This window comes from Asterias amurensis, chromosome 14 (genome assembly GCF_032118995.1).
Source record: "Asterias amurensis chromosome 14, ASM3211899v1".
NCBI lineage: Eukaryota > Metazoa > Echinodermata > Asteroidea > Forcipulatida > Asteriidae > Asterias > Asterias amurensis.
In genome coordinates, this window is record NC_092661.1 from 9,170,331 (window position 1) to 9,293,533 (window position 123,203).

General features: G+C 40.4%; 5 protein-coding genes across 11 annotated transcripts; 3 read left to right on the forward strand and 2 right to left on the reverse strand.

Annotated features, from left to right (window-relative positions):
* The first annotated feature begins 733 nt into the window (after nucleotides 1-733).
* LOC139946965 (uncharacterized) lies at nucleotides 734-7,604 on the forward strand. The gene is made up of 5 exons (XM_071944760.1): nucleotides 734-1,256; nucleotides 1,607-1,996; nucleotides 2,927-3,080; nucleotides 3,742-5,345; nucleotides 5,564-7,604. The coding sequence occupies exons 1-5, from the start codon at nucleotides 970-972 to the stop codon at nucleotides 6,291-6,293; spliced, it is 3,165 nt and encodes a 1,054-aa protein (XP_071800861.1). The 5' UTR covers nucleotides 734-969; the 3' UTR covers nucleotides 6,294-7,604.
* Nucleotides 7,605-14,089: 6,485 nt separating this feature from the next.
* LOC139946968 (uncharacterized) lies at nucleotides 14,090-20,166 on the forward strand. The gene has a single exon (XM_071944763.1). The coding sequence runs from the start codon at nucleotides 14,506-14,508 to the stop codon at nucleotides 16,708-16,710; it is 2,205 nt and encodes a 734-aa protein (XP_071800864.1). The 5' UTR covers nucleotides 14,090-14,505; the 3' UTR covers nucleotides 16,711-20,166.
* A 6,999-nt stretch (nucleotides 20,167-27,165) lies between these two features.
* LOC139946883 (major facilitator superfamily domain-containing protein 9-like) lies at nucleotides 27,166-31,505 on the reverse strand. Its single transcript, XM_071944645.1, has one exon. The coding sequence runs from the start codon at nucleotides 29,030-29,032 to the stop codon at nucleotides 28,451-28,453; it is 582 nt and encodes a 193-aa protein (XP_071800746.1). The 5' UTR covers nucleotides 29,033-31,505; the 3' UTR covers nucleotides 27,166-28,450.
* A 300-nt stretch (nucleotides 31,506-31,805) lies between these two features.
* LOC139946882 (major facilitator superfamily domain-containing protein 9-like) lies at nucleotides 31,806-56,539 on the reverse strand. 3 transcript variants are annotated; one of them, XM_071944643.1, is made up of 6 exons: nucleotides 56,359-56,539; nucleotides 41,972-42,059; nucleotides 38,722-38,765; nucleotides 36,084-36,213; nucleotides 34,824-35,033; nucleotides 31,806-32,738 (listed from the first exon to the last, which is right to left on the reverse strand). In XM_071944643.1, exons 1-6 carry the CDS (start codon nucleotides 56,482-56,484, stop codon nucleotides 32,035-32,037), a joined length of 1,302 nt encoding a protein of 433 aa, XP_071800744.1. In that variant the 5' UTR covers nucleotides 56,485-56,539; the 3' UTR covers nucleotides 31,806-32,034. The 3 variants fall into 3 exon arrangements, with proteins under 3 accessions (XP_071800744.1, XP_071800745.1, XP_071800743.1); XM_071944644.1 differs by lacking the exons at nucleotides 31,806-32,738; nucleotides 34,824-35,033; nucleotides 36,084-36,213; ... (1 more) ...; nucleotides 41,972-42,059; nucleotides 56,359-56,539 and adding exons at nucleotides 42,162-47,467; nucleotides 48,319-48,528; nucleotides 48,950-49,079; ... (1 more) ...; nucleotides 50,609-50,696; nucleotides 51,537-52,921; XM_071944642.1 differs by lacking the exons at nucleotides 31,806-32,738; nucleotides 34,824-35,033; nucleotides 36,084-36,213; nucleotides 38,722-38,765; nucleotides 41,972-42,059 and adding exons at nucleotides 42,163-47,467; nucleotides 48,319-48,528; nucleotides 48,950-49,079; nucleotides 49,740-49,783; nucleotides 50,609-50,696.
* Nucleotides 56,540-56,892: 353 nt separating this feature from the next.
* LOC139947136 (leucine-rich repeat serine/threonine-protein kinase 1-like) lies at nucleotides 56,893-119,716 on the forward strand. Of its 5 annotated transcripts, XM_071944989.1 has the most exons (28): nucleotides 56,893-57,027; nucleotides 61,871-61,993; nucleotides 67,694-68,076; nucleotides 70,224-70,389; nucleotides 87,832-87,970; nucleotides 89,829-89,973; nucleotides 92,149-92,280; nucleotides 93,950-96,406; nucleotides 97,221-97,361; nucleotides 98,113-98,276; nucleotides 98,949-99,075; nucleotides 99,648-99,806; nucleotides 101,231-101,353; nucleotides 101,645-101,906; nucleotides 102,316-102,451; nucleotides 103,356-103,450; nucleotides 104,418-104,540; nucleotides 105,255-105,451; nucleotides 106,012-107,676; nucleotides 108,092-108,550; nucleotides 110,343-110,588; nucleotides 111,366-111,515; nucleotides 112,752-112,959; nucleotides 113,234-113,465; nucleotides 114,851-115,102; nucleotides 115,783-115,982; nucleotides 116,843-116,971; nucleotides 119,045-119,716. In XM_071944989.1, the coding sequence occupies exons 2-28, from the start codon at nucleotides 61,981-61,983 to the stop codon at nucleotides 119,473-119,475; spliced, it is 8,934 nt and encodes a 2,977-aa protein (XP_071801090.1). In that variant the 5' UTR covers nucleotides 56,893-57,027; nucleotides 61,871-61,980; the 3' UTR covers nucleotides 119,476-119,716. The 5 variants fall into 5 exon arrangements, with proteins under 5 accessions (XP_071801090.1, XP_071801091.1, XP_071801089.1 ...); XM_071944990.1 differs by lacking the exons at nucleotides 56,893-57,027; nucleotides 61,871-61,993 and adding an exon at nucleotides 64,947-65,070; XM_071944988.1 differs by lacking the exons at nucleotides 56,893-57,027; nucleotides 61,871-61,993 and having other exon boundaries at nucleotides 67,573-68,076.
* The last annotated feature ends 3,487 nt before the right edge of the window (nucleotides 119,717-123,203 follow it).

Genomic DNA, 123,203 nt, shown 5'->3' on the forward strand with positions numbered 1-123,203 from the left:
TACAGATTGCAAACACTTTTACTTACTGTGTTGCATGTAGTGTCGTGCAATCCGAAATGGTTACAGACTATTAATTTATCATCCTCGTACACGCAACGGACGTCTGGGTACTGCACGCCGTGTGCTAGTCTGTCGGACTAGCACACGGCGCCGTGTGCTAGTCTTCGGACTAGCGCATGGCAAACCGACGCACTATCACACGGCCGTCGTCTAGCAAAACTAAGACATGTCATGTGACGCGCTCTAAACCAACGAGCAGGCAGAATACTTGCAAGGGGTGTTATAATCTTTGACAGTGACCAATAGTGTACACTGCCTTTAACAGCTTATGACATTGGGAACCTTGAGCCTTTGCCACTCGCGTGCGTGGTCTCCTCTAGACTTGATTCAAGTCCCGTTCCCCTGATGCGAGAGGTAGACTGGATTTGGTGAAGTCTAGTAAATTCCCGTTCCAGTCGCTTGGGCTCGCAGCTCTCCAAGCCCCAACAAGGCCCAACCCCGTGTCATCCCACCCAACCTTGATCCGCTGCTGCATAACTACATTTTGGCGATAGGGGATCACTTGTCTTATTGTGACTGCTGGCGCGTTACATGTGTTTGGGACCTGAATCGAGAAAGGGACTTGAATCAAGTCTACCTTGGTTGCCGCGCCCGCCATGCTGTAAACGCACGCGTTGTAAATCATTTCGAGCTTCCATCGATCCGCGTTTTACGGAGACAGAATGAAGCCATTCATGTCTGCTTCTTCTTTCTATATCGAGTGCATCATCTATTCTTCTTAAAATAAATGTTTGGCCAGGATTTGGTGCATCTTACAGCCTTTTCGTTTGCTACCATCAAGTTGTATGACTGCTGAACAAAGATGAACCCAGCGAACTTAACTTGCTAACTTACTTCTGTATTGAGGCTTAAAACATCAGGATATGTGCTCCTCCTACCTGGCTAGCTGTTGAATGCTAAACTTCAATAATGCCAAAAGTTCACAGTCATCAGAATTCACCGTTTGAATATCGGGACAGGCCGCGAAACCACCGCTCATGGTCCCCGCGAAACTGCTGTAGCAGATCGCCACTGACTAGCTTGGTGAGTGACACGAGAGTATGGAAAGCAATGATCGACACCATGGATGTCCAGTGCGAGAAACTGCAATACCATCGCCGTCAGACGGATCACCGGTTCGGCGTCACGACCGAAGACGATATCCTGACGGGTATGACGGAACAGCTGGACTGCGCAAGCTCTAGAGTGACGAATAGGTGACTAGATTTTGTTTTGACTTTGGGGTTGATCAAAGAAACTTTTTACTAGAGTGGGACTCGAACCAACGACCCCCGGATTAAAAACGTGCCGCGTGGCAGGAGATCCTTACCCCCCCCCCAAAGAACATGTCCCCATTATAGCTTCCTATAAGTTAGGAAGAGTTCGGTGAAATTGACGGCAGCTGTCTCTAAAGGCATTCTTTATTTGTGGGTTGGTTCCCACACAGTGACTTCATGATGCCGAAAATAAAGCTTGAGCACTGATTTCGCTTCGGCATCCAACTTACGTTCGACCAGTTCCCTTTTACATATAATAACCATTTTGCTCACAATATCACGATGTGCAGATCTATCTGTGAGCAGAGAGAACCTTCCCCGGGCCCATGCCATAACCTCGTACCGTGGAGAGTGGCCGATAACATACCTGAAGAAATGCTGTTTTCCATCGAGGACTACGGTGGCGGTGGCCAAGCCATGCCAGACAGTCCCAGGGGTTCCAACTCGTCCTCCACGACACTTGTCTCGAGCGGCACGCTAGTTGATCTGGAAAAGGACGAGTTTATCGATGAGGATGAGGACGACATGGTAGATGAAGAAGAGTATATGTATGGCGATATCAGGACGGATAGTCTTGGATCTGGTGAGCCGGGGAGGGAATGCATGACAGAAGAGGATGCGCTGGAAAGAAGTTCTTCTTGCACGTGGAGGGAGGCGATATGCTTCAGACAATACCGAAGGTATGGCCCTTTTCGAAGCACGGATTAGGCTCAGGCTAGCTTGGCTCCGCGGTTTGATTTGAAAATGCACGTGCCTTGCGTACGTAGTCAGGGCTTCAGACCAGAGCCTGAAGCCGAACCTAAAGCCGAAGCCGTGGATTTGAAAAGGGCCTATGTACTAAAAAATACAGGGTGCAGAAGAAAACCAAATCGCGATCATTTTTAAGCAGGGTTCAGCCTAGACTGGTACCCTGTAATTATCCGCAGGTACTTGCTTTTCAGAACCAGTGATTTTATTGGGTACAATGATTTCATTGGATAAACGTGCAGTGACGTAAGCTTTCTGTGTTTTGATGGTCCGAGGTGACGTTTGACAGCTGCATGTGAATGTAGGTGGAAGGTTATTATGGACGGGGATTGACCTATAAGTATAGAGGCCACTCTCTGGCGCTGATAGTCATGAGCCTTTAAGTGTGACGTCAGATGTTTGATAATTATTGTATCCAAAAATGCTGACTAGAAAAGGCTGTAGTCGAAAAGAGGAGACCAGTAATTAATAACTCACCCCGCAGTTTTTTGTAGCGAAGTAAGTTAATAACGAGAAATCATAAAAGGCTTGACAGCTCTTTTCAGAATTGAGAAGTCTCCCAAATTCCGAAAATCTACTGCGCGGTAGTCGATTATAAAGCAAGACAAGTTCGCAAAGGGACATAAGTAGAACATAGACCATTTTGAGGTATGGCCGACCTACTATATAACAGTATTGGTTTTGGGTAAATCTGATACCCACCCAAACCACACAATGCAATCCGAGAGTGACCACTTTTCTTTTTTAAAGGCGAATGGTATTACCACAAACCAAATAATAAATTATACAATAATACATCACCTACAATGGCTCAACTCAAACTCAATTCCGTAATGACTGTTTTGCCACTGTTACACAAACAGGTTGCCCCATCCGAAGATGTCATGGCGGAGAGCACACGAGTCGGTTCGGAGACGGAGGATGTTCGGCGACCGACCACGACGGGGAAGCCACGGCAGCAGAGGATGGTCGCCACGACTCAATGTTTCGTGGACGAGTATCGAGGAGGAACTTAAGGTAGGGTGACAATAGCCTTATGACAAGGCCTTCGTGGCTTGAAGAGCCGCATCCCAAGCGACTGGAACGAGAGACCACGCACGCGAGCGTCTCCAGTTCCGACTCTCCAAGCCACGAAGGCATTGACAAAAAACTAGGGTGCCGATAATTGGAGGCTTCTTGTCTCATACATTAAAGGGTTTGATACCTTTGGTTTTGGCTATGACCTGGATGAATCTCTACTCACTGTAAAAGAAGATATAATGTAAATTACCTGTAAGAGTTTCAGCTTCAATAGTCGTAAAGGTTTTGAGAAACAAGTGAAAATAACAGAGCGATATTTTTAGGAGAGTACGTTGTACATGCTAAAATAGTTTTCGTCTCAGGAGACGAAAACTATTTTCGTGATATTGTTTTACTCATTGTTTTACTCATTTAAGACAGCACCCCAGCGAGTAATGGTTAAATGGAATGTTTCTACCATCATACCCATAGTCTTCAAACCGTGTAAGCTTTAATGTAAATCTGTGGACATTTTTTTTTTGGACCTTTTTAAGGTTTACCTCCCTCCTCACTCCTTTCATGGAGTGAGAAATTAGGAAATGTGATCACATTGTGACGTCATGAAGGTCTACTTTTCAAATCACCCGCCTTCATTTCCACTTTTTTTTGTTATGTACAGAAACAAGGGATCTTGTCGTCCCCTATTGAGCTGACAACACTAGTCTCTCCTGCACGCCCTCACCTGAACACCAATCGATCCAATGCCATGCAACAAGTCACGTCGAGCGACTCTCACGAAATACTTGAGCTGGGGTTATCTGATGAGACCGAAAGTGATACTCGAAGCTACGTGGATGTTCAGCAAGTTACAGATGATCAAGATAAGCATTGTCGTCAGAGAGATGCCCGAGACACCTCAGACTATGTGGACGTTCATCCCAAAGTTACCGGTTATCGAGATAAGCATAGCCGTCAGATAGATGTACATGACACGGGGAGCAACCCTGGAAAGGAGCACCCGGAACCGGACGCTGTGAACGGACGCACGGGCCCACAAGCAGTCGCTGCGAGACACGCCGATGAAGACCGCTTTGCGGAGCTGACAGCGGGTATACCGGACGCGTGGCGAGTTGGTATCGGGAACACAAACCACGGCAATAATACCAACATACAATCCTCCTCTCAGCCGAGACGATTGTCTAACATCGAACACCTAGCCGCTAAGGGTAAAATGGGGTCTCACTCCAAACCTGTAAAAAATGATATGGAGCAGTACCTCACTGCAAAGCCATTTGTTCCCAAAGATACAGCACCAACCCGCCGGTTAGCTGTTAAAGATACCGGCGACAAAAAAGGCAAAGACCCAGACGTCAAACTAAATGGATCATCGGGGGTCAAAGGTCAAACCTCTGGACCCAAGAAAGAAACAACTGGTAGCCATGGACTGAAAGATGGCAGAAACGGCCAGGAAACTTTGCAAGTTTCAGGTGTCACATTGCAACCGAAGACAACGAAAAATAAGCGGGCATTTCAAACTGATCAGCGTCCCATCCCCGTCATTGAGCAAGGGGTCGTCCATCATCGCCGATTGTCGCCCCCGGTAACTACAAATCAACCTCCAACAACAGAGGTAGCTGCTCAGGTGACTGAAGAAGCATGTCGTCGCATTGGAACGGATGCAATGAGGAAACTCAGCGAGGTAGTGCCTTCCTTGAAACCAAAGTGCGGGCACCAAACCCGAACCGTTGTTATCACTGCAACCTCTGACGATGAGGGGGCCAATAGATGCAACGGTCCTCCTCATCCGATACCTGCTCGGCCGCCGGTAGCAGCGGTGGTGCCCACTCGAGGGGAGAAACGGATTAGAGAAGCAGATGACGGCAGGCACAGGTTCACCGTACCGTACGCTGCTAACACGCTACCAGTTAAACCGAATCCAACTCAACAACAGCAGCAACAGTACAACATGCAGCCGGTTCGGGCACTGGCTGAGCAAGTAGGAGTACGCCCTCTGGCGTTAACGTACCGTCAGGTGCAGCACCCACGTCCACCAAGTGTCATTCCCCTGGTCCCTAACCCGATGCAGTACAATGGACCTGCCTGGCTCGCCGGTAACCCTCAGTATCAACACGGGTACCAGCAGCAGCAGCGCATGCCGATGCGTCCACAGCAGCCGTTCGGTCACCAGCGACAACTACAACATTTAATACCACATCACCCAACACAGAGAACCAACACTGGCTTGGAGGATCCTTGCATTGTGTATGCCCAGCCAAGCAACTAGTAAGTTTCGCCCTCAAAATAATGGGGTAAAAAAGAAAAGAAAAAAAAAGACTCATTTTACGCAAAGATTGTATAGTAATTTTATTTTGGTATCAGTACCAAACTGTCTTGGGAGAGCACTGAGTTTTTAATCTTTAAAATATCTCAGCTCTGACAAACACTTGAAGGCTTACACTTTTAAAACTCAGTGTGTCTTTCATCTCTTTTTTTATACGCAGTCTACAGAATAACCAAAGTAACTTAATGGATGGACAACGCCCTCAACGACCAGCTGCCGATTCCACCAACCAACTACTAGCCCGCGGACTACCACATCCACAACTACAACATCAACAGGGTCAAGTACAACATCAGCAGGGTCAACTACAACATCAGCCGGGTCAACTACAACATCAGCCGGGTCAACTACAACATCAGCCGGGTCAACTACAACATCAGCCGGGTCAACTACAACATCAGCCAGGTCAACTACAACATCAGCCGGGTCAACTACAACACCAGCTGGTGAACCCATGGCATCCCACGCGGTCTCATTATCTAACACACAGCAACAATTGCAACATCAACAACAATGTCGGGCAACAACAACAGCAACAACAACAACATCAGCAGCAGCAGCAGCAGAAGCAGCAGCAGCAGCAGCAGCAGCAGCAACAACAACAACAACAACAACAACAACAACAACAACCACAACAGCAACAGCAGCAGCAGCAACAGCAACCGCAACAACAACAGCAACAGCAGCAGCGACGACAACCACAGCAGCAGAAGCAGCAACAACAGCCACAGGAACAACAACAACAACAACAACGACAACAACAACAACAACAACAACAACAACAACAACAACAGCAGCAGCAACAACAACAACAACAACAACAACAACAACAACAACAACAACAACAACAACGTCAAACATTTCAGACTCAACAGCGCTTGTTAAACTAACTCAGCTAAAACTTAACTATAATAGTGTTCCATTTAACGCGAAAAACAATGTTGATAATTCTCTCTAATATTGTGATGTATGTAATGTTTTCTTAAATGTCTTTCGGTTTCCCCTAGAAGTGTTTTATTGTTCAAATCAGTCAGTTGCAGAGGGGGCAACATAGTTATTCAGAAAGCACCATTATTCGGCGCGCTAGTAGTATTTGCCGAATTCTCCCAAAATAACAAAACAATAACACAAGAGTGGCCGCAGTCTGTGACGCATCGACCCCAGCCTCATCACCGAACGCTTTGACGACAATGTGGTGAGACGCAGTTCAGACTTACTTCCTCGGGGAAAAAGGTTGTGCGTCATCAAACCTGGTACGCTTGCTCCCGAAAACCACGATTTCCCCCCAAACGTCCTAAAAAGTAGTTTATCAATTATTTAATTTTCCAATCACCATTAACGCCGAACGCGGCGATTCTTCAGATTATCCACAGCCTTGCCAGAAGTGACCAATTCAAGTCATACGGAGAATAATTTTGTCCGCAATATTGGGTGCGTTCGTTTAGCTTCCCTGGGTCGACCCCGGTCTGCCCCGGTGCGTTCGAATAGCTCTGACGTCATTCCAGGGGCTCACCTGGGTCAGGCCCCAGTGCCCTGCTTGTGGAGTGGGTCACTTGGGGGCTGGCCCCAAGTGCATGACGTCAATACGACAGCGGTGAGTGATCGTTCGTTTAGCTCTTGTCAGGGGCTCACCCGAGTGAGCACCGCGGGGTAGACCCAGGGAAGCTATTAAACGAACGCACCCATTGTTTTAGCACCAAAACGTGCCACCATCGGCTAGATTTAGGGGTAGGCCTATAATTAACACTTATACATAAACACGTCTGTCTTTGAAAAACAATGCAGTTTCTAGTTTGTAAGTTCATATCGTAAAATTCTATCAACAAGTGAAACAATGTTTCAAAACCATTTTTACAAAAATTATAACACTACATTTTTTATTTAGAATTACAAGAATTGGATTACAAAATGTGTTTGTTATTTATGAGAGAACTAATGTAAACAACTAGTCATATAAACATGATATTAATTTTATGTGAAAATACAACCCCCATTATTTTCTACTATAACTCTTTGTATACTAAATTTTAAATTGTATCTATAGTTAATAACAATTTGGGAATGCCAAAAAAAAATTGCCTTTAAAGGCAATGTATGCCTTTGTTTGTTTGAACCGTTCGATTGTTTTTAAGCCTATGTATGGATATACCTGTAGTTGTATATAATAAAGTTAACCTGTGAACATTTTATTTATAAATCATTTGCGTATTACTAACGAAAACACGTGTCATGTTTTTATCCATTAACACAATGACATCTTATTAATTTAATCGACTAAACAACAGCAACAGACGTCTCAATCATTACGAAACCTTGACTGAACTTTTGTTTCCAACTACTCGTAAGGAAATGAAAAGAACAGACGGAACTAAAAAAAAAAATCCCTCATGGCCAGAACTTTACTTACTTAAGCCTCAGCTGTTTCACAGTCATATATATAACCTTGAAGTCAAAGTGTTGCCATGGAATCGCCCGCCCTCTACCGGATTCCTGTAATTAGTGCATGGATTACATTAGTTAGTCTTCCTAGCTATAAAGAAATACACTCCGTAAACCTCTCATAGTCCATTACGAGTAATTAGTGACCATGTAAAAAATGCCTAGTTTATACGGACATCTCAAATAATAGTGGCACCATAGTGCTCATATCCGTCACTCAGTGATGCTTAATGCGCTTCAACGTTCAGTATTTTCCCTGCAAGGTTTATATGTGGTGTTTTTTACAGCAGAGTGTGGGTTAGAATCCCGGTCGTGACAATAAAAGTGCCCTTAAGCAAGGCATACCTAATTGCTTCGTAAAAAGTTTGGAAGGTTGGTGTTTTTTGCTCTGCAACATGCTCCCTGTTTCAGCCCCAGGAGTATGGTGGCAACGTGTCCCTTATGACAGTTGATTTGGGGTCGATAGCCCAAAATCAGTGTAGCTAGTAGTTGCCCCCACCTTGAAATGACCGTCCCGGCCTTGTGGGTTTGGCGATGTCTCCTTGACAAAACATTAGGGAGGTTTGGCTGCACGTTCCGCGAGCAACGTGAACGTGAACGTCAGAAAATCAGTCGTTAAAATCTCACGTTTTTAGCATACGTGAAACTACCATACTTCATGTCAGGTATGTACGTGCGCGCAGACGTCATCTTGAGCATGCAATAAGACGTCAGTGGAGACGTCACCTAGAAACAACACAGTTTTTGGACGTTCACGTTCACGTGTTTGCTCGCGGAACGTGCAGCTAAACCTCCCTATTTGGAGGTATACGCGTGGCAGCATTGCACGTGTAAGGACAGATTGCATGATGATACACTGTCTGTACGGACTTCATAAAGGGATCGGGGAACCGACGCACTGAATCCTTCCGATTCAAAACACTACTTCTGATTAGTCATGTTGGAATATCGAATGAAAAAAGGGCACATGACTCTGTTTTCACAGGACTCTGTTTTCACAGGAATGATCGATTCCGTCATGAGGGAGAGAGGGAGAGTGCCTTTCCGTGAATTTGAGCGTGTCATACGGCCCCCAAACCCCCCGTCTTTCGCTCTCCAGGAACGGCACGTGGATGATACGAGAATACCCTGGATAAGACCTTGAACTCCTCTCTGGGTCCATGGGGATGGGTATACCTCGATTGTACGAGTATTGGCAATGACACAAGAGATCGGCTGTGCGTATTATAATTTGAGGAGATTGCTGGTTTGCATCTCAAGGGCAAATAAAAGTACACCTTCGCCATCTTGATCCAATTGCATGGTTCTTCGCTCAATCGCTCTTGGTGCATGCATTATGCACTTAATGTAAGCAGGGAAAGAGCCTACACTCTGGGTCACGATCTGACCCAGATCAAGGCCCGAGAGGGAGCCGCTTTATAGATGGTCCCGCTTAGAGAGCCGTTTAGACAGTCGACATGACCTATATATTCCCCCAAAAATGGGTCTGCGATGTACATGGCTTGAAGTTACTACATTTCGTACATGCCCAATAATCTGACGTCACACTTCGAGGCTCGTGAATATTAACGCCCGGGATCTGCCTTTAGCCTACGTCAATCCCTGTCCAGAATCACCTTTCACGTGCATTCTCTTTACATACACACTGGATGTTGCAGGCAGACGACCAAAAGTGCAGCTGCCAAACATCACATTGGACCAATCAAAACACAGATATAGAAAAAAGCTTACGTTATTGCCCGTTTATCCAATGAAATCATTGTACCCAATGAAATCAATGGTTTTGTTAAACCAATACAGTGTTATATCTTTGTATTAAAAGACAGGGGACCAATTTTACCTGTCGGTTAAGCTCTGGTAGGTCCGTAGTTATAGACGCTTACAAGTTAAAATGTGCAAATGGAGTGGGCGTTGTAGCAACTTTTTACGGTCTGTTTACGAACATGGACGGGCTAGGACGGGTTATCGAGATGGTGTTCCAAATTTTTTGAGCGACCACCCCATTCTGCATGAAATAGACGAAGTGGCAACCTAAAAGAGAAAGACGTACTACGAACGGATTTGCCGTTCTTTTATCGCACGCACATTTGGATGTATGCCTAGCCTATGACTTGTGTAACACAGACCGGCTCCGTTTGTAGCACGTTCATCCCGTATACAGACAGACCCAACTCATTACCAGAATTTAATAAGTTGTAGGGTCACACATAGACATTATATCCGGCCAAAACTATATGTTCTACAGCCAGATCAAACCCGTTTTACGAGTTCGGACGTTTTAAGAACTAGTTTGGTGTACACTGTCATCCGTCATCCGTCATCCGTACATTAATTCAAGACTTTGTTTCCTTCAATCATAGTAGCTTATGACTTTGGGACGTCGCGACGCGTCGTGAGTCACATCGTCTATTCATTTCATACAGACAAAGTTACTCGTCTAAATAAGGACCATCTTTGTGAAATCGACCCTGCTTTTGAAAAACCTTTAAATATATATATATTTATCGGTTTATTTAATATAAAAAAACACATTAAAAATGTATTTTTAACAATAAAAAGGAATCCCAAACTGGTGTACAATTTTCGGAAGCGCAGCCCTGCCTTGTATTTTGGGCTTGAAGCCAAAGTGGCTTAATGTGTAACTACCATTACTACGCATATAAAATGAAAGCCAACACGTTGTGTCCGGTTCACTAATACTTTGTTCCAAATCTAATTTATTTGTCAACGATCAGAAGGTCCCTCACTTCGAAGATTCTGACAGTTCAATTTGTTTAACTAGCAATAAGGTCGTCATTATACTCGTACAAGTATGGGTGTAGTCTCTCACTCATGCCACGTCCGTTTTGTGTGTTGTACTCTCGTTATGTATAGAAGTGAAAAATTCACTCTCTTGTCCGAGTGGTGTAAGTTTTGCTCTTTTGAGAGTGAAAGTCAGTTTCTGTGTCACTCTTTTTGAGTGAAACTAGAACGAACTTCACTCTAAATTGAGTTGAAAGTGCCCGTCTTTCGCTTCAAAAAGAGTTGTCCGCTACATGGCTCTTTGCAAGAGTCATGGCAGACAAAACGAATGATTTTTCAATATTGTCCAGACATTGGCGTCGTAGCTGCAACCGCCTTGAAATAAGGCTACTCCGGGCTGGGGGCTTACTGTTTGTAGAGACGGATTCATTACAAATGGAAAGGAAAGGGAAAAACGTAACATTGAAACTACATCTATTTTTATATCTCAGCCAACAGTTACGTCCTTGTGCCCCCTTTTCTAATTGAGTGTCACGCCCATGTTAGTGTAATGTGATTACACGAGGCACATCCCCTCATGGGGTGTGTACAGTCTCGATCATTAGCGATGATTACCATCTAAATGAATACCATTGAAGATGGTACACTATGGTACAATCACGTTTTCACATGTCATTATAGAAACCAAGAAGTTAAATGTCATTTTGTTTTACCCTTACATCACCGATGTGTGTATTAAAGGGACACACCGGCCGACTTGGGCTATTTGGGATACAAAATAGACTAAGATATGACTTCAACGGTCTTCCAGGAACGAAGAAGAACAGTCCTTAAAAAAAATCATCAAATTTAGCCGTTTTTGAGCATTTTAAGACAAAAACGCAGGTCGCGTGATTGTTCTAACCAAAAAGTGGTACAAACAATCACGTGACCTTCCGGGCTAGTTTTACTTTCAGCCGTCTAAAAGTAACTTACTTAACCAAATTTAAATCTTTTTTTTACAAAATTATTTACGAATAATTGACGAAAAAGATCATGTATTCAAATTATCGCTACAAAATGTAAATAATGGTGAAAAATCTAACGTAAGATTTACATTCAAAGAGTCCGTGTAACGGAAGCTTGTTATATGGCCGCTTTGGTTTTTAAAAATCATTTTTCGCTATATACGTGACATTTTGATGATTTTTTTTACAGCAACCATCTATAAAAACATTATTTATGATTCTACACCCCTAAATTGCGTAAACGGTGAGCCGGTGTGTCCCTTTAAGTACTTTCCCGAGTTCTGTGGAATAAAACATATATGGACCGATCCGGCCTGTCAATCAAACTGTGCGCGTTCACACATTTAACCAATCACAGCAATGATTGTGGTCGGACAAACTCGGTCATGCGTGCGCGTATATTAGGCACGCGCGGCAGAATTGTGCAGAATGTCATTGGGAGTGCTCGTACACGTGTCTTGCTCACGTGCGCGGTGGGCGGAGCTTAGTGGAAAGCCGGAACGGTCCATTACTGGGGCGGAGTTCGAACCCACCACTTTTGCCAATCTAGAGCAGAATGTATATATGCATGTGGATTTGTTTTCTTTACTGAACTCGGGGAAGTATTTGGTATACGGTGCTTTACACACATCGGTGTAAGGATAACACCAAATTATATTCTCTATCCCTGATACAAATTTAACATCTGTTAAGAAAGTTCAATATCATATTGTTTCAGAGGCCTGTGATAGGGCCATAATGTCTTTGTTTTTGCTAGACCTAACTAGCGCTCCCCACAAATGCACTCTCAAAAACGCCAAGGTCAAAATTGACCCTTATTCCGGGTCCCAGTGGGCTTTACCTAAGCGTCATTTTTTACCATTGTGGGGTAATTTTTAGGTCGCATTGACCCAGAAATTGGTCATGGCACCATAGGACCGTCGGAATTGGGTCAATTCTGACCTATAGAGGTAAGACCTTATACAGTGATCAGTACAAGTAGGCCTACACGTTCATTCCCGGTTAAGACTTTACCATTATGAATAATGTTACCAGCCAAAAGAGTACTCCACATGTATCATAAGTAATATGTGACTGGTATCCTGCTCATTTTGTATAATACTAGAAAATTTCTTAATCAAAATTTGCTGCTTAAAGGCACAGGACACTATGTTAGCATAAAAACTTTCTGATAATATAAAACATTGGGAGAAACAGCTCCCTCTGAAGTAACGTAGTTTTTGAGAAAGAAGTAATTTCTCACCAAAGTTTATGAATTGAATTCGAGACCTCAGCCGAGGTCTCGAATTCAAGGCATTTGAAAGCACTTGTGCGACAATTGGGTGTTTTTTCTTTCCATTACTCTCTCGCAACTTTGACAACCAACTGAGCTCAAATGTTCACAGTTTTGTTATTTTTATGTTTATATTGGGATACACCAAGTGAGAAGACAGGGGCCAATTTCATAGAGCTGCTTAAGCAAAAAAATTGCTTGAGCACGAAAATAGCTCGCTTATTTTACACATGTTACTGGCCAAAATTTCCTGCCATATACATTGCTTATGACTAGTATTAAGCTACTGTTTACTTAGCATAACAATTAAGTGGAGTCTTGGCCGGTAATCTGATTTTACTAAGCAATGAATTTTTTGCTTAAGCAAATTTTTTTGCTTAAGCAGCTCTATGAAATTGGGCCCTGGTTTTTGACAAGTACCAAATGTGTCCAGTGCCTTTAAGCTGCTGTATCAAATTGGCTCCGATGAGCAGATCCATCTCGCTCAGCAGTAAACACTACTTAGCGTAAAATTGCAGTGTATCAATTCAACAACAGTATATAGGGCCTATGCAGCAGGCAACATGTTTGTGCTAACTTGCTAAGCATGTTTGGTGCTTAACAAAAATAAGTGCATTCAGTTGTTTGGATAACCTTAAAGAGAGACAAACCTGTGGTATTTTAAGTGATGTTTGAAGCTCATGGACGGGCACTGAAAAGAGCCGGTGTGGTATCGACATTTAGAACAGTTTACTCTGCTCGTCGTCAGGTTAATTATGTTTGACAGCATTCATTGGCTTCAGCCAGCGCTTTGCATGTTAATTTAACTTATACAAAAAACAAACTTCTTCAATTACATTTGTTTTTATAAACGCGCAAATGTTTTGTTTAGGCCTAAACGACGTTAAAGTAGAATTTTCAAACTAGTATGGATGAAATATCGATTTAGCGATTAAAATATTCGTTGAGCAGCATCATCACCCAGCCACATCGATGACGAACCCGTCCGTCGAGGTGCGTCTCAGGAAGGGGGCTTAATCCACAGCCCTTGTTGAGCCTTGATCAGCTACTGTATGCCCCCCATATCCTGGTCGGCCACATACCGATCCACAACCACCCCACAACACGGACTTTACTGACACATGTTGTAGACCTTGTTGAAGTGACACATCCCCCCCCCCCCGATCTGATGCGGTTTCAGAGAATTCATTCGAGGAGGAGTGTCTACGCCAGATGAGGAATTAAGACCGTTTGTTTCTCAGAGTTCTTTGGTTTGTTATTGTGCAATTGTTGCTCCACGCATTTCGGTGACTCTCACCCTCGTCATTTTCATAAAAACAAGACAACAAAACCACCAGTTGACGTCACGAGAATTGGCCAATTGTCTCAGCAAATTGCGGTGGGAAGTGATGAACTGTTGACGACAGTTTATCATTCTGGCTGAACACTTCGTTGTCGCAGTTTTACATTTGAACAATCAACATGAAGGAGAAATACTCTTAGAGATTTCGACCAGGCATTAATGTTGCCGTTTAATTCTAGCTTGATTTGAAGTCTACATTTTCGTCTCAAAGATCACAGCTAGCTCTGCTGGAGTTAACTTTTATGAGGTGAGGAGAGTTTAATTAACTTTGGATACGCGGATAATATTATTTTATCACGATGTTCCTTCAACAAAGACTATTGCTTGTCGTACTCCTTGTGGCGGGCGCAGCGGGCATTTCGTTCCGGGTCGATCCGAGCGCACAGACGGTAGTCCAGGGCCAGTCCACCACGCTGCGGTGCCAAGTCGACAACCAAGACGGTATCGCTGTGTTCTGGCAGAACGTGGTGACGGGCGAGTACATCAGTCGGGACCGTAGGATTGATCCATATCGCCGGATCAGTGACTCTGTTAAAAGACGCTACCGGATTATCGGGGACCACGGTTCCGGCGAGTACAATCTCCTGATCCGGCGCATTTCGATGAAAGATGACAGCAGCTATGCGTGTGTTTATTTCCAAGAGATCGCGTACTACTCCAAAGTGGTTCGTCTCCGGGTATTGAAACCGCCGGACAAGGGGTACCCCGTGTGCCTCCTCGGGCCGAGCCTCCAAATGTCCGTAGGGGATAACATCACGCTCGTCTGTGAATCTATGGGTGGCGATCCACCGGCCACACTCACCTGGATCAGGGGCGAGAGCATCATGGATGCCACCTCAATCCGACATGAATACCGTACCGTCTCAGGCTATCAGCACACCCTTACTCCGGCTGACCGGAACATGAGGTTCACCTGTGTAGCCCGGAACCAAGCCCTTGCCCAGCCTCGCTCGTGTTACGTTATCCCTTTACGGAGCAGTATTGAAGTCTTGCTCCGACCCGTCGTGTCGACCATTTATATTGGAGACAGTGTGAGCTTTAACTGTATCAGTGAAAACATACCCAACTTGATTTACCGGTGGTCAGTGAATGGTCAAGCGATAACTGGATCCAGTTCAAAGTATGAGCTCCTCAGATCGGGATCGAGATTGAGGGTTGTCAACGCCACCCTTGGGGACGATGCGTCTCTTGTCACGTGCAGTGTCGAGCAAGAGTCCCTTCAACTCTCAGCTCACGCTGTCGGTCAACTCTGGGTTCGACAGCTCAAGGACAACCTCATCGAACACACAGCTACTCTCACAACAGTTCCAGTTACCACCACACCCTTGGTTACGACCACGCCACCCTCCCTTACCACCCAACCAGTTTCCACTACTAAGATGATCACCACTACCGAACCGATTACCACAACTGAATCAGTAACTACTACGCCGGCTCCAACTACTAAACCCGTTACCACAACGGAGCCTGTTACTACAACTGAACCGATAACCACAACAGAACCGATTACCACAACAGAACCGATTACCACAACAGAACCGATTACCACAACAGAACCGATTACCACAACTGAACCGATTACCACGACAGAACCGATCACCACAACCGAACCGATTACTACAACACAATCGGCAACAACCACCGAACCGGTTACCACAACCAGACTTCTGACAACCAAGACCACAACGCCTGTGGCCATTACAACCGAATTTATCACCACAACAAAACCAGTCACCACGACCAAACCGCTTACCACAGCCAAAGCAGAACCTACCACGGTGAGACAAACACCCCAAGCAACCACCGCTCCCCAACCACCACCAGTTACCGAAGCGAACTCTCTTGGGAATGACCCAACTCAAGTTGACAATAGTCTTACGGACACCGAGCAGATCAACGTTGTCCCTGGGATGCCCGGAGCTAAGAAGCCGAGTGGCGTGGACCAGGACAACAATCTGTCTGGGCTGTTAGAGAGAGCTGTTTCACGCCTCAACCCATCTAAGCCGGAACATCCAAGAAAGATCCCCACTCCAGAACCTGAAACTACACCGGCAAAAGCAACCGCGGGAGTCACTACCCCACCCCAGCCCGTCAAGACAGGTCCCATGTCCCAGAGGGGTGATATTCCATATAACGAGTTACCCACAGTGTACGCACGACCTACTACTCCTGCCACGACAACCATGCGTCCACCGAGACGTCGAAAGGGCAGACGTAAGACAGGTCGACCGAAGCTTCAGACCACTATTGCCGCCACGACCACAGTGACAACGACAAAGAGAACGACAATGACAGCGACAATCACCCCACCATCACCACCAACAACAACACTCCCGGAACAGCCCAGGACCGGCATGGATAACCCAACCCCCGCAAGCTTGAATAACACGGGCAGTAATGGCGGTGTGGCGGCCGGGCTGAGCGTCACGTTCATCCTCTTGATCATCCTAGGTGTTGGACTTGCCGTGTATTACTTCAAGTTTAGAAAACAACCCGCAAACTGAGAAAATAAAGACTAAAATTAGTTTATAATGTACATTTCTAATAACAAAAATACGCCGTATACACACTGAAAAAAATACCTGGGCCCAAACCTTGCTAAGCACAAAAAAAGTATTGCTGAAACAAGGTTACCAATCAAAATTCCATAAAGTTTACGTTGTGGCAACTGAGATGGGATGTTTGCTTTAATTAATTTGGCAAGGAGTATTTTCTGCTCTCATGAAATTTGGCCCTGATCAGATTGACCCAAGATTCTGGGTCCGAGAAATGGGTCAAGAACCACCCATAAAGGATCAAACTGACGCAAAATCCGATTTAAGATCCCAGCTCGTCATCAACCACTTTCCGGGTTATAGCCTGTCGACCAATAACTTAGGCCCCCATGGGACCTGGAAGCCGGGTCAGTTCTGGGTCAGTTCTGACCCAAGTTTTTTTTTTTAGGTTTTAGATCAAACTATTTAGATAATCATTTTTCGGCTCTTAAAAATTCCCATGGAATGTTGTTAAAATTGAGTATCTTTAAGGGCACCGGACACTATTGGTAATTAGCCTACTCAAAATAATTGTTGGCATAAAAATTTCTTGGTAACAAGCCATTGAGAGCTGTTGATAGTATGAAAAATGGTGAGAAACGGTAGTTTTTGAGAAAGAAGTAATTTCTCGCTAAAACAATTATTTTAATTTTATTCAAGATCTCAGCTGAGGTCTCGCATTTTAAGCATCTGAAAGCACACACCTTGTGCGACAAGGGTGTTTTTTCTTCCTTCATTATTCTCTCTTAACTTCGAGGTGTCCAGTGTCTTTAAAGGAATATCTGAATTGATGCGTTGTTGTATTGACACTCAGTGTAAAACTCACATGTAAATACTCGAGTTTTGTGGTTAATGTATACATGTACTTTATAGACAGGCGATTTGCTTTATCTATAAATGGAACATCGATCGATAGTTCAATGATCAGCAGGTGTTTTGTAATAGTTGTCCCGTCATTGCATTGCTCGGAATCACAACAAAATGAATCAGTGTATGTAAACTCCATTACAGGAATTCACTGTAAACTATATGAGTCACATTTCCTCGAGCATTACTCGAACAATTTTTCTTAATTCCGACATCTTGTAATTGGCGAGGTCAAATTGAGACACCTGTTGCCGTGAATATCTAAAACGCCCTCTTCGAAACCATGACTTCCCAGCTAAAGGATCAGTCGGTGATTTTGAAAATATAAACGCACACTTTCGGTATGGGAGCCGGAGCCCAGGCGTAAAGGTCGTGGTTTCGAAAACGACTCAAGAACATCGTGAGCATTAAATAACCCCAAAGTGGCGACGTCACCTAGAAACAACACCATTTTCTGACGTTCGCGTTCACTTATTATTTTGCTCGCATAACGCGCTGCTAAACCTTTTCAAGCGTGCACGTTTCATCAACGTTGGTGGTCAATGCACGGGTTCAAAACATAAAGTATGCTGCAAAACATAAAGTATGCTGCAATGGCCGGATTTAAATTGAGAAAAACGAAAATAACCGAAACTTGTTGCAGTTTCGTTGTAGTCATCGGTAGAACTCTGACGGGGGAAACTGTTTTAGGGCGTCCAGTGGAAATCTCTGTCTGTATAACGGAAATGTGATTTCTTATATACGATGAAAAGATAAAATTAGTAACAGACGTTCGGGTCGGAAAGAATTTCAGACAAGCCCAGTCGATGCAAAAACACAAAAGGGGCCAAAATGCCAAACCGCCAAATTGGGTTAAAGCGAATATGCGTTAGGTCCCGATGGGCTTCGATTTTAAGGAAGGGGTTACAGACATCTTTGTTCTAAAGACCCCGTTTAAATTTCCGGAGTTTTAAAGAGGTTTGTGAAGAGAAAAGTTAGGGCTTCGGTCATCGATCACAGGACCTCCAATCTGCCGAGAGATAAGGTTTAAAAATTCTCAGACGCTGGCATCATGACACACCCTTTCCTTCGCCGTTGGTGAACTTACACTTATTTCTGCGCTGCCGAAATGTTTCAAATAAGTTTAAAGGCATAGATACTATTGGTAATTACTCAAAATAATTATTAGCATAATACCTTATTTTGGTAACGAGTAATGGAGAGCTGTTGACAGTATAAAACATTGTAAGAAACGGCTCCCTCTGAAGTAACGTACTTTTCAAGAAAGAAGTAATTTTCCATGAATTTGATTTAGAGACCTCAGAATTAAATTTTGAGGTCTCGAATCAAGCATCAGCTGCAAGCACACAACTTCGTGTGACAAGGGTGTTTTTTCTTTCATTTTTATCTTGCAACTTCGACGACCAATTGAGCTCAAAGTTTCGTAGGTTTCTTATTTTACGCATAGGCCCTATATGTGGAGTTACACCAAGTGAGAAGACTGGTCTTTTCAAATTACCAAATAGTGTCCAGTGTCTTTAAAGGGTTTTGGAATGCTTTTATAGATCGAGCTTTCGGCCATGACATGTATCCCTACTCACTGTGAATGAAGATGTATGTAATTTAGTTAACCTGTAGAGGTTACAGCTTCATAATCGCAAGTTTTTTAGAGGAAAAAAAAGTGAAAACCACAGACTGAGTAATGTTTTCAGGAGAGTTGCAAACTTGTAAATAAGTGTAGATATTGATTCAAAAACATGGAGGGCGAACTTTATTGGTTTGTAATATTTATAGCTTTCGTTTTTCACTTATGAATTTACTTGTTTTAAAAACGTTCTCACCGCTTGCACTGTGCCGATAAATGTTAGTAGTTCTATACATCTAATAAATATTGCACATTTAATCGAAGATGCCCTCGGTTAAACGGAAATTCTTGCCAAATCAGTCACCATGTGTTTGGCTTTATACACAATATTTAACGATATTACTGCATATCTTACTTAGTTTTTAGTAACTAAAACTGCTTTACACGCCAATAAAACAGTGCTTGCCGATTCAACGCCAATTTCAGCACTATCTAAGATAAGAAAAGCAAGCGCACAAACAAAAGTTCCCTGCAACCCGGGCCCAATTTCACAGAGCTGCTTAAGCACAAACAGCAACATAGCAAAACAAATTCATGCTTATATTACTAGCATAAGGTTACCAGCTAAACTGCCCTGTTACATGTATAATTTTAAACTGGTATCCTGCTCCTTTCTGCTTAGCTGACAATTATTGAGCAATATTTTTTATGACACGGTGCGGACTCCTCTTCAACCGATAAGAATCCAACTTGTCGCTTACGGCACACATCGGTTAAAATGTAGCCCTGTTGGAAAGTCTGCTTTTGGTTTTCTTTTTTTGACAGTTGTCATAACTTTTTTAAATTTTCATTAAGAGTGTTATCAACATATACGTTTAAGACTGACTAATACCGAACGAACCTTAATAATAAGAATGTTCTTTTTTGTAAAGGCCTTATAAGGACTAAAATGTACCTCTTTTGCAAACGTCTTGCATACTGTTTTACTACAGCTAATTATAGAGGAATATTTAAATTTCTAATAAAAGATTTATAACGCAAACGAAACGAGATATTTGTTTGAAACATGTCAGTGATTGTGTCTGGTCAGTTAAAAGCATCCCCGTTGTGGTGCTATCATGGGGTCACGGTGCGGCCATTTTGAATAATCGCCTATTCTCAATGTCACCAAACCGAGGCTGGAATGATAAACAGTCTGGTTCCTTTTTGTACAATGAAATTAGCATTCATTGCTGTTGTTTGATACCAGGATCACGACCAAGATGGCGGCACGATGGTTTATGATCAATAAGGGTTGACCTCCCAAAGTTGACCCCCTCTCATGCCCAATTAGACAACGGACACGATGTCTAATAACCACACCACCCCTTCACCCCATCAGCCTCTTTAGATAACACACACAGACGTCCTCAAAATTAGCAACGTTAATCCCTTCAAGGGGTTACGTTTACACTGGTGTAAACAACTAACAAATTCCTTGAACTGTGACTTAGGTATTATCACGAGAGAACAAAGTAGTAATTAGGTTTTAAGCTTTCTGTGCCATCTTCCCCAAGATGACGAAGGCTGACCAATTAAAAGCATTTCCAAGACACTTCCTTTCAGCACTGGTCCTAAGATATCAACGTCATGTCTCTTTTATTTTAAGTAGTGCTGATGTGTAACTGGTTCTTATAATTACGCAACTGGTTAGTTGTGATGTTGAGTCAAAGGAGTATATTTTGTTGTACATTCCGTGCCATTATTGTTCAATCTAAAATGTTTAGAAAGTGACTCCCATCACCACCCTTTGTTGTACATTCGCATGCCTTCTGTGCCATTAATTACACTCTAGTTTGGGGGTAAATTACAAAGTGGATTTTGCTGATGCAAAGTATTGCTGCATTGTTTGGAGCATGTATTAACTATGGGGGTATTCAAAGTTGTCATTTAAAAGACAGGGGAGTAAAGGGCACATGGTACAAGATCAAGGCGAATTCGAGATTTTGAGCCGGTAGTGTGTATAATAAAAACACAAATTTATGGAGTACAGTGCGAAGTAGTTTACTACGGAAGCTTATTGCCGCCACATGAAAATAAACCTCTGTGTACGTACACAAAGAGTCTAAACGTATCATGTACGTACAAAATAACCCCAAACATATCGTAAACATACACGATAACTGTTTGTGTACCTACATGACACATACAAACATTATAATGCACGTACACAATAAATCACACTTTTATCGTGTACGTACACGATAAGTTTCGATGTATCGTGTATGTACACGATAAGTACCGATGGTACACGATACATACCGATGGATCGTGTACGTACATGACTAGTTTCAATGTATCGTGTACGCACACGATGACAAGGTTTGGCCAAGTGAAACAAGGTTGTGCCAAGTTGTGTAAAGTTGACTTCCAGACATGTAGCAATGTAACGCTACTACCGTGATGCAAGATTACATCCACCTTGTGGGTGGGTCTTGTGATTTTTTAAGTGATAAACTCACGGAAAAGGGAGGGAAGTTAATTAATTCCAATGTTTTTTTTTACACGACAGATACATTTTTGAATAATATCATAAAGAAAGTCTTTGTATGTTGTTGTAAAATATCCGGTCACACATTACGGCTAGCCAATCAGAACAGCCGAGAAATTACTATAGTCTGTATTTACCAATGGAAATCGCTCTACTATCGATATCAGGAGAGCTCAAAATGGCCGACTCGTCTGCAGGCAAAAAAGTGCTGTCGAGCTACGAATAATTTTTGCCAAATCTTGAATTGGCTTCGTGAATAAGAACATCGGTATTAAAAAACAGGCTCAGTACTATTTTACCACGAACTTTTACCACGGGCATAATGAGTGTAAGTACGTTTTATTAAGCACAAACAGTAAAGACTCTTCCAAACAGTCTAGACTTTGGTAAGACACTGCTCTAGAATTACAAGGGTCGTAGATTTGAATCACACCGGAGTAACATTCCTGTGATATTTTTTTTGCACAGGACTCGGGAAAGTACTGAGTATGCATTGCTAAAAAAAAAATCGGTGTATGGGTAAAAGCAAAAAAAAAAAAAAATCGTTGTCACACTCTTGCCAAACTTGTTTCGCTCTATGTGCTCACATTAAATACACAGTTTTCCCTTGACATTTCACCCAGAGGGAAAGAGTGGGCGGGATACTTATACAAACCTACAAACCACATCCAAGTAGCAAGGCCTTAAGCAAGGCTGGATGTCACAGCACCACCCCTCTCTCCTGGTTTAAAGGCAATGTATAAGCCTTAGTTTTTTTTTTGTACCATTCGATTGTTTTATTTCTACATAAATGTTGCAGTATACAATAAACAATTATTGTGATATCGCCGAAACTCCGGCACGAGTCCACGGGGAGAGGAAGAAGACCTTATGCACATGACGTCATTTCAGTAGGGCGCCCTCACCTAGAGGTTAAAAGGAGGTTGTTCATTGGCCAATACTGTGCGCCGCGCGTACAAATCTGTGCGTCTCGATTGTTACGTCACCGTTTTTCCTCTAAGATGGCGGCTGGATGACGTCAATGCAGAAGGTCTATAGGCTTAACAGGAATAAACAATATGAGAAGCGTTACCGCGGCAACGCCTTTTAAGTTGAAATTTTGGGGGACAAGTGATAATATACTTTTTTTTAACGGTAGGCTACTTCGGAGTGAATGTTTCTTAAAATGAAATATACTATCCAAAGATGATGTACTCATAACCAGCACTGCTCATTATTACCAAGTAAGTTTGTATTGCCATTAATTTTCAGAGTCATTACCAAACGTAGGTCTCTATACATACCCTTTATTAAAGGGTCTTTGTAACTTTTGTAGGACAAAAAACACAATGTCCACAGATTTACACTAAACTTACACAGTTTGAAGATAATGATAGTAGAAAGCTTCCCTGAAAATAGTACGAGCTGAGGTGCTGTAGTTTTGGGGAAATGAGTAAAACAATGTCATGAAAATAATTTTCCTCTCATACGAAAATTATTTTAATCATTTACAAACGTATATTCATGACATTGTTTTACTCATTTCTCAGAAACTACAGCACCTCAGTAAGTAATATTTGAAGGGAAGCTTTCCACTATCATTATCTTCAAACTGTGTAAGTTTAATGTAAATCTATGGACATTTTGAAAAGGTGGGGGAAGAGAAGGGATGAATGTGAAGCTATATACAAGAATAATATCCATGTATATAGCTGCAAATTCATCCCTTCTCTACGTGTATTGCATCTTACTATGATTCAATGCACCCAAGGGGGACGGATCAACCTTATCAACCAGAAGCAATCGGGGTTAACCTCCGTTTTCCACTGCTAGGTCTTTCCATCCGATACCCCAAAAGCTCGTGGGGCTACACCGTGGCTGTACTCCCCGTGCAAAACCACTCAAGCCCCGGTCGAATTACGTGCTGTGGTCGGTCATCTTTTGGCCGCGGTGGCAGGGCATGAAGGGGGCTGACTGTGTGGGAAATTGACTCGCTGCGGTGCCGGAAAGCCGTCGGAAACTTCTGTAATTATTGTCAGCGTGGATGAAAATGAAATGATGAAATTGGGAAAGGGGGTTTCTGGGTGTGGCTGATTGAGGGTGTGTGGGTGGGTCGGGGGGGGGGGGAGTGGTACATGATTAGGGGTTTCATGTTCGGTGATGTCTGTTGGGTCGAAGACAGTCCGATATAGTGTAACCAGAGGGGAAAGGGGTCCGTAGATACAGCACCCCCTCCCTCCTTCTGAGAACCCTTTATTTTTCCCCCAAGAGGTCGAGATGCACAATGGCTCAAATTCCCAAACTATGTACTTTATAAAACTTATCACCATACCATAGACTTTGTACATAACATTTCTTGAGGGAACACAACCAGTTTTTGAGAATTTCTTATGAAGACCTTTTGTTCTCCCAGTTTCGTTTAGCCCATGCCTGTCTGATGTATAAGGAAGCGAATATGAGCACACACAACACGTCCCAAAAATGAAAATTTTAGGCTTCACCACTGATATAGTCGAGTCCGACGTCTTTAAGTTGGTGACCTGTGGGGAAAGTGACCTTCATTCAGGGGGATGCTCTCTTTCCGCAAAGACCCCAAACAGTCCGGCACCTCCAGAGGGATTGATCAGTAGGCAGGATGTAATGCATTTAAACCACCCAGCTCTGGGGATGAGAGCGGGAGGAAAGAGGAAAAGACCGAGGGTCAATGAGCTCATTTCCACGGCGCTGACAGAGTGCCTTACACCCCCCTTGCTGCAGGACAGCTGAAGAGTCGATGCTTTTTTTGAGGGTTGATACGCTTCCTTGTGAAACAGACTGTGATGGCACGGATGGGGCTGGAGGGGGTAGGGAGCCATTGTCTCCCGGGGGTTGGATTGGGTGTCGTCTGCTCTCATAACCGTTTCCTTAATTCCCCACACGTCCCTTCAGAAGACGCTAACATCAACATTCTGATTGTCTATTTTGGCCATGATGCACTTTGCTTGTTCCAGCTTCAGACAGAAACAGTCAAGCTCACTGACTGTCCGGCGCAACTAGACTCTGAGTGCAAATTAAATCAAGATCAAACCGTGGCTAGATTTCCTGTCATGGAGAACTGATGCACCCTAACTCCATCCTGCGTGCATGTATCACATGATTCTACCAACAGATAAGGCACATTGTTTGTTATTTATAGACTTTTCTACAGTTAACTTATAAGTGATAAATTTACTAGAATCCTGCAATCATCAATCACAGAGCGTAGATCCTACATAGGCAAAGATACTGAACATTGAATAAGACTTTTATTATAGGCATCTGAAAGCACACAAATTTGTGCAACATGGGTGTTTTTTCTTTCATTATTCTCTTGCAACTTCGATGACCAATTAAGTGCATACGTTGGGATATACACCAAGTGAGAGTGGTCTTTGACAGTTACCATAGATGTCCAGTGTATTTAAGCGAAAGCGTATTTCACAGGATAGCAAGAAAAGTAGGCAACCATCTTGCGGATTCATGTTAAATTCTTCAGGCCTGAAGCCTTTTACTATAGGCATCCGTAGAAGCAACAAATTTGTGCAACAATGGTCATCTAAATTTAACATCTATTACAACAATGGTCAGTATTCTCTTGCAACTTTGATGACAAACAATGGTCATCTAAATTTAACACCTATTACAACAATGGTCATTATTCTCTTGCAACTTTGATGACCAATGAAGCCAAAATGTTCACAGATTTGTCATTTTATGCACACACGTTGGGATACACCAGATGAGAATACTATAGCCTTTAGCAATTACCTGGGATGTCCAACAGTGCCTTTAATGTAGGCCTATACTCCAACACTCCAGCTAAGATTATGTAGACCAAAATGACAGGCCTACATACAACATCCCAAGCGGTACACTCAGATTTCCTTGGATTGCCTGAAATAATTTCCGATGAGGAAAGAAGACAATTAAATAATCCGGGGGTTATATGAGCTGACAATTTTTCTCTCTCCAGGTTCGCGAGAATACCCGTGCAAAACTTCGTTTACACCTCTTGCTAAGCACAAAAAGTAACAAGATACCAGGCAAAATTCCATTAAAGTAATATTGTTGTGACTGGTGTCCCACTCAATTTTTGCTTAGCAAAAGGATTTACCAAGCAGTATTGTCTGCTCAACATCTTTATGAAATTGAACCCCGCCATTTTACATAATTTCACTTTTACTTTTGGCAGCCACGCATGTTTAAGGCGTGGCCGTATCCGAATTGGCAGTGTCCAGGGAACAGCTCAAAGGTTTTGTCCCCCACCTGGAAAATTATCATGGACTGGAGGAGGATGATTCAAAAGAGAGCGCTGTCCATAAGAAGTTTGTACACAATTCGCCATTATGGGGGGACAGAATTTCCTGCCCCACCGGCTATGGCTAGATTTCTTGCCTACAGAATGTTCTGCAATGAATATTCACATATAAACACGTTTGTATATGCTGCCGTCTCTTCCAAGAGTCTTAATTCCTAACCGGATTGCGCGGTGTATAGGCTTATTGTTTCAGTAGAGCGGCTCAATAGAGCGCCGAAAACAGACCATGTTCAAAACGGCGGCAACACTGACACGGCTACATTTGTGCGTCAATCAAACAACCACGTGGTAAGAACTGTCTCTCTTAAAGGGAAGGTACACGTTTGGTAGTTACTCAAAACACATATTATATTAACTTAAAAACTGACTTGGTAACGAGCATTGGAGAGCTGTTGATAGTATAAAACATTGACTCCCTCTGAAGCAACTTAGTTTTTGAGAAAGAGGTAATTTCTCACTAAAATATTAAAAGACTTCTGGCTAGAAGTCTTTTATTCTTATCTGAAAGCACACAAATTCATCCAACAACGGGTGTTTTTTTCTTTCATCATTTCCTCGCAACTTCGATGACCAACTGAGCCCAAATTTTCACAGGTTTGTTATTTTATGCGTATGTTGAGATGCACCGAGTGAGAAGACTGGTCTTTGATAGACAATTACCAAACGTGTACCTTCCCTTTAATGAATATTCATTTATACACATGTATGCGCAATGCACGGGAAAGGGAGGGATTCTTGAGTTCAGTCATTGTCATAAGTTTCGCTGGGGGGGGGGGGGGGGGGGGTGGCGGTCGGTTGCAACAGAGCAGCACGGCGGTAGATTTTGAGTGATAATTTTGGTGGCCATTTCTGTGTAAACGAAACTACATAAGAATTGAGGGGTAATCAGGATACAGTGAAATGGGACTGTGTAAATGAAAAACCTAAAAATACACCAGGCAATTCCAAATTATTTTCTAGGTGTTATCAGTTTTTTAGGAGAAGACCAGAATCAAAGATTTAATTGACAAGTTAGAATAAACTTTTTATACTTTCGTACTTTTATACTTTTCATACTTTCCCATTCTGTCATAAAAAATAATTAAAGGTCTATTTTACGATCAAATATTAATAAATAAAGAGTTGAATTCAAAGTAAGAATAAGGTGATTTTTTAATAAACCTCCCATTATATTATCAAAATATTGACTTTTTTTTTAAATATTAACAAATCCCTCAAAATATAGATTTGAATTAAGATACCTTTAAATACTACAACTTTATCAAAAAAATGTGAAAGTTCAGACGGATGAAAGGTGTATTTCATAAAAGAAATATTCCATTGATATTAATATAATAACAATTTCAATATACAAACGAGATTTCTAGGTTTGTAAAAACTAAATTTAAAACTTCATTAAGAAGTGGAAAGCAGAGGTAAATCCAACACTTTCACTTTCCAATAATTATTGTGTCCTTAAAGGCACTGGACATTATTGGTAATTGCTCAAAATAATTGGTAAAGAGCAGTGGAGAGCTGTTGATAGTAGAAAACATTGTGAGAAACGGCTCCCTCTGAAGTAATTTTTGCGAAAGAAGTAATTTCCCACTAAAATAATTATTTGAATTAATTTTGAGACCTCGGCTCTGGAATCGAAATCACCTGAAAGCACAACTTTGTGTGACAAGGGTGTTTTTTCTTCCCTTATTATCTTGTAACTTCGACGACCAATTGAGTTTAAATTTTCAAAGGTTTGTTAGTTTGTGCATAATTTATGTTGAAAATTACCAAAGGCATCCAGTGTCTTTAGCAGTTAGACTTGAAACCCCTTACCCACAACCTTGTAATTGTAAGTCCTGCAGTCTAACCACGGAACCACTGTGCTTTATGGTTTCACCGAAAAAATGAAATCATAAGATTTTAAGCTTTTCATATCGGGAATAAAAAAATACAATAGTAAATAATATTAAATGGTAATAAAATATTCTAATATTTATAGCCCATATCAAAATAACCATCTCAATGCGCTTCAAATGAGTGCTCTGGGGTTGATTTCAGAAAGAGTTAAAACTTAAGGCTAGTCTTAACTCTTTGTGAAACCCACCCCTATGGGCCAATAACATCCCTTTAATCTTTCTCAGCTCCATTATGGGGACAATACAACCAGGGCAACCAAAGGCTTCTTCATACACAATATCAACCTCTAGCAGCTGCCCGTTATAATTATACCCCTGGGTGAAGAGAAACAATTATAGTTAAGTATCCTCAAGGACACAAGTGTCATGACTAGGATTTACCACACTCTGATGACTTAACCACCAGAACTTGAATTCCGTGCTCTTAACCACTCTTGGCGATGACACCCTACCCGTATATGCAATCACAAGCATTTATACTTTTCATATCTGGGAAAACAATACAATATAATATCTATAAAGGCACATTCTAGGGATTGTTAGAGGTCCTTTTCCTTCTCCACCCCTGTCCCTTTATAAGGGTGTCTCACGGTCATCAATACAATCGCAGCAGCAGCAGCACAAATGACCCCCATTGCTCCAGGGGCTTGGGGTCCGACCTCCAACATCACCCCGCTAAGAAACGGCGAGACTGACCGAGACACAGACGCCACTGACTGACTGATCCCAAGCAGAGCTCCAGTGTTATTCACCCTCCCGCGCCGAATAACAAGATCTGTCATACAAACCCGCAAAACCTGAGTGGTCAAAGACAGAACAGACCCCCAGAATACGATGAGCGAAAGACTAGGCGACGTCGTCAACCCAAACAGGCAAATCACCAAAGAGAAACTCAAATGGCGCACAAGTCTGGTCAGGTCGTCGTAGAATTTGACGATTTTCCCGACGGCCAACCCGCTGAGTGCACCTGTGAGGGCGCTGTAGCTCATCAGCCACCCGTTGATTTTGGGAGTGGTGTGGAACCTCTCCGCCAGGATGAGAGTGAAGTTGTTGTAGTACATCATGACGGAGAACTTGATGAGGAATCGTACAAGGAGAAGATCCCCGCTGGATTTGCACATCTCCCCGAAAGACTGAAAAAAGTTCTTCTCTGCGGGGCCATTGAGAACCTCGCCACTAAATACTGCCTTCGATGTTGTAGAATTCTCATTCTGTTTTGAGTCTTTATGGTGAACTAAGATATAAACAAAAACTGACAGGAAAAAAAAAGGAAAAAGTATAAAGTCTGCAAAATACAAAACAAGGCTTCAATCTGTCACACACAATGAGCTGACAATAGCACCATTGAGAATTATTTCTAATGTACTTGATAGTTTAAAAAAATAAATTACCAATCACTTATGCAAATTCTGAAATGGTTTGGCAAGAATTCATCAACAAGTCGACAAGAGTTAATATTAAGTTGGCCTTGATTTGCTGGACTGACCAGTGATGCTTTGCATCGGGCCACAATTACCAAAACTTTCCCGCAAAAGTCAAATCCGGGCTGATTCGCTTGTCAAATAGACAAGAAAAGAGCTTTAAAGGCAGTGGACACTATTGGTAATTACTCAAAATAATTATTAGCATAAAACCTTACTTGGTAACGAGTAATGGGGAGAGGTTGCTAGTATAAAACATTGTGAGGGTCCTAGGGTCCAAGTATCTCTCTTCAGGCATTGCATTACATTGGTGCGATACCTGGGCCAAATTTCATGGCTCTGTTTACCATAAGCAAAGAATTAGTTACAGAAGCAGGGAATTCTGTGGTTACGGTAAGCGTATTTCACAGGTTAGCGACAAAATTTTGGCTTTTGCGCGTGCATACTCCACGTTACTAGGCGTTCTACGCTTACAAGGCTAGCGCAGAATTTCGCGCTTGCACGTAGGTGGGGAATAGTGATCGTAAGTGCAGAATTCGGCGGTAAGCAGAGTCATGAAATTGGGCCCTGATGTTTAAGTTGTCTCCACTTTTAAAGAATATTTGATATTTCTGAGAAGTACCTGATCTTGCCACATTTGATGAAGCACCGCTGATAATATATTGCATTCGGAAACCACAAACAAATTACCCAAGTGTGGAATATTTCATAAAAATCAGATATGTATTAAAGGTATAGTTATAGCAAGGTTTGGTGGGCAATGAGATGAATAAATTATTTATAAAAATATAAAACTGATTTAACAGTTACTAACAGTACTTTTAGTATTACCTCAAAATATTGCCAAGAAGATGCAAATTCTATGTTTGCTTGAGTTGAAAGACTGCCTTACATCACCCCAAAATGGTTCCCTTAAACCTTTGTGGAACAATCAAATATTGCTGAAGATTGTCCCGTGCTTAGAGTTGGAAAAAAAAAACCACCCACAACTCTACACCTTTCAAACGTTAGTATCCGCTACAACATAGGATTTAAAATTGCATCTAGCTACAAGGCAGACTCGATGATCTAGTGGCAAGAAACTGTATTTTTTTTAAAGTATTTTTTTCTGATGTTTTATGAGATACTACCCAATTCACAAGGCCGGACGGCCACTTTAAGGTGAGGGTTACACTTATTGGCTATGAACCCAAAAAAACTGTCACCAGGGGCACACTACATGTACATGTACTCCTTGGGCTGGAACAGGGTTACCCCTTCAAAGTCCATAAGGATGTAAGCTTGAGTATCATCCACTAGGAGCTTAGCTGGTGGAGCAGAACGCAATACCTTCCCAACTTTTTTCAAAGCAATTATGGTTATAAGAGCCTTGCTCAAGGACACAAGTGTCGTTACTAGGATTTGAACCCACACTACATACATACAACTAAATGTTTATAAAGCGCCTTTACATCAAGATCAAAGCGCTGAAAACCCCAGGCAGAGCTTGCGCCCGGTGAACCAAGACCGCTTGCAAGCCACGATAATACAATTCAAACTGGGCTCAATTTCATAGAGCCGCTCAAGCAGAAAATAATGCTTTACAACTTCCTGCTAAGCAGAAGTGAGCAGGATGCCAGTCACAAACTGTAAGCACAATTTGGTTAGCTTAGAAGTTGGTCAAATAAATAATAACAACAATGAAATAATAACCAAAAATATAATAATCAGTGTTGTAGTCAAGACCTCGTAGACCGAGACATTTGCAGTCCGAGACCGAGACCAAGACTGAGACACCAAAAAAAGGTCTTGAGACGGTCTCAAGACCTACAACACTGATAGTAATTACAGTGTAAAACAAGAGAGTTAATTTACTTGTTTTACATTGCGTAAATTCAGTTAACAGGTGCACATGTGGTCAAAAATACTGAAAATTGCACTGGAACCAACATTTTGCTTCTGAATAAAACTTTTCAAACAATTCAGTAAATTCTGAAACCCATACTCATACTTCCTGCAAATGTGATACAAATTTTGACAAAAATATTCCCTGCGAATTTGTGACACTCAAAAATGTGTGTCAGATTCGCATTCACAGGAAGTATGCACCGGGCTTAACCGCTACAATTAGACATAACAGATTATTAGAATTTAAAGGAACACATTGCCTTGGATCGGCCGAGTTGGTCTTTGAAAAGGGTTTGTAACCGGTTTTTTATAAAATGCATATGGTTGGAAAGATGTTTTATAAGTAGAATACAATGATCCACAGAAATTTGCCTCGAAATTGCGTGGTTTTCCTTTTACTGTGCCACCTAACACGGTCGGCCATTTATGGGAGTCAAGGGAGTCAAAAATTTGACTCCCATAAAAAGGTAAAAGGAAAACCGTGCAATTTCGAGGCATGTTTGTGTGGATCATTGTTTTCGACTTTTACAACATCTTTCTACCCATATGAATTTTATAACAAACGGTTACAAACGCTTTTCAAAGACCAACTCAACAGATCCAAGGCAACGTATTCCTTTAAATCGAGGAAAGAAAGAGAGGTCTAAAGAGAGGCATTGTATTTGGCCATTTGGAAAAAATAGGAAAAGTTTAAGCTTTCATAGTCTTTTCAGGCTATTTGAAACAAATTTTCCTGATTTTCTGAGGGCAAATCAATCGGAAATCCGACTTAAGTAGGAAGAATATCATGCCTGAATAATTGACTTCTTTAGACGTCACAACTTCTTTGCCTCGACTTCTGTCTCTCTCTCATCGGGACGTTTAACGATCATCAAAGCAGTCGCAGTGATGGCTAAGAGTACCCCAGCCCCTGCAGGGGCTTGCGGACTGATCGAAAACATCACCCCGCTAAGAAACGGAGAAATCGATCGCGACACAGACGCCACAGACTGACTGATCCCGAGCAGCGCACCGGAATTTTCCAACTTCCCTCTCCTAATACTGATATCCGTGACGCAAACCCGCGAGATGGAGTTGGTTACCGACAGCAGCGTCAAAAAGAAAACGATCGCGGAGAGACTGGGCGCAAACGTCAACCCTATCATCGTTACGATTAAGAGGTTGTTAGCGTGCAGGAGTAGCTTTGACATGTCTCCGTACAACTCAACGATTTTGCCGACGAACATTCCAGATATGACGCCAATGAGGGCGCCATAACTGATCAGGAATCCCGTGGTTTTTGGCGTGGTGTTAAACCGCTCCTCCATGATCAGAATGAAATTGTTTCGATACAACATGACCGAGAGTCCAATGAGGAGACGTAGGATGAGTAGATCTCCGGCAAATCTTAAGATGTCCTTGAAGGTTTGAAAGAAGTTTTCCTTGATGTCAATGTCGTACTCCTGTGTGAACGCCGCGACAGATTTGGTCCTCTCCAAGGTGGATCTATCACTTGGACGAACCAAGACATACACAAATACTGGGGGTGAAATGAGTATTGGATAGGTTTGATTGAGCATCACTGTTCACAAACATTGGGCTTGAAATGGGTATCGGATGGGTTCGATTGAGCATCAATGTACAAAAATACTGGGTGTGAAATGGGTATTGGAGAGGTTTGATTGAGCATCACTGTACAAAAATACTGGGCGTGAAATGGGTATTGGAGAGGTTTGATTGAGCATCACTGTACACAAATACTGGGCGTGAAATGGGTATTGAAGAGGTTTGATTGAGCATCACTGTACACAAATACTGGGCATGAAATGGGTATTGGAGAGGTTTGATTGAGCATCACTGTTCACAAATACTGGGCGTGAAATGAGTATTGAAGAGGTTTGATTGAGCATCAATGTACAAAAATACTGGGCGTGAAATGAGTATTGAAGAGGTTTGATTGAGAATAACTGTTCACAAGTACTGGGCGTGAAATGGGTATTGGAGAGGTTTGATTGAGCATCACTGTACACAAATACTGGGCATGAAATGGGTATTGGAGAGGTTTGATTGAGCATCAATGGACACAAATACTGGGTGTGAAATGGGTATCAGATGGGTTTGATTGAGTATCAATGTACATGAATACTGGGCGTGAAATGGGTATTGGAGAGGTTTGATTGAGCATCAATGTACACAAATACTGGGTGTGAAATGGGTATTGAAGAGGTTTGATTGAGCATCACTGTACACAAATACTGGGCGTGAAATGGGTATTGGAGAGGTTTGATTGAGCATCAATGGACACAAATACTGGGTGTGAAATGGGTATTGGAGAGGTTTGATTGAGCATCAATGGACACAAATACTGGGTGTGAAATGGGTATCAGATGGGTTTGATTGAGTATCAATGTACATGAATACTGGGCGTGAAATGGGTATTGGAGAGGTTTGATTGAGCATCAATGTACACAAATACTGGGTGTGAAATGGGTATTGAAGAGGTTTGATTGAGCATCACTGTACACAAATACTGAGTGTGAAATGGGTATCAGATGGGTTTGATTGAGTATCAATGTACATGAATACTGGGCGTGAAATGGGTATTGGAGAGGTTTGATTGAGCATCAATGTACACAAATACTGAGTGTGAAATGGGTATCAGATGGGTTTGATTGAGTATCAATGTACATGAATACTGGGCGTGAAATGGGTATTGGTTTAGGTTCGATTGAGCATCAATGGACACAAATACTGAGCGTGAAATGTGTATTGGTTTAGGTTCGATTGAGCATCAATGGACACAAATACTGGGTGTGAAATGGGTATTGGATGGGTTTGATTGAGCATCAATGTACACGAATACTTGAAGGTCATTGCTATGCGTGCCTTTATTGTGCGGTAATCAGACTAATATTTTCCTGATTGCACGGTTTCAGCTTGGGTTCCGGCATAGGATCTAGCTTAGGCTCCATCAGGTATTTAAGTGTAAGTTTTAGCACAGGGCTCCAAACAGACAGACAAAGCCTAGGCTCAAACCCAAGCCATGGTGTTCATTCCATTTGCGCAAATATTGCCGACAATTGTGCACACTTCAAACAGACAGACAGAGCCTACTTAAGCCCAAACCCGAGATTTTAACATTGGACAGAAGTCCAGTTATCCATCTAATATATATTAGATGAAAAGTGAAGGATTTACATTGTCATTTCAGAGCTAAACGATCACAATGTTTAAATATTATGTTTAGAAACTGTCTTCTTTTACGACTGAGAGTTCACCCGTAAGTTTAGTTTGTTTTTCTGATACTTATAAGCTGCCTCTTATTCTGCATTTATATGTTAGTAAGTGAGTATGTTATATTTTGAGCTGGATAAAAGAGTCCAAAACATAGAAGCTATCAATTCTAGATTAGTGAAAAACAGTAAGCCCAGTTCATAATTCATGAGAATGCGAATTTTGATGTCAAAGGGCTGTTTTTGCAGCAAATGTTTCGCAGGAGTTGAACACAGTTCAACCGATGCGAATCATTTATTGCGAATTTGTGACGTCAAAATTCGTATCACATTTCCATTTGCAGGAAGTATGAACCGGGCTCTATCTCACAGCTCAGTTCTCGGCTACTTACATAGATTGAGAAAAAAGATGGCCGACGTGCACATCGCGACGTGATAAAAACCGTCATTGTACTCAGCTAGATGACCTCCGCAGAGAGGACCAATGATAAAGCCTGCATTGGAGATCGCGTTGAATCTGCCAAACACAAGAGGGCGCTCTCTCCTTGGCGTAATCTCAGCGAGGAAAGCCCGGACGGTGGATATGCCGTGTTTGAAAATACCTTTTGGGGAAAAATAATTATAATAATTATAGTATTGGTTCTTATAAAGCGCTTTATTACACCCCTAGGGGGTATATCAAAGCGCTCATTATTATTTCCTGCAAGGTATGTGGAGCTACGTATTGAAGTATGAGACCTATAGCACCATGTAATGGGTTTACAGGTACAGTGGCACAAAATGCTGCCAATCAAACCAGTAACACCAGGGGAAACCCCAGAGTTTGAATCCAGGTGGATTTCACAAAGTTAGTCCTAACTTAGGACTAGTCCTAGGCAATGCTAAGAGATAGGACTGGTCCTAAGTTAGGACCAGTAACTCATCCTAACTTAGGACTGGGTTAGGACCAGTAACTCATCCTAACTTAGGACTGGTCCTATCTCTTAGCTGCCAAGTTAGGACTACCTTTGTCGTCCTAACTTAGGACCAGTCCTATCTCTTAGCATTGCCTAGGACTAGTCCTAAGTTAGGACTACCTTTGTGAAATCCACCCCAGTGCTCTTAACGAAAGATTTTAGAGCGCTTAAGGCGCAAGATGCAGAACTGAAGCTATATCTATTGTTGGAACGTGAAATACGCATGAGCGCCATTTCAGCAAGTGAATGTTTTGTTTCCCATTGATAGGAATGATCAATGTCTGCGGTGGTCTGCACTGATCTACTGTTATCAAAAGAGGTACTTGCCGAAATGGCGTCCAGTGGGATTTCACATTTCAGCATGCATCTTGTGTCTTCGACACTCTATAATCTTTGCTCTTAACCACCAGCCCATGGCATACAAGGCATGACAAGAAACAGTGTGGGTAAAGAATATTTGGTAGAGTAAGATGCAAATAATAAACATACTTGTGAAAATTAATACCTAATGATCAGTCATCAGACAAGGAAACAAGCATCTATTCTTCTCAGAACATTTGGTTCCTGATTTGTGCCATGAGTAGTTACCAAGTCCCAGTGCCTTTAAAACAAAAATCAGTTGCAAATGGTTTCTTGGTGTGACTCATTTGAACCTCCTCAGCTCTCGTTTATAAAAAAAAGAAGTTAAAACCTTACCCAGCGGTATTCTTGCAAATATGAGTATGAGGACGGAAACAGCGAAGATATTAATGGTGTAGCCAACAGCAGACATGAACAGACAAACCAACAGAATCTTCCTCCTTCCAAATATATCGCTTAATCGACCCTGTGAAGATCAAGAGCACAATAACATGATAATAATAGTGGCTTGTTATATAGCTCTCTTATCCGCCACTCAGTGACGCTCAAAGAGCTTCAACATACAGTATTTTTCTGCAAGGTAGTTAAGTTCAGTAGTTAGTGTGCACTGGGAAGATCATATGCCAAACTCCCAGCTCCACGCTGCACTACCAAGGGTCACTGTTAAGATCAGGGAACAAAGGATGAGGCTTGCTGGCCACTGTGTACGCCATCCAGAGCTAGCTGTGAGCCCCCTAGTTCTCTGGGAACCCATTGACGGGATCAGGAATAAGGGCAGGAGAAGAACTTCATTTGTAGACCAGCTGAAGAAAGACGCTACACAACAGGAAATATACGAGCTTAGGACCGGGATGCTGGACCGGGATGCGTGGAAGACGACCATCAGAGTTTCCCGAGAAGGCGTCGGCTGAAGACATCCTCTCGCTCAACTGACTGACTGAGTTCAGTTCAGTTCAGTACAACATTTATTTCCAATTCCTCAATCAATACAATAAATACAATGTTTACAAAGTGATACACAAAAATGCAGGAAATTGGGGGCAACAACCAAGTAAGCACAGCTTGTGTTAGAAAGTGCCCATACAAAGAAAGGATCCAATACAACTACAATAGAATTAATACAGACAGAGCAGAAAAAGCACAAAGCACAAGAGGAATGTGGGACTATGGTTGAATTATGAGACCTACTCCTTTTACATACATGTAGCACCATGTATTATGGTTTACAATGTGCTGTGGCGCAATATGCTGCCAATCAAACCAGAAACACCGGGCGAACCCCTTCTCTTAACGATAAGTGAACTGGGTTCTCTTACGTGCGTTACACAGCACACGGGACCAATGGCTTTATGTCCCTTTCGAAGGAGAAAGCATCATGGTTAAAGTGTCTTGCTTACATGTATGTGTCACGACTGGGACTCGAATCCACACTCTGCTGATTAGAAACACCAGAGTTTGAATCCGGTGCTCTTAACCTCTCGGGCATGACACACCACAAGAGGGATATTTGTAGATGCTTGACTATAAAAATTAGATTTGAAGGTAAGAATTTAAGACGAAAATGGTCAGAAGAAAGAGAGTTCTAAGACAATTAATGTCACGGCAGAAAACATCATAACAATAACAGCAAATTTTATGGCCGCTAAAATTGCATTGGGGATAAAGAGTATTAAATAATTGGTTTTACCCTTACACCGATGTGTGTAAGGCACTGTATACTTTCCAGAGTCCTGTGACAAAAAGCCGCAGGCATAGGGTGGGATTTGAACCCACCCCATTTGCCATTCTAGAGAAGATGCCTTACCAACTCTGTCTCATTCAATCATTGGTTTACAATGCTTCTAGGTGTCATAAGTTTACATTCGTTGTTTCTTTTACTGCTATATTTCTTTAGTACGGTAATATTGTATCTTATCTTCAAGTACGCGCTAATCCTCCAATCAGATTTGCAGAATGGAGTGGTGATAAAAACCTTTATTGCACGGCTTATATCACTACCATGCGTCTTGTGTGTTCTATTTCACACGCCAAGTTTACTTGAAGATAAATACGTTATCACACGCGCGCTCGTGGAAATACGAAAAATATAGCGCGTCTGCGTCCCATATCCAACTCGGCCTCGTTGGATATGGGACGCAGAAGCGCTATATTTTTCCGTATTCCACTCGCGCTTGTGTGATAACTTATATTGTACTGTTTGTTGAAATCTCGGCCGAATAAATAATAATAATAATAATAATAATAATAATAATAATAATAATAATAATAATAATAATAATAATAATAATAATAATAATAATAATAATAATAATAATAATAATAATACCACTGAGATTGCCCGGTAGCGTGAGGTAGTTCGAATCTTACATTTTAGCAGCGGGTACCACAACAATTTATCAGATGTTAAATTTCTTGGGAATGGTTGGTGGTACATTTCCACGCCTTCCATATCTAGGATATGGTTCGAATCACTCCAGGGGCACTACATAGATTGGGTTTTTAGTCCCTACCCGTTTGCGTGGGTTTTCCCTGGAGTAACCAATTCACTTGGTTTTTCCTCCCAAATCTAAAACTGAAATCATAAAAAGTTCGAGTCTGAAACAGTTAGGAAGATCGTTGAAAGATCATTCAGAACGACTCTGGAGCCCTTGGTTTTAGACGTCAATCTTGTCATGAGCCAAGCCAATGTAAATGTTGTGTTAAGTTCGCCTGTCTGAAACCAAAATTTATTTGGGTCGACCTAGATTCGCTCCAATCTATTTGGTTCGGCGCGACTCTGGAGCCCCTGTCTGAAACAGGTGTGAGTTTGCTCTTCTGAGAGTCCTTGGCTTCACAACCACAGCAAATGAACAAAATCATGTCATACTAGTTATCATCCCAGTATGTTAAAGGGAAATTTACAAACTTCTGATCATCATTCCTTAAACTTTCTCAACTCCATTCAGAACACAACCTGTATAAATTAAAGACTTACCACCAGTGGGCCGGAAAATAGTTGAAGAACTCCATATACTGAGCCTGCAATAAAAAACAAAGCCAGTGTTAGGCTGTGCCTGAATCAATGTTTTAGGCAGTAGTTTTGGCCACTTAGATTATAGGTAAAATAACCAAATTTTGATGATGCATAATACTACTAATTATAACAAAATAATAGAGTTTCTAATTTACTTGTCTCTGAAGCAGTGTACTGTCAGACTGTAAGAAACACTATTCCCTCTTGCTTTTAAGCTAGTGTCATGGCTGAGCGGTGAAGAGCACCGAATTCTGGTGTTTCTGATCAGCAGATAGAGTGTGGGTTTGAATCCCCCAGCTGTGACACTTGTGTCCTTAAGCAAGACACTTAACCATTGCTTCGTCCTTCGGATGGGACGTAAAGCCATTGGGCATGTGTGTTGCATAATGCACGTAACTAAAAGAACTCAGAGCACTTATCAAAAAGAGAAGGGGTTCGCCCTGGTGTTCCTGGCTGTGACTGCTTAATGCGCCGTAGCACCTTGTAAACCCTTATAAGGTTCTACACATTTGGGTGTCAGAATTCACAACTTCAATAAACTCATCTTTCTGTCAAAATGTATAATACATTACCAGAGCCTTGAGGACCTTGTTGGTCTGTGTGCTATATAAGACTTTGATATTAATAGTGTCTTATTAAAGTACCTCAAGGTGCTTTACAACATGTGTACAAAGACCCACAAGAAAGCAAAATACTTTTTTGGGAACAAGCCTGGGGAACCAGGGAAAAGACACTAATAACAATTCTGGGTATATGGACAAAGCTAATATGAGAAGAAAGCACATTTTTAAGAATACTGGTCGTTGACAATTACCAAAGGTGTTCAGTGCCTTTAAAGACGCTAGGTCAAATGTTTGGAAGATTTGACCAAAAACTAATATTTAAAATATAACAGTGCACAACATCAGGTCAAAATATGACATCATACAGTGTATAAAGAGAGGTAGTAGGTACACAATAAAGAAACACACCATCATCAAAAGACCACAAAAACATCTGGTCAAAAATGCAATCAATTATATTACAAACACAAACAGTTCAAGATACACGACAAAAGAGAACATTAAAAGGTTACCAGCAAATAAACCATCTGCAGAACATCCTGGCCATTGAAAGTCATAAATTTTAAATTATGAATAATAATATAATACTACTACTACGTCTACTAATAATAATAATAATAACAACAATAATAATAATAATAATAATATTAATAATAATAATGTAAGCATTTATATAGCGCCCCACAAAGATCGGGGCGCATTACAATTGACATGTACAAACAAACAATGCAATGACAAAGATACAAAAAACAGTACAAGCAAAAACAAACAGGCCGGATTAAACAAATAAATGGGTTTTGAGCATATTTTTTAACCGTTCTAGTGTGTTGGTTTCCCGGATGTTACGGGGAAGGGAATTCCAGAGCCGGGGAGCAGCGGCTTGAAAGGCATGATCTCCCACGCGTGATTTAGTTTTACTGATGTGAAGAAGCGTTTTGTCGTATGATGAGCGGGTGGCATAGGCGGATGAGTTCAAAGAAATGAACAAATAAAATGAGAAGGATACCAGTCATGTTTAGGTAAAATTACATGGAGTGGGTTCAATTTCATAGAGCTGCTTAACTGCTGATTTTGTGTTTACTGTAATGTACTACATGTATACGATTTCCATTCCTAAGCCCTGCTTACTGAAGCAAAACCTGTGAAATACGTTTACACCTCGGCAATTTTTTCTGCTGCAGTAAGCATGAAAATTTGCTTACCGTTAAGCAGCGCTATGAAATTGTGCCCTGGGCCCAATATCATAGAGCTGCTTAAGCAAAAAATTTGCTTAAGCACGAAAATAGCTCGCTTATTTTACACATGTTATTGGCCAAAATTGCATGCCATATACATTGCTTGTGACTTGTATTTAGCTGTTGTTTACTTAGCATAACAATTGAGTGGAGTCTTGGCCGGTTATCTGATTTTACTAAGCAATGAATTTTTTGCTTAAGCAAAAATTTTTGCTTAAGCAGTTCTATGAAATTGGGCCCTGGTAGTTCGGCCGGAAACCTTATTCTGGTAAGCATGTTTTTGTCAAGCTTAAATCTACTTTTAGTGCTTAAAGGAACACGTTGCCTTGGATCGGACGAGTTGGTCAAAACAAAAGCGTTTGTAACCGTTTTTTATAAAATGCATATGGTCGGAAAGATGTTATAAAAGTAGAATACAATGATCCACACAAGTTTGCCTCGAAATTGCGTGGTTTTCCTTCTACTGTGCGAACTAACATGGTCGGCCATTTATGGGAGTCAAAATTTTGACCCCCATAAATGGCCGACGTGTTAGTCGACGAGGTAAAAGGAAAACCGTGCAATTTCGAGGCATGTTTGTGTTGATCATTGTATTCTACTTTTACAACATCTTTCTACCCATATGCATTTTATAAAAAACGGTTACAAACGCTTTTCAAAGACCAACTCGACCGATCCAAGGCAACGTGTTCCTTTAAGCAGCTCTATATAATTGGGTCCAGGAGTTACATGTGATTTCAGACAAATGCACTAGAGTTGTGCCGAACCAAATAGATAAGGAGCAACTCTAGGTCAACCCAAATAAGTTTTAGTTTCAGACCGGCAAATTTAACAAGGGGCTCCAGAGTTGTTCCAAACAACTGCAACAGTCGACCTTTCAGCATGTTCAGCTTCTAGCGCGTCCAGTTTCAGAGGTTGAACTGTTCATGTACTTAAAGGGAAGGTACACGTTTGGTAATTACTCAAAACAAATATTAACTTAAAAACTGACTTGGTAACGAGCATTGTAGAGCTGTTGGTAGTATAAAACTTTGTGAGAAATGACTCCCTGTGAAGTAGCATAAATTTTGAGAAAGAGAATATTTCTCAGTAAAATAATCAAAGACTTGTAGCCAGAAGTCTTTTGTTCCAATCTGAAAGCACACTATCATCCAACAAGGGTGTTTTTTCTCTCATCGTTTTCTCGCAACTCCGACGACCAATTGAGCGCAAATTTTCACAGGCTTGTTATTTTATGCTTATGTTGGGATACAACAAGTGAGAAGACAGGTCTTTGACAATTACCAAAGGTGTACTTTCCCTTTAATGCAGAATTTGGTTCGGGGCGACTCTGGAGCGCCTTTCTGAAACGGGTGTTTCAGGTACATGTTATGTAGGTGTAAATACATCAGATAGAAACAAAAACCAACTTACCTACAGCTCCGATCCACATAGGGGATGCTCCGAGTTGTTTGGCATGATGAGGCAGCAGAGGAAGAAGCATACTCACTCCAAATAAATCCTGCAAATCACAAACCGAAAGAAGAACGAATATATTCATTTACTTTCCTATATTTTACTGTTACAGACCCCCCCCCCATCCCAATTGAATTATATCTAATCTTACTACTGCTGCAAGTTGTTCGACTTACATGAAACACACACTGTTGCCTTACAAAAAAAAACTTTAAGAATCTTATAGGAATCTTATAGGAATCAAAGAAGTGACGAAAATCTATAGGAACCCTATATAAATCCTATAGGACTTTTAGCCCGAATGTGATACAACTTTTGACGTCACAATCTTGCAAGAATAATTCGCATCAGTTGAATTGTGCTCAACTCCTGTGAAAAATTTGCTGTGAAAACAGCCCTGTGATGTCAAAATACGCTTTGCATTCGCAAGAAGTATGAACCGGGCTTTATTGTTACATGTACTTGTTGTATAGGAGTTATTTTGTTAATAGTCTGTTGTATAGCTTGTTGTTTTGTTTTGTTTTATTGACAGTTCCTTGATAAGCCCCGCTTTTGTTTTCTTCTTAAAGTTGATGTTATGTGGAAAGAAACATTGCTTTGAATTGAATAGATGGATTGTACTAAGCAACATTGATCGCCATATTTTATTAAATGTGTACGTGTGCAAGGCTATCATTGGCCGAGAGTTGTGCGCAGCGTGTACACCCGTGCACCTTTTCATTGCTTATCATCAAATATGGCGGTCAATGACGCTTAGTGCAATCCATGTATTGAATACTTAACACCTGTTTAAAATAGGAAATGTACAATAGCTATATACATGTACATGGAAAGAAAGTGTAATGAATATTAACAGTAATTTATAGGTAAAATTCTTTTCTGACCCGCCTCAGTTAAATGGCACTTTTCAAGATGAAACAATGTTACAAAAACTTCATCAACTCAAAATTAAAGACAATGGAGGTTCTCATTCAATGTTCATTATGTGTAAAATCTTTAATCTCAAAATTGACCCAAAATTAGTTTTGTATTTTTTATTTATAAAAACCTACATAATAAATTGTACTTCATTTTAATAGCCCTCTCATCGTGCTGCCACCATCTTGGTCATGTTCCCATTATCCAACAACAGTAATGAATGCCAGAACTATTTTTACTTAAAGGAACCAAACTAATTCACCTTCCAGCCTCGGTTTGGTTAACATTGATTTGAATGGGAGAAAATCAAGATGGCCGCATTATGATATAGGTCTATTGTAAAGTGTCTAGTTCTCGAACCCACACTCGGCTGATTAAAACACCAGGGCCAAATTTCACAAAGCTGCTTTTGAAGCAGGAAATATTGCTAAGCAAGTCTTTGCTAAGCAGAAATGAGAGGCAACACAACTGGTACATGTACATGTGACATGGTGGTTATGGTGGTTACCTTTTTCTGGTAAGCATAACTTTTTGTGCATACGCAGCTTCATGAAATTGGGCCCAGAATTTGAGTCCAGTGTGCTCGACCATTCAGCCCCGCCACATCAATCTAACCAAACTGAGGTTGGAATGGTAACAAAATAGTCTGGCCCCAATGTATACAAATTATAATTAGTATTCATGATTACTACAGTACAGTAGAAAACAAGACACGGGTGGCGGCTTGACGATAACAAATAGTAGGCAAATATTTCTTGTTCCTTTTTTAACATCAGCCATTAAAATAAAATTTTGTGTAAAAATGAGCCAAAACAGACAAAACAAGGGTGACAAAACAGAAGATGGAGAGGTGAGCACGTACGCGAACATAGTCTTGGTTCCAAGACCATTGGTGTTGCGCGGTCACATACAACCAACGTTCCGATTATGCACGGCAAAAACTGTCCACGCTTGTAATGAACGAACGCTAGCGGGCGCTCTGTTTCTCTGCTTTAGATCTCACCATGTCCTGTGCTCACCATGGTCTTGGATATTTGCAAATTGAAGGCGTGGCCAGACTATGTAAATTACTTTTAATGTATGCAATATTCATATCACGTGACGAATCGAAGATGACTATTCAAACTAGTTCGAGTCAAAGGTCAATATGATCGGCGGTCTATTTTTAATAATCTTTGCTCAAAGAGTGATTCCGTGGTCATTATAGGCCTATTAAAAGGAAAACAGTGAAATTTTAAGTACAGGTACCTATTCAGATTATGGATACGTGACGATTTGAAATCGTAAATAATGGTCAAAAATCGAACGTAAAATTAGCATTCAGAGAGTCCGTGTATCGGACGCTGTATGGCCCCACGGCGTGGAGCAATCGGAACGTGAAACTGAAATAAGCCTTGTGGAGTATCACGTACCGCCCATGCCGTGTCTCGTGGGGGTTGGAGGTGTTAAATCCCAGGCGCTATGAACTCCCAGCTTGCGGGTGTCGAATCCGTTGTTTCTTATGATCGCAACGTTCCAATATGCTCCATTTTGATTCATGGCCCCCTAATTTCTTTTTGTTATGAGTTTTCAGGTAATTTTGATGATGTCAAAACGTAGGAATATCGCATTTTGTTATATTGACAGTGTTATTGTGTGAGTAGCTTACAAAAATTATGAGAATTTTGTATAAAAGGTTTAAATAAAAATAATGCTAAAACAAAATTCCCTCAAAGCATAATTTTGTCAAACAAAGTATTATTTTTTAATTCTGTGAATGAAGAGTTATTTTTGAGGTAATGATTAAACTGGGCAACTAGTGGAATTTAATGACCCGACTATTCGCCTCAAATAACTGGGAGTTGAATAGCAGTAGTCGCCGCTGGACAAGCAATCAAAATTCCAAATTTCTCATGAGTTATTCCAAAAGATATTGTTACGACTACATTCCAAAAAAATGTTATATGGTTACGTTCCAAGCTACGCAGCTACTCGGCTACGTTTACGTTCCAAGATACGCTTAGGTCTACGGTTCTTCAAGTAACACTATAATATCAAAAGGTATGTTTTCAAGCCCGAGTCAAGTTACGCTTACATTCCAAGATACGCAGCTACGTTTACGTTCCAAGATACGCTTAGGTCTACGTTCCTTCAAGTTACACTATAATATCAAAAAGTACGCTTTCAAGCCCGAGTCAAGCTATATAGTTCAAAGATACGCAGCTGCGTTTATGTTCCAAGATGCTACGCTTCAGTCCAAGATATGCTTACGTTCCAAAAGATGTCAACGTTCCAAGCTACACAGCTACTCAGCTGCGCTACAGATCTGCTTACGTTCCTTCAAGTTACGCTATAATATCAAAAGGTACGCTTTCAATCCCATGTCAAGTTACGCTTACGTTCCAAGATACGCAGCTACGAATTACGTTCCAAGATATGCTTAGGCTCCACCAAAAGATACCGTTACGTTCAAGCTACGTAGCTACTCAGCTACGCTTATACACTCCAAGATACTATTAGGTTACGCTACAATATCAAAAAGTACGCTTTCAATCCCGAGTCAAGCTACGCTTACGTTCCAAGATATGCAGCTACGGTTACAATTCAAAATACGTTCTCCCAAAGACGCTTTTGAATCCCTCAAGATTTCCTTCCCCCAAGATTAAAAAACTTTCACTGTGAATAACACTACAGTGCCCACCAGTTAATATAATACTGTACAAAATTTCTTTACTATCCAAAAATTTACATGGCACTACATTAACTTGGGCACTACAAAATTTCAAATTTAATTAAAAATTGGCTGGCAACCAGTTTCTGCTAAGCAATACTATTTTGTGCTAACTATAAGCAAATTGTTTAGCCAATACAGGCTTCATCAGTGTGGGCCCTGGCACGTCGGGAGCATAACGCCACGATCGCATTTCAAGCTGCATATCATGGCAATGCAGTAGTCTGGATCTGGACATTATACATAAAAATGTTTGTGTTGGTACCACAAACCTTTCTTTATCGTATTTCCACCCTGTGTCAAAGTTTCAAATCCTACTGATCTGGACATTATTATACTCCGATAAAAACATATATACCAAAGATACTATAGTATCTTTGTATATACCCACACACAGAGTAAAGCAAAAGTCATGCAACGGAATTACTGCATGCATTGTACACTACATGCACAACACTGATGAATTATTCATGAGCCAACCGCAACGCAGCCTCTGATTGGCTCCACCGGAAAGTCGGGGGAGATTTGCCGAAAAACAATAAAAAAGTTAAGACCCGTCGTTGCAAATATTCAAGACCATTGTGAGATCTAAATCAGAGAAACAGAGCGCCCGCTAGCGTTCGTTCATTACAAGCGTGGACAGTTTTTGGTCTTGGAACCAAGACTAACGCGAACATGTTGTGGCAGACAAAGTACCGATAATGGTTTTTGAAAATAACAATGTTGGCGATAAAATGGAATGCATAGAATAAATTATTGACTTTTGGGCACATCATGGAGGAGAATGAAAACATTTACAACAGTAATGGGTTTTCATTATTTTCTTGCAACTCAAACTTTCATAGGTTTATTGTTTTGATTTTTGGGGTTGAACAAATAATTGACTAGAGTGGGATTCGAACCAATGACCTCCGGATTAACGTGCCAGCGCTCTACCAACTGAGCTATCTAGCCCTATGTTGGCGGTGTCCCTATTTTGTCAATATTTTTGTTTATTATTTTGCATACAAGTACATGTTGTTCCAGACAAAGTACGGATACTGGACAATCACTATGTTGGTCATAGCTTTAATTCTGTAAAATGGAATGCTTAGAATGAAATGTTGAATTTCAGACAAATCATCAATCTTTTTTCTTCTCCTGTGTAATTTTTCTCCCAGGAGGTATAGCAATCAGTAAACATGTCCCCATCATGGCGCAGAATACACCCGTCAGCCCTGGGGCATTCGGACCATACTCCAACATAATACCGCTGACCAGCGGCGAGAACGATCGAGCCACCGACATGAAAGATTGACTCATCCCCAGCAATGCTCCGGTCTTATCCTTATTTCCGCGGCTGATACTAAGATCCGTGATGCAAACCCGAGAGATTGGATTGACCACCGAGAGTAACCCCGTGAGCACGACGACGACGAAGAGACTCGGCGCGAACGTCAACCCGAACAGAATAAAACACAGCAGGGCGCTGCAGTGCAGCAGCAGCTTAGCAATGCTGCTGTAGAAGCTGATGATTCGACCCACGAGCATTCCCGCCGCAACGGCAACGAAGGCGCCAAAGCTTATCAGCCAGCCGTTGATTTTCGGCGTAGTGTGAAAGCGTTCCTCCATGATCAGGGTGAAGTTACTCCGGTACATCATGATCGCGAAGCCCATGATCAGCTGAAGGAAGAGGAGGTCGCCGCTTGATTTGACGACGTCCTTGAACGACTTGAGGAAACCTGGCTTGGTCTGGATACTGTACTCCTCTTGGGTGAAGGATGAAACTGACTTTGTTTTCTCCAGGGGAGGATTCTTCTGTGGATGGACGAGGATGTAAACAAAAACTGCAAGAACGAGAAAAAAGAGAAAATTCCAGATACAAAATATTTGATTGGTGAAACTCCGGAGTGTCTACACTTGATGGCTTCTACAATGAATCCGGTTCACACTTCAAACTGAAGAAAATGCAAAAAAGGATTTTTGTGGAATACAATACAATACAATACAATACAATACAATGGGTTTTTATATAGCGCCATTTCATTTAGAGCGCTTTAGACAAACAATAGCAATGCAAATAATACAACAAATGAACAATAAAGCAATTGATCTGATCAATTGATCAATGCAGTACACTTCAAACTAAAAATTTGCACAGCCACACAATGCTCAGGATGGAAATAGCAATTTTTTTTAAGGAAAACAAAAACCAAGTCAACAATTATTGTGTCACTGGGATGAGAGAGGTTGGTTCTGAAAATGTTCCATATGATCAATTTATCAGTAAAATAAAACCCTTTTCACACCACTCTATTCCCCAGGGTTGCCCCCGGAGGAATAACAGTCAGTCTGTTCACACTATGATCGCTTTAACCCCCAGTCTGCCCTCTGTCTGCCCCAGCAAATGGACATACACCAGGGAATAGCGACCACTGCTCTGGAGTAGAGTTAAGTAGTAAAACTCTGGGGTGTTCTTGAAATGTGCAACCGGAACCCCGTGGAATAGGGATGCAATGTGAAACTGCACCGGGGAAACCGTGGGGTAAATGAACAGTCCCGGGCCTCCCCGGGGCTGTATTCCACGGGGATAAGAGACACAGTGCGAACAGGGCTTAAATAGTGCATCATGAATAGGTTACACACACTGGTGTGTGGGTTAATCACATATACCACAAAATGATTGGGTAGCACTCACCAAAGTTGACTACAAAGATGGCTGCCGTGCAAGTAGCAACTTTGTAGAAACCGCCCTCGTACTCCGCTAGGTAACCCCCAAATAGAGGACCAACGATGAATCCTGTGCTCGAGATGGCGCCGTATCGTCCAAACACATGAGGGCGCTCTTCCTTGGGTGTGATTTCCGCCAGGTAGGCTTTGACGGTTGCTATGCCATGTTTAAAAATACCTGAAAAGTGAAAGAAAAGTTCGCTCAATCAAAAAAAACAAGTCACAGAATGAGGCTGAAACTAGCTTTAGAAAATTAAGCCTGGATGCTTCGTTTTTGAAAGGGCAAGGGCACCAAGGCATTTTCTCCTTGGTAAACATGGTAAAGGGCACCCTATGAGGAAATTATAAGTTCTTACTGGAGCATTTCAAGGGCACCAAGGCAATGACCAGGGGGCATGGAGGCAAACGCTTTTGTTGCCTCCGTGAAGTATCAGGCCAAAGAAAGTGAATACTGACGACTTGAAGCAGAGTAAGCAATGCGTGCGCATCCATACAGAGAGGGATATTATTTTGACACATTGGTGTTTTTTGAATTTTTTAGACACATATTTTACCACACAACACCCCAGGATTAAGTAAATAGACAAAACTCGTCTTACCCAGAGGAATTCTTGAGAGAATAAGTACGAAGACGGACGAGGCAAAGATGTTGATGGTGTACCCTACAGCGCACATGAAGAGACAAACTAAGAGAACTGGACGTCTACCAAGAACATCACTCAGTCGCCCCTGAAAATAAAACCCAGCCGTCAAAACAATAAAACCAAAAAACCATCCTGCACACAAATTGTCTAAAGCCTGGTTCATACTTCCTGCGATTGCGAAGCAAATATTGACGTCACAACTCTGTTTTCACTGCAATTAATAATACACAAGAGTTCTGCTGCTGTGAATTATTTGTTGCGAATTTGTGAGGTTATTATTTGCTTTGCATTTTCGCATTCACAGGAAGTATGAACCGGGCTTGCCAGCATTTTTCAGTTAGGCGCTGACAAGGAAGAAACATGAAGGAATCAGTTTTCGAGACAGAAATAATTTCCCACTTAAATATTTGAATTCGATTTCGAGACTTCAGAATTAGATTTTGAGGTCCCGAAATCAAGCATCTGAAAGCACACAACTTCGTGTGACAAGGGTGTTCTTACATTATTATCTCACAACTTTGACGACCAATTGATTTCAAATTTTCACAGGTTTTTTTATTTTTTGCATGTTGAGATACACCAAGTGAGAAGACTGGTCTTTGACAATTACCAATAGTGTCCAGTGTCTTTAAGGAAATGGGTGCCTCATCAGGATCAGAACCCAAATTCTGACAACATCAGACTTCGCATTCACTACATCCCCTATTTCTCTCGGACGGTAGAAAAAAACTCTGAAGTTACTCACCACAAACGGTCCAGAAATAAGCTGAAGAATGCCGTAGACAGAACCTGAGAAAGCAGACAGAAATCAAGAAATTAGTCTTAAAATTTATCCAGATATTAAGAAGTCTTTAATCTTAATATATTGTCGAAAGAAGTTGAAGAACTGAAAAGCTAGAATGTTAGACAATCTGGACTAAGATCATGTCACAATTTCATTGCTCTGCTTACCGCCGTATGCTGTGATCATCAATTCTTCGCTTACAAGGTAAGCGCCAAATTTCTGTGCCAGTTCATGTGGTTGTGAAGAAAAGAATGACTAGTAATGAGCAGTACGCACGAGCAAGCAAAAATTCCATGCTAACCCGCGAAATACATGTCGAAATTTGCTGCTTCTGTAAGCGCCGATTCTTTGCTTACGGTATTAGCAGAGCCTTGAAATTGGGCTCTGAACTCCCGTCTACTTTGAGATAATAAATAATGATAATACTTGGTTCTTAATAACACATATAGAAGCTAGATCGAGGTATTTAACAACAATACCATCCCTGTTTACGAGGCATACATGTACTTGGACCATTCCTCAACCATTCACAAGATCATGGGAGTGCCATACAAACTCATGCTGTTTATTGAAGCTTCAGAAGCTACAAGAAAACAGTACTAACAACAAAACTTACAAATAGACCCAATTTCATAGGGCTGCTTAAAAGCAGAGAAAATTGATGATCAATATTCTGCTAAGCAAAAATGAGCAGGATACCTGTCACAAATTGTGCTTGTGACATGGTAGTTTGGCTGGTAAACTTTTTCTTTTTAGTTTAATTTTGTCGTGCTTAGCTACTTTTTGTGCTTGAGCAGCTTTTATGAAATTTGGCCCTAGTCTGAACTTACCAACAGCACCTATCCACATCGGTGATGCACCTAGATCTCTTGCGTGCCGAGACATTAACGGAATCAACATGCTTACTGCAAACAAATCCTACACATAAAGGAAGATAAGAAATTCCTTTTGTTTTAACACTTTCTATAACTATTCTATGTGATGCTATTTCTTGTCGACGATGACCATAATTAAGAACAACAATTTTTAAACTCATGATCTCATTTTTGTTGAAAATTCAAATTAATTGTTATAAATTTCCTATTAATTTTTGTTACTACTAGGCCTACATGTACATGTTCCTCTGACAGGGTAAGACTTTATGTTAGGTAAAGTAATGCATGATCATTTATTTGCATTAATCCATTTGGAGCTCTACTATACTTTATGAAAGTTGTTCAAATGAAAAATTGAAATATCATTGTGAAAACCTTTTTTACAAACAAAATGGTATCAACAAATGACAGGTCAAATTGACTTTGGGAAAGCTATTAGTCTTGGTGCAAGACGTTTCTCGTTTCCCTTTCATGCACACCGCAGCCAAATCACCGACAGCGCCCACACCTCCGGGGCGGTGAGTCGTTGCAGGCGCTGTCGGTGAATTGGCTGCGGTGTGCGTAAAAGGGAAACGAGAAACGTCTTGCACCAAGACTAGAAAGCTATCTGAGAACAACTTGTGTGGATTTTTAATAAAAAATGATTCAAAAGTATGTCATGACATATTATCAATGAGTGTCAGTTTATGAGAACTCAAACAAAAAAGAATTCAAACAAGTTTGATTTGTTAGTGAAATGAAAACCAAACAACACAGGAAATAACTGCTAAACCAAAAAACCATGTTATAATTGATGTTATCTGTTAGCAATGCAATTAAATAAATAAAAATTACAAACATGAAACATAACTAGGTTGTTTTTAACCCTTGAATTAGTAAGTACCTTTATTTAATGTCGGAGATGAAGAATTGATGAGGATTCTACCGTGACACACTATTACTGAAAGTGTAACGTCGTGAACTTTGACCTGTGACCTCCTGTAATTTTTCAATGCTTATAGAGACAGTGCAGCATGCATGGTAGTTCCATGTAGTTCCATTTGCTCAGAAAAGATAACACATTACTCCAATTCTAAATTCCCTTACATTGGTTCCCAGTTCGTTATCGTATTATTTTCAAGTTGCTCTTTACATGTACTTGTTTTTCATTCATTTACAAGAATTCGCCCGGTACATATAATTCTGCTCTAATAACTTAAAGATGCTATGTCAGATTTTTGGCCGATTTTACTCCAAAATTTTGATTTAAAATTCAACAGGTATTTTAATGGGGGTCGAGAAAGTTTCATTTGAGCCATTGCTCGAAAGTCTGCCAATTATTAGTAGCAGTGAAATAAAGTGCTCAAAATTAGTTTTTGTCAGGATCCCGACAATAAATCACGTGACCAATTCTTGTGTGTTTTATAAGAAACATTTTAAATTTTTGTCATGGTTTCTGACCATTAAAAATAAAAGATAAACTGTTTTTTGTTAGAGCGGGTGATACTCTTTGAAATACCATTCACTCAAAAAAGTCGGTTTTTTAATGTTTGGGGCCAAAAAATTGACATAGCATCTTTAAAGCCTGCTAGGAGCCGTAGATCTTCAGATTTGTCCTTACTTGTTGTCTCTCTCACTCAAGACACCTGGGGGTCGATTATTCTCTAATTTGCAGTACAGCTAAAATAACTACACACTTTGATTTGTTCACAAGGCAGATTTTATATGCACAGACAAACAACTTAACACAGCATACTTTCAGCTCTAAATCAACATGTAGGGTAATATCCCAAAACAACAATGCGTGTCAAAATCAAGCATTATAAGTTATGCATTTCCAGATCAATGACAAAAACATGCTTAATATAAGAAACCAATAAAAAACTTATCATAGGGTTACCAGCAGTTTGCATGTATCATTAAAATTTATTTATCGGTCGCTCTAGCCTCCTGACAAGGTCCTTGCCTCGTCCTTACCTCTCGGCCACCCCCGAACAAAGATATTGACAAAATAGGGACACCGCCAATATAGGGCTACATAGCTCAGTTGGTAGAGCGCCGACATGTTAATCCGGAGGTCGTTGGTTCGAATCCCACTCTGGTCAATTCTTTGTTCAACCCCAAACATCATTTCAAAATTTACCCAGTCAGTAACCCTTGTGATTTAATTAAAATTTATTGTCAACAAGGTACAGATCTACTAAATCGTTTGCAGTACCTGCTGCTAAAACATTAGGATTCGAACTGCCTCTAGCCACTGGGCAATCTCGGTAGTCTAGTTGGTAAGACACTGCCCTAGAATTGCAAGGGTCGTGGGTTCGAATCCCACCCGAGTAATATGCCTGTGATTTTTTTAACAGAACTCGGGTAAGTACTGAGTATAAAGTGCTTAATACACTTTGATGTATAATGGGTAAAACCAAAACGAATATAAGGTACCTTTTCTTATATAAAAATAGTTACTAATATCATTCTGATAATAAAAACCATGGAACCCTAAAAAGCGACTACTGTCATGTAGCTCACTGTGTACCCGAGCCCAGGGCTATACAATGTACCTGTGTAGAGAAGATGATGAAGAAATGTCAGTTTTAGGTGTGGGAGGAAAACCCCAAGTATGTAATCGTACTGTAACCTGTACATGTAGGCCTGAAGAACTCTGTGTGGAGAAAGATGAAGAAGGAATGTCAGTTTTAGAAGTGGGAGGAAATTGCTAATAGAGAGGTTTCACAGAGTCGCGGATACGACTACGCATACAGATATCGAACCGTACGTGTTCGCGTCAAGTGAGCTGTGTAGTTTTGTTTCGCAAAATTCTAACGAATACCCTCAACTTGAGGCTCAAGAGGGCGCTATTAACAAAATGGCTGCACCCATGGAGAATCGCCATTTCTCTTTTTCTGAAGCATGGTGGTTAACAAATGTCCAACTACATCCATGTATGATACCTCTAATAGACATGGTAGAAACCTGGTACATTAAAAAATAACATTCCGCTACAAAAACATGAACAAAATATACTTGTTGTTTACTTACGTGTATTGCGACAGATTCCCATTTTGAGCGACTATTCTAACTTGTGTACAACAGTTATACGTCACATGGACCTCAAAAAGTGATGACGTATTAATTTATGACGTATCCGTTCACGTAAGAGTATCAGTGACTTTGCGAAACCTCTCTATTAATTGGGTATAACCACATAATTACACTTACCCAGGATGGGACTGAAAAACCAGTGTACAAGTGCAAGGAATGGATGCAAAGAGGTCCACAGAGGTGAAAGGCTGTTTTGTTTTTTAGTGTGTGAATGTACTCCATTTAAAGGCAGTGGACACTATTGGTAATTCGTCAAAATAGTTATTAGCATAAAACCTTACTTGGTTGTGAGTAATGGGAAGCTGTTGATAATTTTTTTTAAAAACTTGGTAACTAGCAATGGATAGCTATTGATAGTATAAAACATTGTGAGAAATGACTCCCTCTGAAGTAACGTAATTTTCGAGAAAGTACATGTTGTAATTTTCAACGAATTTGATTTCAAAGTCTCGAAATCAAGCATCTGAAAGAACACAACTTCGTGTGACAAGGTTGTTTTTTTCTTTCATTATTATCTCAAATTTTCACAGGTTTATTATTTTATGCATGTTGAGATACACCAATTGAGAAGTATTTACTGGTCTTTGAAAATTACCAATAATGTCCAGTGTCTTTAACAATCTTAAACCGGTTGTGATCACTTCCCCCAAAGTATACATTTAATGACAATATTTAAAATCTGGGCTTCGTAACACCTTACAGATGTGAGTTGGCTACTTTACCCAAAAAATGTGTTAAGGTCTGGCAACATTTTTTTCAGGTAAATTTTCTTTATGATTGTTGGTTTTTTAATTTTGACAGTTCTCTCTGGTAATACAAGAAACCTAGAAAATCCCCCTACGAGGTTTAAACCTTCAAAGACAAAATTACAAAGGAATTTGAGTTATTTTATTGCTTGCAATTGCATATTATGGATTATAGTATAATTAGTAGCGTAGGAGGGTTAAGTGCCAAGAATAAAGTTTTAGTCACACCACAGCTCAACTATGCACACTCTTTCTAATCACAAACACACAAAGATCTTGCTTTTTATTTTGGAGTAAAGCCACAAATTGTACCAACATTTTTGCATCTTGCAATCAGGGAGATTTTGTGCATCAATCAGGGAGATATACTTTAGAATTACATTCCACAATCAGGGATAGTTTCAAATTTGATCATCAGAAAATGAAGAGATTTGTTTACTTTCCGGGAACTTTCTGCAGAATATCAGGGCCGGAGAGTCTGCAGCACTGTGATGTGATGGACATATCGAATCTCATGCAATTACTGCACAGAGGCTCGGTAGCACTAAAGCCAACCACTGACGATGCCTGACGACAACACATTTTAAGTAAGGGAATAAAAGGGTAGCGGCGAGTTCTTACTGCTGTTTCATACGGCATTTGACTTGTTTGGGAAAAAGTTTCTGATTCTGCCAACACTTTTTTATTCATTAAGAAATAAAATAACTAATTTACTCAATTTATTCCTCTTATTTATCTTACTTATATTATAAATTATTTTTTGTGCAAATGAGTAAAAAAGTGGCGGCAGAATACCGAAACTTTTCCAAAGTAAGAATGGCAATTCATTGATTTATGAATGAATATGGTGTCTGGCATTGCAGAACAGTCCCCGATCCACGCGCACACTCGAATTTTGCTTTAAAAAAAAAAAAAAATTACCAAACATGGCGGTGCCCAAGAACATGTCACATTTGTACACGTTTTTTTGGACCAATTTTCAAATCAATCACATCTGGACAAAGTCATCATTTAAAATGAGGTATGTTGGAGTAGTATAGGACTTTTTAAATGGGAGAAATTTGCAATCAAACTACCTCGCATTTTGCGTCTTTGAAAACTTAGCGTTTAAGACATGTACAGTATCGAAGGTGGGCTGTAATGGTGACAGTGATGAGACCGATGTTAAAAGATGAGCCATTAACAGCTCAACAAGGTGGGCTATAGTAGGCCTAGCCCCATAAATCGGTCCAATCCACTCCGTATCCTTGGCCCCAGCACCACTGATATCAAAACCTTTCGGAAAATCATCTGAAACTCTCCGCATCATGAAAGAGTTTCATTTACGGATCTAATACTTCAGAAGTTGCAGATAGCACTATACTTGGAATCGTTCACTGCGTATCACAGATTTTGAGTAAAAATCAAGTAAATTTTGCGTGTGAATTTTCTCAACTAACGCTCTTTTACCGCTCATGTCGATATGCGCAGATTTTTTTCCCAGGACAAACGTGTGGAATCATCTGCACACGTTCGTTCTGGGAAGAAAAGATACTCAATCTGCGCTTCGTGTACAAACATATGGACACGCGTCTGGGAACTACAAAGAATGGTTCCCCAATCCGTGCTTTGTGTACAAACATACGGACACGCATCTGGGAACTACAAAGAATAGTTCCCAGACGCGTGTCCGTATGTTTATATACACGAAGCACGGATTGGGTATCTTTTCTTCCCAGGACGAACGTGTGCAGTATTAGATCGGTAAGTTTCATGATGCGGAGAGTTTCAGATGATTTTCCGAAAGGTTTTGATATCAGTGGTGCTGGGGCCAAGGATATGGAGTGGATTGGACCGATTTATGGGGCTACTAGTAGGCCCTACTACGATGAAAATATTTACCAGAAACCCGACTAGATAGAGACACGATGTGAGATACATTCTATGTCGTTGATCCATTGTTTTGGTTGGCACTTCTTTATACTGGTGATCAGTTTGGCCTGCATTTTCCTCCTTTTCCTCTGCCATGGTTGTGTTGTTTTTTCGTGCTTGAGCCAAAAAGTTTTGTTGAATGACGTGTAAATATTTATGTATGATACCTTGACTTTATTTGATCAAAGATCACCAACAACATTTTGCCACCTGACTGTTTTAAGGCCTGACTTTTCGTTGACAAACTATTGGTGGCGGTATGCCACTTAGGCGGTGTGGTTTTCTTTCTAGGGCCCTTTTCGAAACCACGGCTTCAGGCTTCATCCTCTCGTCTAGTCTGAAGCCCTGATGACCGCGTACCATAGAAATTATGCTGCGTAATACGCAAAGCACGCGCAATCAAAACAACCGCGGGACCAAGCTAGCCTGAGCGGAATCCAAAGCCGAAGCCTTTTCAAGTCGTAGCCGTAGCAGTAGTCTCGATTCCCAATTTCCGAAATTCCACATGGGTGGTTGTGAAACTGAAAGTGAAAAGTGGAACATTGGTGGAGCGAGAGAAGAACAAACTTCCATAAAGTTTTGTAAAGTTCTGGAGTTTACGTAAACACAATTACGCACATGGAATCGAAGGGAATATTGGTAAGTTATATCCCAACACTTGGTTGTACTTATAAAGCAGGATATAGTTAGTAGAAATGCATTTGCAACAGTCATGATGACAGTTTTGACAGGTGGGGGTCTGGATCCTTCAAGTTCCAATTTGTTGTTCATTTATAAAGTATTAGGTAAGTCTAGGTACCATACGTAAATTGTCAACAAACTTTATGCGTGGTAAAAAACTCACCACACCCTGACCTGAGGGGGCTGAGACTGAGTCTGGAGGAAGTGGGGTGGGGTGACACATTGTGCATTTCTTTCTTATTTATTTATTTTCTTAGTTTGTTATTTGTTAAGGTAATTGACTAATTAATTATTGTTAATTATTTTATTATTAGTAATATAGGCCTACAGTAGTAGTATTATTATTTCATTTTTTAAAAATTATATCACAGCATGCAAAAGAAAGATCATATTTTATTATTATAAAACTATACTACTACTACTAATAACAAAACAATAACAATTAATTAGTCAATTACCTTAACAAATAAACAACTAAGAAAATCAATAAATAAGAAAGAAATGCGAAATAGTTTCTAGAAATAGTACGGAAAGTAACCAATAAATGTTTTCAAAAAGCAAAACGAATTCTGAGCCCTCACAAAAAAAAACTGTGCACTTTGAACCTGTTGTTCAATCAAATGCCATGAATGTTGATCCTAATAATGCGATATTACCCTCCTTGAAATTAAAAAAACACATTTTGTTTAAAGCCATTATACACTTTCAGTACAGAAACAAAACAAAAGTTCATAGATTTACAAATAATTTACAGGGTTTACAGAAGGTAATGGTGAAAAACTTCTCTTGAAATATTGTTCCATGAAATGCTTACTTTTTGAGAAAACATTAAAACAATATAAATTCTCGTTAGCGAGAATTACGGATTTATTTTAAACACATGTCATGACCGGCGAAACGCGCGGAAACAAGAATGGGTTTTCCCGTTATTTTCCCGACTCCGATGACCGATTGAACCTAAATTTTCACATGTTTGTTATTTTATATATAAGTTGTGATACACGAAGTGTGGGACTTGGACAATACTGTTTACCGAAAGTGTACAATGGCTTTAACATTCCAAGCTTGTTCGTGCCTTTTAGACTTTGAACTTCAGACTTTGTATCAGAAGAGTATTTGTCTTTGTAGATAAAAGCAGGTGGCTCTCAAACCAAAACAAATTCTAGGAATTCCTGGGAAAACCCAAGTTTATTCCCTGTTAGTTTTAAACCCCTTTCACATGAAAGCAATTTTGCAAGGGTCCCTTGCTAAACTGTTCCATAATTGTAATATTATCACAAAATGGACCTCGTGAGAAAGGACAACAATTTGTCAACTGTTCAAGTTCTCGTGCAAATCTTGTCAAACATATTGCTACATTTTACAATCATGCTAAAATTAAGCATGGGACCCCAGTTAAATTGCTGTCATGTGAATAGCACTTTACATGTTGTTTGCCAGGCCTTGAACTTCACTCTTGATTGGGCTCTGCAATTTCCCACGTAAGGGGCACTCTACATGTATGAGAAAAGTGTGTGCTGGAACTATTCAACATTTGAACCTATAAGAACATATTAGGGGGGGGGGCTCTATTTTTTGTTATAAAAGACATTAAACAGTGAGGCATTTTTTGTTATAGAATATTCAATGAATGACACACAAGACTTCCAGACATTGTCCATTCAAATGTTTACTGGCCAAAGGGCCTGCGGTCCAGTGTAAAAGTTGAGCCCTGCCGTTGCGAGAAGAGAAATATTTGCAAAGTTGAGTACCCCTAGGTTTATCTCGAATCAGAACCACAATGCGTCATGGGTAGGAAGAGTAGGTCACGAGTGTTAAAGGCGGAGGATTTATCCAGGAGTAACAAGACTGCTTTCTGGTGATTATCTAACGCTAGCAGACTTAGCAGGATGTCATTGTTGCACACAGAGGAGAGCAGTCTCAGTAACTGTGTAAATGTCTACTTATAACCAGACTACATTTTTGCTTGAAGATTGTCGCATCCAGGGGCTTGAAACTAATCAACAGCAATTCTTTCAATTAATTTAGAAGTATTCTCAGGTTGGAAATAGGGCGGTAGCTAGACAGGCTTTCATGAACTTTAGAACAGAGAAGTTCATGAAAGCCTGGCTCCTGAAATTATACGGAGGCAACGAAGGCCATGACCTCTGTTGCCCATGGTCCTGGCCTTGGTGCCCCTACAAACTACAAAAGTTTCCCATAGCCTTTTCCAATGAAGGTGCCCTTATGCAAAATAAAAATGGCCTTGCCCTCTTAAAGAAGAAATTCCAATCCTGTTATAAGGGGTATGTACTCGTGCTTCCTTCAAATTATCAGTCCGAAGGAAAGCGAAAGATTAATTGCTGTTGTAAGAACACTATAACAGGAAGCAATTCAGGAACACAGTCCATTAAATTAGTGTCCAGATGTTTATATGCCATTTATGTGTTCAACACTTTCACAGTTTACTGAAACACTGTACAGAAACAAAGTTACCTGACAGTTTAGAAACAAAGTTACCTGACAGTTTCTGTACTCAAGTTTGTCTTACAAACTGCAAAGCATATATCAACTGTTCATTTCTTTCTACATGCAGTCCAATACAAAACATATTCTTATTGTGGTGGAGTAAGCCTACACACAACTTGCACAATGGTACATGTAAACATGGCTTGTGTTCAGGAGAAAAATCCACAAGGCCGCAGGGCTTGTACAGTAGCTCATGTTTACTGGACCAGAAATATTTGTACAAAACAAGAATCAAAATGATACAACACTTTCTGAGTCCACGCATTAACAAGTTTTATTTGAACAATAAAAAACACTCATCCACTAACATTATAGGCTAGAGACGAAATTTATTTTATAGCCTGTATTTTGAGGTAGGTGTATACTTTGTCCTTATAGGTTACTCAATAGAATTGAAAGGTATTTTCCAGACTCCAATCAGAATTTTTCTTTTTTTACGTAGATATAACGCAGTAAGGTACAGTAGTGTTAATCAGTTGTAAAACACAACATCGCAGGACTTAGGACTAGTTCTTGTACTCTTTAACTTGTGATGTAGTCCAAAGTTACATGTAGGACTTGAAGTATGTAACTTTTCCTTAATATTAATGTGCAAAAAAAATAGTTAATGGCCTGAAGCTTCGACCCGAGCAGAGTCTTTCTCGGAGGCTAAAAAAAAAAGGGGGAAAAAAAACAAAAAACTGCTAGGGTCGAAACGTCAGGCCATTTACTATTTTTTGCTTTAATAACCCCGGTCCTTTTGGTTGGTAAGTCGTTTGCAACAGCTAATTCTATTTTCTCACTAGATTAATGTTAATGTGTAACATTTTAAGACTAGTCTTAGCCTAACTCTTTGTGAAATCATGTGGTCCAACAATAAAAACCACTGTCCTCTGACCTGCAGACCAGTGTAAAATTTAAAGACAGTGGACACTATTGGTAATTGTCAAAGACCAGTCTTCTCACTTGGTGTATATCAACGTATGCATAAAATAACAAACCTGTGAAAATTTGAGCTTGATTGGTTCTCGGAGTTGCAAGATAACTGTGAAAAAAAAAACACACCTTGTCACACGAAGTTGTGTGCTTTTAGATGCTTGATTTCGAGACCTCAAATTCTACACTTGAGGTCACGAAATCAAATTCGTGGAAAATGTCTTCTTTCTCGAAAACTACGCCACTTTAGAAGGAGCCGTTTCTCACAATGTTTTATTCTATCAACCTCTCTCCATTACTCGTTACCAAGTGATGTTTTATGCTAATAATTATTTTGAGTAATTACCAATAGTGTCCACTGCCTTTAAGCCCTGTGGTGAATTCAGTCCTATCACCACAATGGCAACATTTGATGTCGGGGAATGACTTCATCCAGCATTTTTGCATAGCAAAATATTTTGGACTAAACAAAAATGTGCGCACACTGAATGGTAAAATTGAGTACTTAGCAAATGATGATTTTTGAAAAGCAAAAAAATTTGGCATAGCATTTTGCTCTGCTCTACAATGGAAAACAATTACTGGATGTGGTAAAAAGATCTGCATGTGGCTAGAAATATAAATAGAAAATCAAATTGTTGCGGACAGGCTTAATCAACCTTTTAACAGTTGCTCCATGGACAGGGCAGATCCAATCAATTAGAACCACCCTGTGTTTATTCTCATGCAGTAGCAACGAGCAGAAGGGGAAGACACGAGTAGATGGGTGCAGGGTGTGACCACTTATAAATACATCAAGTAATCACAGACGACCCCTAAATAATCCCCCCTGCCCGCTCCTACGCACATGTCATGTGGGTGAGTCAATCTGAACTGGGTAGTCCAAGCTAGTGACTACTGCGAAGGCTTCCTGTGCAACCGGTGATTCTATATATCGACTTAGACGAGTATCATTATGCTGTTCCTGTCCCCCCCCCTTTGAACGTTGAGGAGTTGAGTGTAAAGAGGCTATCAAGAACAGGCTTCTGTGGACTGTTAGAAGGAACGTCATAATGTAGAGCTTTTCTCCTTGATGGGAAGTTGTTACGTCAACTGCGCTTGTATGGAAAATATTGGGAAGCCGTCGTGTAAAGAGCATGTTTGTAAAAAGAAAACGTGTTCTGAACCCACTGGATCTTCCTTTAGAAGGTCATAAACTAAATAAGTACGGACGGCTCGAGAAATTTATTGTTCACAAATTCCGGATGAAACAAGGGATCTGTTACACCCGTCGTGTTTGAGGATTTGTTTCACTGAGTACATTAGTGTGGTTCTAATAGGACAAAGACTGTGTTTCCTAATGGTGTTATTACCTTATGTTCAAACTGCTTACTCTCAGGAATATTGCTAAGCCGACGACGTCCGTCATGATGCCCCAAGACTTTGTCTTCCAGCATGGTTGGTCAACGGGAGCTTAGTGCAAACTAAATCTTCAGCGGATAGAAGGATATGTTTACTTCAGGTATGTGTTTAGAACCATTTAGATTTTACTTGAATGAGGTTTAGTGGAAGATTCAATCAATTTGCAAAAAAATAGTTGATTGCCTGACGTTTGGACACTAGCAGAGTCTTTACTCAAAGGCGAAGTGACAAACATAAACAGGTAACTATCATAAGCAGTTAAGTGCAATAGACCTTATCTTATAACGCCATTTCAGTAAGGTGCCCTCACCTACAGGTCAAAAGGAGGTTGTTCATTGGCCAACACTGTGCACCACGCGAGCGTACAAATCTGTGCGTCTCGATTGTTTCATCACCGTTTTTCCTCTAAGGTGGCGGCTGGATGACGTCAATGCATTAGGTCTATACAGTGAATATAATTAATTTTAAATATTAGTGTAATTTGATATCATTTTTTTGTGTTAATTTGATAAATCATTGTACAGTATGAAAGGAGAGGAAAAAATACCCCTTGACTTGACAGGGACGGAAAGATACCACAAGGCATTTATAACACACACCTTGGTTAGACTGCAGGACTTGCAATCACAAGCTTGTGGGTTCGAATCCTACCAAGTTTTAACCAAGCTGATTTCACGTTGACTAGTAGAATAGTATTGTTGTGTACATATGTAGTTGCTGCATCACAAACTGTTTTGTTTGTGCAATTTTTAATGTTTAAACCAATGTTTGTATGAGAGAGATTGGCTGTTGTCGGCTTGGTGATTATCCCCTTGTGGGAGTTTGTTGAGATCCTTGAAAGGGAGATCATCTGAACAAACATACAAACAAAAACCCTAACTGTTATAGGACAAACAAACAAACAAACAAACAAACAAACAAACAAACAAACAGACAAACAGACAGACAGACAGACAGACAGACAGACAGACAGACAGACAGACAGACAGACTAACAAACAAACAAACAAACAAACAAACAAACAAACAAACAATCAAACAAACACACAAACACACAAACAAACAAACAAACAAACAAACAAACAAACAGATACACCAACACAACAACAAACAAACAAACAGACAGACAGACAGAGAGATTTATCCTAAAATTCAGGCACATTCGACTCGAAGTAACAATTTCTAGTCATACATGTACGCCCAGCAATCTGTTGGAGACTGGTCTTGAACAATTACCAATTAAGAGTCCAGTGTTTTTAAAATGTTCCCACCTTGACTTTTGTGACACTCCCTTACTTTGTGGCATTTAACCAAGATTTTTTTCCTAGCTAGTAATAGTTATTTGTAGCAAGACAATGAAATGAGAAGCCAAAAATGCTTGCTCTATCCCTCAGCCGCGTGCACTTCCTACATGCATGACATGTCACTGTTTATAATTCCAAGTATAACCCATGACTGGTCAGTTGATTAAACTCTTCCTGGGTTTTATTTTTAACTTTTTGTCCCTTTTATAAGTCCTGGGCCAAATGTCAAAGAGCTGCTTTATAAAGCACAAAAAGTAGCTAAGAAAAAGAAAAATATATTTACCAGAATAAAGCTGTACCAGCCAAAATACAACATGTGTGTCACATGCTCAATTTGTGACTGGTATCCTGCATATTTTGGCTAAGCAGAAATAAAAAAAAGCAATACTGGCTGCTTCACGAGCCATGTGAAGGCTTTAAAATGCCTGTAGACAGCCTGTGTTAGGTTCTATGAGTTTGAGAGAGTGACTTGTGAAGAATAGTCTTTGTGGAAGGGGGGCTATAACCAGTGTCCGGGCTGGAATTGAAGTTTTTGGGTTTGTCAATTTTTAGCTGGGCGGTCAATAACTATGCAGGGCACAAATTCTTTGGCAGGGTGCTATGCATTTTCGCAGCGGTGAAATCCAATAAATGATAAATAGAGTAAAGCTGCTCACTGAAAAAAAAAAAAGAAAAAAAAGCCCAGGCCTACCCCTTTTCAAAAATGTTTTTACCTGTTTTGTACCATCAGACTCTCGTGACTAAAACCCATAAATGTTTACGTCTAAAAGTTACGACACCTATCAATGTTTAATGTATAATCACTTGATTATTGCTGGTAGGGTATGAAAACAGTACGTGTCCAAAATTAACGAGTTTACTTTAAGTGTGTGTACTAGCTTTCAATGAGGCTCATGTTTACCCTACTCAAAAACTACCCTTTAATTATCATCATAGTCAGATTACTGGATTACTGAATGGTTTTTTAATGATCATCATGTTCTGTTTGTTAATTCACTCCAAGGTAAATCAAAGTTAAAGGATGTGGACACTATTTTAATTTTGTCTATTCCTTCTTTTTGGTAATTACTCAAAATAATTGTTAGCATAAAAATTTACTTGGTAACAAGCAATGAAGAGCCGTTAATAGTAAGACATTGTGAAAAACGGCTCCCTCTGAAGTACATGTAATGTAGTTTTCGGAAACGAAGTAATTTGCCATTGAACTCCATTTCTCGTTACCAAGTAAGTTTTCTAGCTAACATTTTTTCTGAGTTATTACAATAGTGTCCAGTGCCTTTATTGAAGAACACTGCTCTCTCTATTCACAAATCAGTGCCTGGAATTACACATAGGCCCTGGAGGTCATGACCTTTGTTGCCCCGGTCTTGGCCATGGTACAAGTTTTCAATAGACTTCAAGATTTTCCAATGGAAGTGCCCTTTTCAAAATGAAATTGGCCTTGCCCTTATTCCCAAAGATGAAAGTTCCAGGCCTGCATCATACGAACTTACTTTGACCTTTGAGATCGTTTTTCTGGTCTATTTCTATATGTACAGTACCTAGATACACTGTAGGTATGTCGTTAAGATAGTGGTTTATGAGTTACATGTAGCTTATTCCTCCAGTTCACGTGATGTTGACTCAGCTACAGTATACCTGCAGATCCCGTGAGCAGTCTGTCCAAGTTGAGACTCTATAAAAAGTTGTTTTGGATCACAGGAGCTCGTAGTTGGCCGAGAAGAACACTTCTTCAGCCAAAAAACAACCACAGAAACATTGAATTTATAATATTCACTTGAGGGTCTCTGTCTTTGTGATGTGTTGATGTTTGAGACTCCACTCTGGTCATATTTCTTGTCACCAAAAGCAGTTTCCGTTGTAGAAAATGTATGGTAAGTACCTGTGAAAATTTGAGCTCAATTGGTCGTTGAATTGTTGCCAGATAATAATGAAAGGAAAAACACCCTTGTCACAAGAAGTTGTGTGCTTTTAGATGCTTGATTGCGAGACCTCAAAATCTAATTCTGAGGTCTCGAAATCGTTACTTTAGAGGGAGCAGTTTCTCACACTGTGTTACTATCAACAGATCTCCATTACTCGTTACCAAGTAAGGTTTTATGCTAATATTTATTTTGAGTAATTTTCAACGGTGTCCACTGCCTTTAATAGTTTACCAGTTGATGTTAACGTAAAAACCCACAAGACTGCAGGGCTTGTACAGCTTGAAAACTACTGGACCAGAGTTTGTTTTATAAGACCAAAGACACTGGACACCTTTGGTAATTGTCAAAGACCAGTATTCTCACTTGGTGTATCCCAACATTTATGCGAACCTGTGCAGATTTGGACTCAATGAATAGAGTCAATCTATTGTCGTTTTATTAGGGGAATCAATGTGTGGTGAAGAGGTTTTCAACTATTGGTTTAATCCTTCGATTAAACTTTGTCTCGGTAACATTATCAACAACCAGGCCTCGGCGGGTTTAAACCACTAGTTGAAAACCGATTAAACACACTTTGATTCCCATTTATAAATACCTTTTTGGTTAAAAGGCGTAGGCCTAATAAAGTAAGAAACTCTGTAAAACTTATCCTTTTCCGAGTGCTTGAGCTCTGTATGTTTCCACCTCCATGGTATGTTCAGTACGCGTGTGTTTTCCGGTTCCGTTCTTGCGCATGCGCATATAGTCTTGGTGCATATTCGCTGGTTTTCCTTTCACACACAGCGCGGCCAACTCACTGACAGCGCCTGCATCGCCCGTAACACGAAACGTCTTGCATCAAGACTAGCGCGGAGCCTCTGCTCACAATCGGTTATAAACACTGGTCATTATCAATGGTTTAAACACCCCCACGTGACGCGCTCTCCTCCAATAGGAATAGCGAAACTGTCTGAGGTATTTATGAATAATAAATAAAAACAGTTAAGCCAGTTTTGTTGCACTAATGTTAGATTATGAACCAGCTGCACTGCTGAATTTCAGTTTTAAAAACAAGTTTCAAAATTATTTCATTTTGGGTTTACCGTTACACCATTGTTTGTTTAGCACTGTATACTTTACCGGGCTCTGTGAAAAAACACAGGTAGCCATTCACATCGATGCAATGGGTAAAACCAAAATTGATATTCTTTATCCCTTGATGCAAATTTAACATCTCTTATTAAAAAAGTTTTCCAAGTATTTTCCACTCAGGGTTGGCAAACAGTTCAAGTGGTGATAAGACTTCGCACAATATATACAAATATTTATACAGACCTTTTAACAAGCCAAAGCAAATGATTGGTTAAAAAAGTTTACTTTGATAAGTGTCAATCTGATTGTTCACTGATTATAGTTCCCCCCCCCCCAAAAAAAGAAAAAGAAAAAAATGTCTGCTGACCAAAGTCTGTGAGCATAACATTTCTGCTGAGTGTTTTTCTGTAAACAAGTTTTTGTGTTTCATGCTTGGAACAGGACCCTTCAGGAAACAATTGTGATCAAATTATCTCACTGTACTCATCAAGTTGGAGGCCAGAGGAAAAAGTTAAAATGTCAACACACAAAGGATCAAGTACTGTTGAGCTGGAAGTAAATTTTGCAATTACGGAAACTAACTTTTTTACAGTCATCATAAAACCCAAAGTGCGGTTTCCTTGTTTCAGTCCGCAGCCTACACAGAAGTCTTTTGTTTGTATTTTATTGCCTTTAAGTTCTGATACATGTAGCAGAAACAGCTGTGACAATCTTTTGTCGCCGTATATTTTAGGGTTTTCAACTAGAGATTGGCTGGTCTTCATGTGCTTTAAGTAGCCTTTGCCCACTGGACCACTGCCAAAGAAGAACCTTGCTTTTATTCCATCAATCGCGTGAGCTTTCTGTCGAACACTGAAATGCTTGGATAATAAGTACAATGTTAGTGGGATTTGAGGCATTTCATGGTGAGGTATCAATATTTATTTGGTTTGCGGTAACACCATGTGTGTATCTACTTGCAAAATAGAGTTCGTTCTTTGGAGAACAATCTTGCTTTATATTCTACTACCACGGAGTAGTTTTTTGGAAATTCAGAAGACTTCTCAGTTCTGAAAAGAACTGTCCTGCTTTTACTACCTGGGCGGAAGATTTAAAATCGGCCGGGACTACTACTTTAGCTTTTAGTGGATTGTTTTTAACTTCACTGCAAATTGAGTTCCTAATTGGTCTCGACATTTCGACTAGTTTGCTCTAGTCAAGGAGCCATTCCAACAGCTTTATTCCACGTTCTGCATCTCTTTGGAACTCCCTGCCTGGTGCATGTTTCCCTCCATCCTACAATCTTGACTGTTCACATTACATGTTCTAAGAAGAATATCAATTCCTACCTTCAGCAAGTTTTTTTCACGTTGTTCTTGTTGTAGCCCCATACTCCCCTTTCCCTGTTTAGGGCGAACTTGCATAAAAAAAAGTCATCGTCAGGAGACATCAGGACGTATAATGATACAATCAGAGTTAGCTATTCTGACCGAAAGCATGATGCACTTTGTTCTTCCTACAGTCAAGTGGCAACCATACGCAGACACTTTCAATGGGGGGATGATGGTCAACGGGTCCAAACAGGCCTCCTCCGCCCCGGGACCCAGCGATGACGGGGGTGGTAACGCTGGCCATGTCGATCTCAGCGCCACCGAACACCGCGACTTCCAGGGAAAGCTTCTGCATCAGGCGGCGATCTACTCCAACGTGCCACTGTTGGAAGATCTGCTGAAGTGGGAGCAGAAACGCTATATCAATGAGAGGGACTCGTTCGGTCGGACTGCGCTTCACTCGGTCTGCGCTGCTGAGGCGACGGAGAGAGAGGAGAGTATAGAGTGTATCAGGCTGCTGCTTGAGTCCGGGGCTGACCCCAACATCGCCGCCGCGGACAAGTACAACTTTTATGTGAGTAGGAAATCTGCCATTGTTTTTATAGATAATTTATGTGAGCCTGTGTCCGAAACAGCAACTTCTGCTACAGCTACAGCTAGATCAGTGCGTCTGTCAGTGTGTCAGCGTTGAAGAATAGGCAGATTGTGCACGATGTAGCCATAGCTGTAGCTGAAGTCGCAGTTTTGCCGTTTGCATGGATTTTTTTGGAGGTCGGTCAATCAATCAGTCAATTGTTATTTATAGAATGCCAAAATCAAAAGTTTGCTCTTAGGCTCTGAGGCACAGATGAATGTACATGTAGTTAGGCTGTTCTGCTGGGACATAAAACCAATGGTTGTAAACTTGCGTGTATGCATCCATGTATATCAATTTGTGTGCTGGTTCTGAGTTCTTCTTCTCGGAACCAACGGAACAATTGTTGTTATAATAGTTACATTTCCAGAAAATGAGCCGAGTATGCTGTTCCTGATGAAGACAAGCAGGGTATACAGAGTGAATGATTTTCCCTTTTATTATAGGCCTCAAGCAGAGCAAAATAATAACAATAATGATAATAATAATAACAAATTCTTATATAGTGCATTTTACAATAACCGTATCAATGCGCTTTACATGAGTGCCCTGGTCATTGGGCCAATAACATCCCTTTTAATCTTTCTCAGCTCCCAATAGGGGGTATACAGCCCCGAGCTGCCGGGCGCTCTGAAGGCTTTTTCATTTACACAATATCAACCTCTACCCTCGCAGGTACCTATTTATACCCCTGAGTAAAGAGAAGCAATTATAGTAAAGTATCTTGCTCAAGGACACAAGTGTCATGACCGGGATTCGAACCCACACTCTGGTGACTTAGCACCAGAACTTGAATTCAATGCTCTTAACCACTCGGCCATGACACTCTACGATGCTACACAAACTGTCTCAGTTTTGAATATTAGCATTCAGTGTTTGTTTAACGACACTGGACACTTTTGCTAATTGTCAAAGATCGGCCTTCTCGCTTCATCATATGCACAAAATAAAAAAACAGTGGATTTTTTTTACTCAGTTGATCCTCGAAGTTGCAGGATAATAATGGAAGAAAAAGAAACCCTTCCAGACGCTTGATTTTGGGACCTCAAAATCTAATTCTGAGGTCTCGAAACAAACTCAAATATTTTAGTGAACAATTACTTCTTTCTCGAACACTACGATACTTCAGAGGGAGCTGTTTCTCACATAGCCTTGCTCAAGGCAGTCGAATTATTCACTCCGAAAAAAGACCGCCACTGTATAAAACCCCACCCGTATTCACTGTGCGTAACATCGCACGACACGATGCCCCCGTACACTATCCGCATGCGGAGGCCGTCAGGCCGACAGCCTTGTAGGGTCTGTGTTGAAGCCACTGACCTCATTACTATAATAAGCGAAGAGTTCCCACGGTCAGCTCATTACCATAATGCCCGCGAAAGACAAGACATGTCTACATCACACACCACCACCACGGACGCTCAGCGAGCATGATAGGCGTGCGTGATTGGACGTTAAAATGAATAGTTCATTTGCCTAACATCCTGTGTTGTCTGACGAAAGATATACATATTCATTGTTCATGGTCTGCATACTAGCATATTCGAGAGCCCCCCCAATTTTTTCCACTTGTGGAAATTTTTCAATACAACACATTAAACCCGGAAGTTACAGACCCGACAAGGCTGTCGGCCTGACGGCCTCCTCATGCGGTTATTGGTACGAGTGCGGATGACTTGTGTGCACAGTGGTCGTACATAGGGGTGGGTCATGCGGTGTGATCGCACGCACCACGCACAGGGTATACGGGTGGGTTTACAGCGGCGTCTTTTCGGAGCGAATAATGCGACTGCCTTGAGCAAGGCTATTTCTCACAATGTTTTTTACTATCATATCAACAGCTCCCCATTGTTAGTTATCAAGTAAGTTTTTATGCTTACAATAATTTTCAGTAATTCCCAATAGTGTCCACTACTTTTAATACAGTGTACAATCTGAAAGGTCTGGCACACAGGAAAGACAGATTTTGGTCCGCTTTGTTTCTTCAATCTTGCCTGTGAGTAACTGTTCTCTTAAAGCTGCAGAGGCGATTTCAAAGACTCCAGAAGGATTTATGAACCAGATTGTTTCCGTTGTTTTATTTGCAGACGCCTCTTCACATCGTGGCCAAAGATGGGAAAGTGAAGATAGCTAATCTCTTAGTACAGTACGGAGCTGACCTGGATAATCGGGATATCAAACGACTCACTCCGCTGGAACTAGCCAGGGTCAATTTTCAGACCGATTGTGTCAACTTCCTGCAAACAACTCAAGGTAATTATTGCTATTGTCAAAGAGTAGTCTCATACATGTAGAGCTGCTTATAGTATGCACAAAAATAAGCTAAGCAAAACGAAAATATGCTAATCTGAATAAGGTTACCGGCTAAGGGGTGTTGTGGCCGAGTGGATAAGAGCACCGAACTCAAGCTCTTATGATTCTGTTCAGCAGAGTGTGGGTTCGAATCCCGGTCGTGACACTTGTGTCCCTGAGCAAAACACTTAACTATAATTGCTTCTCTCCACCCAGGGGTAAATGGGTACCTGTGAGGGCAGAGATGGTTCTTGTGATTGGTTTAGCTGAGTAGCGCATGCGCACAGGCTGTATACTCCCTAGGGAGCTGAGATGGTTTAAGGAGTGAATTAAGGCCCAGTGACCAGGGATAATAATGTCAGAAGCGCTTTGAGACACACCTCGGGCGTGAAAGGCGCTGTATAAAAACGGTCTATTATTTTTGTTATTATTAAAATACCTTGTCACACGTACAATTTTATCCTGCTCATTCTTGCTAAGCAGGGATTGTTTTTAAAAGCAGTATTTTCTACATTCTTTTTGAGAAATCCACAGTCATGTTATTTGACAAAGAGCCAAAATAAACTGTCAAAATCATTTACAGTTTTGCGGACTGGTAGGGGGTGCACTGAAAGTACTCAAAACAAAAACTATTGTTAGCCCATGTTGTTAGGCTACGTAAAACAAAAAGTAGTTTCTGATTCCTGAAAGTCTGGCAGTTGTCTGGTAAGGTTTTATTTATTTATTATTATGGTTTTTTTTACTAATAAGTGTATCAAAGTGCTCATTATTTGTTTTTCGACAGGATAAGCAGAGTCACATGTTTTGAGTTATGAGACCCATAATATTATAGTACATTCTAACAACTTTCAAGGTGTCAGATAAACCAGGGCAAACCACTTCTCTTAAAGGGTTTTGATACCTTTTGTTGATAAAGTTATTGGCCATGACATGAATCCCTACTCACTGTGGAAGAAGATGTAGAGTACATGTATGTAATATAATTTACCTGTATAAGTTTCAGCTTCACTATGCGTAAAGTTATTTTATGTTCATTACACAGGACCTATAGTTTTACGTTCCATGGATGCTAAGCAACTATTTCTTTTTTTCCCATGGCCAGACTCTGAGTCAGTGTGATTTGAGCAACCAGCTGATCCTCATGGGTTGTTGTTGAGACTTTTGAATCATGTGACAAACATTTAATGTCTATATTTAATTTATTCAACCATAAAAGTTGTTTGTTTCCGGAAACATGTTGTCTAAGAGAGACAGCCTCTACATGTACCTCACATTGTTTCCTGGAAGTGTAAACTAGTTCCTATCCTCTAGTTGGTCTTAAGACCATGTGAACCTTGTTTACAATAAGTGTGACCTTGTACATTCCTTAAGTATTCTGGCAGGCACTGTACTACACTGGTCCAATGGGAAAGTTGACATTTTGTGCCATATTTTCCACGTAAAACCAAGAGTTATGAAAGTAAAAGCTGAACAAGTTTTCATCATTTCAAAAGTTGTTAAGAATTTAGACAGTGCAATCTCCATTTAAACTTTAAGATTTTATGTCTTCTTCCATTGAGCTGTGTACAAATCATGCCTGCAGGAAGTCCAGGCTCTGTTGCTCTTTTGTAAACATGTGATGTCACAGGTCACATCGTCTATACATGTAGTTCGAATCTGGAAATAAATGACAATAGGTGCTTTGAGATGTTCATAGTGGAAAAGCTTCCCTTGAAATATTGTTAACTGAAATATGGCATTCTTTTAAAAGTAAAAGAAGGAAAATGATTAATTTTGATCTCGCAAGTCAATAAACAGTGAAAACAACAAAGTGGTTTACACTTTTGAGCCTAAACTTCCTGAATTTGCTTTATATTTTGGGAGGGTTAAGGTCAATGGGTTTATGTACTTTGTGGAATTTACGCAAACTTCTCTTGCATTACCTTTTTTTGTTTGGGGGGGGGGGGGGGGTGTACAAGTCTAGGTGATTGAGTAACTTAGTTGCCACCTGGAAGAGCCTCTGAAAAATGAAACCAACATTCCACCTACTAAAAGTCCAGTAGTTTTTTCAGCCACTTGTTTTTCCCTTATCTTAATAGCTTCCTTGTTCCTCGTATTATACAGCATGCCCCCGAAATGCTGCTTTTGTGAACAAATATTTTTGTTGGCACAGTGTACATGTAGGCCTACAGGAATTTCCCTGAAAATTCCAGGAAACAGGTATTTAAGAGTCCCTGCCTGTAAGAATGTACCAAATTAGGGGGGGGGGGGGGTGTGATTCATGGGTTCGCAGATCTTCTTCCAAAAAATTAGAGTGATACACCATCATACCAAACGAATAAATCCAAAATTTTAGTTTGCTGACGCTTTCGGTTTTGGAGTTACCAGTTATCAAAGTTTGGGCCAAAAAGCCCTCAAGAAACGAATAGTACATTCCCTGTAAACACAAAAACGTGCGCCAAGGTCATCCCAGAAAAAGTGAAACATTTTTTGAAACCTCCAGTTGGGCTTATAACAAAAGTATAAAAAAAAATTTGGGATCTCGTTGGCGCATCATGTTACGCGCACCTGAACCTTTGACGAACAGTGCCCTCGTGCCATTTTCAACGCCTCATAACTCAACGCGCCTATAGGATCCCATGAATTGAACAAGTTCAAATGAAAGAGCTTGCATCCCTAAAACAAATTTAAGTGCAAAGTGAGTGGGATCTCGTTGGCGCAGAGAGATAATAGAGGTCAAAGTTCAAATTTTACCAATATATTGCGTTTTCGCACCTCCGTAACTTCGCGCGCCAACAACAAAAAATTGTTTTTATGGCAACTGGGTATTGGAACAGTTTTCATCTAATGACAAATGAAAAAAGAATCTTGGGATCTCTGCAACTTGCATGTCAAAAGATTTTTTGAAAATTTTCTAAAGTATTGTCATTCCACACATTTTGGCCTAAATTGGCACAACATTCACTTTTTTCATCACTGTAAGCATCTATGCCAACAAGATCCCATCAATGTTTTCTTGTATTTGGTTAAGTTGAGTGTTCCTAAACAGATTTCAACTGAAAAATAATTGGGATCATGTTGGCCCCGCCAATATAACAAAGGTCAAAGGTCATATGGAACTACACTACTGCCTATTTCGGGCGATTTTGCGTCGTCTAGAAATCCCCGCGCCAATATGATCCCATTAAGTTGTCTGCGTTTTATGATTATATAGATTCTCAGCAACACATAAAAAGCAAAAACCAAATGGGATTTGAGTGGCGCTAACAAATATTACAGATCAAAAGTTCACAATACATGCCTATACTTATGCATTGCTGTGGCAACCGAAAGTGAGAAATATCCCCCAATTTCAAAATGTTGGCAAACCATGAAGGGGATAGGTCTCCAAAACGAATTTTGGTCAAGAGATAGACTGGACTTGTTTTTACAAATGGTGTTAGTTTAATGTTGGTTGGTAACTGTTGCCAAGGTCAAAGGTTACAAAGAATATGGGTGTTTTTTATATTTTCTGTCAAGAGCCAACTTCAGAGCCTTTTCAAGATTTTATTTAATGAACAAGGGTTCTTTCCTTTATGTTGGGGAAAACCACTTATAATATCTAGGCACATGTGATTGTCCCAAATTAATTATAGAACCCTTGTTCATTTGATAAAATGATGACATGGCTTTGAAGTTGGCTCTCCACAGAAAATATTGGTGTTTTGTAATACATTTTCTGTCAAGAACCAACTTCGAAGCCCTGTCAACATTTTATCAAAAAAGGAAGGGCTCTATAATTAATTTGGGACAACCATATGTGCCTAGATATTATAAGTGGCTGTCCCAAACTGAAATGATAGAGCCCTTGTTCTTTAAATAAAATCTTGAAATACTCCAATAGGAGTAGAAAAACTGTCTGGGGTATTTATGAATATACATTTAAAGACACTGGACACTATTGGTAATTGTCAAAGACCAGTCTCTCACTTTGTGTATCTCAACATTTGCATAAAATAACAAACCTGTGAAAATTTGAGCTCAATTGGTCGTTGAAGTTGCAAGATAATAATGAAAGAAAAAAACACCCTTGTCACACAAAGTTGTGTGCTTTCAGATGCTTGATTTCGAGACCTCAAATTCTAAATCTGAGGTCTCGAAACCAAATTGGTGGAAAATTACTTCTTTCCCCAAAAACTACGTTACTTCAGAGGGAGTCGTTTCTCACTTTGTTTTAAATTTATACTATCAACAGCACCCCATTACTTGTTACCAAGTAAGGTTTTATGCTAATAATTGTTTTGAGTATTTCCCAATAGTGTCCACTGCCTTAAGCAAAGAAAGGTAATTGTTATTCAATTGAAAATCATCAGCCCCCTGTACTTGTCTGATCATGTAAGTGTACTGGCCCGGCTCTAAAACCACTGGCCTCGGGCCTTATAGTCATGGTGCATGATTCTTCTTTTCACTTGAGTCTGATGTCTGATTTTTTTTGCCCTTAAAGGGTGTATGTACTTTTTGTAGGACAAAAAAAACCAATGACCACAGATTTACACTAAACTTACACAGTTTAAAGATAATGATAGTAGAAAGCTTCCCTGAAAATACAACGTGCTGAGGTGCTGTAGTTTTGTAGTTCTGTAGTAATGAGTAAAACAATGTCATGAAAATAGTTTTGGTCTCATGAGACCAAAATTATTTTAAGCATTTACAAACGTATTTTCATGACACTGTTTTACTCATTTCTCAAAAACTACAGCACCTCAGCACGTAGTATTTTTAGGGAAGCTTTCTACTATCATTATCTTCAAACCCTGTAAGTTTAATGTAAATCTAAGGACATTTTGAAAAAGTACCCAAATCCTTGAAAATCTGAAAAATAATACTCAAGTACTCAATAAAATGTTCCTACTTTTTCCATTGACAAAATATCATTCTCGGAGTCTACACACTTAATTTATATCTAAGTCTTCTATAGCGCACGTATCTACCACACAGGGTACTCATGGCGCTGAGTATATGAAAACTTTCAGAAAGATAGATTATAACAGTGATGAATTATGAGACCAATTATTTAGCACCTTATAAGGGTTTACATGTACAAGGTGCTACGACGCATACAGCAGCCACAACCAGGAACACAGGGGCGAACCCCTTCTCTTTTTGATAAGTGCACTGGGTTCTTTTACATGCGTTACACAACACAAGGGACCAACGGCTTTGCGTCCCATCGGAAGGACGAAACAATGGTTAAGTGTCTTGCTTAAGGACACAAGTGTCACGACTGGGGATTCGAACCCACTCTCTGCTGATCAGAAACACCTGAGTTTGAATTCTGCACTCTTAACCGCTCGGCCATGACACTTCCACATGCCTGGCTATGCTACTATACAGTCAGCTGACAGGGGAATTCAATTCACAATCCTCGAAGCACCTTCCTCAGGATAGGGTTCCAAGAGCCTATGTCATTGCCCTCAGGCATCCTGTAGAGCTCCTAAAAATACATTTATAGGAAATTGTTCATGGAGCGAAATCCCTAAAGTGTTGACAGATCTGATTGGATATTACTGTGCGACATCAGGATTCTGTGACTGGGGGTCCTGTCCCTTGAAACAGCTAAGAATAGAAAGCGGACGGATGTTTGAAACAAAAGTCCGCCTTTGTTTGTAAATGATAAGACTTTCTTTTTTAAGCTGAGGAGGCATGAGGTATGTAAAGATGACTGGCCTCACGATGTTAAACGAGTGTTAGTAAGGATTTTTTATTTGTTTATATTTTGTTATCCATCGCGGGGGATAATGGTTTATTTACAACATTTCCAAAAATAGTACATCAGTCCGATAAAACAAACATGATGGTAATAGTTAGGGAGACATATCGTTTTAAAAGAGTGTTAACACTTAGAACATTAATCTTGGAAAAGAACAGAATAGAAATCTCATTTATAATAGAAACTGGTAAGTGTAAATAAATTTTGTAAAGGATTTGTAAGGATTTCTAAGAGAGGTTTAGACCTGTATGCTTCATTTTTGAAAGGGCAAGGGCACCAAGGCATTTTTCGGACCTGGCCTTAAAAACAAAATGATCGGGTTCCTTTTTTGATGAATTGATAATCAAACGTATCCTTATTGTGCATTTAGGGATCCAGACCAACTTTAACTACACCATAATAAACTTCACAAGATATCATTGACTTTTTTGAAGTTACACTGAACTTTTTTCTCTATTTGTACTTCCTTTGTAAATAATAACGATCAATTTACAAATTTCCCCATAATTGCTCAGCCGTTGAGGAAATTCCTGACTGCTTTGTTGTGATTACTTACTTCCTTCCTTTGTTACATTTATTCTTTTCGGTTTGTTTTTGTCACAAACATTTCAATCAATAGTTTCTATCAAATTAAAAAAATTTATCTTTGCATGAAGACGAATTGCTTTATACTTTCTGATAATATATAATAATATTGAAGTCTTAAGATAGATTATGGAAGTTATGAATTCTGAGACCCAATTATGTAGCACCTTATAAGGGTTTACAAGGTGCTGAGCGCATTCAGCAGCCACAGCCAGGAACATCGGGGCGTACCCCTTCTCTTTTTGATAAGCGATTGGTTTCTTTGACATGTGTTACACAACTCATGGGACCAATTCCACATGTACTTCAGTCATAGTGTTAGCCAGAGGGGTGTCCCCTGTCTTTTGGACACCCTGTTTTATCTGTCATTTACATGTAGTAAATGCATAGGGTGAACAATTTGGACACTTTTTTTTACTTTCCAGCAAATTTTGACAAATGTTACCAATTTAGGATTTGAGGCATTGCATGGTGAGGTATCAATATATATTTGGTTTGCGGTAACACCATGTGTGTATCTACTGGCCAGGTAGAGTTTGTTCTTAGAAAACTGTCTTTCTTTATTCTACTACCGCAGAGTAGATTTATTAGATGTTCGGGAGACTTCTCAGTTCTGAAAAGAACTGACTGCTTTTTAGCTACTACCCGGGCGGAAGGTATAGAAAATTGGCTGGGACTACTACTTAGCTTATAGGATCGTAATTAACTGCACTATTGCAGAGTCAGTTCTTGAATTGGTCTCAACGTTTGACTAGCTTGCTCTAGTCATACTGAAATATGTACCCATACTACACACAGCTGGTATTTACATCACTCGCCGGGAATCCCCCGAGTAATTACCTACATGTTTTTATTTCATTTCAACATAGCCCTAAATCTTCCAGGATGGGTTTATTTACCTTGGGGGACTTTCACTTTTGCATCAATACATCCCGGATACAGTACAGACAATAATAGATGTTAAACTTGCATCAGGTGTAAAGAATATTTTGGGGTTTTTACCCGGACGGTTCATACTTCACGAGAAAGTGGATGCAAAGCGAATTTTTGTGACACAATCGGTATGCACCATTTGTCCAATTGTGACACAAGAAAATTTGCTTCACTTTGCGTGAAGTAATGGACCGGGCTTTAGTCTGATGTGTGATAAGCACTGTATACTCAGTGCTGTCCCGAGTCCTGTTAAAAAAACTCACAGGCATATTACTCAGGTGGGATTCGAACCTATAACCTTTGCCATTCGAGAGCAGATATCTTCTCTACCTGCTGCTATAATGTAGGAATTCAAACTGACTCTAGCTACGGGGAAAATCTCAGTGGTCTAGTTGGTAAATGGTAAATTTGCGGGTACAACTCTTAAAGAGGAGAGAGTGTTGGCTCTGAAAAGAGCCGCTGTGGTTTCAATGTTTCTCCTGATGACGAGCAGAGTATAATTTAATAGATGTTAAATTTGCATCGGCTATGAAGATTATATTCTTTATACTGTACTCAAAGCAAATTTAACATAAATTTGTTGCGGTACCCGCTGCCAAAACATAGGATTCGAACTGCCTCTAGCTACCAGGCAATCTCGGTGGTCTAGTTGGTAAGACACTGCTCTAGAATTGCAAAAGTCGTGGGTTCAAATCCCACCCAAGTAATATGCCTCTGATTTCTTTTCACAGCACACAGGAAAATACTCAGTATACATTGCTAACCCATATTGGTGAAAGGGTAAAAAACAAAATATGTACGTCGAAACCACACTGGCTATCCTCAGAACCAACACGCCCCTCAAAAGAGATTTACACACGGTTGTACTACTTGCAAGTCTTACAGGAACACGTTGCCTTGGATCGGACGAGTTGGTCAAAACAAAAGCGTTTGTAACCGTTTTTTATAAAATGCATATGGTTGGAAAGATGTTTTAAAAGTAGAATACAATGATCCACACAAGTTTGCCTCGAAATTGCGTGGTTTTCCTTCTACTGTGCGAACTAACATGGTAGGCCATTTATGGGAGTCAAAATTTTGACCCCCATAAATGTCTGACGTGTTAGTCGACGAGGTAAAAGGAAAACCACGCAATTTCGAGGCATGTTTGTGTGGAACATTGTATTCTACTTATATGCATTTTATAAAAAACGGTTACAAACGCTTTTCAAAGACCAACTCGACCGATCCAAGGCAACGTGTTCCTTTAATTTGTAAGTTAACGCACTATGAAAGCATGTTCTAAACAAAGCGTTGCTTCCTGTATGAAGCTATTGATCCTTATCTATGCTGGGTGATTTAAAGGGATAGGATAAACATGATTCATAACCCCTTTAGAACATGGACACCTGCTGCGTTGCAGTGTCTAGATAACAAGGCTGGGGTTGGGTTGGTCCACTAAGGCTCGTCTCAGTTTCCTTCAAAATGGGTACTTAAATAGGTTACTATGGGTGACATTAGACAAATAACCCCGAACATCTCTGATTTGGTTAAATGCAAAGTATATCGTAGGTTTTTTGGAACTGTTTTCATATTTTTTTTCTTAGCAGTGTCTTAATAATGAGGCTGGTTGGGTTGGACCACCAGGGCTTGTCCAAGTTTCCTCCAAACTGGGACCTTGAATATGTTACCATGGGTTACAGTAGACAAATAACCCCAAACATCTCTTGGTTAAAGGCAAAGTATATTGTTAGGTTTTAGAACCGTTTGGTTATTTTTTTAAAATCCCATATGAATGTAGATGTAAATACAGAAAATTTAATTTCAAAAGGTGGTCTTGTTTTTGAGATATCATCGAAAATCTGGAATGAGTATGTTCATGCAAAAAGAATAATCCCTAATAGAAAAGAAGTGTATCTCAGATTAAAATTTTGGGGCACAAAAAACTAATACCTTTTTACACCACATTACTTCAAAGTGAAAAGTTAAAAAGCCTAAACAGTCTTAAAATGCCTTTCACCATGGAAAGCTGCTGTAACCAAAAGTTGTTTTTGCCCTTAGTTTTAAGAGTGATTACCAATTGTGTGTACCTTTAAATCATGGGTTAAATGATGTAATCCACAGCGGGGTGTCATTTTTGTTTCCTTTTTTGTTGTTGAAAGTCCATGTGATGAGCAAGCTGAACCTCATGTGATGTTGTTGAGACTCATATGGAATCATGTGGTCTTAGAGGGAGAATGTGTATTTGTTTCCTGGAAGAGTAAACTAGTTTCCAATTGCAATGGCTGCTGCCTCAATCCATTCATAAAAAAAAAAAATACAATTATTTATTCATTAAGGCTTTAAAAACATCAAAAACTCACAATTAACAAAATACTTGAAATGTACAAAAAATTACGAAAACAATAGGGACATACCAAAATACGAAGAACAAATCTAGGGATTGACCAAAAGCAAACCAAATCACTATCCAAAAGAGCAATTCGTTATGCCTCAATCCATTCATGTGTGCCATTGTACAAACAGTTTATCGGAGCGTAAGTTTGAAATCCTGATCTTGACTTGATGACAAGTCGCTACCGCTGCCCCAAACACATATTCTGCCGCTCATGCAACAGTCACAGTGCGATTATCGTTCATGCAACAGTCGTAGGTTGCACGTGGCAAGGTCCGGCGACTGACGCACACACATACTGGGATCAGGGGTGTGTGTACCGTCCCTGTAAATACACCGCCCTTAACAATTACCGGCTTGATTTCAAGACTAGTCCCGATCATGACACTTGTGTACTTGAACAAGATGCTTCTCTTCACCCAGGGGTACCTGCTGAGGGGTACAGGTTGATATTGTTTATGAAAAAGTCTTTGGAGTGCCATTACCAGGGATGTATTCCCCAGGGAGCTGAGAAAGGTTAAAGCTACAAGTACCTCCATGGTTTTTAAAGTAATGTTATTTGGCCAATGACCAGGGGTTGATTTCACAAAGAGTTACTAGGACTAGTCCTAAGTTAGGATATTAAAAATGTATGGCAAATCCTAAGTTAGAAAGAGTAGCTGGTCCTAACTCGAGATAACACTAGTCTTAACTCTTTGTGAAATCCACCACAGGGCACTTATGTAAAACGCATGGTTGTTGTTAAAAGCGCCATATTAAGATCCAGCTATTATTATTGTTGAGAAAATAAATTTATCTGTTGCAAACAACTTACCAACCGAAAGGATCGATGGTATAAATGCAAACAAAATTTAATGGCCTGACATTTCGACCCTAGCAGAGTCTTTCTCAAGAGCTAAATTTGAGTAGGTGGTGTACTTCCAACAATGAAGGAGTAGATTGTGAATAAAATGAGATTACAGTACAGGAACTTTGCACAATATTATCAAAATCATTTTGGGCAGGATGAGTAACTTCCCCCTTGCTAACAGAAGGACGTCAGTGTCCAGGGTGTATCTGCAAACATAACTCCATGTACAAAATAGTGTTTTTTTTGTGGTAGATCAATCCATTGTAATTTGTTTTATGAGTCAGAGGTGTACGTCTTTCATTCTGCAATGATGGTCACCCACAGATGAGGACTTGAAGGTTTGCTCACACGTCACTGTGTATGAATGTTTATTAATAAGTGCCTTCATAAATTTGCATCGGAGGGTGAAGAACTTTATTTGGTTTTACCCATACACCAATGCAGGGCTCAAATTAAAGGGGGGAAATCCACAGGGCTCCTGGCCTTATAGAATACAGTATTTACTGGACCAGCATTTATTTCACACGACCAGAGTGTAATGAGAGAGAACTTTCTTTCTACACAGTTTAAAATGTACGTAAACTATTTTTGTTTGAGCGAGCACTTCGAGAATATTTTTTTAATGTTATCGTAAAGAATGAAGTATGGTTTAATACCCAACACATTTGGAAGTTATTAGACTAAAAGTCAACATTGAGCAGAATTATTAATACTTTTTTGTTACAAAGTGAGGTAAATTGTACTTTTAGACATCAACAAAAAAGAAAAATACCACTGGACTTGTCGGGTCTTGAGTTTACTGGCCCCGGGGCTAAAATCACAGGCCTCATCAGGCCTGCAGTATGGTACAGTACTGCAGTCCGGTACTGTACATGTATACTCAGTACTTTTGCTTGAGACATTTGCTTGAGTGAGGCAACTACACCACTAAATAAAATGTCACTCCTTGAAATTTTTTCTAGGGAGTGACACAAGAAATATGTTCTCAAAATATTTCAAGAATACCATTTTTAACACTGTAGGTCATGGGTTCGAATCAAACCTGAGCATGATTAAGGAAAGTATTGAGTATACAGTGCTTATACGCGTGACATCTGAGGATACCTTGTTGGTAAACCAAATAAATTTGTTTAAAGTGCTGTCATTATTAAAACAGTATTTCTTCATTGAAATCTTCAACATTCATTTCTCCTGTGACCCAATTCATCTGATGTCATCATCACAGCAATCTTCATTTCGCCATTTGTGGAGTCAATCGTCCCCGTGTGTCCCACATTGGAGTGCAAATCTTAGACGACATAGTGTTTACACGCTACCAGAACTTGTGCATGACGGTTTTGTGATTTTCGTAAGGGTTCAAAAACAATTATTATTGTTTCACTAATCTGAACAAAACTCCTTCCTGTCACTTTCACTTTCACAGTGATATGTTTCTTGTACTTCAAATCATTTACCCAGTCATTTTTCCTTGTGGTTTAGTATTTGACAATATAAATTGTATTACTGTAAGACATGGTGGTAACAGAAGCTGTAGGTGTGCATATACATGTATCTGAATATTTTATGTGCAATTTCAAGTGGAAATTCCATCTTTCAAAGTCCTGTTACTGATTCCATGTAAAATGGAAGCTTGTAACTACCAGAGGTGATATTTATTGTAACTGTACAGAGCTGAGATTGTGGTTTTGATAAATGTATAAAAGTTTGATGCAATCTTCCTGAGATATCAGTTGTCTTTATGGAGAGAGGAAACAAGCTGCCTATATTACTATCAGTCGCAAAGCAACTTTGTACCTGTTGTAAAGAAGTTCTACGTACTTGAGATGCAAATTTGTGTTCACGCGATAGAATCTTGACCGTCTCGTTAACTAATAGACACGTACCAAACACGGGGTGGTGCAACTGCCATCAGGCGCGAGCTGCATTTCCTGAGAGGTGTTAATTAGAAGATAGAACCTTAGATAGAATCTTTTTTGGAGAGAGGAAAAGAGCTACCTATATCAGTCACAAAGCAACTTTGTACCTGTTGTAAAGAAGTTCTACGTACTTGAGATGCAAATTTGTGTTCACGCGATAGAATCTTGACCGACTCGTTAACTAATAGACACGTACCAAACACAGGGTGGTGCAACTGCCATCAGGCGCGAGCTGCATTTCCTGAGAGGTGTTAATTAGTGTTGACAGTAAAACTGGATCCTTGTGACCATCCCGCGTACTGATCAAGAGTGAATGTGTGCTGCGACTCTTGATGTAGAACTTTGAAGGATCTGCAACTACCATATATACATGTATGACTTTGAATCTTGCGTGAACCATTTGTGCAAAGTTGGATCCCAATCTTTTGTTTGTGATTGTCCAGCGTAACGATAGAGATTGGGTGTGCTGTGACTCTTGATGTAGTTTTGTAAGAATTACATGTTTATCACTCATCTCAGTTGAGCTTTGAAGGATCTGCGACTATCATGACTTTGAATCTTGCCTGAACTGTTCGTTGAATACCAACCTGTATACTTGGACCCTAATTATTTGCTTGTGATCGTCCAGCATAACGATAGAGATTGGGATGGGTTGTGACTCTTGATGTAGTTTTGTAAGAATTACATATTTATCACTCATCTCAGTTGAGCTTTGAAGGATCTGCGACTACCATGACTTTGAGTCTTGCCTGAACCATTTGTTGAACACCAGTCAAATTGGATCAAGTCTTTTGCTTGTGACGTCCAGCGTAATGATAAAGATGAGGTACTGTGACTCCTGGTGTAGATTTATAAGAATTACATATTTATAGCTCATCTCAGTTGTGTGGGCTTTGAAGGATCTGCGACTGCCACACATGACTTTGAACCTTAGGTGAACCATTTGTTGAATACCAAACCAGGGCTACAGCTACTTGTATAGCACTTCCTCTCTGATGATAACAGTCACTGTGGTTCGACTCACTTCCCTAAACCCGTCCTCCCAGCATTCCGAGTCCAGACTCACCAGCACATGAGGAATCAGGTCTACATGTACGTCACTACGTTGTAACTCTGGAACAGCCCACGCACACGTCGTCGTCGTCGTACAAAGTATTGCCGTGTGAAAATTGTGAAAGTGCTGGTTTGATAAATTCCCTGGTTTCCTGTCATCCTAGCAGCTTGATTCCAGTAACTGTGTTTGGGATCGGTTGTTTTTGCTGACGACCACCGGGACTAGACACCTCTTATCAAAACATGCACCTTTAATAGGTGCAGCTTGGTATCCAAAAACACAATGATGTTGTTTTTGTAAACTCATAAAAGGATCCAACCTTAGGATGAATGCCTTCAGTTTCAACTCGACGACGACGGTTGGTGTTATCGGCGGAATGGATAAATGTAATAATAACTATAGTATCATCGCTGGGATCAACAAGGCAAACAGTAAACTACTGGGCGAAGTGGACGGAGATTTTGGAATAGTGAGAGCGTGGAATGATGAATTCGGTATTTAAACTTTTAAATCATTTTTTTGTACGGAAAGTATACCTTTATAGAGTAATTCCAATATTACTAACATACAATTAAAGGCAGTGGACACTATTGGTAATATTACTCAAAATAATTATTGTCATAAAACCTTTCTTGGTAACGAGTAATGGGGAGCTGTTGATGGTATACAACATTGTGAGAAACGGCTCCCTCTAAGTAGTATAGTTTTCGAGAAAGAAGTAATTTTCCACGAATTTGATTTCGAGACCTCAGATTTAGAATTTGAGGTCTCAAAATTATGCATTATGAAAGCACACCACTTTGTGTGACAGGGGTATTTTTTCTTTCATTATTATTTCACAACTTTGACGATCGATTGAGCTCAAATATTCACAGGTTTGTTATTTTATGCATAATGTTGAGATACATCAAGTGAGAAGACTGGTCTTTGACAATTACCAATGAGTGTCCAGTGTCTTTAAAGAGTAATTCAAAACTACTAACATACAATTAATCAGGTTTAATTAACTCTGGACTACAAGCCAGTGGGCAGTGAAAGCCAAGCCAATTAACTTGTTGTGACCATAAAAGTCTGATTCGTTGCCAATTTGTCTGTAAAATCATTGATTTAAATATTAGATATATATAGGTTTTTTTCCTTTGAGATACGAAACAAAAAGAAAACCTGCCTTTGATAAGTAAAATTAGTTATTTTTGTAGTTTCTCAACTTCCAGAACATCCTTGTGTCGCCTGTCCACCCTCTCAACCCTCGTCATATTTAAAGAATGATGCTTCATGTCGAAACCAGGAATTATGCTTCCTGCTATTATAACTCATACAAGCTGAGTGTTGCTCATGAATTGAAAGAAAAATAACTTTCAAATAACATCGGATGTGATTATACAGCACTAAATTTAGGTATTTTTCAACACATAAACTGAAAGACTTCAAATGCCATGGTTATCAACGCTGTCTTCATCTTGTTTTGACAAAGCCTAAACAAGATTAGATTTTTTTCAGAGAGAAATTATAATGATTTATAAGTAGAATTCTGTTCAAAATGGTATATCGCAAACCCTCTGAAACACAGGTACCACAAACTGCCACGAAATACCTCTTCCAGACTACAGTATTGGGTGCATGGGTTTCTTGTGTTTGTACAGGGCCCAATTTCATAGCACTGCTTAATGGGAAGCAAATTTTCGTGCTTACTGTAGCAGAATAAATTGCTGAGGTGCAAGCGTATTTCACAGGTAAGCAGAATAATTAGGAGGCCATATTGCGCGTTCACCGTGGATTTGTATTGTTAAATGTCATTTATTTTCAGGCAGTAAGCACCGGAAGAGTAGCATGCCTTTTCGTGTGAAATGGAAAATGCACAGTAAGCACAAAATCAGCCGCTTAGCAACTCTATGAAATTGGGCCCAGGTGGTATGAAACACCGTACTGTGGCTTGTGTTCATGTGGACTTTAAACATGTACATGTACATCCATAAGCCCTTATCACACGGCCAAAATGTAGCCATGGGTCCCTTGCTACAACATTTATGAGCGTGGGTTGTTTATTTGTTATCACCATGCGTGACTATTTTTGTGAGCTTTCACTCTGCAAAGTTAAAAAACCCTTGTGCGACATGAGAGTGATATGACGAATGGTAATCCTGATCACCTTAGTTGGACAAGATAGCACCCACAAAAGCATGCGCTGTATGGGCATTTTCACCTAGGACGTCGTTCTATAAACAAGGGTTCCTTTCACACGATGATGTAGCCCACGTCCTTGGTCAAAACTTCCGCTAGTGTAACATTTTGTCGTAGGTCTGGACCTCCGACAAAATGTAGCAATGTTGGACAAGATTTGACAAGGGACCCTGGACACTCCAAAAATTGTTGTCCTTTCACATGAGGTGCATTTTGTAAAATCTTACAACCATGCTACAATTTAGCAAGGGACCCTTGCTAAATTGCTCTCGTGTGAAAGGGGCTATAGTCTACTGTGGAATTTTATGGTAAGGGCCATTTGGGCAAAAATGTAACAATAGTGTAGCATTGGAGTAATTCAGGGCTCAAAAATGAACCTTTCGATGTCCAGCAATTATTAATTCTCCAAAAATTGAACATGTTGCAGTGCCTTTTTTGTCATGAAGTTCTACGGTTCAAGGAAATTAATGCTGGGGAAAAAAAAGTTGCAAGGCCACCACTGTGAATAAGATTTTGGTTTCTGTTTAGGTTTCCTGTGCAACTGTATTTCGTTATTGCAGTTGTGGTTTTGGTCATGGTCACATACATGACAGCAAGCAATGAACTTTTGGGGTTTGTTGGAGTCTACCTGTATTTGATGGGAATACAGTTACCAGGTGTGGTTCACAAGAGTTGAGTTGAAACCAACCGTTCTTTTCAGAACCAACCCAACTCATTGAGAGATAGTCATTACATGGTGTTACCGCAAACCTTTCCTTATATATCGTGGTCAACACTGCAGTGCTTTGCTTTCATTACCTGCAGTTTGTATAGGAAAAGTAAGTATTGTTGGATAGTGGATAGAGATTGTTGATTACGAAGAGATATTTGTAGTTTATTCCACAGTTTGGAAGCATCAGTAGTGTTTTTTTTTCAATGTGGGGTGTCATTGCTTGCTTTGTGGGGTGTCGCGGATAAGAGCACTGAATTCAAGCTCTGGTGATTCTGTTCAGCAGAGTGTGGGTTCGAATCCCGGTCGTGACACTTGTGTCCCTGAGCAAGACACTTCACCATAATTGCTTTTCTCCATCCAGGGGTACATGTAAATGGGTACCTGTGAGGGCAGAGATGGTTCTTGTGATTGATTTAGCTGAGTAGCGCATTTGTTGATAATAATGTTGGAGCGCCATGAGCGTCACTGCATGACGGACAATGACGGACCTGAGCGCGATATAAGAAGCCATTATTATTATGTGTATGACATTAATCTGTTAGTGTGAAAAGCCAATCATAGTGGACTGGCTGCAATTCAAGTTGCACTGTTAAAAGGATTGTCCCTCAGATTTTTCAAACTCCTCGGGTAGGCATGGTAGGAGCTGAAAACCCAATCCGCATGCAAGGCTGCGATCCAAGGTGGATTCGAACCGGGGTCCACAGAGGTGAAAGACAGGGAATGAAAACACTGAGCCAAACTGATTTAAATAAACAAATACTAATGGCAATTTATATGTATACATGAAGCACCCATCCAAGAATAATGACCATGGGCACTGGGCGCTGAACAATTAAAAAGAAAACCTATTAAAATCCATACAGTTATAAAACCATCGAGAAAATACAGTTATTATTATTATTATTATTTGTTATTATTTATTTGACCAGAACAACACAAAATGTACAAAAGTATGTATAACAGCACAAAATAATAAATATGTACAAAATAACATAAAAGCAAACATAAGAAATACACCTATAAAAAATAATTTAAAATAATTTGAATGTTTTTTGTTGTTGTCTTTGTAGTGGAACGAGAGAGGTTACGGTCAACCCTTGAGCCAGATCTTCTAGAGGCTTGTAGCAACGTCAAAGAACTGCGGAAAATACTACGGAGAATCGGCTTCAATGCTGTTAATTTGGAGTATAAGGAAACGCCACTATACAGGTGAGCTTCTACAAGACTTAAAGGCAATGTATAACTTTGGTTTTTGGAGCTTTTTGATTGTTTAATCTTATAAACCCCTTGCATGTGAGGTCACACTCTAAAAAAGCGTCCTCACTGGGGTCGAAAAGCACCCTCACTGTGGGGTCAAAAAGAACCCTTAATGTCATGACTTCAAGAAGCACCCTCACTGGGGTCAAAAAGCACCCTCACTGTCATGACTACGGGGTCAAAAAGCACTCTCACTGGGGTCAAAAAGCATCCTCACCGGGGTCAAAAAGCACCCTCACTGTGGGGTCAAAAAGCACCCTCACTGTCATGAGTACAGGGTCAAAAAGCACTCTCACTGGGGTCAAAAAGCACCCTCACTGGGGTCAAAAAGCACCCTCACTGTGGGGTAAAAAAGCACCCTCACTGTCATGACTATGGGGTCAAGAAGCACCCTCACTGGGGTCAAAAAGCACCCTCACTGGGGTCAAAAAGCACCCTCACTGTGGGGTCAAAAAGCACCCTCACTGTCATGAGTACAGGGTCAAAAAGCACTCTCACTGGGGTCAAAAAGCACCCTCACTGGGGTCAAAAAGCACCCTCACTGTGGGGTAAAAAAGCACCCTCACTGTCATGACTATGGGGTCAAGAAGCACCCTCACTGGGGTCAAAAAGCACCCTCACTGTGGGGTCAAAAAGCACCCTCACTGTCATGACTATGGGGTCAAGAAGCACCCTCACTGGTGTCAAAAAGCACCCTCACTGTCATGACTATGGGGTCAAAAAGCACTCTCACTGGGGTCAAAAAGCACCCACACTGGGGTCAAAAAGCACCCTCACTGTGGGGTCAAAAAGCACCCTCACTGTCATGACTATGGGGTCAAAAAGCACCCTCACTGGGGTCAAAAAGCACCCTCACTGTCATGACTATGGGGTCAAAAAGCACCCTCACTGGGGTCAAAAAGCACCCTCACTGTGGGGTAAAAAAGCACCCTCACTGTCATGACTATGGGGTCAAAAAGCACCCTCACTGGGGTCAAAAAGCACCCTCACTGTCATGACTTTGGGGTCAAGAAGCACCCACACTGGGGTCAAAAAGCACCCACACTGGGGTCAAAAAGCACCTTCACTGGGGTCAAAAAGCACCCTCACTGTCATATGGGATCAAAAAACACTCTCACTGGGGTCAAAAAGCACAATCACTGGGGTCAAAAAACACCCTCACTGGGGTAAAAAAGCACCCTCACTGTCATGACTATGGGGTCAAAAAACACCCTCACTGGGGTAAAAAAGCACGCTCACTGGGGTCAAATGATTGGCAAATGATTGGATGATAGCTGTTTTTTGTGCTTGAAAAAACGTGCACGTCAGTGTAGCGTTTTGCAAGGGGTCTATATAATTGGTAGACAATAAAGGTAATCTGTAAACGTTTCATTTAAAAGGGGGTTACCGAAATCCAATACTCTTTTTAAGTACCCCCACCATCTAAAAAAAAGCCTTGGTAAGCCGAGTTATGAAAAGGGCCTGGCTGAGGGGGGGGGGGGGGGGGGGAGAGTTGTGGCTATAGAGGGCTTGATTTCATGTCTAGGAAGACACTTGATTCATAAATGGAAAGCTAGCTGTGTTACATGGTTGAGAGTGGGGTACATCCTGTATAGCTTAGACTTAAATCTAATTCACAAGAATTGTAAAAATCAATGATCTTTTTGATAGGTAAGCCATCTGGCACGATACAAATTGACGAAATCAACATTTTTTTAATTTGATTTTAGAAAGCCTACTCGGGTCCCAGCAACCCCCCTACCCTGAGCAGCTTAGTGCATTGGACTCATATGTATTTAAAATATACTACTGATTGTTTGTTCTCATACAGGGCGTCTCTCGGCGGCCATCTTAGTGTGGTGCAATTCTTACTGGCCCACAATGCAAATGGAAGACCCAACCGTGATTCCAGGCAGTCTCCGTTGTATGCTGCTTGTCTCAATGGACACTTTGAAGTGGCCAAGTTACTTCTGCAGGTAAGAATATGTCACATTACCAGGGCCCAGTTTCATATTCCTTGGAATATTTCTGCTAAGCAACAATAAGCAGGATTGTCACAGATGCTACAAGTAAATTGGTATTTTAGCTGATAACCTTTTTCTATTAAGCATCATTTTGCTTAGCTAGTTTTGTGCTTGAAGGCGCTGTACAAAATTGGTAATTACTCAACATAATTGTTAGCATAAAAACTTGCTTGGTAACAAGCAATGGAGAGCTGTTGATAGTATGAAACATTGTGCTCAGTCCCTGAAGTAACGTAGTTTGAAAACTGTTTTTATTTAAAGGCAGTTGACACTATTGGTAAATACTCAAAATAATTATTAGCACTACTTTGTAGTATAAAACAATGTGAGAATTGGCTCCCTCTAAAGTGATGTATGTAGTTTTCGAGAAAGAAGTAATTTTCAACGAATTTGATTTTGAGACCTCAGATTTAGAATTTGAGGTCTCAAAATCAAGCATCTGAAAGCACATAACTGCGTGTGACAAGGGTGTTTTTTCTTTCAAAGTTTTCTCTTAACTTTGACAACCAATTGAGCTCAAATTTTCACAGGTTTGTTATTTTATGCATATGTTCAGATACACCAAGTGAGAAAACTGGTCTTTGACAATTACCAAAAGTGTCCAGTGTCTTTAATTACTAAACGTATATCTCATTTTATTTTCATATACATGTAAGCACTTCCTTTCCGATAAATTAGCATTGAAAGAAAATGTGCCATGTATATTCAATAAACAACTCGACTTTATAATGCTTTTTCTCTGTTTCACTCCACTCATCTCTTGATGTTTCTCCTTTCACAACTTTTGAACGCAAAGTTGTATCAACAAGGGGTTGGTTTTAAAAGGGTTTGGGAACTTTTGGCATGATACAAAACACAAAGTCCACAGGTATCAAACCCCTTAACCAAAACAGGATTATAAGTTATCACACTTCGGCCGAGTTGGATATGGGTATACTTTTCCGTATTCCACGAGCGTGCGTGTGATAACGTATTTATCTTCGTTCAAATTTGGCGCATGAATTAGAACACACAATATGCAGGTAGTGATATGGGCCGTGGAATATAGGTTTATATCACACTCTGTTGCTATGGATAGACCAATCAGAATCAAGGATTCAAGCCTACTAGGAAGATAGTAAAGCATAGATTAATTGCACTTTTCAAAGTGTATAAAATTTGTTAAATAATGACCTAGGTCGTCAAACGACCTATTTCGCTTGATCACATCACAAGTATAAATATAAATATCTATACCTGTAGTTCCCACAGGAGCATACTCTTTCCTGCCAATAACATGTGATAAATGCATTCAACTATCAAGTTTCCTTTGAACCAACGGAAGTTGATTCACCTTGTTAACAATACCCCATTGTGTTTAATGAGAAAGTACTTCTTTCTTGAAAACTACATTACAGCCTGGTTCATACTTCCTGCGAATGCGAATGCGAAGCAAATTTGACATGAATTTGACATCACAACCCTCCTTTCGCACCGATATTCGCAAGTTACATGTAGTTGAGCAAAGTTGAACTGCTGCGAATTATTCAATGCGAATTCGTGACGTCAACATTCATATCGCATTTGCATTCGCAGGAAGTATGAACAGGGTTCAGAGGGAGCCGTTTCTCACCATGTTTTTCACTATCAACAGCTCTCCATTAAGCAGGTTGTTGTGGCAATCAATAATATTAAAGGAGCATTACAGAATTGATTTTTGCTAACAAAACACTGAGCATTTTATTCATTTTGTTTTCAAATTGATGTCATGCAAAATGTGTAATTGGTTTTCAACTATTTTCAATGTGACCCAGATGGCCGATCAATCTTCTACAGGTGCGTCAGTTTAAGGATATATTGGTGGATAACAATAAGTGCTTACACTGCCAGCAACTGTTTTGTTTGCAAAAACCAATTCTGGAATGTTTCTTTAATATTTACGATTGCCATAACAACCAGCGTAACTCTTTGCTACTCCTCAGCGCTTCCCAGCGATAGTGACCAAACCAATGAGATGGAAATTCCACTTTATGCGGCGGCAAAACAAGGCAACGCAGCAATTATTAAACTCCTAATCATTAAATAATAATAATAATAAACCATAAATATTAACAATAACCTGCGTAACTTTTTGCCTCTCCTCCTCAGCGCTTCCCAGCAATGGCTAGTGATCAAACCAATGAGATGGAAATTCCACTTCATGCTGCGGCCAAACAAGGCAACCCAGCAATTATTAAACTCCTGCTGGAATTCGATTACAAATCAGCGCTGGATGAGAAAGTAAGTTTAGTTTTGGAAACATTTATTAAGAATTATAAAGTAGGATTTGAAAGTTTCTTGGTTGAAGTACATGCACATGTATAATATAGGCCAAAACCAAAATTAACATTGATTTATCCCCAATGCTTGGTAATCTATTAAAAAAAATACAAGAAAAATAAAATAATTTTTTTATTAGAAGATAAATTAAGAACAGCTAAATTAAGACAAAGGCCAAATAATGTATATAGAGTAAAATTTCCCCCGTTCTCTCTACATGGGATTATTAGCAACCCACGTCTGATCCCTGTGACTACTCAAAGTTCTACTTTAGGGCTGTGATTCATTCAGATTGCCCTTTCTAGTTCACTGTCGAACCATGTTCATCTTCCTGGTAGGGGAAGTCTAGCATTAACGGATTGACAAGTATGGCCAAACTTTAATTATACGCTGATAAAAAAGGGGGGGGGCATAGAGTATGTGTCTGTTAATTAACCTTGTATTATGTGTTAGCTTTAACGAAGTTAGCTCATCAGACCTTGCCCTCAAAGACTCCTACATATAGTGTGTTGTACAGAGTCTTTTTTTAATTTTATCTGTGGGTTTTCTTTCAACAAAACTCTGGTATTAAACTCTCAAACTAAACTTTATTTATGCAACCTGTTAAAAGAGGGGGGGGGGGGGACATAGAAATTATTATGTCTGTTAATTAACTTTGTATATACGAGGTTTAACAAAGTGAGCTAAACCTTATAACTTGTTCTCAAAGACTCATAGTGTGTTTACGAGGTCCTTGTGAAAGGCTTTTGTTTTTAATCGGTGGGTTTTCTTTCAATTAAATTCTGGTATTTAACTCTCATTAAACTTTTATTATCCGCTGTCAAAAGGGGGGGGGGGGGACATAGAAACTATTTTGTTTGTTAATTAACCTTGTATAATGTACCAGGTTTCAAAATGGTCTCAGACCTTGTTCTCAAAGAATCATACATGTAGTGTGTTGAGCAGAGTCCCCTTGATATTTTGTGAGAGCTTTTGTTTTTAATCTGTTGGTTCTCTTTCAATAAAATTCTGTAATTTAACTCTCACTTAAATATGCTGGTTAAAGGGGGGATGTAGAGCAAACTTTGTCTGTTAATTAGCCTTGTATAATACAAGTACATCCTTTGACAGCCTGGAATTACTTTTATTTTGTATTTAAATCGCCTAGATTTAAGTTGACAACACTTTTTCTCATGGGGATTCACACTGGTTATACTTAAGATTGAAATTAATTTTTATGGACCGTGCAAGTCTTGTGAGATTTTGAACACTTTGGTGACCCTTTTTTTGTCCCACGTTCATTGCTTTAATAAGTGAAGGAGACAATCTTGCGCACTTGAAGGGGTCCCAATGCTTGAATATGCAAGATTTTATGAAACTACAAAATCTGTAAAAAAAAACATTTTTTAGCATAACATGTAGGTTTTAACTGACTCTGTGTACCTTGTCTTAGGCCTTGATTTTTTATCTTAGAGAACTAGGGCAAGGCCATTTGCAATTTGCTTAAAGGGCACATCCATTGTAACAACTTTAAGTCTATTGGAAATTTGTGAAGAGCCTATGGCCACAGTCTGTTTGAGTCAACCATGAACAATACAATGTTTCGCAGTGGAATGTCTTACATGTAATTTCTTTTTATATTTCATTTAAGGGCTTTTGCCAGCTTGACCAGAGCTCTGGAAAAAGTACTTTCAAGACCTACAAAGGGGATCTCCCGTTCTATTTGAACTTACGCAATATCAACGGTCAGACAGCACTCTACCTAGCAGCCTCAGCAGGCCATGTCGAGGTCTCCCGAACCCTACTGGATTATCGCCCAGCCGGACCTGTCGTCCCAAACTTCGGACAAGGGAAGAAGCAGTCATACATCGAGGTGGACAGCTACACTGTGATCGGTCTGACGCCGTTACACAGCGCAGTTATAGCGGGTAACATTGACATTGTCTCGTTGTTGCTGAAACACGGAGCTGACGTCAATCTGCCTGTCAAGTCTATTAAGTGTCTGTTTGGCTCGAGGAGCAGCAACGCTAGTCTGATCGAAGGCAGAGTTATTGAGAAGGTACACATTCCGAAAGAGGACAGCTCTATCCTATGTGAGGCTTGCAGTTCCTGCGAGTACAACATCGACATCATAGCGCTGCTTCTGAAACACGGTGCCAAGGATCCGAGTGGGAAGGCTTTGCTCTCAGCTACGCTCAGCGTTCGGAATGATATCGTGACAACTATCCTGGCACATACTGGGGTGCATCCCGATCCGGATTACACAATCAGGGAGGAGTATCAGAATAAGTTCAAGGCGTTTGTGAATGACTTGGCGTACGCTAGCGAGGGAGCCGAGGGAAACACTAAGGTGAAGATTAGTAGAGATGTGGCGATGCAGCCGAGATCCAAAGCCATGGCTCGCCAGGACTCCAAGAAAGACCACATGAGGAAAGGTAGCACTTACGATCGTAAGAGAACGTTTGGGGGTATCAAGAGAGCTGCCAGTAATGCTGGAATGATGGACACGGCGGTGGCGATCGATTGGCATGACCAAAATATAAACGAAATCAAACGGGAATGGTTAGTTGAAGCCGGGCTTAGGTTCAACGGCTTGCTGAGGGCTTACCCATTGGATTCCAGCATCCACATCGCTGCAGCTACTCTGACGAGAATAGACGTTTCCGACAACAGTCTTGGCTGCTTGCCATTGTTTATCTTCCAACTGCCTTCCCTCCAGCAGCTGAACGCTTCCAAAAACAAGATCTTTCATCTGCCTGGAATGCCTAAGAGAGGAGATTTCAGCTCGCTGTCTTCCAGTCCTACATCCACATCATTCCCAGCGGTGTCTGAGGACGGTACTTGGGATGCGCCAGTGCTAAGGAGGATCAACCTCTCTCACAATCGCCTGAATACCGTGCCATCAGAACTCTTCCTGCTGCCTGTTTTGGATTATCTGAACCTGGAGGACAACACTATACGGGAAATGCCATTTGAGATGTGGATGTCGCCAAAACTGAAGACACTCAACCTGTCGAAGAATAGACTTGAGGACATGCCTAGTGGTTTGTACCCCTCTGGGAACGACTCCCTAATTGTTCACCCAGAGGTGCAGATGAGAAGTCCATCTCCTATGGAAGATGACCTGCTGATTACTTCTCAGAAACGAGACACCTTCCCGTTGATTGCCAACCGGTCTGAGAAGACGGGCGGCAAGCTGGCGAGGTTTTCCGGTTTTGCCATGAAGTTCGGCAAGGCTGCCCTCGGCCTGAAGGACCCCTCCAGAAATTCAAGCAACCTAGCGGTTTTAATGTCGACTCTGGAATCGGGACTCACGAGCAGAAGTGTGAGCGAAAACTCAGGGAGCGACACCCCGGATTCTTCTGATTCCGAGGTGTTCCTGGACGAAGAGGCGACAACCCAAGCCTATTCTTATGTGAACATACGACGCTTCAGGCTCTGCAGCACCGGTAGTCTGGAAGGGGACACCACAGAGGAAGACAATGACACTATTGGAGAAATGAACTCACTGGAGACCTTAGACCTGTCCCACAACAACCTTCTCAATGTTCCCTCCGGGCTTCCCTGCCTGGCTCCCAAACTCACCAAGCTTGTACTGTCTCGCAACAGGATAACCCACTTTGGACCGATGAACAAGTACCCCGTCGGCCTGGTGGATCTTGAGCTCTCGTGGAACAGAATCAAGGACATGAGCAACCCGGTGAATCAACTATCTGTCCGGAACAAGACGAATGTCTTCAGGCTCCTGCGGTCCAACTCGACGTACGATCCGACATTGAATATGACAGACATGTGTTACAGTCCGACCTCTCAGTACTCGTTATCTCAACGCAGTGCTCAACCTTCTCATTCAAATTCTGCTCGACGCATGACTCACGACTCGACCATGATGGCTGGCTCCCCCGGGACCCTCACGCAGAGCTCCATGGGGCAGTTCTGCAAGCACCGTCGACATCGTGTGTTGGCCACTCTGCGGACGTTGGATCTGTCGTACAATCAGATCTCTCAATTGGATGTGATTGCCAGGACGGTGCTTGGAACCGGAGCGTCCTTTGAGGAGGAGGAGGTGCCTGGCAAACCTGGAGAGAACAGTGAAGAAGACCCAAAGGTACATTTGAACTCTTTTTATTTTTGTCCATTAGGGCCTTGTCCACATGAGGCAACTTGTACAGGCAACTTGGAGGCAACCCACTGCAGTGCTACTACTGTGGTAGTGCATACATGTAGTAACTTTTTGTGGTAACTTTTCAAGCAATGTGTTACAATCCACAAGAAAACATATTGTTGGACAACAAGAGCAACTTGTAAGTATTAATAGTAAACTTGCGGGTACAACCATTGGTAAAAACTCTTTTGAAGGAGTGGTTGCTCTGAAAAGATCTGGTTTGGTCTTGACGTTTCAAACAGTATATTCTGCTCGTCTTCAGGAGTGTTGTTGGACATTGAAATGTGACTGGAGATAGTCTGGAACTGTTTATAGTTGTTCATGTGTCTTGTTGTGGTTAGTTAATCATTTCCTTTTTATTGTTCATTGCTTAATGTTAGTTAATCTTTAAAAATTTGTATGAATCGACGCAATTTAGCCATTGGCTACAAGTTTGATTTTTATAAACCATCAATAATAATAATATAAAAAAGAACTGTTTGACTGTAAAATGCCTTGCGTAAAGCCTGGTTCATCGCGAATGCGAATGTAAAGCTAATTGTGGCGACACAGGTCTGTTTTTGCAGCGAATGTTTCGCAGAAGTTGAGCACAAGTCAACTGTTCCGAATTATTCGTTGCGAATTTATGACATCAAACTTCGCATTCCCAGGAAGTTTGAACCGGGCTTGACATGGCTATTAAAGGCCAAACCCCAACACCAACCTGTAATACTTTAAACGATATATCCATTAAATTTTGTTTTAATCCAAACATCAGCCTCCACCACTAGTTCATCGCGGCAGTGACCTTGAAGTGACTCTTCTCTTCCCGAGTCTCAACGCTCTTTCCGTTGCTCATAACGACATCGCTGAGGTACCTACTGATATGCAGTATCTGACAAAGCTCTCAAGCTTAAAGGCAAGTACACCATACTCCGTTATCATCGCTATTATAGTTTTAGAAAATAGAGTTAGCAGTTGCAAACAAATTACCACCAAGAAGACTAAAGCCCCTTTCACACGAGAGCAATTTAGCGAGGGTCCCTTGCTAAATTGTAGCATGGTTGTAAGATTTTACAAAATGCACCCTGTGTGAAAGGACAATGATATTTTGAGTATCCAGCGTCCCTTGTCAAATCTTGTCCACTATGCTACATGAGGTCCAGACCTACGACAAAATCTTACACAAGCGGAAGTTTTGACCAAGGACGTGGGCTACATAATCAGGTGAAAGGAACCCTTGTTTGTTGAACGACGTCCTAGGTGAAAATGCCCATACAGAGCATGCTATTGTGGGTGCTATCTTGTCCAACTAAGGTGATTAGGATTACCAATTTGTCATATCACTCTCATGTCGCACAAAGGTTGTTAGTTTTTTAACTTTGCAGTGGGAAAGCTCACAAAATCAGTCACACACAGTGATAACAAATAAACAATCCACGCTCGTAAATTTTGTAGCAAGGGACCCATGGCTACATTTTGGCTGTGTGAAAAAGGCTTAAGTGACAACATAACAAATATGAACAGGTACAATGTAACAATGGGTGTGTTCGATAAGCTTCCCTGTGTCACTCAGGTGAGGCCCTGACAAGAGCTAATCGTATGATCACAAACTTTTTAATGTGATTGATGAACCAGTTTCATTTTGTTTTACTTTTACTTTTTTATAGCTGAATGGGAACTCAAAGATCATGACCTTGCCTCCTGAGTTGGGTCGTCTGAGCATGTATGACTTGAAGGTAGACGGTTGCCGCTTGGTAGAACCACTGGCCAGTATGTTCAAGACGGGGCTTATCTATGATGTACTGGGCTACCTACGCTCAATCCTGGATGAGTAAGTAACAATTCCGATGTGGCAGGAGATACTTTCCCCCTCCCCCCAATCGGCGAACTATGTATAAATTACCTCTGAAAGCGCCCTCTTTTGAATCATCCTCGTCCAGCCCATGTTAATTTCCATATGGGGACAGAATCTCCCGTCAGTAACTCCTGGCACGTCAGGCCCAATTTCATAAAGCTGTTATGCAAAAATACTGCTTAATGCAAACTTGGGTTTGGCACCAGTCACAACATTGTAAATTTTACGGGAATTAATTTGGCCGGTAACCAGTTTCTGATAATAATATTTTTCTGTACTGAGCATGTTTATGTGCTTACAATTCCATGGCTCTGTTTACCATAAGCAAAGAGTCCATACCTCATGTACTTGCGGAAGCGGGGAAGTCCGCGATGGGATAGCAGGGAACTTTTGCTTGTGGGCATGCATACTCCACATTACTGGTCAGTCTTTGCCTACACAAGCGCAATGTTTGACGGTAAGCAGAGTCATGAAATTGGGCCAAGATTGTTTCCCTTGATTTTCAAAGTTCTAGCTAGTAGCAAAATTTGAAATAGGAAAACAAACCTCTTAATTTATGGTTATCAACAACCCAGATGAACATAGTATGTTTTTTCCGGTTTATTATTTTATCTTAAAAATGTTTGGTGTTTTTTTTCCAATGAACAGCGCCAAGCCGTACACCAGAATGAAGTTGATGTTTGTGGGTAAGTCTTGTATCGGCAAGACAACCCTTCTGAATGAGCTGAGGGGGAAGGAAGGTGTTGGGGGCTCCACATCGACTAACAACCCAGAGGTGAGAATACTGACCTCAAGGACCAATGTCACACGCAGATACTGTCTGCCTCTCCTTCCACTCTGGGTGTCAGACTACTTGTAAATTTCTACTGTAGCATTTCAAGGGCACCAAGGCAATGACCCGGGGGCATGGAGGCAACTCGCCTTGATTGCCTCCGTGAATCAGGCCAGATCATCCACCCATGCCACCCATATGGAAGCTGGTGTATCGATAGAGGCCAGGTCTGAAATCATTGGCCAGCATTCTGTTTTCCGGACTCGCCCTGACCCTTGTGTGGTGATAGGCCCTTCTTTAACTTTGCCCCCGCCTCTGGAACTCTCTGCCTAATAAACTTAGAGATACACATGACATTTTCCACTTCAAAACATCTTTTAAAACACATATTTTCAGATTGACCTATCAACACATCTGAGAACTCTTTGATTGACCCAGACCAGCGCCTTTGAATGTGCACCCTCCAACTGCTTTGTGTTACTATCATTCTTACAAGCGTTTGATGAATTGAATTTTTAAATATTTTTTAATGAGTTTTCACTCTTATGATGTGTTGTTCTTGTTGTGGTCGTCAGACCTTTGCAGAACGACAGGGGAATACAAACATTGGAGGGAAAACCATGGGAGGCAAGTATCTGTCGACGGTAGGAGTAGATGTCAGCGAATGGACATACTGTAAGAAGAAGAGTAAATATGGAAAGGTCACCTTCAGTACATGGGACTTTGGCGGTCAGGTAATCAACGGTTCTGTTTCTTATTCCTTTCCCTCGTTATATTGTCTAGTTTATTGTCTCCAGTTTTCTTGTTTTACTATGTGTGGGACAACTTGCTTCGGAGCATCAGTAATTTGGTTTACTTCTGTTGTCCCTGACCCGCTTAGTATTGTTTGGTCCTTTTGTTGAGTAGTTTTCTTGTGTCCTCCCCCAGATTAACTTCTTATATTTGCATGCTCCCCTCATAGACCCATTTTTTTCACTGTTCTCTCTATTTGCCCTCACGTCACCATTTTTTTTCCTTTTTTTTCTGTTTACTCTTAATGTTTTGTAGCGTTGTCGTTCCTGTTATGGGTTTTTTCCCTTTCATCGTTGCCTTGTTTGTATTTTCTGTACTTGTACTGTTGAGGTCAAATAAATAGTAATAATAATAATAATAATAACTATCTTTAGTGTTGTGGTTGTTGTGGTGTTGGGAATCTGAGTGTTCTTTAAAAATTTACATCCTTAATTTGATTTTTGATCTTTTTGTAGAAATTTTTAAATTTTGAACAAACCTTGCAAATGCACATTGACTTTAATAAAGGCACTGGACACTTATGGTATCTCAAAATAACTGTAAGCATAAAAACTTATCTGGTAATGAGCAATAAATACTGAATGTTACAGGGCCAGGAGCATCACTGAGTGGGCAGATATGCTCCCTATCGCTATATAAGAAGTGACTATTGTTACTTTTTGGTTTGTATTTGTCACAAACATTTCAATAAATAGTTTCATCAAATGAAACAAATTCTCTTTGCATAAGATGAATTGCTTTATACTTTCTGATAATATATAATAATATTGAAGCCTTGTATAGCGCACGTATCTACCAACAAGGTTCTCAAGGCGCTTAGTATATATACATTTATACAGAAAGATACATGTACATGTAGGTTATGGAAGTTATGAATTCTGAGACCCAATTATGTAGCACCTTATAAGGGTTCAATGTGCTGAGCGTATACAGCAGCCACAGCCAGGAACACCGGGGCAAACTCCTCTTTTTGAAAAGTGCACTGGGTTCTTTTAAACGTGTTACACAACACATCGTCCTTACTCGCAGCTAAGAGCTGAATTGCGAAGGACGCGGCTAGGTGTTCGAGAAGCAGGCATGCAAGGGCGCCTTTGGCTGCCAGCCACATCAACCCATTATGACCACGGAGCACAGCCAAGATCGAAAGTGTTTGATTTTTTCCTGAGGGAGGAAAACCGGATAGTCTGGAAAACCCTCGTGGCACAGCAGAGAACCAACGCACAACTCAACTCACATATGGCCCCAAACGGGAATCGAACCGGGTCACCTTGAATATGATGGTCTTAACCGCTCGGCCATGACACCATCAAACACGTAATGTCATCACTGGATAACAGACTGAACATTGTTTCTTTTCATACCATAGGAGGAGTTCTATGCGACCCATCAATATTTCTTGACGAAACGGTCCTTGTACCTGGTGCTTTTCAAGATTACCGACCGAACGAATAGTATCAATCTGATTCAGCAGTGGCTCGTCAATATCCAGGTAATTTAAGTTGATCTCAACGTTCATCATGATTTTGACCTGTGTGACCCACTGCTGTTGCCCCTGTTGTCGGGTGTGATTGTCTGTCTGATCAGTCTGAAAGCACTTTTCTCTTTTTTTTTTATAGTGAAGGATGGGGTATTTGATGACCTTTTTTTTAATATTTTTACATGGAACAGCTTTATTTGTGATCGTTAACAAACACTTAATGTCTAGTTTTTGTTACAAGGGTCGTGGGTGCAAATCCCACTCGAGTAGTATTAATATAGTTTATTGTTACTCTTGTTGCAGGCTCGTGCCCCTAACTCCCCCGTCCTTCTGGTTGGTACTCACTACGATGTTGTCTTGCGACAAAAGTCCAAGTATTCCAAAGATTACTGGCCGGAGTTCAAGAGAAAGATCATGGAGCGATTCGTTCACATCGCCCACCCTCAGGACATGGGTCTCCCTAACGTCCTGGACTGTATTGAGATATGCTGCTTACCGGTGCCTAAGAGTTATAACGTCGGATATCTGAGAGATAGAATCTATGATGTGGCCTACTCACTAACAGGTGAGTTTACTAAGGGAATAAAAGAGAGGCAATGAGCTCTTAAACGGCTGAAGGGGCTTTTATCCTCTGGCCATGATCCTGCCGGTTTAAAACAGTTGTTTTTGTTAAAAAGCGAATTCAATTTACAATATAGACAATCTGTGACAATTTCTTTTTTTAGTGAATTTTTGAGTTAGTACATTTTAAATTTTTTTATAATTCTGTTTGGTGTGCGCTCTGTAGATAAGGTGCGGTACTAATAATATTGCATTCTGCATTTGTAAATTAGTGTAAATAAGCTTGTGCGCCCATCACACAAAGCTAGCCAGTCTTTAGCAGCTCCAGCTACATGTATGTGACATGCTATCCACCAATAGAATTAGCTGGTAGGCTCAAATGAAATTTGTGGACTTTTGTTTTGTTTTCCCAGAGGGTCGTGATAAGGATCCAATGTTGATGCAGAGAGTTCCGACGTCCTACTTGGCCTTAGAGAAAGCCGTCATGCACATTGCATCTGAGATGCGTAAGGCGAAAACTGAACCAGTCGTACCCGCTCTGGAGTACAGGTAAGATGTGGTTTTGAAGAAGGTTCAAAGAAGTTTGATATGTCTGTTATAGCTATTAGTATCCGCGCCTTGATATGTCTGTCAGGGAGTATCTAAAAAAGGCAGAGCAGGAGGAAGGATGATTTGGTTTTACTCGTACACCGACACACACACTGGACTCTGGAATGTATGAATAACAGTACTAGACACTCGGGTGGGATTCGAACCCACGACCCTTGCAATTCTAGAGCAGTGTGTTACCAACTAGACTACCGAGGTTGCCCGGTAGCTAGAGGCAGTTCGAATCCTATATTTTGGCAGCGGGTACCGCAACGATAATAAGAGATGTTAAATTTGCATCGGGGATAAAGAATATTAATTTTGGTTTTTACCCATACACCGATGTGTGTAGCACTGTATACTATAGTACTAGACACATTTCGGTATTGACTCAATTGACCTGATGTCATTATCAGAAAAATCTTGGACGCACCATATTGGTGGGCAATGGCACTGCGCATTATTCGGTGAAATGCGCATTTTAGGTGATGCAGCGTTTACCATACACGCAAACCTATAGACCACAAAAATTGTGAGCGTGGCACAGTCGTCGCGTGTGATTTGCGAATAATAAGCTGTTGGGTTATTGCTGCCTAAAATATTAGATTTGAAATGGCTCAAGCTATCAGGCAATCTCGGCACAGCCAGCCATAAAAAATGCAATTTTTGTGAAAACTTGCTGCTAAGCAATTCTATTATGTGCTTAGCAAGTGTTTGTGCTTACAGGGTTTATGAAATTGGTCCATGATTGGATGTTTAAGGCCTTTTGTGGTAGCTTTGCTTTTTCATGTCAAAGAACCAGTACCTAAGATGAGTAGGTGCTTTACTGCTTTGTAACTTTATGTCGCTGCTTGTTTTATTCTAGGACTGAAGTGACGCGAGTGATGTTGGAACAATCCCAGGTTTCCTTCCACGACAAAGAAGACTTGATGCAAGCAACAAGATTCCTCCATAACAATGGTGAGACAAACACTTTCATTGTCAAGAAAAACATATCCCCAATATTTATGTATTTTTCTCAAAATGTCACTCTCTTGATATTAATAAGAATAATAATAGTATTGAAGTCTTATATAGCGCACGTATCTTCAAACAAGGTACATGTACTCAAGGCGCTGAGTATATACAAACTTTCAGAAAGATAGGTGACTGCAGTGATGAATTCTAAGACCCATATATGTAGCACCTTATAAGGGTTTACAAGGTGCTACAGCGCATTAAGCAGACACAGCCAGGAACACCAGGGTGAACCCCTTCTCTTTTCGATAAGTGCACTGGGCTCTTTTACATGCGTTACACAACACATGGGACCAATGGCTTAACAGTATGTACCATTCGGAGGATGAAGCAATGGTTAAGTGTCTTGCTTAAGGACACAAGTATCACAACTATTGTAATAGACCTTATGCACATGACGTCATTTCAGTAGGGCGCCCTCACCTAGAGGTCAAAAGGAGGTTGTTCATTAGCCAATCCTGTGCGCCGCACGTACAAATGTGTGCGTTTCGATTGTTTCGTCACCGTTTTTCTACTAAGATGGCCGCTGGATGACGTCAATGCATAAGGTCTATAACAGGTCACCGTGGAGGATTGTGGGTTCTAACCCTACCAAGTTAACCAAGCTGATTTCACAATGACTAGAAAATATTGTTGCTACAATCGTTACTAAATCACAATTTCTTGATTTGTGCAATTCATAATCGTAGACATTAAACCAATATTTGTAATGAGACAGATTGGCTCTTGCAATCTTGGTGTTAATATTACCTTTTTGGAGTTTTTCCTTTGTGATTGTACTTACTGTTATTGTAAATTTACTAGCAGTTCGGCTGATGCAGCGATTTGTTAATTGGATAATAAACCATTTATGAATGAATGGTAAATGCATAAGCAGAATAAAAAATAAAATATGTGTTTTATTTTGTAGGTATTCTATTACACTATGAAGACTCAATGTTGAGTGACTACTACTTTCTGGATCCTCAGTGGCTCTGTGACACCCTGGCCAAGATTGTCACCATCCCGGAGATCAACCCTGACGTTAAGAAAGGTTAGTTCAAAGGTCAAACCGATTTACCATCTCAAAATATGCAACTTTAAAGCCCTTTTCACACTTCTTTGTTTATTCCCCCCTTGCCTCACGGTCTGCCCACAGTCTGCCCGGGCAAATAAGCGTATTTTCCTGTGAAAAAAAATATCACAGGCATATTACTCGGGTGGGATTCAAACCCACGACCCTTGCAATTCTAGAGCAGTGTCTTACCAATCTAGCCCGGTAGCTAGAAGCAGTTCGAATCCTATATTTTGGTAGCGGCTGGTACGGCACAATATAATAGATGTTAGTTATATCGTTGCAGGCTAATAAAGCTCTGGGTTTAACTCGCCCAGGAAGTTTTAGTAGCCCTGATTATAAACATGTATCAAGTGTCATAAATGCATCTTTCTGATTGCAGAAAGCTTCCCTGAAAGTATAACTTGCTGAGGTGCTGTAGTTTTTGAGAAATGAGTAAAACAATGTCATGAAAATAATTTTCGTCTCAGTGATCATGAGATCATGTAAAACGTTTTTTCATGACATTGTTTTACTCATTTCACAAAAACCACAGCACTTCAGCAATTAATATTTTAAGGTACGCTTTCTACTATAATTTTGTTCAAACGGTGTAAGTTTAATGTAAATCTGTGGACATTGTGTTTTGTGATACAAAAAAGTATCCAAATGCATCAAAGCTCTAAGAGTCTTGATTCTTAAATCTTGACCCAGGTGTGATGCTGATTGAGGATCTCCATCGTAAGTTTGAAGACTCCAGCGTGAAGGAGTTCATCCTGACCCTCCTCAATAAGTGTGAGGTAGCTGTGACGTACGACAACAAACATGTCTTAGTCCCATCTCGTCTGCCTGTAGAGGGCCTGGATATGACAATGATTCCCCTCATCAGGGAGCAAGTCACCAGCATAAAGGTTTGTCGCTCATGTTCCAACTCCCTTGATTAATCTTTAAAGGCAGTGGACACTATTGGTAATTAGTCAAAATAATTTTTAGCATAAAAAAATACTTGGTAACAAGCAATGGAGAGCTGTTGACTGTATAAAACATTGTGAGAAATGGCTCCCTCTGAAGAAACGTAGTTTTTGAGAAAGAAGTAATTTTCCACGAACTTGATTTCGAGAGACCTCATGATTAGATTTTGAGGTCTCGAAATCAAGCATCTGAGAGCACACAACATCATGTGATAAGGATGTTTTTTTTTCCATTATTATCTCGCAACTTCGACGACCAATTGAGCTCAAATTTTCACAGGTTTGTTTTTTTGAGCATATTTTGAGATACACCAAGTGAGAAGACTGGTATTTGCATTTACCAAAAGTGTCCTTTGTCTTTAATCTTTATGGAAAAACAAATCTCTGCTAGGATTAAAAAGTCAGGCCTTTAACTATTGTTTGCATTTATACCATAGGTCCTTTTGGTTTGTATGCAGTTTAATGCTAATTCTACTTTCTAACTGTTCATTTGATCATAGGAACATAAACGCACACCATCCCCAGTGTTTGGTTCCCCGTCTCCCAACCGCCAATGGAACCGGAAAGCTGTCCGCGGTGCCTCCCCACCCTCGATCACTTCTCGTAACTACAGGCATTCTCCGACGTCCCAGCGTCGTAACCAACGCGGACTGCATGTACCGATTGCCTCATCACTCAGCCGACAAGAGAGCTCTTCCATGCCGATGCTAACTCAACAGTTTAACAGCCAGGCACGAGTAGATAATTGTAGCTCAGTTCCTTCGTCGACACTGCTCATTCCTGGATTGTCAACGGATTGTGTGTCACTGCCACTCGAGGTCGGGTGTCAGTCCGCCACACAGAGCACGTACAGCCACAGCTCTGGTGATATACTCTTCAGTGGAAGCCAGCCCTGCAATGTCCAGGTAACTGTCAAAGAGTCCACGACGGAGCTGGACAGCATGGAAGTTATTCCCATACCAAACCTGAAGGCGGCGATCCGACGGCTTTACATCTTGCAGTACATCCCTAGCGGATTCTGGTCGCATCTGATCAGCCGGTTCCTCTCCGACAAAACTTTTTGTAAGATCGTTCCGTCATTGTATCCGATGCCGGAACGTCTCAAGGTCATGATGAGCCAGCCGGCCTTGGACGCTCTGGAGAACAAGTATCAGTGGATCGTTTGGCAGACTGGGATTGAGCTTCGGTTCTTCGGGGCAACAATCTTCCACGTGAAGGAGATCGTCGAAGAGATATGCTCTAGAATCTTCGTGAACGAGCGGCGACCAGATTTCATCAAGGTGGTGAGCCCCGATGGTAGTGGATCGGGGGAAGACCGGGCCGTGTCCCTTTCCCGGAGTGGGCAGCTGGAGATCATGATCCCCAACCAGACCCTGAAGATCAACCAGAAGCTGACGACCGCGTCGCAGACACACTGGATGGAATCCGGCCAAGAGGTGGAGACAGAGCACATTGAGATCGCGAGCTCCCTGCAGGTAGCCTCCCGTCTGCTCTCCACGATCATGGACCTGATCGACACTCTGATGGAAAACTTCTACCCGTCGATCTGCGAACCGCTCGGCATCACCTTCCAGGGGGAGCTCTTCATCACCAGACTGGTACCCTGCAACCGCTGCTGGCGAGACTACACCAAGTCCAACATCAGCGAGCTGGACGAGAGAGAGTGGGAAGTTGTCGACAGATGTGACTTTGATTCTACACAACAGAGTCTCCTCCTTCCGGATTCCCCGTACCCTACGAAAAGATCAACGAGCTCCAACTTGTGCTGTGGACTATCCTGTGCTGACAAACACTCGCACGGTGCCTACAGTGTGTTTACCTCGTACGCGGGAAAGTTAGACTCACTCCGGCCACGAGCCTACGCGATGAAAGAAAAAGAACGCGTCACTGTCAGCCAATCAAAATCCTCAGAGCAAAGCGAATGCACCAGCCAGGCCGATCTCTTGCTGACCGAATCGCAGGATATGGTCTTCCCTGATATGGTGTCTAACATCAACCTTGACTTGAGGTTCACAAACGCTATCGATATGAATTCGGACCCTACTGGCGATGTGCAGGTGTACGGGTTCTTGTTTGAGATGTTGGTGCTTCAGGCGATGAAGACAGAGATTGTGACTTGCCCTGTTCATGGGCGGGTCAAGCTGAGCACCATTGCCCCAGATGTGGTAAGTTCCTGTGGCTAACGTGAAATTAAAATAGCAAACAATTATGGCCAGTTATCTGACAAAACAGCACAAGCCCTGTTCATACTAACTGCAAATGCAAATGCAATATTAATGTTGATGTCACAAATTTGTAACAAACGTTTCGCATCAGTTGATGTTAGGTGACTGTAGGGCAGAGCAATTCTTGTGATTGATTTAGCTAAGTAGCGCTTATTTGTTGCAGTGGATGTATACTCCCCAGGGAGCTGAGATAGTTCAAGGAATTAATTAAATGGACCAGTGACCAGGGGTAATAATGTTGCAAACTCTTTGAGAAGCCCTTTGTGTGTGAAAAGCACTATATAGAAACGGTTATAATGATTATTTTTATTATTAATGCCTTCATAAATTCACAATTATTTGTTCACATTTACAGGTCTTCCATGACTTAGGTCCTGCCTTACTCGTTGACCGCAACACCCTAGAGGTTCGTCGCCTTCTCGGCAGCGGGACCTTTGGCCTCGTCTTCAAGGGTCACACCTCCCGCAGTCTCAGCGACAACAAAGTCCAAGTGGCCATCAAGATGCTCCAACCCTACCCCCCAGGTCAGGGGGCCGGGAACACTGACAAGCACCGGTTTGAGGTGGAGAACAATAAGTGGCAACGAGACCCTCTGAGATTCTCGTGTGAGGCGTACCGGACGGCGCGTAAGGAGCTGTCAATCATGTTGAACCTGGACCACCCGCAGATCGTACCACTCATCGGGTTCTGCCGTCAGCCGATGAGTTTAGTCTTAGAGTTGGCTCCGGAGGGTGCCCTTGATACCAAACTGGAAGATTACAAGAGGGTGGGAGCTAGGTTGACGCCCATATCGATGCAGAAGATTATCGTACAGGTAAGGATAATAGTTGATTCCTTGGTGCTGTCCCCTTTTGGTGTACCTTGTTTCATTTCATTTCATTTTATTGGAATCACATTTCGTGGCCTACAAGCCAGATTGCACATGATTTACAATAACTAAATAGTAAAAGCATTATTATTATTGATATTATTATAATTATTATATAAAAAGATATTAAAAAACACACAAGAACAGGACTGTGATTGTGATTATTACAAACACCAATGACTACATTAAAATTGGGAAATTAAAACAGAGAAACAAAATGAGTTGATTGCTCTGGACTACTTTAGTACTTGCAATTCTCCAGTCATCCACAGAATGACATGAAGTACCAGCACTGTCTACTCACATGTTCCCTACAAGTGGTTTCCAGGATGCACAACTGCTGTTTCATGCTGGCTCTGTGTTATATAGGGGGGGCTTAATCTATTTTTTACACACTTAATTTTAGACATTCAAGGTCCAAGGTCCCAACATTCCAAGGTCCCTACACCTTGATGCATGACGATGACTAGAGCAAGCTAGTAAATATGTTGATACCAATTAAGAACTCACTCTGCAGTAAGCCCGGTTCATACTTCCTACGAATGCGAATGCGATACGAATGTTGACGTCACAAATGCGCAATGAATAATTCGCAGCTGTTCAACTCTGCTCAACTCACTTGCGAATATTGGTGCGAAAGGAGGGTTGTGACATTAAATTCACGTCAAATTCGCTTCGCATTCGCATTTGCAGGAAGTATGAAGTGGGCTGTAGTGAAGTTAATAAAGCGAAGTTCCCTCGATCAACTAAAGCGAAAGTAGTCCTTACGATTTCCTTCCCCAAGACCAGTAAGTAGTTAATAAGCAGATCTAAGAGGTCTCCTAAATTCCAAAAATCTACTCTGCGGTAGAGAAGTCTGCTGATTTCCGACAATCTACTCAGCACTAGTAGAATATATAGCAAGATATTTATATTAACGTTGAGACCAATATAAGAACTGACTCTGCGGTAGTGCAGTTAATTACAATCCTATAAGCTAAAGTGGTAGTCTCAGCCTATTTTCTATACCATCCGTCCAGCTAATAGTTTATAAGCAGGACAGTTCGTTTCAGAACTGAGAAGTATCCAGACCACCGAACAATCTACTCTGCGGTAGTAGTAATAATAATAATAATAATAATAATAAAACCAGCTCTTATATAGTGCAATTCCAAAAGAAAATGATCAATGCGCTTAACACACAAACAATAGCAAATATAATACACTAGAATAAATAAGTTTTGAGGTTGCGTTTAGTAGAATAAATAAATAATTTAAGAGGGGCCTATTTCCCAAGGCCGAAGACCGAGGGAAATAGGCCCCTCTTCTGGTCACTCACAGGCCCGAGGGGGAATAGACGTACACTAGTTACCGAATTATGCTAGTCAATATGTGTTTTATAACACAGCTCGGTCTTAAAATGTCAAATAAGAACAGAAAAAGGAATTTTGTAGTTTGTTCACGGTTCAAGTCAAGAGAGGGCGCTGTTACCGCGGGCACTATTTGCAAAGACTAGTGCCCGCTCTGGTACTATTCCCGTACATTAGTTCATCCCACGTGACCGTGTTTCAGCCAATCAGAATACAGAACGAGCAAGAGGTGTGTTATAATGGCACATATTGTGTACTAATTGTGCTGCTGTACTTAATTTGTTTACTATTCTCTTTTTTTTTACCAATATCAAAATAAATGTTGATTGAATTGAATTAAATTGAATGAAACAACTAATAAACAAACACCCTTCAATCCGCCATTGCAGGTTTCTTCAGCCATTGCCTACCTCCACTGGAAGGGTATTATCTACAGGGACCTCAAGGCAGAGAATGTCTTAGTCTGGAGCCTGCCGGCCCCACACAGCCGGGATACCTGCGTCAAGGTGAAACTAGCAGACTATGGTATCAGTGTGTCTGCTATGCCGTCTGGTACCAAGGGGTACGGTGGAACGCCAGGGTTTATGGCTCCAGAGATTGTGCAGTACGATGGCAAGGAGAAGTACACTGAGAAGGTTTGTGTTTAAAAGCAGTGGTTTATTTTTATTTTTAGGGGGTTGGATATTGACCCCTTGCACGCGCGTCACACGCGGCGACTGATGCCACGCTCACCATGTTGGTGGGCAGTTAGGTTTACGTGTATTAACGCCGCGTCGCCTAAAATGCGTACTTCACTGCATAACGCACAGCATACTCTATGCATAGAGTTATATATGAAAACGCACAGTGAAATTGCCCACCAGTATGGCGCATTCAAGATTTTTCTGATGATGACGTCAGGTCAAATGGGTCAATAGGGGTCTGGGAATGGATTTTCGCAATTGACTGTATTCGAACATGTCTACGTCACCATTGTCCAGTGGTCAGACTGCGGGACTCGCAATCACAAAGGTTGTGGGTTCAAATCCTACCAAGCTCATGAAGCTAATCGCAAATTTCACAATGACTAGAATAAGTATTGTTGTCTAGGTACTGACAGTGGACACTATGGTAATTACTCAAAATAATGTTTAGCATAAAAACTTACTTGGTAGCAAGCAATGGAGAGCTGTATAAAACATTGCGAGAAAAACTCCCTTTTGAAAGTACACAACTTCGTGTGACAAGTGTACTTTTTCTTCCATTATTATCTTGCTACTTAGACGACCAATTGAGTTCAAATTTTCTCATTTTTATTTGTGCATAATTTGAGATACACCTAGTGAGAAAACTTGTCTTTGTCAATCACCAAAGGTGTCCAGTGTCTTTAAAGGTTGGTACCAATTATTGCGTATTTGATACAATCGTTACAGGTTGACTGTTTCTCTTTTGCGATGTTCATGTATGAGCTCATGTCAGTCCAGAGACCATTTGAGAATCTGGTCGGTAGAGACTTTGGTCGTCTGTCTGAGATCATTAAGCAACTCATCAAGGATGGACAGAGACCTGTTCTCACCAAAAAGGTAAGATCCCTTCGGAAGTCACGGCCAAGGCAATCTCATTTGCTTTGACCTTTTTTGTTCTCTTATGAAAACTTCCTTAAAAAAAACTTTTAAGAGGATTCCATTCGGAAGGCTCAGCCGAGGCAATATTGTTTGCTTGACCATTTTGAGAACTTCCTTTAGAATCCCTTCAAAGGCTGCGACCGAGGCAATCTCATTTGTTTTGACCATTTTGCAAGTGTGAGAACTTGATATTTCCCCCCTTCCTAAATTTATTCATGTATGGTTTTTTTCCCCCCCAGTTTTCCTGTTTTATTATATGTGGGACAACATGCTTCTGAGCAAACATTGATTTAGTTTGCTTTTGTTGTTCCTGACCCCCAACATGTTGTTTTTTTGTTTTTGTTTGGTATTTTCCTTGTGTCCTTCCTAGATTACCTACTTGTACTTGCTTGCTCCCCATATCTCATTTTTCATTGTTCTAGTTGCCCTTGTGTTATCATACTTTCTGTATTTTATTGTTGTTTCTGTTTTGGTTTAATAGTTCTTTATTTTGCCTGGTTTTGTATTTTTTTCTTGATTTGTTGAGGTCAAATTCATACTACATGTATTAATAATAATTAAACTGCCAGTAGGTGCTGGTAACCGCAGGCCTGGTGCTTTGTTTTGAAAGGGAGAGAGAACCAAGGCGCCTTCTCCTTGGTGAATGGTAACTCTATGAGGAAACTTTACATTTCTGCGGGAAGGTTGCTAATGGGCAACTACCTGTGGCAGCTGAGGCAATTGCCTTTGTTGTCTTTGTGAATTACCAGACTTGTTCAAATCGTTAACAAACATTGGGTGACATTCATCGAGGCCAGATTTAATTAGGCCTATTCTACATAGTTCTTACTGTGATCTTGTGATTATTTCTGCTTTTTTTACTTCATAATCACTTGTACTTGTCGTAACTGAGTATTAATAATTCTTTTCTAATGTTGCTACGTTGTGTTACACACAGGAGAAGCTGTATCCTACATACATCGTTGACCTGATGGCGTTGTGCTGGTCCTAAGCATCCAGAGACAGCCCCACCATAAGACAAAATAAAAACAATTCCTCTAATGTTGCCGCATTGTTGTTCACACAGGAGAAGCTCTATCCTACGTACATCGTTGACCTGATAGCGTGGTGCTGGTCCAAGCATCCAGAAACCGTCCCACCATAAGACAAAATAAAAATAATTCCTCTAATGTTGCCGCATTGTTTTACACATAGGAGAAGCTGTATCCTACATACATCGTGGACCTGATGGCGTGGTGCTGGTCCCAAGCATCCAGAGACCGTCCCACCATGGAGCAGATTAATAACATCGCTAGGATGATGGAGTTTCCCAACCTGAAGGAAGTCATGTCTCCTCAAGATAACGAGAAGATTACCTGTGCTTGCGCTCCTCCGGTCTTAATGAGCAGCGTTTCAGATGCTGGTGAGTTAGGAATATTTGTTTTTGTGATTAAGACATAAGACAAAAATTCCAGGTCAAATCTATAAATGTTTATAAAGGCCTTATTGACTGTTTTTGAATAAAAACAAGAATAAGAAAACGCAGTTCTTATTTCGGGCTTAAACTGAGGGCATCTCAAAGCGTTAATTATTTGTGAAAAAATATTTTCAGAGATTTTCCGATGTTGCGTCTTATAGTTGAACAGTTATGTTAATTCAAATTCAACATGCCTTTCGTCTGACTTTTCCCCAAACAGACAGTGAGGACCTGGGTGCCATCCAGCCGTGTGTCTGGCTAGCACAGTGCAGAGAGGATCCAGTGCAGGGTACCAGCCAGGCGTCGGTAGTCGTCCTCAATGTGGACCGTAGTCCCGGGGACGGAAGCGCCTGCGTCAAGTTCAACATAAGCGGCGGGAATGTGGACTGTATGTGTGCTGTCGGTGATACGATGTGGCTGGGTCTGTCGTCTGGAGCAATCGCTATCTATGGGTGAGTTTAAAGGCAGTGGACACTATTGGTAATTTTTTTTTTTTTAATTGTTAGCACAAAACTTTCTTGGTAACAAGCAATGGAGAGCTGTTGATAGTATGAAACATTGTGAGAAACCAGCTCCCTCTGAAGTAACATAGTTTTCAAGAAAGGAGTAATTTTCCACGAATTGGATTTCAAAACCTCAGAAAGTTTTTGAGGTCCCGCAATCAAGCATCTGAAAGCATACAACTTCGTGTGACAAGGGTGTTTTTTCTTTCATTTTTATCTCGCAACTTCGATGAAATAATTGAGTTAACATTTTCAAGTGAGAAGACTGGTCTTTGACAATTACCAAAGGTGTATAGTCTCTTTAAAGCTGTCTAGTTTTCCATTTTAAAATTGCTTATCTTGTTTTGAAATGCTTGAACAAAACTACACCTTATTATATTTCCACTTGACTGTTACACTACACTCCTTCACGATTTCTTTAATCCACACTTGACATCACTCGCTTGAATGTTCCCCGAGCAAACAAAGTTCTTCATGTAGGTCAGAAAGCTTTCAGTGTAGCTGGGCCAATGATTTGGAACAATAATCTACCTGCTGTCTTTAGGGAATCTGTTACTCTAACTGCATTTCGTGAAGTTGTAAAGACTCACCTTTTTCCATTTCAATTTCTTTCTAGTGCGCTTTATAAGTTTGATTTTTATTTCTGATGTTATGTTGTGTCATATGTCTTCTTATAGTTTATAGACAGAACCACAAAACTGTGTCTCTTTATACACTGACCAAACACACAGCTCTGTGTTGCATTTACGCTGTGGGCATTCACTGGTTCCCCCCCCCCCAACCCCCCCCCCCCCCAAAAAAAAGTCTGGTAATAGCCTGGTTCATATTTAACACAATTTGCAAGCATCTGGTTTCCACATCAACTGGAATGTATGTCATTTGTTGTACATGTAGGTAGACCCCAACTTTTGGCGTGTCATGGTAGAGCGGTTAAGAGCACCGTATTCAAGCTCTGCTGTTTGACCAGCAGAGTGTGGGTTCGAATCCCGGTCGTGACACTTGCTACGTAAAATTGGGGAGGTATTGCTTTCTGCTCTACCGGCCAGGCTTCGGACTGATGATACCCAAGCCTACATGTACATGTACATGTACATCCATATGGACTAGAAAAGGGGTAACCCTGTTTCAGCCCTAGGAGTAGGTAGCAACGGCCTCTGGACAAAAAAATAATTGTAGCCCACACCTTGAAGTGGCCTTCAGGCCTTGTGTGTCTGGCGACTTGCAAAAAAAAAAAACACCTCCCCCAAAAACACCAGCACATTATCTGGAGGTTGCAGATTCAAATCATGCTCTCGTTAACCTGTCCTAATATTATAAATATGTTATTATTCTAGTGCAAACCGCAATGCCTTCCGAGAGCTCTGCCCAGTGTTCGTTCTCCCTCGTTGCTTGGGTAAGATCCAGGTTCCTAAGGCCATCGTTCACATCAGTGCCCGGAAGGAGGTGTTTGTAGCCATTGATCACCGTATCATTGTGATCGCTGAGGAAGGTGGCATTTTGAAGGAGAATGTCATGCTGAAATATGTTGAGTTTAACCTAGAGGTCTTCACGCTGGTGGCTGTGCCGGGACTCGGTGTCTTTGGAAAGTAAGTTTATAATTGTTTTTTATTAATTTATTTTTCTTCATATCTGCTTACTGTATTTCCCCAGTGTGGGATAATAAAGTTCTTATCTTATCTTATCTTATCTTATCTGTATAAGTTTGTCTTATTGACGGTTTATAATTACTTTTTCTCCTTTCCTCTCCTGTTATTCCTTCCTAGCCATTAATTGTAGCGGAGCTTTCTTTTCAAAAAGCGATTTCAAATTTGTTGATAACAATTAATAATAACTTTTTCTCCTCCTCGCTCTTTTAATCGTTTTGTTTTGTGATTTTTGACGTCTCTAATTTAGATGAGTCTTGAAGGCAGTGGACACTATTGGTAATTACTCCAAATTATTAGCATAAACCTTTCTTGGTAACGAGTAATGGGGAGAGGTTGATAGTATAAAACATTGTGAGAAACGGCTCCCTCTGAAGTAACGTAGTTTTTGAGAAAGAAGTTATTTTCTACGAAATTGTTTTTGCAATTACCAATAGTGTCCACTGCCTTTAATGCAATCTTCACAGTGTTATTTATCGTTGTGTAGGGATTATTGAGACGCCTTTTCGGGTGTGAAAGCATTATATAAAAACTGGTTACTATTATTATTATTATTATTATTATTATTATTATTATTATTATTACTATTATTATTAATATTTTTACTATTATTATTATTTTAGTAAATCGTTTGAGATTTGGTGCGGCCTAGCCGAGGGACACATTGATGTCGTCGACGTGATGAGCCTCACTATCAAGAAGGTTGATCTGAATCATCACAACACGCTGGACTGTGTGGCCAAAGTGTCGCGCCTGGTGACCTATGACCTGGACCTGATGGAGCACATGGACCTCCACCATGTATGGTCTTGCATCCAGCCTGGTGAGTAGACGACAACTTTATAAATCACTTGATTGCAACAAAAAATTACTTTGAACACAATTAAAGAATGTATTCATTTTTTGTTTGACCCATACACAATGATGTGTGTTAGCACTGTATACTCAGTACTTTCCCGAGTTCATGAAAAATTACAGGCATATTACCTGGGTGGGATTCAAACCCACGACCTTTGCAATTCTAGAGCAGTGTCATACCAACTAGCTAGTCTCCAAAGCTTGACAAAAATCTTCTCGCTGGTTGTAGAATATAATAATAACAATAATAATAATAACCGTATTTATAACACGCCTTTTGCCAAAGGATACAAAGCACCAGGTATTATTACTGCAAGGAGTGGGGTGAATTTTGAGATATAAGACCTAATCCTTAAGCACCATGTAATGGTTCAAGGTGCTGTGGCGCATTATGCTGCCAATCCAGCCAGGAACACCGGGGCAAACCCTTCTCTTTTCGATAAGTGCACTGGGTTCTTTTACATGACACACAACACATGGGACCAAAGGACGAAGCAATGGTTATGTGTCTTGCTTAAGGACACAAAGTGTCATGGCTGGGGATTCGAACCCACACTCTTCTGATCAGAAACACCAGAGTTTGAATTCGCTGCTCTTAACTGCTCGGCCACGACACTCCCACTAAATATATAGCAAGTTCTAAAAAAAAACATACTCTACCAAGCAAGTAGACATACATTATGGTGTTACCGCAAGCCAAATATACGTTGACATCACCATGCAATGCCTTAAATCCCACCCCCCCCCCCCAGGATTTGTACCCCATGCATTCTGTACCTCATATCAGTAAATGATTCTTCATCTGTTGCGTGTTTTTTTTTGTAGGTCCCATCATATACAAGTGGAATGTGAAAACCAAGTCCATTGAGGGAACTCTGGACATCATCTCAGCACTGAGTAACTGTCAGTCAAACTCTAGACCAAGAGGCAGAACCAGCCTCAGACCGATGAATGGTAAGTACTATACTGTCGGTCAAACTCTAGACCGAGAGGCAGAACCAGCCTCAGACCGATGAGTGGTAAATACTATAGTTATGAGATTTTCTTGACTTTTATTTAATTTCAGACTTTTTATGTTGGCTGGTGAAGAAAATCAGGGGTTATTTTATCACCGACCACGACCCTGCAAGGTCTTAAAGGGTTGTTTAAGAATTAGGCACTACTCTTTTATTCCCATTCATAAAGATTTGTTTGTTAAAAAACGTAAACAAACTACAACTATAGACACTGTGACCATCTGCTTCAGAGCGAAAATTTGAAGTTTGTACATATTTTTTCACAAACTTTGTAAACAAATCTGTTTGGATTGTGTGTGTACGCTCGTTCAGAAGTGGATTACCACTGTTACTATAGCAGCTATGATTTTACGTTCTGCGTAATAAGATTGGCATACATGGGCTTGCGCGCACAACACACGGAAGCCAGTCGGTTTTAAACAGGATCCTGCTGGTCTTTATCAACCGTTTAAACACCCCCACATGGCGCGTTCTCCACCAATAGGATTAGCAAAACTGTCAGGGTATTTATGAATAGACAATATATGTAGGGCCATGTAGTGTTGCGAATGAACCCTGTTGTCACATTTCAAATGCGGAAAAATAATTACGATTTGATTTATTGTTTGGTGTATTGATGTGTTACTTTATCTATTGTTTTACAGACAACATTATAATGATGAGTGATCTTTTACAATTTGTGTTTCGGCTCCACTGAAATTTGTGTTTATCTTGCATATTGATGTTTTGTATTGGTCCAGAACATTGTGCAAAATGGTGATTTTGTTTTGTATAGTGCCGGTATTATACATTTTTGATCTTTTTAAAACCTGTTGCTTAGTAATACATGTAACTTAATGTACTACATGTACATGTACATGTGACAATTTTTCTTTGCTTACATACGGTGTGTATATTTTGTTGTACTGATGTACTTGACAATTTGTCTTGTTTTATTATCCATATTTGTGTGTATATTTTAGTTTTATTTGGTTGTGCTTTTGCTGGTATTTTTGATTAATTTTTATTATAACGTTGCCTATATTATTTATGAGAAGTCTTACCGTTTCAGGGTTGGATCAGCTTCCGGAGCTTACAATATTTTTATTCAATTTTCTTTTATTATTCAATAGAAATACTTCTTCTCCTTGCCATTCTACAATTATTGTAATTTGTGTCAAATTTGTTTTGCCTGTTCCTCTTACATTTATCACTTCAATTGTTGTATCAAAGCATTTCCCTGTTATCTTTGCTTCAACTGTAGCAGTCGTCAAAATTTCTGTTAGAAAATCTTCAGAGTCTGAAAGTTTTGACTTGAGTTACTTGAGTTAAATACATGTATATAGTTATTTACATTTCATCATAGTTTGAAACTTGTTCGATTTATCACTTTTTTTAATTTAGTAAATAAATAAATCTACATTTCGTTGTAAGAAATGATGTTTAAAAGCGTTAACAGTTTTAAATGGTAATCAGTTATTACTGATCGTAAAGAAAAGGGGCTTTCCCTGGTGTTCCTGGTCTGATCGGCAGCATACTGCGCCACAGCATCTTGTAAACAACTTGATGCTTTAAAGGAATAGGCCTAATACTCTGAAGACGTAGCTCCACTTACCTTGCAGGACAATATACAAAACGACTTGATACGCCCATAGGGGTGTGAATTAAAGGGCTATATAAGAACTCAGTATTATTACGTAATTCAGGATGAGATAAAGAGCGCTAAGATACAACCCTAGGGGTGTGATAAAGCACTATATAAGAACCTAGTATTCTTATTACATGTATAGTAGTCCAGGACTTAATTATCACAGGGCATTTACTTATTTAGCTTAACTTGAACCATGCACATTTGATTTTTGTTACATTTCTATGTACCCTTTAATTCTAATATTGTTGTGTTTTTCAAAAAAGAGTATGAAATAAACGTATTATTGAATTGAACAAATGTTTAAATGGATACCGACTGTGGTATTACATGTAGATGCTGATTTGACTGACTAAAGTCTCGTTTTCTTTCTCCCGACCCCAGCCATCAGAAACCAGGTGTCGTCCCTGGCCCTCTACTGTCAATATCTCTACATCGGCGTCTCATCAGGTAACATCCTCATCGCTGAGCCCCACACCTTGACCCCCCTCTCCATCATCAACTGCCACGAGGGACCCGTCAACTACATCATTCCCGTCCCCATCGAGCCCTGGGTCCCGCCGACGATAGAAGAAGACAGCGTGGAAGACACCCAAGCCGGCCACGACAGAGCCGTCATCGTGACGGCCGGCCGTGGATTCAATGACGTCATCGGCGGGTACTCCAACTCCCCGATCAGGGTCAAGGGTCAAGAGAGGCTGGAGTGGTACTTCCTGCTGTGGGAAGCGTCTAATTGGGAGCAGGGATATCTGCAGGTTCAAGATGGCTGCTATAAGGATGAACGGAAGAGTATGAGAGCCGGCTCATTACACTGAAATTTCTTCAAACTTCTTGCGGAGTCCAGGGCCAAATTTCATGAAAGTCTGTTAGAAAATTTAGCGTCCAGTTGGGAGCAGGGATATCTGCCAATTCAAGATGGCTGCTATAAAGATGACTTGAAGAATACAAGAGCTGGCTCCGAACACTGAAATTTCTTTAAAATCCTTGGAAGAGTCCAGGGTGCTTTTTAAGAATAATAATAACAATTAACACTATAATAATAATAATAATAATAATAATAATAATAATAATAATAATAATAATAATAATAATAATAATAATAATAATAATAATAATAATAATAATAATAATAATAATAATAATAATAATAATAATAATAATAATAATAATAATAATAATAATAATAATAATAATAATAATAATAATAATAATAATAATAATAATAATAATAATAATAAAAATAATAATAATAATAATAATAATAATAATAATAATAATAATAATTTATTCATGTATACAGCCAAATTCCAATATAATTTTATGTATTGGAATATTCATTATTTCGATGCAAATTTTTCATCTATTAATAAAATTTTGTTGAACAATAACAAAATATTAATAAAAATACAAGAAAATACACTGTAAGAAGATGGCTTTTTCATACACACTATCTACGGGTATCCAGTTATACCCTTGGGTGAATTAAACACAAGTAATGTTATCCATACCACTTTAACTCTTGTACATGTACCAAGTCGGGTGCTCTGATGTGAAATCAAATGGAAAAGCAATTACAAGACCACGGTATCGTTCAATGAAATAGCTTTTGTTTGATGTAAACATAGCAGCAGTATGATATCACGTATTGTACATATTTAAATCGCAAATTGCAATTTATTTTTACAATTTGTGGGATTTGGGGCATTGCTTGTTGAGGTATCAATGTATATAATTTGGTATATTTATAATTTACTTGACCAAGACAACATTGCATGAAATAGCAATGACACAAATTTGTCAATGAAAACCAAAATCGTCTTAATAGGGACTGATAAACATATTAGGTAACATGCACTACAACAAAATAGATATACACTTTTATGTAAATAGCAAAACAAATAGATTAATAAGTTAATAAAATTTAAAATGCTTAATCTTCATGGAAGCACTTTTAAAGCAGTAAACAATGAGAACAAAAATAGCTTAATAGAAACTAATTATAAATTAGAAAAACACTACAACGGTACACATGTAAACACACTAAAACAGTATAAATATACACCTTCATGTCAATAGCAATATAAATAAATACATTAATGAATTAATAAATAATTAAATAATACTTAATCTTCATGAAAGCACTTTTAAAGCTGTAAAATAATTTTCTGTCGAACATTCTGTAATTTCTGTAAATATTCTGAAATATATGCAAGTGTCAGGTCGTGGATCAGTCCTCAAACTGGTCAAACTAATACATTTTTCAATTTTTGTTATTTTTTATGTTGATGCATAAATAACCATATTTTAAAGGAAATAAACATTAACAATGTCTTGACTAAAAAGGAGTTATTTTTTAGTCATTATATTTTTTTATAGAAATTACTTCACAGGCAAGTGTTGTGGGCCATTAACTTCTTTTTTACTAAGCTATGAAATATTATATCTTGGGCTTCCACGGACCATTTGTATATACATGTATAACTTGTTGACTTCTGTGCATGTGTGTTTATATATATATACTGTATTAAAGTGACAATTGTATGTATATAATTGTATGCATCACAAGCCTGGAATTACATGGAGGCTATGTCCTTTGTGCCCCCTAAAGCCATGGGACACTTTCGGAACAATTAAAAAAAAGTTCCCATATTTACAAATAACCTACAGGGTTTACAGAAGGTAGTGGTGAAAGACTCCTCTTGAAATATTATTCCATGAAAGGCTTTTCTTTTTGAGAAAACATTAAAACAACTATCAATTCTCGATATCGAGAATTACGGATTTATTTTAAACACATGTCATGACATGGCGAAACGTGCATAAACAAGGGTGGGTATCCCATTATTTTCTCCCAACTCCCGATGACTGATTGAGCCTAAATTTTCACAGGTTTGTTATTTTATATAAAAGTTGTGATACACAAAGTGTGGACCTTTGGAAAATACTGTTTACCGAAAGTGTCCAATGGCTTTAAAAAGAACAAACCACCACAGATTTACATTTAAACTTAAAACGGTTTAAAGATAACAATGGTACCAAGCTTCACTAAAAATATTACTTGCTGATGTGCTGTAGTTTGAGAAATGAGTAAAACAATTTCATGAAACTACTTTGACAACGGACTTATGCGACTTTCCTGTACATTGCTCTGAGATTTTGACTTTGTTCTCAAAAACTTCACGACCAATGAAGCTGAAACTTCCACGAGTAAATTAACCAGGGCATATTTTTATATACATGTAATAATCTTCATTTATAGTGAGTTGAAGGGATAATGTCATAGCCAAAACATTTAATCTACAAAATGTATCAAAACCCTTGAATGGGGCAATGGAAATTATTATACACTGCTGCCAAAGGACGTGATGTTGTCTTCTCGACATTCGGTATAATGTCTTTGTAATTAAGCATGCACTCTTGAGAAGGTGTCCCATTACTACGTTATGCTCTGTTACCTTACTTTAATTACATTGCGTGTTGCTATTAAAGGCCCTAGACACTATTGGTAATTACTCAAAATAATTGTTAGCATAACAACTTTCTTGGTAAAAAGCAATGGAGAGCTGTTGATAGAACATTGTGAGAAACGGCTGAAGTAAAGCAGTTTTTGAGAAAGAAGTAATTTTCCATGAATTTGATTTCGAGACCTCAGAATTAGATTTTGAGGTCCTGAAATCAAACATCTGAAAGCACACAACTTTGTGTGACAAGGGTGTTTTTTTCTTTCATTATTATCTTGCAGCTTTGAAGACCAATTGAGCTCAAATTTCCACAGGTTTGTTTGTTTATGCGTATGTTGAGAATGAGATACACCTAGTGAGAAGACTGGTCCTTGATAACTACCAATAGTGTCCAGTGTCTTTAAGGGACAGTACAGATAAAGAGCACCAGACTCAAGCTCTGTTGTTTCTGATCAGCAGAGTGCGAGTTCGAGTCTCGGTCAAGGCACTTGTGTCCTTGAGCAAGATCTTTTACCATAATTGCTTTGTCTAGACATTTAGCCGTTTGTCCCATGTATTAGGATTGTGCACCCACGGAACCCAGAAGGGCTTATCGTGGAGGAGATGGGGTGAACCCCCAATATTTCTGGTACATTTTGGGGTTTTTTCAGGCTTGCGAGCTACGGTTATTTAGTTCAGTTATGAGGCATTAGTGGTCAGGAAAAAATAAAAATAAAAAATATTGGTTTATTCTGATGTTCATTTCTGTATAATCAAACAATGCATCCATCTTTGGCAGATTTTCTTAATTGTTTTTAATTAGCGATGAAAAAGGTCTGGGAAAATGATTCAAAAAAGGGTATTTTAGTTTTATTGTATGGCGGATAGATGATATGTTAAGAATGTGCTTGATAAGACTTTTATAACATTTTGTTCTTGAATTATGGCAAGTCAAATATAGCAGACCTCGCACTTAGTAAAGACAAACTAACAGACACAATTATATTTTGTTAGAATAAATATCTGTTTATTTTTTTAATGTCAATTTTTAAAATACTTAAACGGCAATAAATCCACCAATTAGTCACAAAAATATGTTAATG

Bases quoted from the DNA above. Each gene is read 5' to 3' on its own strand.
- LOC139946965 (XM_071944760.1), top strand. From the start codon at position 970: ATGCCAAAAGTTCACAGTCATCAGAATTCACCGTTTGAATATCGGGAC. The intron at 1,997-2,926 runs GTATGGCCCTTT...TTACACAAACAG, and splicing joins TGCTTCAGACAATACCGAAG to GTTGCCCCATCCGAAGATGT. The intron at 3,081-3,741 runs GTAGGGTGACAA...TGTTATGTACAG, and splicing joins GTATCGAGGAGGAACTTAAG to AAACAAGGGATCTTGTCGTC.
- LOC139946968 (XM_071944763.1), top strand. From the start codon at position 14,506: ATGTTCCTTCAACAAAGACTATTGCTTGTCGTACTCCTTGTGGCGGGC.
- LOC139946883 (XM_071944645.1), bottom strand. From the start codon at position 29,032: ATGTGCAAATCCAGCGGGGATCTTCTCCTTGTACGATTCCTCATCAAG.
- LOC139946882 (XM_071944643.1), bottom strand. From the start codon at position 56,484: ATGGCAGAGGAAAAGGAGGAAAATGCAGGCCAAACTGATCACCAGTAT. The intron at 42,060-56,358 runs GTAAATATTTTC...TGTGATTTGCAG, and splicing joins TCTATCTAGTCGGGTTTCTG to GATTTATTTGGAGTGAGTAT. The intron at 32,739-34,823 runs GTAAGTAGCCGA...TTTCACCCCCAG, and splicing joins CATCTTTTTTCTCAATCTAT to TATTTGTGTATGTCTTGGTT.
- LOC139947136 (XM_071944988.1), top strand. From the start codon at position 67,633: ATGATACAATCAGAGTTAGCTATTCTGACCGAAAGCATGATGCACTTT. The intron at 99,807-101,230 runs GTAATCAACGGT...TTCATACCATAG, and splicing joins CATGGGACTTTGGCGGTCAG to GAGGAGTTCTATGCGACCCA. The intron at 111,516-112,751 runs GTAAGATCCCTT...TTTTACACATAG, and splicing joins GACCTGTTCTCACCAAAAAG to GAGAAGCTGTATCCTACATA.